Source organism: Idiotropiscis lumnitzeri, chromosome 2 (genome assembly GCF_059441095.1).
Source record: "Idiotropiscis lumnitzeri isolate Australia: NSW breed Sydney's pygmy pipehorse chromosome 2, RoL_Ilum_1.0, whole genome shotgun sequence".
Classification (NCBI taxonomy): Eukaryota; Metazoa; Chordata; class Actinopteri; order Syngnathiformes; family Syngnathidae; genus Idiotropiscis; species Idiotropiscis lumnitzeri.
The window spans coordinates 22,182,628-22,326,806 of NC_142392.1; the positions used below are offsets into that span (position 1 = coordinate 22,182,628).

At 42.3% G+C, this 144,179-nt stretch overlaps 7 protein-coding genes and 1 pseudogene across 7 annotated transcripts; 5 read left to right on the forward strand and 3 right to left on the reverse strand.

The window, feature by feature from the left end:
• Positions 1 to 3,821: 3,821 nt before the first annotated feature.
• LOC148341986 (uncharacterized) lies at positions 3,822 to 8,535 on the forward strand (annotated as a pseudogene).
• A 5,968-nt stretch (positions 8,536 to 14,503) lies between these two features.
• Positions 14,504 to 17,409, forward strand: LOC148341987 (uncharacterized). Its single transcript, XM_088288789.1, has 2 exons — positions 14,504 to 14,914; positions 16,133 to 17,409. The coding sequence occupies exons 1-2, from the start codon at positions 14,791 to 14,793 to the stop codon at positions 17,368 to 17,370; spliced, it is 1,362 nt and encodes a 453-aa protein (XP_088144915.1). The 5' UTR covers positions 14,504 to 14,790; the 3' UTR covers positions 17,371 to 17,409.
• An 11,570-nt stretch (positions 17,410 to 28,979) lies between these two features.
• LOC148341988 (uncharacterized) lies at positions 28,980 to 31,452 on the forward strand. The gene is made up of 2 exons (XM_088288011.1): positions 28,980 to 28,994; positions 30,103 to 31,452. Exons 1-2 carry the CDS (start codon positions 28,980 to 28,982, stop codon positions 31,108 to 31,110), a joined length of 1,023 nt encoding a protein of 340 aa, XP_088144137.1. The 3' UTR covers positions 31,111 to 31,452.
• A 27,916-nt stretch (positions 31,453 to 59,368) lies between these two features.
• On the reverse strand, positions 59,369 to 70,472 carry LOC148341989 (uncharacterized). Its single transcript, XM_088288012.1, has 3 exons — positions 70,349 to 70,472; positions 62,001 to 62,177; positions 59,369 to 61,128 (listed from the first exon to the last, which is right to left on the reverse strand). The coding sequence occupies exons 1-3, from the start codon at positions 70,470 to 70,472 to the stop codon at positions 59,567 to 59,569; spliced, it is 1,863 nt and encodes a 620-aa protein (XP_088144138.1). The 3' UTR covers positions 59,369 to 59,566.
• A 45-nt stretch (positions 70,473 to 70,517) lies between these two features.
• LOC148341990 (uncharacterized) lies at positions 70,518 to 80,809 on the reverse strand (the record flags this gene model as incomplete). Its single annotated transcript, XM_088288014.1, has 3 exons — positions 70,518 to 70,967; positions 79,502 to 79,978; positions 80,147 to 80,809. Coding segments are annotated over 3 exons (1,590 nt in total), but the record flags the coding sequence as incomplete, so codon positions are not given.
• Positions 80,810 to 98,347: 17,538 nt separating this feature from the next.
• LOC148341991 (uncharacterized) lies at positions 98,348 to 99,725 on the reverse strand (the record flags this gene model as incomplete). The annotated part of the gene is made up of 1 exon (XM_088288788.1): positions 98,348 to 99,725. A coding segment is annotated over one exon (1,119 nt), but the record flags the coding sequence as incomplete, so codon positions are not given.
• Positions 99,726 to 111,985: 12,260 nt separating this feature from the next.
• On the forward strand, positions 111,986 to 115,936 carry LOC148341992 (uncharacterized). Its single transcript, XM_088288730.1, has 2 exons — positions 111,986 to 112,219; positions 113,988 to 115,936. Exon 2 carries the CDS (start codon positions 114,119 to 114,121, stop codon positions 115,637 to 115,639), a length of 1,521 nt encoding a protein of 506 aa, XP_088144856.1. The 5' UTR covers positions 111,986 to 112,219; positions 113,988 to 114,118; the 3' UTR covers positions 115,640 to 115,936.
• Positions 115,937 to 122,431: 6,495 nt separating this feature from the next.
• Positions 122,432 to 123,923, forward strand: LOC148341993 (uncharacterized). The gene has a single exon (XM_088288015.1). It carries the CDS (start codon positions 122,775 to 122,777, stop codon positions 123,921 to 123,923), a length of 1,149 nt encoding a protein of 382 aa, XP_088144141.1. The 5' UTR covers positions 122,432 to 122,774.
• The last annotated feature ends 20,256 nt before the right edge of the window (positions 123,924 to 144,179 follow it).

Here is a 144,179-nt window from a genome sequence, read left to right on the forward strand (position 1 = left end):
TATGAAGACAAATATTCAAGATTGAAATCAAAAGTATTTAAAAATATTAAATATATCATTGCAATATTTTTATCATTGCAGTATTTCCAATCATTCAGTAGTTTTTATCATTACAGTGTTTTCCCCCTCTGTATAATGGACAGGCATTAGGAGTGTTTCCTTACACTTCTATACGTTTATACTGTGTATATTTGCATGCGTTTTATGAATGTCTGCTGCTAATGTAATACATTAATGGCTACATTACACCGCCGACTCTGTGTGATCTATATCTTTGCTGCTGTAACACCTCAAATTTCCCCATTGTGCGACTAATAAAGGACATCTTTATCTTTAAATATATAAATATATAAAAACATTTGGATACATATTGCAGTAATACATAAGCAAGCTTAAATAATTACCTGAAAATCGAATTAAATACTGAAAGAGGTAAAATAAACTGTGAAAGAAAAAATACTTAAATATTGAAGTGAGTATACAATTAAATGAATAAACAACAAACAAAAACCTCATCGAAAATATAATTTATCAACATTTGTCAAACCACAACGTGAAATTTTGATCTGAAAGATTTCTTTCTTGCATATTCTTAAAGAATCTTCATTATTTTTTTTCTTTTACTTTTTTAGTTACTTAACAACTCAATCCATGTGAAATATCCCCTTGGGAGAAAGAAAACATCACATGCAAAAAATAAAGAGCAACCTATTGTTTTTTCGGACAATCAAGGCACTGTCGAAAAAGCCTATAAAAAGGCAAAGGTGCAAACTTGACATAAAGTATCACTTTATCACGTCAGCTGTTAATAATGGGAAAATAGATTTGGGATAGTCACTGATGGTGTAGTGGTACAGTCGCCTGATTTGTGTGCGGGCAGCATGGGTTCGGTTCTCACTCAGTGACAGTGTCTATGTCTGCCTTGTTCCTGGCTGGCGACCAGTTCAGGGAGTTGTGCGCCTTTCGCCCATAGACACCTGGGATAGGTTCCTGTGATCCTTTACAGCAGGGATGGGAAAACATTTTGATTGGCGGGCCACAATGGGTTCTAAAAATTTGACAGACGGGCCGGACCAGGAGCAGATGGATAAAGTGTTTTGGTACCCTCACCTCATCTGAGAAAAAAAAATACATTTAATTTTAAATGAAAGTGAAAAAAAAGCATTATAACAATATATATGTCTTTGAAAAAACACAGTATTTTGAAAATAAAACATGAACAAGGTTTATTCATTTAATTTTTTTTCAAGTTCAGCGAGCCTGATCAAAACGCCGCATGTGGCCCCCGGGCCGTAGTTTGCCCACGCCTGCGGTACAGGATAATCTGTGTGAAATACTGTCCAACCGACAACATGGTGGCAGATGTTTTAACAAAATCGGCAATAAAAGTTAAGTTGAAGACGTTTGTCAAGTTCATATTTCGGAACTGTCAGAGAAGTTTCTAAACAGGACCCTTCGGACTTTCCCGAACACGAAACCCTGGATGTCCAGCCAGGTTCGATCACTCCTCACGGCCCGTGACACTGCCTTCAGGTCAGGTGACAGAGACATGTACAGTGTGGCCTGTGCTGACCTGAAAAAAGGCATTAAGCGAGCCAAAACAGACTACAAGGGAGGCTGGAGTCCCACCTTGCCAGCAACAGACCACAGGAGGTGTGGCAGGGTCTACGGAGCATCACCAACTGCCGAGCCAGTAGCATAACGTCTGTAGACCTGAGTACGTTGCTGGCGGAGGAGCTATACCCCTTCTTTGCTCGCTTTGACTCACTCCAACCGTCACACTCCCGCACTCCATGCCTCAACTCCCCCTCACTCACCATAGAGGAACACGATGTGAGGCGTGCACTCCTGGCTATTAACCCCAGGAAAGCTACTGGACCCGACGGAATACCAGGCAAATTCCTCAGAGCATGTGCCCGCCAACTATCACATGTTTTTTGCAGGATCTTCAACCGCTCCCTGGCTCATGCAGTCATCCCCTCCTGCTTGAAAACTTCCACCATTATTCCTGGCCCCAAAAAGTCACCCACAATCCACCAGAATGACGACCGCCCTGTTGCTCTCACGCCAGTCGTCATGAAGTGCTTCGAGAGGCTGGTTCTCCAGCACATCAGGGACTGCCTTCCTCCCACTCTGGACCCCTACCAGTTTGCATACCGGGCTAACAGATCCACTGAGGACGCCATCGACACTGCTCTGCATGTGTGCTGGGCCACCTGGAACAACAGCAGAGCTATGCCAGGATGCTCTTTGTGGACTACAGCTCGACATTCAACAGGATAATACCAGACATCCTCATCTCCAAACTGGACATTCTCGGTCTCCCTGCCCTCACACGCATCTGGATTAAGGACTTTCTGACCAACAGACCCCAGATTGTGTTACTCGGCCCCTACATGTCCTCCACCCGAACGCTGAGCACCGGTTCCCCTCAAGGATGCGTGCTGAGTCCTCTCCTATACGCCCTCTACACCTACGACTGCAGCCCGGCCCACGGCAACAACACCATCGTCAAATTTGCCGACGACATGACAGTGGTCGGTCTGATCTCGAAAGGTGACGAGGCAGGAGGGAGGAGGTCCAGAGACTAACGGCTTGGTGTGAGGACAACAGACTGCAACTTAACATTTCAAAAACAAAGGAGATCGTCATCGACTTTAGGAGGAATAAGACTGTGCCACACGTCCTCTACATCAGAGGCGAATGTGTGGAGAGGGTCCACACGTTCAAGTTCCTGGGAGTACAGAGCTCCGATGACCTCTCCTGGAAACACAACACCACAGCAGTGGTAAAGAAGGTCCACCAGCGTCTGCACTTCCTGAGGGTCCTCAGGAAATTCAACCTGGACAAGAAGCTGTTGCTGACCTTCGACCACTTGTCCATCGAAAGCCTGCTGACCTACTGTGTCTCCACCTGGTACAGCAGCTGCACTGAGGCGGACAGAGTGAGGCTCCACAGGACAGTCAAAACAGCGCAAAGGATTATTGGCTGCCTTCTCCCCTCGCTGTCGGACATCTACACCGCCCGGTGCCTCAGAAGGGCTCTCAACATCGTCAAAGACAATACCCACCCAAACTCACACCTGTTCGACCTGATGCCCTCTGGCAGGCGCTACAGATGCATCAAATCGAGGACCAATAGACTGAGAAACAGTTACTTTCAGACAGCCATCTCTATTCTGAACTCTCACACGCACACACGAGACCACCCTTACCTTGCAGAACAGCATCGTGATGTGTTTTTTTATATACCCTATTCAGTATTATTTTCCATTGCACTCTCTTATTTATCCAATTTATATATTTGTCTGTATTATTGTTGTATTGCACTGGAGAGGGGAGCTCTCTAATCTCGTTGCACACTTGAGTACAATGACAATAAAGGGATTTCTAATTCTAATTCTAAATAGGGGTCGCACGCATTGCTCCGTATGCGGCAGGCACAAGTCAAGGTAGCACGGTAGAAACAATATAAGACAAAGTCGCCGCCTGACCTTTGACTTGACCAAACCAAATTTGTCTTTTTGTGTCCTGCAGACGTCAGACAAAATGATCTCCGTTCTGTGAAAGAGGAGCCAGATTTGACTCACATCAAAAAGGAGGAGGAGGAGGCGGAGATCAACAAGTCACCAGTGAACGTTGTCCCTATAAAGACTGAAGATGAAAACAAGGATGAGAGTGAGGACAACAGAGGGGCGGAGCCTACAAGCAGCAGCTCAAGTCATCACGTGTCAACAGAAGATGATGAAGACCACTGGGGACCATCACAAGCACATAATGAGGACACATTATCACACGCTCATGATGATGATGATGATGATGATGGGCAAGCCAACGGTGAAAGGGCATGTCACACTGACTCATTCACTTCAAAGCTGTCTTTAAAAGGGCACAGAAAAACACACAGTGGTGAAAAACCTTTTTCCTGCTTGGTTTGTGGCAAAAGCTTCTCTCGAAAGTCTCATTTAGTAAGGCACACAGGAACCCACAGTGGAGAAAAACATTTTTCCTGCTCAGTTTGCGGAAAAGGTTTCTCTCAAAATTCAGGTTTAACATGCCACAAAAGAATACACAGTGGAGAAAAACCTTTTTCCTGCTCAGTTTGTGGCAAGAGTTTCTCTCAAAATTCAGGTTTAACATACCACAAAAGAATACACAGTGGAGAAAAACCTTTTTCCTGCTCCGTTTGTGGCAAGAGTTTCTCTCAAAATTCAGGTTTAACATACCACAAAAGTATACACACTGGAGAAAAACCTTTTTCCTGCTCAGTTTGTGGCAAGAGTTTCTTTCAAAATTCAGGTTTAACATACCACACAAGAATGCACAGTGGAGAAAAACCTTTTTCCTGCTCAGTTTGTGGCAAGAGTTTCTCTCAAAGGTCTCATTTAATAATTCACACAAGAACACACAGTGGTGAAAGATCTTTTTCTTGCTCAGTTTGTGGAAAATGCTTCGCTCGTAAGGAAAATTTAACAAGCCACACAAGAACACACACTGGAGAAAAACAATGTTCCTGCTTGGTTTGTGGTAAAAGCTTTTCTCAAAAATCAAATTTAACAAGTCACACAAGAAAGCACAGTGGTGAAAAACCTTTTTCCTGTTCAGTTTGTGGCAAAAGCTTCTCTCAAAAGTTTGTTTTAACAATCCACACAAGAACGCACAATGGAGAAAAACCTTTTTCCTGCTCAGTTTGTGGCAAGAGTTTCTCTCAAAAGTTTCAATTAAAAATCCACACAAGAAGACACAGTGTTGAAAAATCTTTTTCCTGCTCAGTTTGTGGAAAATGCTTCTCTCAAAATTCAAGTTTAACAAGTCTCACAAGAACACACACTGGAGAAAAACCTTTTTCATGCTCAGTTTGTGGAAAAAGCTTCTCTCAAAAGTCGCATTTAACAAGCCACGCAAGAAAGCACAGTGGAGAAAAACCTTTTCCTGCTCAGTTTGTGGCAAAAGCTTTAATGTAAAGTCATTTTTAACAAATCACACAAGAACACACACTGGAGAAAAACCTTTTTCATGCTCAGTTTGTGGAAAAAGCTTCTCTCAAAAGACACATTTAACAAGCCACGCAAGAACACACAGTGGAGAAAAACCTTTTTCCTGCTCAGTTTGTGGCAAGAGTTTCTCTCGAAGGTCTCATTTAATAATTCACTCAAGAACACACACTGGAGAAAACCATTTTTCTTGCTCAGTTTGTGGCAAAAGCTTTTCTTTTAAGTGGAATTTAAAAACACATACTCGATTACACACTGGAGAAAACCCTTTTTCATGCTCAGTTTGTGGAAAATGCTTCTCTCGAAAGGCAAGTTTAACAGAACACACAAGAAATCACAGTGGAGAACACCCTTTTTCCTGCTCAGTTTGTGGCAAGAGTTGCTCTCGAAAGTCTGATTTAATAAATCACACAAGATCACACACTGGAGAAAAACCATTTTCCTGTTTGGTTTGTGGTAAAAGCTTTTCTCTAAAATCATATTTAACAAGTCACACAAGAACACACAGTGGTGAAAAACCTTTTTCCTGCTCAGTTTGTGGGAAATGCTTCTCTGAAGAGTCACATTTACGATACCACACAAGAACGCACAGTGGAGACAAGCCATTCAGTTGCAGCGTTTGTGCTAAAAAATTCTTTTCTAAAACGGGTGCTGAGAGACACAATTGTGCTGGCGAGAATTGCAGCAATCCTTGGAGCTTAAAAAATGGACAAAAAAAAAACTGAAGGAACTGACTCTTTGTGGTAAGATGTGAATGTGATTTTCAATAAAATATGATAAAATTGAATTTTGCAAAGATCTTTTATTGACACAAAGCCAATGTGATAGGTGCCAGAAGGACCATTGTGTCTGAGTGAGGATGAGTTTTTTTGTGTGTTCACATCAAACATTATAAATAAAATTAATTGCCTTTGCCTAGAACAACATTTGTTAACGTTATGCTTTTCAGTTGTCTTTTTAATCGTACTTAATGGAAAAGGTGTGAGAAGAAGCGGTGCTTATGAAATCGGTGCCTTCCACAATTATCAATAAAATCACTTGTTCCACTTGCTCAACTGGCCTTCATTACGCTGTGTGAAAAGGTGAAAAACTGAACAAGAAGTTGAACGATAAAAAAAACCAGACCGAGAAACGCAAATCGTCTCAGTTTCTCTCAAAGGTTTTGGAATGTCAGGAGTTGGCAACTTGATGGCGACTGGAGTCAGCGCTGGTTTTCTCGCTGTGTTAGGCTGGCTCGTATATGTATGGTCCATTGAACAAAATTCAAACCCTTCAAATATCCCCTCACATACATTTAATATTTCGCTTTCTGAATAAATTTCTGACTAGCTAAAACCACTTTCTAGGTTGAGCTCTATCAAGCGTTTGGGGTCTGTTGCTAAGCAGAATCTCACTTTGGAAAAACTCATTTTGTCAAATCTACCAAATATTTTTTTTCATGCTATATTATATTTGTATACATTGGATTAGTTATATAATGAAATAGGGAAATATTAAAATTGGAAACCACATACAGACTTAATTCAATTAATAACAAATATAGAAACATTTTAGAAATATTGAACTCATTGAGAAGAGTCCTGATCTTGAAATAAATTTTGAATTGTAAAAAATACTAAAAAAATTAATTCAATAACCCGACCCTGGATGAGCGGCAGAAAATGGCTGGATGGATGGAATAATTTAAATTGCATCCAAATTCAAATGAACAAATATGTTAAGAAATATTCAAGTGTGAAATAAAAAGGTTTAAATTGTTGATAATTTTACATAATAAAATAATTTAATAAATATTGTATTATTATAGAAGCAATCTTAAATATGAATTGAAATAAATGAAAAAAAAAAGTCGTGTATTTTTAAATGGCCTAATTTAGATATGGGAAGTAATTCTCTTTATGAAACTATGAAGGGACTGAAGCTCACAGGAGTGACCAGTCTTGGTTCTGAAGTTCCGATGTAACCAGATACTGCCCTGAGAGAAAATAGGCCTGAGCATTGTTTATGGTGGGGGCAATTCTCTCGCCAGGTCAGTGACCTTCCAGGGTATGAGAGTAATTTAAGGTGGTCACGAGTAGACTGGTCGTATCAACGGGGAGACGCACCTGCTCTCCCTCTGGGGGACTTTTGGAGGGAAATCCCAAAGACGAGCGGGATGGGAATGCATATGCAACAAGGGAAAATTAGATATTCATGTCCTATTTGGGCCTTCCCTATAAGAAGGGAATGTCTGAGAGGGGTCTCGCACGTGTGCGGAGCGCACACACGCACACGATTTTGGGGAGACTTCTTTTGACATCAGCATGTGACGAGAATAAAATCTTTCTTCTTTCTTTTGTTCGTTTCCATCACCAATCCAGCCTTGCTCGGCTGCCTCTCCGGAAGGCAGCAAGGACCCACACTTCAAAGACAAAATATACTACATATTGAAAGAAAAACAATACTCAAATATAGAAATAAGTCCAGAATATAATGAATAAACAACAAAGAAATAAATACCTCCTGGAAAATATAATAATTTTCAACATTTGTCAAAGCACAACATTTCGATCAGATTGAGTTCTTTCTTGCACATTCTTAAACAATCGTAATTTTTTTACTGTTAATTTTTAAGTTACTTCAGTGCATTTCACACCTGAACCTTCCTACTTCGTCCTACTTGAATAAATCCCCATTAAAATACCATCATTTATGACACCACGGCTGGACAAATAATAATATAATCTCACGAGAAAACTGCACTCGGGCGAGCACAGTCGAAAAATGCGCCCCATCTTTCAGCCCAGCTTCAGTTTTTATAGGAGTTTTTTTTATGTCAAAGGTAATGTAGGTTGAATCCGTCGTCCTCGCTCCCTCCCACGGCACGGGTCCACGTCCAAGGGATGGTCCTCCCCAGGTTAGTCATCGTCTGGATAAGTTGATTCCCGTCAGGTCTCCAAGACTGGCACGCCAAGGCTGGCCTTCTCCGGCGGGCATTTGCGTGGCCCGGCGGCTCCACTCCGGGAAGAGGCCACGAGCGGGACGCGCTCCCGACTGCCTCAGCTGCGCGTCATTAAGACGCTAATGACTCTCTATTTAAGCAGCCGACACGGACATACCCGCGTCGGATTATTATCCTGCGTTGCTCATGCTCTTGCTCCTGTTCATAGATTGATTGTCTCGTGATTGGATCTCGTTCTGTTGTTCGCGTATTTGTGTTTTGTTTCCTCTCAGCTATTTACGGCTCGCTTTAAGTTCTCGTTCTAATTGGATTTGTCTTCACCCTTTCGTGGTAAGCATTGTGTTTTCGGTTCCTTGCGTTGCAAGCGTTTTCTGTTCCCTCGTTATTTGTTTCCTGGAGTGACTCGGTCACCCAGCGTTTTTCGTTTCGCCTTCCCGGCGGTTGTAACCCTAGGACCCTTGCGGTCCCAAATTCATAGATTCTAACCCAAAGCGATTATTGTGTGTTGCTTGACGGCTTTCAATAAACACCCTGTCAACTCTACCTCCTGTGTCTGCGCTTAAGGGTCCGCTCTCCACCGCTTTCCAGCCGAGGGCCTTGACAGTAATCTTGTCGGTGTGCATGTGTGCCTGTGTATGAGCATGTGCTCTGATCTCCAATTGTTCTGTCTTTCGGAATGTGTTTTTTGCGATAGCGTCTGTGTGAGTCCTCCAGTGCCCAATTTGGTATGTTTGCATCTCTACAGCCAATGTGGAGAATGTGCTTCGTCGTCTTTGTCTATGAAGTGCTGTGAATGTGAATGCAAGTCATGGAAATGCTATGTGTGCAAATTTGTTCTCACTACCCAAAATTTCAATAAAGTTCACACATTTAAACTAAGTACTATAAATTTAGCATATGAGAAAAATATAATAAATCAGAAAACATCAGGACTACAATCCCAGTTATTATTCTTGTGACCAGTGCTTCTAGTTCCATTTGATAAATGCTTTTTGTTTCATCAATGTTTAACATATTCCGTAAATATGAACCTGCTAACTTTAATTATTGACCTTCTGTCCTGTATAAGTGTTTAAAATAATGCCAGCAATCATAATACAATCCTTCAATTACCATTGCAGTCGTCTTATCTTTGCAGTATTTTTATTAATTTCCTTTACCATGGACAGACATTCGGAGTGTTTCCTTACGCTTGTATATGTTGTGGGATGTAAGTGTGTATATATACATGGGGATTGTGTATTTACGTATATACAGTGTATATTTGCATGTTTTTTATGAATGTCTGCTGCTAATGTTATACATTAACGGCGACATTACGCCGCCGCCTCTGTGTGATCTATTTCTTTGCTGCTGTAACACCTCAAATTTCCCCATTGTGGGACTAATAAAGGACATCTTTATCTTTATCTTTAAAAACCTTGTGTTGGTGCTTGCTAATAATTTTCCAAGAGATTAAGATTGGACAAAATGATGAAACAAAAATTTAAAAAGGAAATTCTGTAACGATTAAACATTGAATACTAAATGAATCCTAAAGCAGTTCAATGAATCTTGAAATTAATAGTGAATTATTGTAGTTTAATGAATACTGAAACGAATAATGAAATATTAAAGTACTTAAATAAATACCGAAATTATTTTCTAACACAATAACAGTTAAGTAATAAAAGAGTGACATATTTTAATTTAAAATTTACAACCACATCGCAACTTGTCGAAAAAGCCTGGAAAAAGGCAAAAGTGCAAATATGTTGACATAAAGTATCACTTTATCATGTCAACTGTTAATAATAGGGAAATACATTTGGAATACTATCCAACCAACAACATGGTGTCAGATGTGAAAACAAAACCAGCAACAAAAGTAAAATTCAATACATCTCTCAAGTTCATATTTGGGAACTAAAATGTTTGTTCTCGTGCATACGGTTCAAATCTTACGTTTTTCCAATGTTTAGAAGATAACAATGATTTGCATCGCAAATGGCGACATCTGTCGGTGAGTTGGTGACAGTGCGCCACACAGCCAGCAGCCAATCATATCACAGCGGGGTGTGTCCTGTTCTTCCGCTTTCGTGTCGAACAGGAAATCCTTTCTGTGCGACTTTGAAAAACGACCATACTATGGGCTGATATTTGTGCCACTAGAAACTGAATATTTGAATTGAAGACTGGATATTTGAACTGAAGACTGGATATTTGAATTAAAAACTGAATTTTTGAATTATTAATTATTCAAATATCGACTCTTCAATTCAAATATCCAGTCTTCAATTCAAATATCCAGTCTTCAATTCAAATATTCAGTTTCTAGTGGCACAAATATCAGCCCATATGGACGGGCCTTCGGAAGCTGCGCGCTTGCTAATGACGTCATGCTAAAGCACGTATTTTTCAAATGTTTCTTTGCCTCTGCGTTTGTTTTTACACCTGGCTGTTCGATTTTAATATATATTTTATAGAATATTTTTATTCGGTTGATAAAAAATTAACAAAATAACTAAATTAACGCCATAGTTGCGCGTCGCGTCAGCTCTTACGTCACTTCCGCCTATGCCCCGAGAAGCCGTTTACGTTTCTCCTCCCGAACTTGCAACAATGCTGTGGTTCACTCGGGCTGTAAGATTGTATGAATATAATGTCTGCATATACTAGTAGTGCTTCTCAATTATATCACGCCCGCCCCTACCAAGAAGAAAAAGATTCGCGCCCCCCCTGTGATGAGTGCCTTACGGCAAGGAGGAGGTGGACCCAAAAGGCGAGGAGGCAGGAGGTGGATAGGGTTAAGGGAATTTATTGACAGGGTCACACAAGGACAAACACGTGGCAGGGTGCCAAAATAACAAAAGGGCAAACCAAACGAGACTAAACTGGAACGAGGACAAGGAACAAACACGAGACGGGAACGAACAAGGCGGACAGGGAACGATGACAAAGCATTAACGGGAACAGGGCGTGGTCGTGACAGTCCAAGGTCGCGAGACCCACGGGAAATGCGGCAAGGAGGAACAATGACCCGACACTGCGTTGTCGGTCTGGAGGGTTTAAATAGTCCAAGTCATTAGGGGAGCAGATGGGAAGCAGGTGCGTGGCTGGTGATGACGAGTGCTGAGGGGAAACGCTAACACAGCTGACCAAACAATAACAGAAGCACATGGCAGGAAGAAGGTGACAAAAACAATAACAAAACCCGCATGCACAGGTAAACACTGACAAAAACTCCTGTCATGCCCGACGCGGAACATGACACCCCCACCACCAATTGTTTTTCTGTCTTTGTAGATTGAGATTAGATTTTGTCAATAAAATATCCCTTAACTAAGCTAAATGGATAAGAAATATAATTTTGAGAACTATTATAGTGAGGATCTCGAAACTCAGTACTCTGTTGTGCAAATATTGATGAGATGACAAATATTTATCACATCATGTCATTATCCACACCGCTTATCCTGAACAGGGTCGCGGGACGGTGCTGGGGCCGATTCCAGCTGACTACGGGCGAAAGGCGCACTACACCCTGAACTGGTCGCCAGCCAGTCACAGGGCAGACATAGACACCGTCACTGAGTGGGAACTGCCTGCACACAACTCAGGCGAGTGTACCACTACACCATCAGTGACATGATAAATATTTACTAATACATTTTTTGCCAAAAACTTTATTAACATTAACAAAAACAGTTATTAATACGTACATAATATAGAAAAGACAAAAAGAAGAGCCAGGGGGATTTTAAACAAAAATTCTATAGGGATAACATAAAGCAACAGCTTTAGTATTGTTGGAGTTGAGTCACCGTGGAAATGAGAAGTATTTAGTAAATCAACTTTTAAAAGCCAAACTTACGCCAATGCGTGTTCGGTTTTTGTACTCAAGAAGAAAAGGGTCAAATAAAGACTCAACAACTGATGAGAGTTCCGATATTTAGTTTCTTCCATTTCTGGAGTTCAGGAAATAGTACAAAGACAGATATCTGGGCGGCTTTTTCTTAATCTCACGAGAAACTCCACTCGGGCGAGCACAGTCAAAAAATGCGCACCATCTTTCAGCCCAGCTTCAGTTTTAATAGGAGTTTTTTATGTCAAGTGTTATCCGTTCCTGCTCGGTTTCCTCCTGACCGTGGTCGGGGGGGGGACGCAGGGGAGATTAGTCTCCAAGGCCGGATTTGCCCGGGGATCGTGATCGGCGCACGTCGTCGAAAAGCGGAGTCCTCCCAATCAATAATAACACGCCAGCAGGGAGACAGTGGTGTACCTGTAGCCTCGCTTTATTGTTTTCATGCTCTTCCCTCTTCCATTTTTCACTTCCTCCTTTTCATTCATTCAACACTCCAACAACATCCGCCCCCTCCCTCCTCCACGCATGCGCACCCCACACGTCACGCAAGCTCGTCACCATACTTGCAACACAAGGGTAATGTAGGTTGAATCGGTCGTCCTCGCTCCCTCCCACGGCACGGGTCCACGTCCAAGGGAAGGTCCTCCCCAGGTTAGTCATCGTCTGGATAAGTTGATTCCCGTCTTGTCCCCAAGACTGGCACGCCAAGGCTGGCCTTCTCCGGCGGGCAGTCTCTCCAGCTGCCATTGCTCTGGAATCTTGTCGGTGTGCATGTGTATGTGCACGTGTATATGCAGGTATACGTGTATGTACATGTGTATGTGCGAGTCTATGTGTATGAGCTTGTGTACGTGCGTGTGTATGTGCAAGTGTATGTAAGTGTTTGTGTGTGTGCATGCGTATGTGCATGTGCTCCGATCTCCAATTGTTCTGTCTTTCGGAATGTGTTTTTTTTATAGCGTCTGTGTGAGTCCTCCAGTGCCCAATTTGGTATGTTTGCATCTCTACAGCCAATGTGGAGAATGTGCTTCGTCATATTTGTCCATGAAGTGCTGTGAATGCAAGTCATGGAAATGCTATGTGAATGCTATGTGTGCAAATTTGTTCTCACGACTGAGAATTTCAATAAAGTTCACACATTTAAACTAAGTACTATAAATTTAGCATATGAGAAAAATATAATAAATCAGAAAACATCAGGACTACAATCCCAGTTATTCTTGTGAGCCGTGCTTCTACTTTCATCTGATAAATGCTTTTTGTTTCATCAATGTTTAACATATTCCGTAAATATGAACCTGCTAAATTAAATAATTGACCTTCTGTCCTGTAAGTGTTTAAAATAATGCCAGCAATCATAATACAATCCTTCTGTAAAATATTTGCTTGTAGGACAGATTTTCAGGAGTTGATTAGAACACAATATTGTCCAGGTGAGGAATAATCAAACCAGTTTAGTCCATGTAATCTTTAATTTGGTTAGACATGGATGTGTGTGTATACTGGCCTCACAGAACCTTTCTGCTAACCAGTTAGTTAAACACCTCCACACAATCAGTCACTGACGCCAGGATGGGTTTAGACCTTCTCTTTATATGGCAGGTGTGAAACGGTAACAAATACATCACAACAATAAACAAAATGGCGGCACAGTCGGCAATGCAAATAGTTCACATCCTAATTTGCGATTTACAAACTCTACTAATTAGCATCAATCAATGGTTAAATATTTTAAAAACACTTACAGGGAATGCCGTTTTATGGACTTAAGCATCAGACACAACCTAACGGCTACTTGGCTACGTGTATAACAGACTTTGTGTGAGCAGGAAGCGCTTGTTCTCGCGCTGACTTTTGACACTCTCTTAAAGGGGCAGTGCACCACCAAACTGGGACTTAAAGGGGAATGGCATGCAACAGTCTCTTAACTATAAACAATTGAAAAGATAATAACGGCCAAAACAGATGGTGTAGTGGTACACTCGCCTGAGTTGTGTGCAGGCAGTTCCCACTCAGTGACGGTGTCTATGTCTGCCCTGTGACTGGCTGGCGACCAGTTCAGGGTGTAGTGCGCCTTTCGCCCGTAGTCAGCTGGAATCGGCCCCAGCACCGTCCCGCGACCCTGTTCAGGATAAGCGGTGTGGATAATGACATGATGTGATAAATATTTGTCATCTCATCAATATTTGCACAACAGAGTACTGAGTTTCGAGATCCTCACTATAATAGTTCTCAAAATTATATTTCTTATCCATTTAGCTTAGTTAAGGGATATTTTATTGACAAAATCTAATCTCAATCTACAAAAACAGAAAAAAAATGGTGGTGGGGGGGCGCGAATCTTTTTCCTCTTGGTAGGGGCGGGCGTGAAATAATTGAGAAGCACTGCGAGTATACGCAGACATTATATTCATACAATCTTGCTGCCCGATTGAACCACAGCATTGTTGCAAATTCGGTCGGAGAAACGTAAGCGTCCCACTGCTGGAGCAGCAGCGGCTTCTCCGGGCATAGGGGGGAAGTGACGTCGGAGCTGACTGTGGCGTTATTTTAATTATTTTGTTACATTTTTTTAATCAACCGAATTAAAATATTACATAGAATATATATTAAAAGAGAACATCCAGGTGTAAAAACAAACACGGAGGCAAAGAAATATATTTGAAAAATACGTGCTTAAAGCATGACGTCATTAGCAAGCGCGCAGCTTCCGAAGGACCTCGACCACATCCATCGACCCGTCCACACCGGAACAAAAACACCCACCGCTAAATTCTTCTGATTTAGTGTGCAACTGACTGCAATTTTTCTCAAAGGATGTCCAGTGCTACTCTAAAGGACTACGACATAATTCATTAAGTCTTTGTGTCCCGATAACCTCATCTTCGCGCGTTGATGCTTTTCGGCGTAGTTAGCTTAGCTTGTTAGCTAGCTAGCCGCTAGCGAAAAGATGCACATGACTCAAAGCCAAGCAGAGATCAAGTGCGGATTTTTTGGAATTATCATTTGAAAATGTGTGAAAGAACGACACCCAAGTACAAAGAGGAACTTTGTGGAATAAAAGAAGAGAACGAGCAAAATCTTCAACTGCTGGGCGAAGTTTGCAACCAGCCTCGTGTTTTGCCACTCAAAGCAGGTTTGTATACGTTTTACTCTCATTTGCTTTGTAAACAACGACTTTCTATCGTTAAAAATATGCATCACAACATTAAGTTGTTTGGGGGAAATGCGTTCAAGGTTATTGCCGTTTTATTTTTAAATATTGCCTTTTACTTGCAGGTCTGCTGAGCAATTGTTTATGTCAAATGAAATCAGTGCAGAAAATATATGCCAAAGAATAACCAATAGTGGGGGGTGAACTCCATGTTTTTCCCAGGATAAAATTTACATTTAAAATAACAAAATAACATTTTCTGTTTTTTATATTTTGTTCAAGCAATTCATTTCGGAAGGAATTTCGCCTGACTCTAAAAATGTGCACACTGCGAAAACGTCAATGGCGGTTGATAAATTTTAGTGAATAAAACACAAAATATTAAGTTGTTTTTTTTTGATAAAGTCAAGTACGTATCGGTCTTTTTCATTTTTGAACTTTGTACTGGCTTGGTCGTGTGAGAGTCAATGAACCTCGGGTGGTCCTGCACAGTTTTGTGTACATGTGCGTAATTTCACCTCATCCAAACATTTAAAATACATTGAATGCATCCATCCAGGGTTGCACGGATCTCGATCAGTGAACAAGCGCATGCTGCAAGGAATGCATCTGCATCTTTGTCTTACTATGGTCTCAAAAAGGCTGAAAGTCACAACCCCCTTTTCTACCTACAAGTCCAGGAACATTTAGTTCCTGGTAATAAAGTTCCTGTGGCCCAGGTGGTTTGGATCTCCCCCACAACTCATAGTTCCTGGTAATTTATCCAAATGACAATGATGACGGAACAATGGGAGGTGTTGTGTTACTTTGTTACTCATTACTGACACCCTATGGCTGTTAAGCATCATTGCAGTTAAAAAATAATTCAGTGAACTCTAAAAGAAATATGATGGTGTATCTTAGTTGAATTTGAATTCATATTCCAGAAACGTCTGTGACTATGTCAGGAATGAAATCGGGCATCAGCCGCAAGGTGCTTCCTTTTTAAATACTCGTTTATCACAGTTGTGCTGCGAAAGGGAGGTTTACATCGTAGGACGTAATTCTGTGAAATGCCCCTATGGTCCAGTCCAAGTTGGGGTCCACACATTGCTCCGTATGCGGCAGGCACAAGTCAAGGTAGCACGGTAGAAAATAAGACAAAGTCGTTGCCTGAGCTTTGATATGACCAAACCAAATTTGTCTTTTTGTGTCCTGCAGACGTCAGTGAAAACGATCTCCGTTCTGTGAAAGAGGAGCCAGACTTGACTCACATCAAAAAGGAGAAGGAGGAGGAGGAGATCAACAAGTCACCAGTGAACGTTCTTCCTATAAAGACTGAAGATGAAAACAAGGATGAGAGTGAGGACAACAGATGGGCGGAGCCTACAAGCAGCAGCTCAAGTCATCATGTGACAACAGACGGTGATGAAGACCACTGGGGGCCATCACAAGCACATCATGAGGACACATTATCAGACGCTCATGACAATGATGATGATACTAATGATGATGATGGGCAAGCCAAAGGTGAAAGGGCATGTCACACTGACTCATTAACTCCAAAGCTGTCTTTAAAAGGGCACACAAGAACGCACAGTGGAGAAAAACCTTTTTGCTGCTCAGTTTGTGGCAAAGAATTCTCTCAAAAGGTACATTTAACAAGTCACACAAGAACATACAGTGGTGACAAACCCTTTTCCTGCTCAGTTTGCGGCAGAGGCTTCTCTCAAAACGCAACGTTAACAAAACACACAAGAACGCACACTGGAGAAAAACCTTTTTCTTGCTCAGTTTGTGGCAAAAGCTTTTCTTTTAAGCCAGATTTAAAAACACATACACGATTACACACTGGAGAAAAACCTTTTTCATGCTCAGTTTGTGGCAAGAGTTTCTTTCGAAGGTCTCATTTAATAATTCACGCAAGAACACACAGTGGTGAAAAATCTTTTTCTTGCTCAGTTTGTGGAAAATGCTTCTCTCATAAGGCAAATTTAACAAGCCACACAAGAACACACACTGGAGAAAAACCATTTTCCTGCTTGGTTTGTGGTAAAAGCTTTTCTCGAAAATCAAATTTAACAAGTCACACAAGAAAGCACAGTGGTGAAAAACCTTTTTCCTGCTCAGTTTGTGGCAAAAGCTTCTCTCAAATGTTTGATTTACCAATCCACACAAGAACGCACAGTGGAGAAAACCCTTTTTCTTGCTCGGTTTGTGGCATAAGCTTCTCTCGAAAGTTTTATTTAACGATCCACACAAGAACGCACAATGGAGAAAAACCTTTTTCATGCTCAGTTTGTGGAAAATGCTTCTCTCTAAAGGCAAATTTAACAAAACATACAAGAACACACAGTGGAGAAGAGCCATTCAGTTGCAGCGTTTGTGCTAAAAAATTCTCCACTAAACAGCGTGCTGTGAGACACAATTGTGCTGGTGAGAAAAGCAGCGATCCTTGAAGCTTAAAAAAAAGAAAACAAAAAACTGAAGGAACTGACTCTTTGTGGTAAGATGTAAATTTTGATTTAGAATAAAATATGATATATTGAATTTTGCAAAGCTTTTTTATTGACATTAAGCCAATGTGATCTGTGCCAGAAGAAGCAATGTGTCTGAGTGATGATTTGTTTTGGTGTTTACATCAAACATGTAAATAAAATTAATTGCCTTTGCTTGGAACAACATTTTTTAACATTATGCTTTTCAGTTGTCGTTTTAATCATACCTAATGGAAAAAGTGTGAGAAGAAACTGTGCTTATGAAATCGGTGCCTTCCACAATCATCAATAAAATCACTTGTTCCACTTGCTCAACTGGCCTTCATTACACTGTGTGAAAAGGTGAAAAATAGAACAAGAAGTTGAACAATAAAAAGAACCAGAAAGAGAAACGCAAATAGTCTCAGTTTCTCTCAAAGGTTTTGGTATGTCAGGAGTTGGCAACTTGATAGCGACTGGAGTCAGCGCTGGTTTTCTCGCTGTGTTTGGCTGGCTCGTATATGTATGGTCCATTGAACAAAACTCAAACTCATCAAATATCCCCTCACATACATTTAATATTTCGCTTTCTGAATAAATTTCTGACTGGCTAAATACACTTTCTAGGTTGAGCTCCATCAAGCGTTTGGCGTTTGTTGCTAAGCAGAATCTCACTTCGGAAAAATATACCAAATATTTTTTTTCATGCTTTATTATATTTTTTATAGATTGGATTATTTATATAGTGAAATAGGAAAATATTAAAATGTAAAATTGGAAATCACATACAGACTTAATTCAATTAATAACAAATATAGAAACATTTTATAAATATTGAACTCATTGAGAAGAGTCCTGATCTTGAAATAAATATTGAATTATAAAAAATACTTAAAAATTAATTCAATAACCCGACCCTGGATGAGTGGCAGAAAATGGCTGAATGGATGGAATAATTTAAATTGCACACATATTCAAAAGAACAAATATGTTAAGAAATTTTCAAGTGTGAAATAAAAAGGTTTAAATTGTTGAGAATTTTACATATTAAAATAATTGAATAAATATTGTATTATTACATAAGCAAACTTAAATATATATTAAAAAGTAGTGTATTTTTAAATGGCCTAATATAGATATGGGAAGTAATTCTCTTTATGAAACTATGAAGGGACTGGAGCTCACAGAAGTGACCAGTCTTGGTTCTGAAGTTCCGATGTAACCAGATACTGCCCTGAGAGAAAATAGGCCTGAGCATTGTTTATGGTGGGGGCAATTCTCTCGCCAGGTCAGTGACCTTCCAGAGTATGAGAGTAATTTAAGGTGGTCACGAGTAGACTGGTCGTATCAAAGGGGAGACGCATCTGCTCTCCCTCTGGGGGACTTTTGGAGGGAAATCCCAAAGATTAGCGGGATGGGAATGCATATGCAACAAGGGAAAATTAGATATTCATGTCCTATTTGGGCATTCCCTGTAAGAAGGGAATGTCTGAGAGGGGGCTCGCACGCGTGCGGAGCGCACACACGCACACGTTTTTGGGGAGACTTCTTTTGACATCAGCATGTGACGAGAATAAAATCTTTCTTCTTTCTTTCGTTCTTTTCCATCACCAATCCAGCCTTGCTCGGCTGCCTCTCCGGAAGGCAGCAAGGACCCACACTTCAAAGACAAAATATACGACATATTGAAAGAAAAATAATACTCAAATATTGAAATAAGTATAGAATTGAATGAATAAACAACAAAGAAATAAATACCTCCTGGAAAATATCATTATTTGCAACATTTGTCAACATTTTTCTTTCTTGCACATTATTAAACAGTCGTAATTTTTTTTTTTTTTTACTTTTACTTTTTAAGTTACTTCAGTGCATTTCACACCTGTGCCTTCAGTGAAGTCCTACTTTGTCCTACTTGAGTAAATCCCCATCAAAATATCATCATTTATGACACCACGGCTGGACAAATAATATACAGAAACACACTTATGCACCACTGAGTGAGTGTTGGACGATATAGCTTCTCTTGAAAGGTCCGACTTGAAAATGTCCTTGCAAGTGTATCTGCAATAAAAAATCACACTTTTCCCTCCTTCGGCCATTGTGGTTTAAAAAAAGAAAGAATATATTTCTGATTTTTGAACGGTCGCCAGTTACGACTTTTTGGTGTGTTGGTTCGGCATAGCGCCGCACTGCCCCGCAGTATTGGAACTCACTGGAGTTGCATCTTCATTTGAAGTTTGAAAAACACAACAAAAACCTACGATATTTCGTCCGAAAATTGACAGCCGGAAGTTTTCTTACCTTCTGCGCATGTTTACAAGTGGCGACGAGTTCGTTCAAATCCGAACATTTCGGATTCTGACATGACTAAAGTAGCTCGCATATTTTTAAGTAGACAATTCAGTTGCGAGTAAGGAAGGGAGTAATATTTGATTATTGGCTGTTAATTCATTAGCTCCATGATGTGACCTGACATAGTGTCAGTGACTGTGTTCTGTTTATGCTATGAAAACAAGACTATGTAATTGTAATTCTGTTGTAATTCTTTCGAGGCACTGTCCGACAAAAAAAATTCATGCAATTTGTAATTAGACACTTTGTCATCCAAAAAGTCACTCAGGCCAAGGTAATTTAATCTTTGGGCAAGAGAAAAAAAATTGTCACTTGCCCAAGTTGGGCAAGTAATTTGGCCACTCGGGCAACGCAAATTTTAGTGGCACTTGCCCTATGGGCTAGCAGTTTTTAAAGTTAACTTCGAAGCCTACGAGTGAACCACAGCATTGTTGCAAGTTCGGTCGGAGAAACGTAAACTCCCACTGCAGTTGCAGCAGCGGATTCTCCGGGCAAAGGCGGAAGTGACGTAAGAGCTGACTCCCCAATGTGGCGTTAATTTATTTTTTTTATCAACCGAATTCAAATATTATATAAAATATATATTAAAATAGAACAGCAAGGTGTAAAAACAGACACAGAGGCAAAGAAATATATTTGAAAAATACGTGTCTGAAGCATGACGTCATTAGCAAGCGCGCAGCTTCCGAAGGACCTCGACCACATCCACCGACCCGTCCACACCGGAACAAAAACACCCACCGCTAAATTCTTCTGATTTAGTGTAGAACTGACTGTAATTTTTTTACAGGATGTCCAGTGCTCATCTAAAGGACGTCGACATAATTCATTAAGTCTTTGTGTCCCGATAACCTCATCTTCGCGCGTTGATGCTTTTTGGCGTAGTTAGCTTGGCTTGTTAGCTTGCTAGCCGCTAACGAAAAGAGGCACATGACTCATCGCCAAGCAGAGATCAAGTGTGGATTTTTTGGAATTATCATTTGAAAATGTGTGCAAGAACGACACCCAAGTACAAAGAGGAACTTTGTGGAATAAAAGAAGAGAACGACCAACATCTTCAACTGCTGGGAGAAGTTTGCAACCAGCCTCGTGTTGTGCCACACAAAGCAGGTTTGTACACGTTTTACTCTCATTTGATTTGTAAAGAACGACTTTCTATCGTTCGAAATATGCATCACAACATTAAGTTATTTGGGGAAATGCGTTCAAGGTTATTGCCGTTTTATTTTTATTTTTTGCTTTTAACTTGCCGGTCTGCTGAACATTTGTTGATGCCAAATTAAATCAGTGCAGGAAATAAATGCCAAAGAAAAACCATTAGTGGGGGTAAACTCCATGTTTTTTTCCAGTATAAAATGTTAACTGATTATTTAACATTTGACATATGACAATGTCAAAGTGTTCATGTTTTTCCATTCTTTATGAGTTTGCATTTACAATTTGCTTTGCTGTGCTTCAATAAAACGCCGCACAGGAGCGGGAAAGCTTTTCTCTTTGGCGGACTGCTCCTCGCAAGTGACAAAGACAATCTTGGCTGGGTGATTCATTTATCAAGGCTTGTCTCGTTTTTGACAAAAACTCTGACATATCTTGTTCAAGCAATTCCTTATGGAATGATTGAACCTGACTCTAAAAACTGTGCACACTGTGGCAAAAAGATCAATGGCGTTGATGAATTTTAGTGGCTATAACACAATGGATTAAGTTTTTGAAAAAATCAAGTATGTATTGGTCTTATTTATTTATGAAATTTTTACTGGCTCGGCCAATGAACCTCGGGTGGTCCTGCACAGTTTTGTGCACGTGTGCGTAGTTTCACCCCATCCAAACATTTAAAATACATTTAATGCATCCATCCAGGGTTGCAAGGTTCTCATCGGTGAAAAAGCGCATGCTGCAAGGAATGCATCTGCATCTTTGGCTTACTATGGGCTTAAAAAGGCTGAAACTCACAACCCCCTTTTCCACCAACAAGTCCAGGAACATTTAGTTCCTGGTCATAAAGTTCCTGTGGCCCAGGTGGTTTGCATCTCCCCCGCAACTCAAAGTTCTTGATAATTTATGCAAATGGCAATTATGATGTATCAGAGGGAGGTCTTGTGTTACTTTGTTACTCATTACTGACACCCTATGGCTGTTAAGCATCATTGCAGTTACAAAATAATTCAGTGAACTCTAATAATATTATGGTGTATCTTAGTCTAATTTTAATACATATTGGATAACTTTAAAATACACCTTATTCATATATGTCAGAGTGAAAGTGTTGTTGCTTAATTTATTCGTAGGGATTTTGATTCTTCACACGTAATTTTGTTTTCAAATTTATTTAGAAACAGAAATTTTATAAAAAAAATTAAAAAGGGGAATGTTGGAATGTACTAGAAACAATATAAGACAAAGTCGCCGCATGAGGTTTGACTTGACCAAACCAAATTTGTCTTTTTGTGTCCTCCAGACGTCAGTGCAAACGATCTCCGTTCTGTGAAAGAGGAGCCAGACTTGACTCACATCAAAAAGGAGGAAGAGGAGGAGGAGATCAACAAGTCACCAGTGAATGTTGTCCCTACAAAGAGTGAAGATGAAAACAAGGATGAGAGTGAGGACAAGAGAGGGGCGGAGCCTCCAAGTAGCAGTTCAAGTCATTACGTGACAACAGAAGGTGATGAAGACCACTGGGGGCCATCACAAGCACATAATGAGGACACATTATCAGATGCTCATGACGATGATGATGATACTAATGATGATGATAATGGGCAAGCTAAAGGTGAAAGGGCACGTCACACTGACTCATTAACTTTGTGTTTAAAAGGGCACAAAAAACACACAGTGGTGAAAACCCTTTTTCTTGCTCAGTTTGTGGCAGAAGCTTCTTTGATAAATCAACTTTAACAAACCATAGAAGAACACACAGTGGTGAAAAACCTTTTTCCTGCTCAGTTTGTGGAAAAGGTTTCTCTCAAAAGTCTCATTTGGTAAGGCACATGAGAACACACAGTGGTGAAAAATCTTTTTCATGCTTAGTTTGTGGAAAATGTTTCTCTCAAAAGGCGAATTTAACAAGCCACACAAGAACACACAGTGGAGACAAGCCATTCAGTTGCAGCGGTTGTGCTAAAACATTCGCCACTAAACAGCAAGCTGAGAGACACAATTGTGCTGGTGACAATAGCAGCGATCCTTGAAGCTTAAAAAAAGACAAAAAAACTGAAGGAACTGACTCTTTGTGGAAAGATGATGTTGGAGTTCAGTCACCATGGAAATGAGAAGTAGTTTCGTAAATCCACCTTTAAAAGCCAAACTTACGCCAATGCGTGTTCGTTTTTTTGTGCTCAAGAAGAAAAGGGTCAAATAAAGACTCAACAACAACTGATTAGAGTTCCGATATTTAGTTTCTTCAATTTCTGGAGTTCAGGAAATAGTACAAAGACAGATATCTGGGCGGCTTTTTCTGAATCTCACGAGAAACTGCACTCGGGCGAGCACAGTCGAAAAATGCGCGCCATCTTTCATCCCAGCTTCAGTTTTTATAGGAGTTTTTTATGTCAAGGGTAATGTAGGTTGAATCGGTCGTCCTCGCTCCCTCCCACGGCACGGGTCCACGTCCAAGGGAAGGTCCTCCCCAGGTTAGTCATCGTCTGGATAAGTTGATTCCCGTCTGGTTCCTAAGACTGGCACGCGAAGGCAGGACTTCTCCGGCGGGCAGTCCCCCCGTCTCTCTCTCCGCTGGCATTCTTTTGTAATCTTGTCGGTGTGTGCGCGTGTATGTGCAGGTGTATGTATTTGTCTGTGTGTGTGTATGCGTATGTGCATGTGCTCCGATCTCCAATTGTTCTGTCTTTCGGAATGTGTTTTTTGCGATAGCGTCTGTGTGAGTCCTCCAGTGCCCAATTTGGTCTGTTTGCATCTTCTACAGCCAATGTGGAGAATGTGCTTCATCGTATTTGTCCATGAAGTGCTGTGAATGCAGCTCATGGAAATGCTATGTGCGCAAATCTATTCTCACTACTGAGAATTTCAATAAAGTTCACACATTTCAACTAAGTACTATAAAGAGAATAATATAATAAATCAGTAAACATCAGGACTACAATCCCAGTCATTCTTGTGACCCATGCTTCGAGTTTCATTTGATAAATGCTTCTTGTTTCATCAATGTTTAACATATTCCGTAAATATGAACCTGCTAACTTTAATTATCGACATACTGTCCCGTATGTGTTTAAAATAATGCCAGTAATCGTAATACAATCCTTCAATGAAAATGTGATTTTGAAGAAAATATGAGAAATTGAATTTTTCAAAGCTTTTTTATTGACATTAAGACAATGTGATCAGTGCCAGAAGAAGCAATGTGTCTGAGTGATGATTTGTTTTGGTGTTTACATCAAACATGTAAATAAAATGTATTGCCTTTGCCTGGAATAACATTTTTTAACGTTATGCTTTTCAGTTGTCGTTTTAATCATACTCAACTGGCCTTCATTGCGCTGTGAAAGGTGACAAACTGAACTAGAAGTTGAACTAGAAAAAGAACCAGAAAGAGAAACACAAATCGTCTCGGTTTCTCTCAAAGGTTTTGGAATGTCAGGAGTTGGCAATCTGATGGCGACTGGAGTCAACGTTTATTTGTCACCACGGAGATGATCCCCATCACGCAGTTCGTTGCTGCGGCTGTCTGAATTGGAAAGGTGAATTACCGTAGTTTAATGAATACTGAAAGCAAGAATGAAATATTTAAGTAATTAAATAAACACTGAAATAATTTTTAACACTCTAACATTTCAATAAAATAGTGAAAAATTTAAAATTCGCAACCATATACAGACCGACTGGTTAGCACGATGGCCTCACAGTGAGAGACATCATCGGGCGCGGGTTCGATCCCGGCTCCGGCCATCCTGTGTGGAGTTTGCATGTCCTCCCCGTGCTTGCGTGGGTTTCCTCCGGGTACTCCGGTTTCCTCCCACATTCCAAAAAGATGCATGGTAGGCCGATTGAACACTCTAAATTGCTCCTATGAGTGTGAGCGCGGATGGTTGTTCGTGTCTGTGTGCCCTGCAATTGGCTGGCAACCAGTTCAGGGTGTCCCCTGCCTACTGCCCGAAGATAGCTGGGAAAGGCTCCAGCACCCCCCGCGACCCGAGTGAGGAGAAGCGGTATAGATAATGGATGGATGGATACAGAGTTAATTAAATTCATAATAAAAATAGAATTATTTACTAAATATTGGACAAATTGAAGGGTCCAAATTTTGAAAGATAAAAAATAATAAATGAATTTTTAAGTATGAATTAATTCAATAAATAATTAAAATAATTCCACACATATTTAAATTGACAAATATTCAAGATTGAAATAAAAAGTATTTAAAAATATTAATAGAATTTTTACATTTTGAAATGTTTTAATACATATTGGAGTAATACATAAGCAAGCTAAAATAATTACATGAAAATCGATTTAAATACTGAAAGAGGTAAAAAAACGTGAAAGAAAAAAAAACTTAAATATTGAAGTGAGTATACAATTAAATGAATAAACAACAAACACCTCATGGAAAATATAATGTATCAACATTTGTCAAACCACAATGTGAAATTTTGATCTGAAAGATTTCTTTCTTGCATATTCTTAAAGAATCTTCATTATTGTTTTTCTTTTACTTTTTTAGTGACTTAACAGCTCAATCCATGTGAAATGTCCCCTTGTGTGAAAGAAAACATCACATCCAAAAAATAAAGAGCAACCTATTGTTTTTTCGGACAATCAAGGCACCATAGCACTGTCGAAAAAGCCTGTAAAAAGGCAAAGGTGCAAACTTGACAAAGTATCACTTTATCACATCAACTGTTAATAATGGGAAAATAGATTTGGGATTGTCACTGATGGTGTAGTGGTACATTCGCCTGATTTGTGTGCGGGTATCGTGGGTTCGGTTCTCACTCAGTGACAGTGTCTATGTCTGCCTTGTTCCTGGCTGGCGACCAGTTCAGGGAGTTGTGCACCCTTCGCCCATAGACAGCTGGGATAGGCTCCTGTGATCCTTTACAGCAGGGATGGGAAAACATTTTGATTGGCGGGCCACAATGGGTTCTAAAATTTGACAGACGGGCCGGACCAGGAGCAGATGGATAAAGTGTTTTGGTACCCTCACGTCATCTGAGAAAAAAAATACATTTAATTTTAAATGAAAGTGGAAAAAAAGCATTAAAACAGTATATGTCTTTGAACAACCACAGTATTTAGAAAATAAAACATGAACAAGGTTTATTCATTTAATTTTTTTAAAGTTCGGCAGGCCGGATTAAAACATTTAACAGGCCGCATGTGGCCCCCGGACCGTGGTTTGCCCACCACTGCTTTCCAGGATAATCGGTAAGAAATACTGTCCAACCAACAACATGGTGGCAGATGTGTTAACAAAATCAGAAATGTTTGTTAATGTTAATAAAGTTTTTTTTTTAAACGTATTCGTAAATATGTATCATGTCACTGATGCTGTAGTGGTACACTCGCCTGAGTTGTGTGCAGGCAGCGTGGGTTCAGTTCCCACTCAGTGACGGTGTCTAAGTCTGCCCTGAGACTGGCTGGCGACCAGTTCAGGGTTTGGTGCGCCTTTCGCCCGAAGTCAGCTGGGAAAGGCCCCAGCACCCTCCCGCGACCCTGTTCAGGATAAGCGGTGTGGATCATGACATGACATGACAAATATTTGTCCTCTCATCAATATTTGCACAACAGAGTACTGAGTTTCTAGATCATCACTATAATAGTTCTCAAAATTATATTTGTTATCAATTTAGGTTAGTTCAGAGATATTTTATTGACAACTTAACATCAATATACAAAGACAGAAAAAAATGGTGGTGGGGGGCGCGAATCTTTTTCTTCTTGGGAGGGGCGGGCGTGAAATAATTGAGAGCAACTGCGAGTATATGCAGACATTATATCCATACAATCTTGAAGCCCGATTGAACCACAGCATTGTTGCAAGTTCGGTCGGAGAAACGTAAACGTCCCACTGCTGGAGCAGCGGCGGCTTCTCGGGACAAAGGCGGAAGTGACGTAGGAGCTGACTCGCCAATGTGGCGTTAATTTAGTTATTTTGTAAGATTTTTTTATCAACCGAATCAAAATATTATATAAAATATATATTAAAATAGAACAGCCATGGGTAAAAACAAACACAGAGGCAAAGAAATATATTTGAAAAATACGTGCTTAAAGCATGACGTCATTAGCAAGCGCGCAGCTTCCGAAGGACCTCGACCACATCCACCGACCCGTCCACACCGAAATAAAAACAGCCACCGCTAAATTCTTCTGATTTAGCGTGGAACTGACTGTAATTTTCTCAAAGGATGTCCAGTGCTACTCTAAAGGACTACGACATATTTCATTAAGTCTTTGTGTCCCGATAACCTCATCTTCGCGCGTTGATGCTTTTCGGCGTAGTTAGCTTAGTTTGTTAGCTAGCTAGCCGCTAACGAAAAGAGGCACATGACTCATCGCCAAGCAGAGATCAAGTGTGGATTTTTTGGAATTATCATTTGAAAATGTGTGAAAGAACGACACCCAAGTACAAAGAGGAACTTTGTGGAATAAAAGAAGAGAACGAGCAACTTTTTCAACTGCTGGACGAAGTTTGCAACCAGCCTCGTGTTGTGCTACACAAAGCAGGTTTGTACACGTTTTACTCTCATTTGCTTTGTAAAGAACGACTTTCTATCGTTAAAAATATGCATCACAACATTGAGTTGTTTGGGGAAATCGTTCAAGGTTATTGCCGTTTGCCTTTTACTTGCCGATTTGCTGAACATTTGTTGATGCCAAATTGCAGAAAATAAATGCCAAAGAATAACCAGTAGTGGGGGGTGAACTCCATGTTTTTCCCAGTATAAAATTTGAACTGATTATTTAACATTTTACATTTTCTGGTTTTTATATCTTGTTCAAGCGATTCCTTACGGAAATAATTCTGCTTGAATCTAAAATATATGCACACTGCGGCGAAAACATTAATGGCGGTTGATCAATTTTAGTGGATAAAACACAAAATATTATGTTTTTTTTTTCAAAAATCAAGTACGTATTGGTCTTATTTATTTATTTATTTATTAACTTTGTGCTGGCTTCGTCGGGTGTAAGTCAAGTTTTGTGCATGTGCGCATAGATTCACCCCATCCAAACATTTAAAATACATTGAATGCATCCATCCAAGGTTGCACGGATCTCATCAGTGAACAAGCGCATGCTGCAAGGAATGCATCTGCATCTTTGGCTTACTATGGGCTTAAAAAGGGAGAACGTCACAACCCCCTTTTCTGCCAACAAGGCCAGGAACATTTACGCGCTGCCTCTAAGGGCGCAACACCTGTTGAGGGTGCTATTTCTGTCTTTGAAGCACGTACTGGGCCCACCGCCTTACAAGGCGCTAGCTAGGCTGCTGTTAGCACAGCAGTAACTCAGCTGCTCACGCTGACTCAGCCGATGGCAACTCACTTTGCCTCAATACCATCAGCAATTGCCCCATTTCAATGACCGATGCCATGAAACCATTGGGAATCAAGGTCATTAACATTGACTCTAACCAATAATAGGTGTCTTGGCAATAGCCTACAAGACAACGACAGGGGAGGGACTTCACTGGTCACCAGACTCCTTAGAGTCACGGTTTCAAATCCCCCCAAAAAACCTCAACATACAAGCAAACAATGAAACAAAGAAATAAGATTAACACAAAACATGTATCTCTCATGCCATCTATATACCCAAAAGAAATAAAAATAACACAAAAAGATTATAGCAATGGCTTCTTGGGAGGCACTCAGCCTTAGCTAATTACAGCAATGGCTTCTGGGAGCCACTCAGACTCAGCCATATCACATGGCTGTTTAGAGAGATGTGCTGTTGTGATTTGGGCTTTTTGTTTGTTGTCTAAACCTGGGACGTTTCTTGCTTGCAATAACATAAATGATTAGACAGACTACAACATTGTGGACAGCTGCCCTTTTGTCCTGCTTTCTCCTACACCATCACCCAAACAACATAGTCACATAATGTATAAGTCACGGTCAATTAGAAGCATGGATGACTCAGACTTTGTCCAGCAGGGTGTGCTAACATGCACTCCGAACAGCCCAATGAGTAAAAGGGTTGATGGTCGTGAGTGATATTTTGTCCATATAATGGGCGCAGTCGCCTTACAAGGCGCTTTGTTTGTTTAGGGTAAGATGTGGGACTTTAAAGTGCGCCTTATGGCTGCGAAAATACGGTAGTTCCTGGTAATAAAGTTCCTGTGGCCCAGGTGGTTTGCATCTACCCCACAACTCATAGTTCCTGGTAATTTATCCAAATAACAATGATGATGTATCAGTGGGAGGTGTTGTGTTCCTTTGTTACTCATTACTGACACCCTATGGCTGTTATACATCATTGTGGTTACAAAATAATTCAGTGAACTCTTAAAATATTTTGGTGTATCTTAGTCGAATTTGAATACATATTGGATAACTTTAATATATACAGTCATTATTCAAATATGTCAACACGAAAGTCAGAGTGAAAGTGTTTTTGCTTAATGCTAATGTGTAAGAACTTTTACTCTTCAAACGTAATTTTGTTTTAAAATTTATTTCAAAACAGAAATTTTATAAAAATAAAAAGGGTAATGCCGGAACTTACTCGCAGGATAAATGTCATTTTGGGTAAAAAAAAAACCCAAACGTAAATCATACAATAAATAGCGACTCTGATGCCAGGGCTCCTTGAATTCTTTTAGGTATCCAGATTATCATGAAAGCAAAAAGTACCCACGATGAAACTATCCATAAATGCAAAATGAAATACTTGTAAACATATTTCGCTTGAAGGATTACTATTTTATCAATGACATTATGTTGCGATGGCCCCCATCAATAAGTTAGGGTCCCACAACAGGTGTTCCATCAGACGCACACGATAGCCTGTGTGTGCTAACTTCAGCTAGCTTCCAGAAACGTCTGTGACGATGTCAGGAATGAAATCGGGCATCAAAAGGGGGTTTACATCGTAGGACGTAATTTTGTGAAATGCCCCCATGGTCCGGTCCAAATCGGGGTCGCACGCATTGTTCCGTATGCGGCAGGCACAAGTCAAGGTAGCACGGTAGAAAATAAGACAAAGTCGCCGCCTGAGGTTTGACTTGACCAAACCAAATTTGTCTTTCTGTGTCCTACAGACGTCAGTGAAAACGATGTCCTTTATGTGAAAGTGGAGCCAGACTTGACTCACATCAAAAAGGAGGAGGAGGAGGAGGAGGAGATCAACAAGTCACCAGTGAACGTTGTCCATATAAAGACTGAAGTTGAAAACAAGGATGAGAATGAGGACAACAGAGGGGCGGAGCCTCCAAGCAGCAGCTCAAGTCATCACGTGACAACAGAAGGTGACGAAGACCACTGGGGGCCATCTCAAGCACAAAATGAGGACACATTATCAGGCGCTCGTGACTATGAGGATGATGATAATGAGCAAACTAAAGGTGAAAGGGCATGTCACACTGACTCATTAACTTCAAAGCTGTCTTTAAAACTGCACACAAGAACACACACTGGAGAAAACCTTTTTTCTTGCTCAGTTTGTGGTAAAAGCTTCTCTCAAAAATCAAGTTTAACACTCCACACAAGAACGCACAGTGGAGAAAAACCTTTTTCCTGCTCAGTTTGTGGTAGACGCTTCTCTGTAAAGTCAAATTTAACTTGTCACACAAGAACACACAGTGGAGAAAAACCTTTTTCCTGCTCAGTTTGTGGTAAAAGCTTCTCTCGAAAATCAAGTTTAACACTCCACACAAGAACACACAGTGGTAAAAAACCCTTTTCATGCTCAGTTTGTGGCAAATGCTTCTCTCGAAAGTCTCATTTAGTAAGACACACAAGAAATCACAGTGGAGAAAAACCTTTTTCTTGCTCAGTTTGTGGCAAAAGCTTCTCTCGAAAGTTTTATTTAAAAATCCACACAAGAACGCACAGTGGAGAAAAACCTTTTTCTTGCTCAGTTTGTGGAAAATGCTTCTCTCAAAAGGGAAATTTAACAGAACACGCAAGAAAACACACTGGAGAACCTCTTTCTTGCTCAGTTTGTGGTAAAAGCTTCTATGGAAAGTCTAATTTAATAAAACACACAACAACACATAGTGGAGAAAAACCTTTTTCCTGCTCAGTTTGTGCCAAGAGTTTCTCTCGAAAGTCACATTTACGAAGCCACACAAGAACGCACAGTGGAGACAAGCCATTCAGTTGCAGCGTTTGTGCTAAAAAATTCGCCACTAAACGTAGTGCTGAGAGACACGATTGTGCTGGTGAGAATTGCAGCAATCCTTGAAGCTTAAAAAAAGACAAAAAAAATGAAGGAACTGACTCTTTCTGGTAAGATGTAAATGTGATTTTGAATAAAATATGAAATATTGAATTCTGCAAAGCTTTTTTGTTGACATTAAGCCAATGTGATCCGTGCCAGAAGAACCAACGTGTCTGGGTAATGATTTTTTTGTTTCCATCAAACATGTAAATACAATTCATTGCCTTTGCCTGGAACAACATTTGTTAACTTTATTCTTTTCAGTTGTGTTTTTGATCGTACCTAATGGAAAAGGTGTGAGAAGAAACTGTGCTTATGAAATCGCTGCCTTCCACAATCATCAATAAAATCACTTGCTCAACTGGCCTTTTTTCCTGAGCCTTTGTGTTAGTAGAGTCATTTAAAAGTCTAATATAGAAAACAGTGTCAGTGTGAAAAGATCGGTTTCTGATTGCCAAACTTACATTTATGAATAAAAAAAATATTATTAGCAAATAAATTATGAAAAAAACATCTGCCAGCATCACACTTCTGAAAGAAACAGAAAACATTTTCCCACTTTAAAGAAAAGTATTTAAAAAGAAATAAACTGACACATTTATTGAAGTCCTTCCAAAATGTCCTTGAGTATGAGCCGATCCAAGACGGGTGTTGAACTGTCTCTGCGTGGGTTCCACAAAAAGAGCAACTCTTCCGGCTTCTCGCTCCTCTTCGGTACAAAACAGTTTTAAGCTTACAATGCAAACTGTTCCACAATTATTAACCAATCAGGAGTCGGACACTAGGGCTGATTCTGATTGGCTGTTTACCGTCCAATCGCATTTTATAACAGTATGACATCCGGGAAGACTCAAGTCTGTGACGTACTGACTGCTGCTGTGAGTAGACTACAAACAAAGCACCCAAATACCCTGCTCCTTATCTCTGGTGACTTCAATCATGCTTCTCCTTCCTCCTCTCTGCCTTCATTCACACAATATGTAACCTGTCACACCAGAGACAATAAAATCTTGGACCTTTTCTATGCCAACACCAAGGAGGTGTACACATCACTATCCCTCCCCCCAGCTGGGCAAAGCTGATCACAACTCGGTGGTTCTCCTTTCCTGTGTACAAACCTCTGGTCTGCAGGCCGCCAGCTGTGACAGGCACAGTTCAGAGATGGTCTTTAGAAGCAGAGGAGGCCCTAAAGGACTGTTTCAACACAACTGTGTGGGAGGTATTCAGCGAAGCTCACGGTGAGGACATTAATGGTCTAACAAACACAATTACAGACTATAATAATTTCTGCATGGAGAACACCATTCCCACCAGGACAGTAAGATGTTTCTCCAACAACACACCATGGATCACAGCAGACATTAAAGCTCTCCTGAAGGAGAAAAAGAGGGCTTTTGTGTCAGGCGACAAGGAAGAGCTGAAGAGAAACGTCAGCTGAGAAGGAGGATCAAAGAGAGGAAAAAGTCCTCCAGGATGTGGATGGAGGAAAAGCTGCAGAGTAATAATGCCAAGGATGTCTGGAGGAGCCTGAAGACCATTTCAGGCTATGGACAACCAAAGCCCCAGAAGAGGGGGACCTTAATAGGGCAAATGAGTTAAACCTATTTTTCAATATGTTTGATCAGATGCATGCCTGTAAGATGGGCTGAGGATAGTTAATCAGTTTGTGTATTTATAATCATGTTTTTATACACTCATTCATGTTTAAACACACACACATAGACACTTACTTGTTATTTTAGCACACACGCACACAGACACTGTATCCTGATGATGTGTATAGTTAAACTGACCTTTACACTGTGAGTTGTGATTCTCTGCCTGCTAGAGTTACTGATGATTAGTTATTGATGTTTTTCTGTCTTCTGCTGATTAGTTTAGTCTAATACAGACCACCATTGTTAAGTAATCTCCTGTCTTCTGGTGATTTAGTTTAGGCTAAACAGACCTCCATTGTCAGTTAATCTTCTGTCTGCTGAGGGATGAGTTTTCTTCTTCTAATAAAAAAGCCAGAGCAGGGTGTGAGTGTCAGAGGTTGCAAAGGCTTGAACAGAGCAAGACGTTCGTTCCAGCCTGACCCCTCTCCCCTTCGCGAACGGTCAAAAAACAAAACTTTATCTGGTGTTTCTCTGGGTCTCTGCAAAGTTAATTCAGTCTATAAAAGGCGTCAGGGCATTTTAAACCTGACATTTATTTGGTGCCGAAACCCGGGAGCCACACCTGGACGGACGCTCGTTGCTGGATATTTTAGACGTCACCGAATCTGACGTCAGCGCTTTCCCATTGAAAGAAAGCGGGCCTCCGAGTTCCGGCTACGGCCGTCTGCCCGGATGTCGGTTCCCTAGCGGACAAGGCTGATACAGAGGAGACCAGGTATTGTTTTTCAAATTATTTTGTACCACCATTTTAAAATTTTAAAATATTAAAACAATTGGAAGGGGGTGATTGAGGTGAGTGAGACAAGCACGCGCAGAGGCCGGGCCTTGACCGTTTAGTCAGTACGGTAATAAAACTGCATGGTGCTAGTCCAAGGAGTTATACAAAAATAATTGGTAGCGAATTAGGCCATAACTCATTGATAGCAAATTGACCATAACTCGTTGAAACTGAGCAAATTTTAGAGATACGGGTAGCACGGTGAACAAATTGAGTTGTGTTTCCCTGGTGTTGAAGGTGGCGAATTGGGCCATAACTCGGTGAGAAATTGAGCAGATTTTAGAGAAAAGACGACAGCCTAAGAGAAGGGAAACAAGGTTTCCGCGAAAATTAGAGGTTCCCTCCGGTGTCGACAATGGAAATGATCGACAATCTGTGGAGAAGGTCTACTCACAATTTCACATTAAAATTTAGGGAATAATAAGGCATTATTTTTGGTGGTTTTTATTTAGATTTTCTTTGATAAGCAGACTGCTTGTTTGATTGAGAGGTGTGTGCGTGAATTTGGTGCTGTACAGCTGTGTGTGTGTGTGGTGAATGAGACTGAGTGAAGAGGAAGGGAGGGGGGTGATTGAGTGCGTGTGCGAGTGTGTGTGAGTGGAGACGGCGGACTTCGGACAACAATGGAAAATGGGTCAAAATGTGGCAAAAGAGTTGAAAGCAAACCCTGATGTGAAGTTTATGAACGGGTATGACCCGGATTGTTGCCAATTTCTGGAGAAATGGGTGAGGAAATATGACTTTAAGCCACGTCTGAAAGATCCGGCAAATTTCGAAGCAGTGAAAAGTGCGTTAATGGAAAAAGAAAGAGGAAGATAAGAAAGGGGGAAAACACTAAATCAGTGGACAGGCAACTGAGGGCTAACATAAAGTTGGTAGAACAGAGTAAGAAGAGAGTGGAAGATATCAGAACAAAAGAGGAGAAAAAAGTTTATCAGATGAAGAAAAGGAAAGATGACGAGACCGGAGTCAGAGGCAAGAGAGGAAGTGCACTGTTCAATGAGCGAACCCGCACTGCCGCGCAAGCAGGAAGACAGGTGGCCACAACCCCAGAGACGGAGCTAAGTGACGTTGAGATGCCGCCCCTGGAGAGCGAGGAGAAAAATGGCACTCCCCGCTCCTCACACACGGCCCCTCCTGCCTCATTCGATTCCACACAGCGACCCCCCGCGGCTGGAACAAGGGAACAAATGAAAAAGAGAGCTCAAGCACAGCCGATGGAAAAATCACTCAATTACCCTGAAAGAGCACAAGTCTTTCAAGCCACGAACCTCTACCCACCGCTACCCAGTGTAGAGACCTACCCGATGGTGGCCGTTGCCAACCCAGCTTTTGGGACTGATGATGCAAATGGCCACCCACATGAACCTACCATCATGGTCTACAGGCCCTGGACCCAAGATGAATGGAAGGCGGCCTGTCAATCAATTCCTCCAATCGAAGCGGATGTGGAGAAATGGATTGAGAGTATGCACGACCTGATGAATAGCTACCACCTGAATGGAAAAGAATTTGAAACATGCATGAGAATGATCCTAGGATATAGATATGGCAGAATCAGAGGTGCCTTCAACCCTTACGATGCCATAGGCCAGCCCCTCCAGCCTGGAGCTCCCGAGCTCGCAAACGCAATCCGCGCCATGTTTGATGAAGCAAGAAAAATCTTCAAGAAGCAACCAGATAACACAAAGATCAGACAATGCCGCCAAGAAGACATGGAATCTGCCCGCCGGTATTTGGAAAGGTTATCTGGAGTTTACAGGCTCTATTGCGGCCTACAGGAAGACAATGCAGACAACAGCCCATACCAAATCCTCTTGAAGTCGGCCTTCCTAGATGGTATCCACGAATCCACCAGAGACTTCATCTGCAAACACCACGTTGGGTGGCGAACTGCAAACCTTGACACGCTCATCGAATATGCCTCCCATGCCGAGGAAATCCAGAAGAAAAAGGAGGAGCGAAACACATCAACCACTTTGGCTGCCGTGATGGAAGGCCTTTCCACAGCGGCCTCCGCCCCCATCTACTATTAAGGTCAAGGGGACAGAGGACGAGGACGAAAGCGCGGCAGATATTCTGGCGCCAGGGGACAAGGTCGAGGACGGTTTTCTAATAGAGATGACAGCTGCTACAAATGTGGCAAATTAGGACACTTTGCCAGAGATTGCCGTCAAACATTCAGGAAGACCACACCAGAGGAAGACTATACCGGTAACATGTGACTAGTAAGTTACCAGCCACAGGGCGAAGAACAACCTGAGCAGAGGCCGCTCAGCAATAGCGAAGATGAAGAAGAAGTAACATTAGAATCGCCACTGGTCGTTCTAGATTTATCTGTTTTGTTTGGAATGGCCTCTACAGTGGACCCACCAATGAGAACACTACAATTAGGCCCAAAGAAAACAACAAAACAATTTATAGTTGACTCTGGAGCAGAAAGTTCAGTAATCAAGGCCCTACCTGCAGGGACCAAACTGTCAAATAAAGCTGTCATGGTGATAGGAGTAGGAGGAAAGGCAGCGCAACGGTTTTATACCAAACCCCTCACAATAGAAGATGAAGATGGAAGTTTATATCGAGGCAAGAGGTTAGTCGTAGTTCCAGAATGTCCATCCAACCTTTTGGGAAGAGACTTAATCAAAACCCTCCAGCTCGTTCTCACTGTAGAAGGAGAAAAAATTACAGTGATGAAACGAGGACAGGAAGTCAAACAAATGATGATCTTGGAAGGAAAAGGAGGCCCTTTCACCTTCTACAGCTTGGACCTAATAACCACAGGACCACAATCGAGTACTGAAGACCTCCAAGAAATGCCCAATAAACTACTCCAAGGGAAAGACAAATAAACAGGAATGAGAACAAAATACAGGCTTTTCAAATAAAACAACCTAATTTAAATTGGCCAACTTGTAAAATGGAAAAGAAAATCCTTAATTATGCACAAAAAGCATGAACGTGTTGAGCAAAAGGAAGAAAAAAGGAGAAAGCAGAAAGTCCTGTTTTAAACATTACTTTTTCAGGACGAGTTGTGGTAGCAATGGAGGATCACGTGACATAAAAAAACAAACATAAAAAGTGTGTGTAGAAGAAGTTCTACATCAACGTGCATTTTACTTATTAGGCCGTGATGCACTGACACAATTGGACCTTAATATCAGAGTCAATATGCAGGGGCGGATTCAAACAGACGTCAAAACTTTAAAAGGGCGCATTATCGGTGATAAGCAAAAAGGAAAAACATTGCCAGAGCATTAAAACCAATAACAGAGAAGTTAATGATGTTTTTAAAGGTGTTTAATTCATGATTTGCAAATTACTCAGAAATCACACGACCATTGCTGGACATCATTTATGATAAGCCAATGATATTTGCAAGAAGAGAATAATTGTTTGAACATTTGAGGCTGACAAAGCTTTTGAACTTGTCAAGCATGAACTCATTGATTACGATGTGTTAGCACTACCAACTTGATATTTAACTGCTAAATTGAGTCATGGAAATTCCCATGTCTCAACAGGGGGGATTGATATCCATAGTACAGCTAGGACAACAAACCTTTTTAAAAAAATTTTGTAGGTCATGTCTAGTGTGTAGTAAACATAATGTTCAAGTGAATATGAGACCAAAAAGGAGATTCTATCGACAAAGCATCTTAACGCACTACCAAATTACTATGAGCATTGAGCAAACAGTGACTGCAAAAATGGCTTCATGGACTTGTGTTGCTGCAGAAACACAGGAAAGTGAATCCATTTGCATATTAGTCACAATAATTTGATCCCGTGGTAAGAGCCACGTCAGAGTGTGTTCAAGCAGTCTTGACTGCTGCTTAAGGAATTAAAAAATTACATTCTTGTCCACCACATTCACATTGCACGGCGACCTCATTGTCACAGGGACACATTACACTGATAAGGTGCGGTGCGTTTCAGCCCAGCGTCACTTTTTCCCGCACTAGTAAAAGGCGCCACACGACTGTGGAAGCCGCTCCAAATTATCACCAAACCGCGACTTGACCTTATGGACATTTTTCTCCCGACTGGAGGAACATTTTTTGTTTTGGGGATTGCAAATGGAAATTTTGTTTCAAGGGATACTAAATTCTGTATGTTCAAGACAAGCAGCATGATGTTTTGCACTGATTCAGGCGTGTAAGACACAAAAACCAGGTGCACATTCCAGACTGTTAAGAAAGAAATGAGGTGCACATTCCGGACTGGTGAGGAATAGAAGCGTTTGAGAACTAAGGTCACAAAACAGTTCATTTGTAAGAGAGAAATTGTTAGGATAAGCAGGAAGAGCGTAGCTGGTGTGAGCTAATTAAAATTTAGGGTTTCCCATCTTGTATGGGTTGTATGGTTACAATGTGAACTGACAGTCAAGATAAATGTTCATGTGTTCTGTCGACATTGGGCAGACAAGGGCTTTTAAAACCACAACAGGAAACGAAATGTTGTGCATAAAACATGCCTAAATGGTTATTTGAAAAGCAAAACTTACTTAATAAAATGACCCAATTACAATTGGAAACTGCCTCGCTGACAATGCAGCGAAGGCTGCAGCCCAAAGCATGACCTCAAAGTCGGCACTGCATTACTATAAAGGAAAATGAACACACACACACACACACACTCACAGCAAGTCAACTTGACAATTTGATATCACGCCAGGAAAAATACACCACTAATTGAATGCACACATTGGGGGAACAAAGGTGCAAACATTGCTGAGGACAGGATCAGCAAATTGGCAGATGGCAAATCCTGGGTGCCTAATTCATTGATTAGAGGAATAAGATGATTGACACACGAGCAGATAGTCGTGTGTCAACAGAGGGGAAGTATGATATGAAATTGTTCCCACATGCAGACTTTTCAACAAAAAAACTTTTTTTAGACAATGTGTTATTTGTTTGAGATGCAATGTTGTTTGGTTGTAATTAATGTTATCAAAATGGGTTAAGTTGTTTCCAACAAGATATGATGATGCTAAAACAGTTGGAAAAAGTATTGTGTAATCAAATTATCCTGACATTTGGAATTGCAAGAGTGATTTAAAGTGAAAATTATGCATTTTGTGAATGATGTTGTAACGAAATGGGACACTAATGGAACTAATGGAACTATTAAGGCCAGACTTATCAAGAAGAAAAAAAAAGACAATGGTCAGACTATTTTTCAATCACAGCAATGAGGATAGTGCCAGCCGAAGGAAGGACACTATCCCCTTTTGAAATCCTATATGGCTTCACACATGGACTCTCAGGTTCATCAGAACCACCAGCGACTGGCACATCGGTCTCAGTCCACATGAAAGACATGTTTGACTGACAAAGATGCAAAGACACAATTACTGGTCAGTGTGTTCTGATCCACAGAGAAATCACGTCCGTGTGGGAGACCAAATCTTCTTCAAGGTGTTGAAACGACTTCGTTGGGACAAGTGAATGCTGAGATGGCCCTCGCCAGATGATGGCAGTGACCCCGGCGGCAGCAAAGGTCGCGAGGCGTGGCGACTGGATCCACCAGTCGCAGTGCAAGCTGAAAGGCCTAGCGACGCGAATCCCTCGAAAAGGAGCCCACCTGAGTCACAATCTCGGACCACACGCACATCAGAACCACACAACCAGCCACAGATACGAATGTTGGAGCCACAGAACAAAAAGATTAGATATTGTTTGGACATTAATGACGTACATAACAAAGAAATTTCAGCCTTGATTGGAGAACATTACTGCATTTAAAATTTTAGTAAAATGAAACAATTATTGATGTTATGACCACTATGAAAAATTTGAAGGACACAATTTATCGGGATAATCATAGTTTTCATTTTGTTATGTGTTGTTTGTTCATGTTGCATTGTTCCTATGACAAAGACTATGGTTAATCATATGTTTGTTGCCCAAACGTACCATTCCAATCAAATTGATGTTGAGAATGATGAACTCGAACTGGACACTGAAACCTAAAAAACACATGGACCCTTTTTGCCCCTGACCCAACAAGTGCACACATACACCACACACGAAGATCCGGGAAGCTAGGACGGCTGTCCCATCCTACCACGAGGCAAGGGCCTCCACCAAGTCACCTCAGGGACAAGCTCTGCGTGGAGACAGTTTTTTTTTTTTTTCACTAGGCATATTGAAATGTTTTTTTAATATATATATATATATATATATATATATATGTTTTATTCCCTGATGGTCATCAAATTATGAGGATCTCGTTCCACGCCGGAAGGGAGGAGGGGAATTTTGTCCCTACTGAGGGTTTTCACCCCTCCACTGATAATCACACTGTTGTATGATTTCATTATGATGATCTGTCTTAAAGCCGTAAGGCCATGATTTAAACCCACAAACGGGGGGAAATGTAAGATGCGCTGAGGATAGGTAATCAGTTTGAGTATTCTTATCATGTTTTTATACACTCATTAATGTTTAATACACACACATAGACACTTACTTGTTATTTTAACACACACACACACACACACACACACTGTATCCTGAAGATGTGTTTAGTTAAAGTAACCTTTACACCGTGAGTTGTGATTTCCTGCCTGTTGGAGTCTTCTGGTGATTAGTTTAGTCTAAACAGACTTTCTTTGTATTTTAATTTCTTGTCTCCTGGTGATTCTTGAGTCAAGCTAATAAAATCAGAGCAGAGCAGGGAGGAAGAGAGAGGAAGGAGTCACGCGGAGCTGCCTGCTCGCTTCTGCTTTGTCCCACTCTTTCCCCCACCGGCCGGTGAAAATGAACGCCATTGTCTGGTTCCTCCTGGCCTCTCAGCCATCTTTTTATTTCGGCCGTTACCTTTAGTAAGTTATTTCAGTAAGCTCTCCCAAAAGGCGTCAGGGCATTTAAACATGACAAAAAGACAACTGAAATGTTTGATGTAAACACAAAAAACTCATCATCACTCAGACACAATGGTTCTTCTGGCACTGATCACATTGGCTTAGTGTCAATAAAAGAGCTTTGCAAAATTCAATTGATCATATTTTATTCAAAATCACATTTACATCTTACCACAAACAGTCAGTTCCTTGAGTTTTTTTTCGTCTTTTTTTTAAGCTTCAACGATCGCTGCTATTCTCGCCATCACAATCGTGTCTCTCAGCACCGTTTTTAGAAAAGAATTCTTTAGCGCAAACGCTGCAACTGAATGGCTTTTCTCCACTGTGTGTTCTTGTGTGGCTTCGTAAATGCGACTTTTGAGAGAAACTCTTGGCACAAACTGAGCAGGAAAAAGGTTTTTCTACAGCGTGCTTTCTTGTGTGGCTTGTTAATGTTGACTTTACAGAGAAGCATTTTCCACAAACTGAGCAGGAAAAAGGTTTTTCACCAGTGTGTGCTCTTGAGTGCGCTGTTAATTGTGACTTTCGAGAGAAACTTTTTCCGCAAATCGAGCAGGAAAAGGTTTTTCACCACTATGTGTTATTGTGTGGCTTGTTAAATTTGCCTTTAGAGAGAAACTCTTGCCACAAACTGAGCAGGAAAAAGGCTGCTCTCGACTGTGCGTTCTTGTGTGATATGTTAAAGTTGACTTTACAGTAAAGCTTTTGCCACAAACCGAGCAAGCAAAAGGTTTTTCACCACTGTGTGTTCTGGAGTGCTTTACTAAAGTAGACTTTCGAGAGAAACTTTTTCCGCAAACTGAGCAGGAAAAGGGTTTTTCTCCAGTGTGTGTTCTGTTAAACGCGCCTTATGAGAGAGACTCTTGCCACAAACTGAGCAGGAAAAAGGCTTTTCTCCACTGTGTGTTCTTGTGTGTTGTGTTAAACTTGACTTTTGAGTGAAACACTTGCCACAAAATGAGCAAGAAAAAGGTTTTTCTCCAGTGTGTGTTCTTATGTGGCTTGTTAAATGCGACTTTTGAGAGCAACTCTTGCCACAAACTGAGCAGGAAAAAGGGGTTTCTCCACTCTGTGTTCTTGTGTGGCTTCGTAAATTTGACTTTTGAGAGAAACTCTTGGCACAAACTGAGCAGGAAAAAGGTTTTTCTCCAGTGTGTGTTCTTGTGTGTTCTGTTAAACTCGTCTTTTGAGAGAAGCATTTTCCACAAACTGAGCAGGAAAAATGTTTTTCTCCACTATGTGTTCTTATGTGCCGTTTTAAAGAGAATTTTGAAGTTAATGATTTCCCACAGTGAGAACATACCCAACTGTCAGTGTGACATGCCCTTTCACGTTTGGCTTGCCCATCATCATTATCATCAGGAGAGCGTGATAATGTGTCCTCATTATGTACTTGTGATGGCCCCCCGTGGTCTTCGTCACCTTCTGTTGTCACGTGATGACTTGAGCTGCTGCTTGGAGGCTCCGCCCCTCTTTTGTCCTCACTCTCATCCTTGTTTGCATCTTCAGTCTTTATAGGGAGAACGTTCACTGGTGACTTGTTGATCTCCTCCTCCTCCTCCTCCTTTTTGATGTGAGTCAATTCTGGCTCATCTTTCACAGAACGGACATCATATTCACAGACGTCTGTAGGTCACAAAAAGACAAACACACATTTGGTTTGGTCAAGTCAAAGCTCATGCGGCGACTTTGTCCTATTTTCTACAGTGCTACCTTGACTTGAGCCTGCTGCACACGGAGCAACGCGTGCGACCCCGAATTGGACCGGACCATGAGGGCATTTCACAAAATTACATCCTACAATGTAAACCTCCCTTTTGATCCCCAATTTCATTTCTGACATCGTCACAGACGTTTCTAGAAGCGAGCTGAAGTTAGTACACACAGGCTATTGTGTGCGTCTGATGGAACACCTGTTGTGGGACCCTAACATATTGATGCAGACCACTGGGGGCCATCGCAACATAATGACATTGATAGAAAATAAATCCTTCAAGTGAAATATGTTTACAAGTATTTCTTATTGCATTTAGAGATAGAACTAAATGTTCCTGGGCTTGTTGGTAGAAAAGGGGGTTGTGACGTTCTCCCTTTTTAAGCCTATAGTAAGCCAAAGATGCAGACACATTCCTTAGAGCATGTGCTTGTTCACTGATGAGAACCGTGCAACCTTGGATGGATGCATTCAATGTATTTTAAATGTTTGGATGAGGTGAAACTACGCACGTGCACAAAACTGTGCAGGGCCACTCGAGGTTCATTGACTCTCACCCGACCAAGCCAGTACAAAGTTCATAAATAAAAAAGACCAATACGTACTTGATTTTTTAAAAGAACTTAATATTTTGTGTTGTATCCACTAAAATTGATCAACTGCCATTGATGTTTTCGCCGCAGTGTGCACATTATGTAGAGTTAGGCTGAATTCCTTCCGTAAGGAATTGCTAGAACAAGATATAAAAACCAGAAAATTTAAAATGTAAAATAATCAGTTCAAATTTTATACTGGGAAAACATGGAGTTCACCCCCCAATATTGGTTATTCTTTGGCATATATTTTCTGCACTGATTACATTTGACATAAACAAATGTTTGGCAAACCGACAAGCAATATTTAAAAATAAAACGGCAATAACCTTGAACGCATTTCCCCAAACAACTTAATGTTGTGATGCATGCAATGTCGTTCTTTACAAAGCAAATGAGAGTAAGACGTGTACAAACCTGCTTTGAGTGGCACAACACGAGGCTTGTTGCAAACTTCGCCCAGCAGTTGATGATGTTGCTCGTTCTCTTCTTTTATTCCACAAAGTTCCTCTTTGTACTTGGGTGTCGTTCTTGCACATATTTTCAAACGCCAATCCCAAAAAATCCTCCCTTGATCTCTGCTCGGCGATGAGTCATGTGCCTCTTTTCGTTAGCGGCTAGCTAGCTAACAAGCTAAGCTAATTACGCCGAAAAGGATCAACGAGCGAAGATGAGGTTATCGGGACACAAAGACTTAATGAATTATGTCGTAGTCTTTTAGAGTAGCACTGGAAATCCTGCGAGAAAATTACAGTCAGTTCCACACTAAATCAGAAAAATTTAGCGGTGGGTGTTTTTATTTCGGTGTGGATGTGGTCGAGGTCCTTCGGAAGCTGCGCGCTTGCTTATGACGTCATGCTTTAAGCACGTATTTTTCAAATATATTTATTTGCCTCTGTGTTTGTTTTTACCCCTGGCTGTTCTATTTTAATATATTATTTATTTAATATTTTAATTCGGTTGATGAAAAAATGTAACAAAATAATTAAATTGACGCCACATTGGCGAATCAGGTCCGACGTCATTCCGCCTTTGGCCCGAGAAGCCGCCGCTGCTCCAGCAGTGGAACGTTTACGTTTCTCCTACCGAACTTGCAACAATGCTGTGGTTCACTCGGGCTGCATGAATATAATGTCTGCATATACTCGCAGTGGTTCTCAATTATTTCACGTCCGCCCCTACCACGAAGAAAAAGATTCGCGCCCCCCCCCCACCACCATTTTTTTTTTGTCTTTGTATATTGAGATTTGATTGTCAATAAAATATCCCTTAACTAAGCTAATTTGATAAGAAATATAATTTTGAGAACTATTATAGTGATGATCTCGAAACTCAGTACTCTGTTGTGCAAATATTGATGAGAGGACAAATATTTGTCATGTTATTGTTGGAGTTGGGTCACCGTGGAAATGAGAAGTAGTTAGTAAATCAACCTTTAAAAGCCAAACTTCCTCCAATGCATGTTCGTTTTTTGTGCTCAAGAAGAAAAGGGTCAAATAAAGACTCAACAACTGATTAGAGTTCCGATATTTAGTTTCTTCAATTTCTGGAGTTCAGGAAATAGTACAAAGACAGATATCTGGGCGGCTTTTTCTTAATCTCACGAGAAATTGCACTCGGGCGAGCACAGTCGAAAAATGCGCACCATCTTTCAGCCCAGCTTCAGTTTTTATAGGAGTTTTTTATGTCAAGGGTAATGTAGGTTGAATCGGTTGAATCAGTCGTCCTCGCTCCCTCCCACGGCACGGCTCCACGTCCAAGGGAAGGTCCTCCCCAGGTTAGTCATCGTCTGGATAAGTTGATGATGGTCGATTCCCGTCTGGTCCCCAAGACTGGCGCGCCAAGGCTGGCCTTCTCCGGCGGGCAGTCCCTCCGTCTCTCTCTCCGCTGGCATTCTTCTGTAATCTTGTCGGTGTGTGCGCGTGTATGTGCAAGTGTATGTGCGTGTATGTGCAGGTGTATGTATATGTCTCTGTGTGTGTATGCGTATGTGCATGTGCTCCGATCTCCAGTTGTTATGTCTTTCGGAATGTGTTTTTCTTTTGATAGCGTCTGTGTGAGTCCTCCAGTGCCCAATTTGGTCTGTTTGCATCTTCTACAGCCAATGTGGAGAATGTGCTTCATCGTATTTGTCCATGAAGTGCTGTGAATGTGAGGACAGCTCATGGAAATGCTATGTGTGCAAATCTATTCTCACTACTGAGAATTTCACTCAAGTTCACACATTTAAACTAAGTACTATAAATTTAGCATATGAGAATAATATAATTAATCAGTAAACATCAGGACTACAATCCCAGTTATTCTTGTGACCCGTGCTTCTAGTTCCATTTGATTAATGCTTTTTGTTTCAGCAATGTTTAACATATTCCCTAAATATGAACCTGCTAATTTAAATAATTGACCTTCTGTCCTGTAAGTGTTTAAAATAATGCCAGCAATCATAATACAATCCTTCATTTATCATTGCAGTATTTTCTATCATTGCAGTATTTTTTTATCATTGCAGCATTTTTATTAATTTCCCCTCTGTACCATAGACAGACATTCGGAGTGTTTCCTTACACTTGTAAATGTTGTGGAATGTAAGTGTGTATATACACATGGGGATTTGTGTATTTACGTATATACTGTGTATATTTGCATAGGTTTGCTTTTTTCTGAATGTCTGCTGCTAATGTTATACATAAACTGCTACATGACGCCGCCGCCTCTGTGTGATCTATTTCTTTGCTGCTGTAACACTGCAAATTTCCCCATTGTGGGACTATTGAAGGACATCTTTATCTTTATCTTTAAAAACATTGTGTTGGTGCTTCTTAAATAATTTTCCATAAGATTAAGATTGAACAAAATGGTGAAACAAAAATTTAAAAAGTAAATTTTGTAACAATTAAACATTGAATACTAAATTATTCCTAAAACAGTTCAATAACTCTTGTAATTAATAGTGAATTATTGTAGTTTAATGAATACTAAAACGAATAATGAAATATTAAAGTACTTAAATACCGAAATCATTTTCGAACACAATAACAGTTAAGTAATAAAATATATTATATATATACATATTTTAATTTAAAATTCGCAACCACATCGCAACCTGTTGAAAAACCCTGTAAAAAGGCAAAGGTGCAAATATGTTGACATAAAGTATCACTTTATCATGTCAACTGTTAATAATAGGGAAATGCATTTGGAATACTATCAAACCAACAACATGGTGTCAGATGTGAAAACAAAACCAGCAACAAAAGTAAAATTCAATACATCTCTCAAGTTCATATTTGGGAACTAAAATGTTTGTTCATTTTCATACGATTTAAATCGTACGTTTTTCCAATGTTTAGAAGAAGATAATGATTTGCATCGCAAATGGCGACATCTGTCGGTGAGTTGGTGACAGTGCGCCACTCAGCCAGCAGCCAATCATATCACAGCGGGGTGTGTCCTGTTCTTCCGCTTTCGTGACGAACAGGAAGTCCTTTCAGTGCGACTTTGAAGAACGTCGCTCTTTCATTCGTCTGGTCGAACAAAGAGAAGCACACGAGTTATCGCCAAGCAAAGACCAAGTGCGGACTTTTTGGAATTATCATTTGAAAATGTGTGAAAGAACGACACCCAAGTACAAAGAGGAACTTTGTGGAATAAAAGAAGAGAACGAACAACATCTTCAACTGCTGGACGAAGTTAGCAACCAGCCTCGTGTTGTGCCACTCAAAGCAGGTTTGTACACGAGTGGGTTGATCTGAATCAGAATGACTTGACCAAACCAAATGTGTGTTCGTCTTTTTGTGTCCTGCAGACGTCAGTGAAAATGATCTCTGTTCTGTGAAAGAGGAGCCAGACTGGACTCACATCAAAACGGAGGAGGAGGAGGAGGAGATCAACAAGTCACCAGTGAACGTTGTCCCTATAAAGACTGAAGATGAAAACAAGGATGAGAGTGAGGACAACAGAGGGGCAGAGCCTACAAGCAGCAGTTCAAGTCATCACGTGACAACAGAAGGTGATGAAGACCACTGGGGGCCATCACAAGCACAAAATGAGGACACATTATCAGGTGCTCGTGACGATGATGATGATAATGAGCAAACTAAACGTGAAAGGGCATGTCACACTAACTCATTAACTTCAAAGCTGTCTTTAAAACCGCACACAAGAACACACAGTGGAGATAAACCTTTTTCATGCTCAGTTTGTGGAAAATGCTTCTCTCAAAAGGGAAATCTAACAGAACACACAAGAACACACACTGGAGAAAAACCTTTTTCCTGCTCAGTTTGTGGCAAACGCTTCTCTGGAAAGTCCAATTTAAGAAAACATACAGCAACACATAGTGGAGAAAAACCTTTTTCTTGCTCAGTTTGTGGTAAAAGCTTTTCTCTAAGGTCCCGATTAACAGAACATACAAGAACACACACTGCAGAACCTCCTTCTTGCTTAGTTTGTGGTAAAAGCTTCTCCCAAAAGGCTCATTTAACAAGCCACACAAGAACACACAGTGGGGAAAAATCTTTTTCCTGCTCAGTTTGTGGCAGAAGCTTCTCTCATAAGTCAACTTTAACAAGGCACACAAGAACTCACAGTGGAGAAAAACCTTTTTCCTGCTCATTTTGTGGAAAATGCTTCTCTCAAAAGTCTTATTTAAGAAATCACACAAGAACACACAGTGGAGAAAACCCTTTTTCCTGCTCAGTTTGTGGAAAATGCTTCTCTGAAAAGTCACATTTACAAAGCCACACAAGAACACACAATGGAGACAAGCCATTCAGTTGCAGCGTTTGTGCTAAAAAATTCGCCACTAAACAGCATGCTGCGAGACACGATTGTGATGGTGAGAATATAGGGCTGGGCGATATGACCTAAAATCAATATTGCGATAAATTGAGCAATTTCACCTTGGTAATGATCGATGCACGATAAATTCCCCCCAAAATCAAAATAAATGCAGGAAATGCATATTAACTGTTTTTTTTTTTTAACCAACTGGTACACATTACTTTCAATGAAAAATAATAGTACAAAAACCATTTGTATAAACATTCCAAATATCTTGCTTTGCATGATTTGAACAATGTCACAAAGAACAGGAGAAAAAGGGTACCTCTCACAAAATCTTTTTCTGCAAATCGATTGTGCCGAGATGCTGTCATGCCATTTGCAAAGGCCTAGATTTATGTAAAGGTATGTTGAAAACAATATAAATAATGCCATGTGCAAAGGAGCTAGTCGCCCGTAAACAAAATGCTCATTAGAATGGAAAAAAATGTCAATGCAATGCCAGTGCCAAATAAACAAGTGTGCTTCATTAGGAAAATGCCGTCTCGAGTACTCCGGTGCGCAGTCGTCACTTGTCATCTATGTAATGCACATTCAGGCTCAAACAGGGATCCATGTTGTGACCCGACCATAAGTCGGATGTGGATGCAAAATGCTTGACATGTGTCCGCACCCGTCCCGATGTTGTCCATATCGGGAAGTACGGTTTGCAACAAATATTTTCGTACCTCTCGTCGGCTACTTTCATGAGGCGTTTAAATCCTGTGCGCTCCACTGTAACTAGAGGAGCTCTATCTTTCGCTATGTGCTCGGCTATCGCGTCCACCTCTGAGACGTTCTCTCGTATGGTGTCGCCTCCGTAATGGGCTGTTGTCACTGGTCCAACCTTGCTTCTCACTTTGAACTTTTAGCACAAGCTCCAAGTCAACAGCATGGTTGTGTTGTGGGTGGTGAAAAAGAAAAGGTTGGACGCGCTGTTTCAGGTGCTTACGACGCACTTTGTAGTTCATGTTCTTTTGCTCAAACATCGTCTTTTTGGAACCCAAAACATTTCTTAACGACAGATGTCGGAATTTCTTTTCGGGACAAGCGAGTCAGGAACAATTTCAACGAACATTACGTCGTCTTCAGCCGTGTCAGCTGCTTCTAGATTTGAATCGACAGCTACGACCGCGTCGTCAGTTTTCTTTCTTGTTCAGCTGGGTGGAGTCACGTGACTACAGCCGCTCAAGCCGTCTTACAGGGGCATGAACATAGCTGCAGACAGAAAGGACTTCTTTTTTTTTTTAAAACACCGAATTAACCGACATGGGCAAAATGATTTTATTAAATTTCGATCACGGTAAATTTTCGGTTTATTGCCCAGCCCTACGAGAATAGCAGCGATCCTTGAAGCTTAAAAAAAGACACAAAAAAAAACCTGAAGGAACCGACTCTTTGTGGTAAGATGTAAATGTGATTTAGAAAATATGATATATTGAATTTTCAAAGCTCTTTTATTGACACAAGGCCAATGTGATCAGTGCATTGTATCTGAGTGATGATGATTTTTTTTGTGTTTACATCAAACATTTAAATGAAATTAATTGCCTTTGCCTGGAAAAACATTTGTTAACGTTAGTGATGGGTAGATGAGGCATCCTGTATCGTTTCGACACAGTGACACAATGTATTGACACTGTGTTGACACTGTGTTGCTGAATACTGACACCTGGTGGACTTGCAGGAAACATTTGACAGGGTCATCTGACACTGATCTGTCAAACTAATTTTATCCAATTCCATTGATTAGCGACGTGATGTGTTTTTATATATCCTATTTCGTATTACTTTCCATCGCACTAATTATTCTCTTATTGATCCCATTTATATATTTAACTGAATTATTGTTGTATTGCACTGGAGGGGGGAGCTCTCTAATCTCGTTGCACACTTGAGTACAATGACAAAGCGATTTCTGATTCTGATTAGGCATTTGCTTTCACATTATTTTTACATACACGCAATTTCATAAAAAAAATCTTTGATATTCGAGACGCAGTTGATAAATTAAGAGAACATCTGTCTGAATGCCCAAGTAAAAGTGTTGTGAATTACAATGGACTCATTGTAATTCAATATTTTTATTCAAAAGAAATTAGTTTCTCCTGCGTTTTGTTATTCAGTCTATTTCTTTTTTTGAGGCAATTTCTCCCGCCTTTGAGAAAATCCTCTCACAAGGCACTGAAGAGGCCGGTGTGCACAACGCCTGTGTGGCTAATATAAATAGGTGAGGGAACGTTGCCTCCATGGACTTCCAGTATAAGAGCGGGTCTTCCGTACGTGCAACGTGTCCTGCGGACGTATAGCGCTGCACCTCTGAGTGCGCATCAACAGTGACGTCTTCCATCTTGCGGATCTTTAACGCAACGTAACGCGCCAATAACTCGATGCTTGTTTTGAGCGTCCACCCTGTTGACAGATGCGCTTCCTTATGAACACAGTTTGGCGCGCGACCGCTGTGTCGACACGATTCTGGTAGTGGTCACGTGACTTTCTCAAAGCAGTACGCGCACCGACACGGGGTTTGCCCTGGAAGCTCGGCGCGCGCATCGACGCCTCGATGTCGTTGGACCCATCACTAATTTACAGCTAAGGCGCCCAACGAGAGGTATATGTAGCGCTACACTGTCGATGGCCAATTGTGTGCACACTTAAAAAAAATTAAAAAATCCAATGCATTGGTAACGCTGCGTGCGTTAAAATTACTTCGAACGTCGCGGTTCTACAAATTGCGCTGGATCACGTGACTCACTGACCAACCTTCGCGTCATCACCTGAGCTGAACTTTGCGTTGCGTTTACTGCCAGCACGTACAATGGAAGCCTGTGCAGCGGACATGGACACAAATAATGAAAATGAAGTACTTAATGATTCGGGAACTCAAAAACGTATTGTTAAATTAACAGAAAAGGGTTTGGTTGATAAACTTGAAAGGTTACAAAACAATAGGAAATGTAAACTTCACAATGTAAGTAAAATTAGAAGCGATTTGAATGCATTCATGTCTCGTGGTGATAAAACCAAGGTGATAAATGGTCTTGATGAGTTGAAAGGGTTGTGTGTTGATGCTAAAAATGTACATGATTCAATGATGGGTTTGTTGTCTGTTGAAGAGGGTGAAAAGCACAAAATATGGTTTCAAGTCAAAATGATCCCAAACAATGAGTGTTTTTCAAGGGTCAATCTATGGCTTTCTCAAGGTTCAACACAAATAAAAGAAACCGATAAAGGTTATGCTAATGATGAAATCTCTCCTGAAGATAGTGTGTCAAACGTGAGCAGCAGGGTTAGCAAAAAAAGTACCAAGTCCTCTGCTTCATCTGCTAAACTAAAGGCAGCAGCGGAAAGAGCTGCAGTGCTGGCTCGTGTGAAAATATTGGAACAACGACATGCTATTGAAGAAGAAGAAGCAAAACTAAGGAGAAGAATGGAGATGCTTGATTTGGAGGCGGAACTGGTGGCATTTGAAGCGCGGATGGACATTTATAATGCCATTGAAGAGGGCCAGTCTCAAGCGCAGTCAACTGTAAAGAAAAATGGAGCAATGAATGGACAAGGTTTAAACCCCACAGTCCAAGAGTTTAAACCTCATCATGATGATATAAAAACAGCACAACAAAAGGAGAGATTCAGGATGCCACAAATGGAAAACAAAACAACGGATGTGAGGCCAAAGAAATTGATTGCATCAAATATAAAGCAACAGCATAACCTCCTGGAACAAAGGAAATGGAACACAAATCAGGAGCACCCTTTGGTGGAGCAAAATGGAAAAGCAATGGAAGTAAAGGTACGGTCAACACAAAATGATGTGCAAGCTCATTCATCAACCACTTCACAGGTTCCTGCAGACCTTTTGACCATTATGAGCAGACAAACTGAGATTACAGCAGCTTTAATGAACCAACAGCGTTCAATGACACTTCCACCAAGAGACATTCCAATATTTGATGGTGATCCATTGCACTACAGAACTTTCATTAAAGCATTTGAGCAAGGAGTGGAAAGTAAAGCAGCCGCAGCAGACAGTTTGTATTATTTGGAGCAATACACCCGAGGGCAACCTCAGGAACTTGTGCAAAGTTGTCAACACATGGCTTCAGATCGTGGTTATGCCGTGGCCAAGGCTTTGCTCCAGGATCATTTTGGAAATCCTTACAAAACGGCCACTGCATACATTAGTCAGGCTCTGTCATGGCAAACAATAAAAACAGATGACACAAAGGCACTGCACAGGTACTCCTTTTTTCTACGCGGCTGCTGTAACATCATGGAGGAGCTGGAGTATGTGCAGGAACTGGACATGCCTGCGAACTTGAGGGCAATCTTGGCCAAGTTGCCCTATAAATTACGAGAACATTGGCGTGGCAAGGCCTATGACATCATGGAATCAACAGGATACAGAGCTGGATTTGCTGACTTGGTACAGTTCATAGAGCGGCACGTAAGAATTCTTTCGGACCCCTTCTTTGGAGATCTGCATGATTACAGCCCTAACTCAACATCAATAAGTCAAGGCAGGTCATATGCGGGCAGTAGAGTGAAGGGGAACGTGGTGGCCAGTACCGTGACTGAGACAGATCCTCCCAAGGTTAAGCAGCCACACTCCTTCGAAGACTATGAAAATGGCCGTTGTGTTTTTTGCTCACTGGAACATTTGCTGGAAAATTGTAAGCAGTTTGGAAGAAAGAAACACACTGACAAGCTGTTTATTTTGAAGAAAAGAGGTTTATGTTTTGGCTGCCTTCGTCATGGACATGTTAGCCGTGACTGTGATATGAGATTGAAATGCAACATTTGCAAGCAAAATCATCCAACAGTGTTGCACATAAATAGACAGGCAACTGCTCCTCAACAAGAGTTGGAAACACCAGAGCTTATTCCCATTTCTCACACAACTTGTGGACATACAGGGGCCGGCAATTGTCGCACCATGTTGTCAGTGCTGCCTGTTAAAGTAAAAGCTGCCAAAGGTGACTGTGTGATCTTAACATATGCATTCTTGGATCCAGGCAGCACCGGAACATTTTGTTCTGAACAACTGATGAATCGCTTGAACCTCTCTGGAAAGAGAACCCAAGTCCTGATACGAACAATGGGTCAAACAAAGATGAGTCATGCCTTTTCACTTTTTAATCTCGAGGTGGCCGGCCTGGAAAGCTCTCAGTTCCATCCACTGCCGGAAGTGCTTACACAGGCGCAAATGCCAGTCACTACAGACGATATGGTAACATCTCAAGACCTCCTTAAATGGCCGTATTTGTCAGGTATACAGGTACCGTCCATTCAAGCCAAGGTTGACCTGTTGATCGGGATCAATGCACCCAAGCTATTGGAGCCATGGGAAGTTATTAATAGTCAAGGTAATGGTCCGTATGCTGTCAAAACTGCGCTCGGCTGGGTGGTTAATGGCCCACTGGATGGGAATAGTAGGATGGAAGCTTCTGTCGTATCTGTGAATAGAATTGGTGTCAGCAGGCTGGAGGAGCTGCTAATGAACCAGTATAATCATGATTTCTGCGAGAAGCACATGGAAAGCCAGGAAATGTCAAGAGAAGACCAGCAGTCTCTCAATATAATGGAAACATCTGCCAAGTTACAGGATGGAAAGTATACTATAAACTTACCTTTCAAGAAGAAAGATGTCTTCTTGCCAAACAATTTTGCTGTGGCCCAACAACGGTTACAAGAACAAGTACCTGATGATCAAAGAGACCTTGATTCAGGAAGAGTTTGGTATATTCCACATCATGGTGTCCATCATCCCAGAAAGGGAACACTGCGTGTCGTGTCTGACTGCGGTGCCACGTTTAAAGGCTTGTCCCTGAATACGGAGCTGCTGCAAGGGCCCCTTCTCAGAAGCACATTGATGGGCGTCCTCATGAGGTTTAGACAACATCCAACAGCCTTCATGGGAGACATTCAAGCTATGTTCCATCAAGTCTGTGTGCCAGAGGAGGATCGGGACTTTCTACGTTTTTTGTGGTGGCCTAATGGAGACACAACACAACAACCAGTGCCTTACAGAATGATGGTGCATTTATTTGGAGCCATCTCATCACCAAGTTGCGCAGCTTATGCTCTGAGAAGAATGGCTCAAGACAATCAGTCTAAGTGCCTACCGGTTGTTATAGAAGCTGTTCAACAGAACTTTTATGTTGATGATTGTCTGAAGAGCACAGCCACTGTCACCGAAGCTATCCAGCTGATACAGGGCCTCATTGCTGTCTGTCAACAAGGAGGCTTTGCTTTGAAAAAGTGGATTAGCAACAGTCGTGTTGTTTTACAAGCCATCTCTGAAGGGTGGAGAGCCAAAGAGCTGAAGATGTTGGATTTGGACAATGACAAGCTTCCAGTAGAAAGAGCGCTTGGTCTTCAGTGGTGTGTGGAGACGGAGGCTTTCGTCTTTGGATCGGAAATAAAGCATCGGGCTCTGACCAGACGTGGGATGCTATCAGTCAACAGTTCTGTTTACGACCCATTGGGTTTCCTGGCGCCAGTGGCCCTTCAGGCCAAAATAATGCAACAGGAGCTGTGTAGAAGGGGCTGCAGTTGGGATGATCCTTTGCCACAAGACATTTTAAAGCGATGGAGAAGGTGGTTGGAGGACTTGGGCCAGCTAGCTACATTTAAAGTTGACCGGTGTATTAGACCAGCTGGGTTTGGAGCTGTAAAGCAGGCACAATTACATCATTTTTCTGACGCCAGCGAAGGAGGCTATGGAACTGTCACAGATGTGCATTTAGTGAGCGACGAAAACCAAGTTCACGTATCCTTTCTCCTTGGCAAGGGTAGAATAACACCCTTAAAGGTTGTGACTATTCCCCAACTTGAACTGTCTGCAGCTGTTCTCGTTGTGAAGATGGATGCTATGATCAAGGCTGAGCTTGGAATGCACCTTAATAGGTCTGTGTTTTGGACCGATAGCACATCCGTGCTGAAGTATGTTTGCAATGAAGATCTGCGATTTTATACATTTGTTGCAAATCGAGTTGCCGTAATACGAGACTTGTCTGAGCCTGCACAATGGAGACATGTTGGTACAAGGGAGAATCCAGCTGATTATGTGTCGCGAGGTCTGAGTGTTTCTGACTTTTTGAAAAGCAGAAGATGGCTGGAAGGACCAGAATACCTGTGGAGGGAAGAGGATCAGTAGCCACAGACACTGCTGGATGTCTCTTTGGACGTGGAAGATAAAGAAGTCAGGAAGGAGGCAGCAGCTCATGCTGTCAGTGTGTGCACTCCTGTACCAACAGATCAGCTGATCCTATTCTTCTCAGATTGGAGAAGGCTAAAAAGAGCAGCGTCTGGGTATTCAAAGTTGAAATCATGGTTGAAGGAAAAGTGCAAGGGGAACAAGCAGCTGCTTCCCTCAAGAAATGTCACCGTGTTATGTAATAAGCCCATCAGAAAGCCACAAAGACACATTTTAGCATTAAAAGATTTACAAGATGCTGACATTTCCATCATCCGTTACTGTCAGCATCAGAGGTTTAAGTTGGAAATAGAAGCTCTTGCAAAGGGTTCGAGTGTGAGCCGCCATAGCCCTATCTGTAAATTGGACCCTACCTTAGATGATGGGCTGCTAAGAGTTGGAGGTAGGCTAGGCAAAGGTGCAATGCCAGAGGAGGCCAAGCATCCAGTCATCCTTGGTAAAGGTCTGCATATTTCTAGCCAATTTGGATCAGGCAGCGATAACAGGACATCTTGCGCAAGTTGGAGTTAATTGGACTTTTAACCCACCTCCGTGCTCCCACTTTGGCGGCGTTTGAGAGAGGATGATTTGTTCAGTGAGAAGGGTCCTAAACTCTGTTTTACGTCAACAAACCTTGGATGATGATGGACTGGCAACAGTGTTATGTGAGGCAGAAGCTATCTTGAATGATAGACCAATCACCAAGCTGTCAGATGACCCCAATGACTTGGAACCACTCACGCCCAATCATATTCTCCTGTTACGAGGGAAGCCGTCAATTTCGCCTGGTGTCTTTTCGGCTGAGGACCAGTATGGGAAAAGGAGGTGGAAGCAAATCCAATTCCTTGCTGATTTATTTTGGAAGAGATGGGTTCGTGAGTACTTGCCATTGCTTCAACAAAGACAGAAATGGAATGACAAGAAAAGGAACCTGGCTGTCGGAGACATTGTGACCATTATGGATCCATCTGCTCCACGGGGATCCTGGCTTCTAGGGAGAGTCTTGGAAGTTTATGCAGATGCACTTGGGTTAGTGAGATCCGTAACATTGAGAACAAAATCCAATATAGTTGAAAGACCAATTTCCAAATTATGCTTAGTCTGTGAGACCTAATTTATTTAAAATGTTCGGGGGGGGGGATATATTTTAGGAATTGCCATGTTTGTGAACCATGTCAATTAGGGGCCGGTGTGTAGACGCCAAATAGGGGTCAAATGTGTGTGTGTATTACTTTTGTTGAGCAATGTGTGGCGCTCTGACTGATTATATAAAAGGGAAGAGGAAGAAGGTATGCCCAGGTACGGACTTAAAGGGCATACAGGTTTTTGACCGCTTGGGCGGAGCGTGTGCAACTTTATGGTGTTTTAGATTGATTTTAATATTGACGATTGATAAATAAACCTAACCTTTTAACAAGATACTCATGGACTCTTTGGTGAATAACATCGCAAAGCAATCACAGGTAGCAAAGCCGCCAGCGCGTCAAGCCAAGCCAATCTAAGCAAACAAACAGACAGTCAATACCTCACTAGCCTACTAGTATACTGGCTAGTATAGCGGCTATGTTTTACAAAGATACACCAGGACATATGGATTCAACAGCCTTAACGGGGGATGCTGTTAACAAAGGTTTGATACGCCGATCGGAATTTGTGACGGGTTCCCGACCATTCACCGTGATAGGACCTCTACACACCGACATATTCTTTTGTGAGAGACATCTTCTCAATAACGTGGATCTACGAGTGAAACTCATCAAAGCCAACGACCAATTTTGTTTTATGAGTCCTCCCGATATGAACTATCATCTGAAAATCATGGGCGCATCCCTCTTTGTGAAAAGAGTCGCCGTCTCACCGGCCATCTCTATCGGTCATGCAGCAGCTCTCAACAAAGAAAATGCTTTATATCCGTTATCAAGAATTAATGTGAAAACTTATTCCATCCCGCAACATTCCAGAACCTGTCAACAAGATAACCTTTTCCTCGGCCAGACACCTCGTTATGTGGTGTTAGGGCTTGTCAATCACAACGCCTTTGTGGGCAGAAAAGATTTGAATCCATTTAATTTTGCTCATCATCATTTGGAATATTTAGCGCTATGTCAAGAAGGGAGACAGATTCCAGCCAAAGCCTTCCAACCCCAATTTAATGCGGGAAACGCGGTTCGAGAGCTTCATAACTTGTTTACAGCGACAGGAAGACATTTGAAAGATTTACCTCTTTGCATCAACAGGGAGGACTTTTCAGGCGGATACGCGCTCTATGTTTTTAACTTAAACCCCAACGATGATTCGGGAGCTCTCGCACCCGTCTTCAACTGGAGTTTGAGGTTAGAGATGAGATTTAGACTCCCACTCCCACACACAACCACCCTTACCGTGTATGCATGCTACGATTCCATCCTGGAAATTAATTCAAAACGACAAGTCTTAGTGGATTATTACTGATGAACGGGAGAGAGCTGGAGAAACTCATGAAACGTCTACAAGGGCGTTTATTTGGAGGCGTTTACGCTTCGGATGAAATAAATTCGCTGCAACCTACCCCACCAATCTTCTACATCGTCAACACACATCCTCGCAACCTACCTGGAGAGCATTGGCTAGCTCTAACGCTGGAAAAAGATGGAACGAGTACTTTTTTTTATGCTTTTGGAATTCCCCCGGAATTTCAATATTATCCGCAAACCATAAACTCATTTTTGAAAAAACATTCCCGACGTATTTTGTACCATAACAGACGTCTGCAACACGAGCTGTCAATCACCTGCGGACAGCATTGCGTCTATTATTTAACCCATAGAGGCTGTGGGTTGAGTTATCAGGATGTGTTAGCATGCTACAAGGATGTGTTACATAACGACGCCATGGTGTCTACTTTTGTTAAACATTATCAAACGTGTGTAGAAAAGCCATGTATCGGACAGGCGCCGTGTTCTTTTCACAAATTTAAAACATGTCATTGTCTGTAATGATTTCAAAATGTTTTTATTGAATAAAACATATGTAAAAACATACAAACATTTTCGGTTTTTCATTGACACCAATGAGGGGGAATAACCCAACCACTTTACAGAAGCATGTCTTCTTTTTCTACTCATCTTCTTCCTACTGGATGTCCTCCTCTCAATATCGCCATTATCAGAACTTAACTACCCTCGGAGTTTCAATCTTCTCAATTCATCGCGGGCGTGGGGGTTGACGATGGTGGTTTCAGGAATATTGAGTTCGTGTCGAGTGTGCAGAAACTCCTTCCAGCCACTGGGTGTTTGAGTCGCGATGTTTTTGCCCGTCACAGTAATCTGTCTGAGTAAATCGGTCATATGCGATCCTTTTATCGGTTTATCTTGATACATAAATTCGTGACGAGGGGTCCAACTTCTATGGGCGTCCTCGAGTTTTCTCAAAACATAGTTGGCGTTTTTCCGATAACGAGTCGGAACGTTTTGCAGGATATCGAACCAGGACTCAGTTTCATCCCCCACCTTTTTGTCTTGCACTTCGACAACCGAGCTCTTTGAAGAGTTCAAAACTTCTGGTGTTAGCGGTAGGGTCATTGCCAGGGGTTGTTCTTCCTTTTCTCCTTGTTTGAGAAGAGTTAAATAACGGTGCAGTTAAGACTGATACTTTGTTATTTTTTCATGCTGGGTTAACGATCGATCTTCTAAAATGGCTTTCATCTTCACACCCAAAGCCTGTTCAGCCGTTTGTCTGATGGTAGGTTCGGGTTTTTTCAGTCGTTCCAGTTGTTGAGGCGATAGAAGAAAAATCTTCTGAGTTGCTTTCAAACTCATGATGGTTAGTTTTTGTTGATTAATCCTCCTAAAAGATTACCTAGGAGGGGTACAACAGTCCCCAGCAGAGGAAGAATAAATCCACCCCTTTGAGTCAAAGCGGCGCGTTTTTTCTTCAGGCTCGTTTTTTTATGGGCCAATAGTCTAATAATTTTCTTTTGTTTTTCTAATTTCTTAAACTGTGCAGGTGAAAGGGGTATATGACCTTTCAACAGATTGAAAGCAATTTCGCACAATACCTTGATCAAAGAGGCCGGACCCTTGGTCAGTATGTCTTTACGCTTCTTGGTCGAGGCTTTAAACAGGGTCTTGAGGAGCGGAGCGTTTGTTTTTATTAGCCTTTGGGGATGTAGACGGTAGGCCACTGATCCGGAAGTACACCCGTCCTCAAACGATATTGTTCTGGACATGAAGGATTTAAATCCACCAATAAATACCCATGAGCGTCTTTGGTAGCATCTTCAAAACTTTCTAAAAAGTATCTTTTCTTCGCAGGGAAAATCTGATTCGCCAAAATACTGGTATGTAATTTATCCCGAGGATTTTTGAACTGACTCCAGTCGCCATCAAGTTGCCAACTCCTGACATACCAAAACTTTTGAGAGAAACTGAGACTATTCACGCTTCTCTTTCTTGTTCTTTTTATAGTTCAACTTCTAGTTCAGTTTTTCACCTTTTCACACTGCGTAATGGAGGCCAGTTGAGCAAGTGGAACAAGTGATTTTATTGATGATTGTGGAAGGCAACGATTTCATAAGCACTGTTTCTTCTCACACCTTTTCCATTAGGTACGATTAAAAAGACAACTGAAAAGCATAATGTTAAAAAATGTTATTCCAGGCAAAGGCAATTAATTTTATTTACATGTTTGATGTAAACACCAAAACAAATCATCATCACTCAGACACAATGGTTATTCTGGCACTGATCACATTGGCTTAATGTCAATAAAAAAGCTTTGCAAAATTCAATATATCATATTTTATTCAAAATCAAAATTTACATCTTACCACAAAGAGTCGGTTCTTTCATTTTTTTTTCTTTTTTTAATCTTCAAGGATTCTCACCAGCACAATTGTGTCTTTCAGCATGCTGTTTAGTGGAGAATTTTTTAGCACAAACGCTGCAACTGAATGGCTTGTCTCCACTGTGTGTTCTTGTGTGGCGTCGTAAATACGACTTTTGAGAGAACCTCTTGGCACAAACTGAGCAGGAAAAAGGGTTTTCTTCACTGTGCGTTCTTTTGTGCATTGTTAAATCAAGCTTTTGAGAGAAGCTTTTGCCACAAACTGAGCAGGAAAAAGGTTTTTCACCACTGTGCTTTCTTGTGTGACTTGTTAAATTTGATTTTTGAGAAAAGCTTTTACCACAAACCAAGCAGGAAAATGGTTTTTCTCCAGTGTGTGTTCTTGTGTGAATTATTAAATGAGACTTATGAGAGCAACTCTTGCCACAAACTGAGCAGGAAAAAGGGTTTTCTCCACTGTGTGTTCTTGTGTGGATTGTTAAATCAAACTTTTGAGAGAAGCTTTTGCCACAAACTGAGCAGGAAAAAGGTTTTTCACCACTGTGCTTTCTTGTGTGACTTGTTAAATTTGATTTTTGAGAAAAGCTTTTACCACAAACCAAGCAGGAAAATGGTTTTTCTCCAGTGTGTGTTCTTGTGTGCCTTGTTAACGTTGCGTTTTTTGAGAAGCTTTTGCCACAAACCGAGCAGGAAAAAGGGTTTTCACCACTGTGTGTTCTTGTGTGGCTTGTTAAATTTGCCTTATGAGAGAAGCATTTTCCACAAACTGAGCAGGAAAAATGTTTTTCTCCACTGTGTGTCCTTGTGTGCCTTGTTAATCGTGACTTTAGAGAAAAGCTTTTACTGCAAACTGAGCAGGAAAAAGGTTTTTCTCCACTGTGTGTACTTGTGTGCCTTGTTAATCGTGACTTTAGAGAAAAGCTTTTACTGCAAACTGAGCAGGAAAAAGGTTTTTCTCCACTGTGCGTTCTTGTGTGCCTTACGAAATGAGACTTTCGAGAGAAGCTTTTGCCACAAACCGAGCAGGAAAAGGGTTTTTCTCCACTGTGTGTTCTTGTGTGGATTGTTAAATGAAACTTTCGAGAGAAGCTTTTGCCACAAACCGAGCAGGAAAAGGGTTTTTCTCCACTGTGTGTTCTTGTGTGGATTGTTAAATGAGACTTTCGAGAGAAGCATTTCCCACAAACTGAACAAGAAAAAGGTTTTTCACCACTGTGTGTTTTTCTGTGTCCTTTTAAAGACCGCTTTGAAGTTAATGAGTCAGTGTGACGTGCCCTTTCACCTTTGGCTTGCCCATCATCATCATTAGCATCATCATCATTGTCATGAGCGTCTGATGTGTCCTCATTATGTGCTTGTGATGGCCCCCAGGGGTCTTCATCACCTTCTGTTGTCACGTGATGACTTGAGCTGCTGCTTGTAGGCTCCGCCCCTCTGATGTCCTCACTCTCATCCTTGTTTTCAACTTCAGTCTTTATAGGGACAACGTTCAGTGGTGACTTGTTGATCTCCTCCTCCTCCTCCTCCTTTTTGATGTGAGTCAAGTCTGGCTCATCTTTCACAGAACGGAGATCGTTTTCACTGACATCTGTAGGACACAGAAAGACAAACACACATTTGGTTTGGTCAAGTCAAACCTCATGCGGCGACTTTGTCTTATATTGTTTCTACCATGCTACCTTGACTTGTGCCTGCCGCACACGGAGCAATGCGTGCGACCCCAACTTGGACCGGACCATGGGGGCGTTTCACAAAATTACGTCCCGGTTAAATGTGCCTTTTGAGAGAAGCATTTGCCACAAACTGAGCATGAAAAGGGTTTTTCCCCACTGTGTGTTCTTGTGTGCATTACAAAATGAGACTTTTGAGTGAAGCATTTACCGCAAACTGAGCAGGAAAAAGGTTTTTTTCCACTGTGTGTTTTTGTGTGGATTTGTAAATGTGACTTTTCAGAGAAGCATTTTCCACAAACTGAGCAAGAAAACGGTTTTTCTCCACTGTGCGTTCTTGTGTGGATTTGTAAATGTGACTTTTCAGATCAGCATTTTCCACAAACTGAGCATAAAAAAGGTTTTTCTCCACTGTGCGTTCTTGTGTGCCTTACGAAATGAGACTTTCGAGAGAAGCATTTGCCACAAACTGAGCATGAAAAGGGTTTTTCCCCACTGTGTGTTCTTGTGTGGATTTGTAAATGTGACTTTTCAGATCAGCATTTTCCACAAACTGAGCATAAAAAAGGTTTTTCTCCACTGTGTGTTCTTGTGTGCCATTTTAAAGACGACTTTGAAGTTGATGATTTCCCACACTGAGAACATACCCAACTGTCAGTGTGACATGCCCTTTCACCTTTGGCTTGCCCATCATCATCATCATCATCATCATCATTAGAATCATTGTCATGAGCATCTGATGATGTGTCCTCACGATGTGCTTGTGATGGCCCCCAGTGGTTTGCATCACCTTCTGTTGTCATGTGATGAATAAAGCTGTGGCTTGGAGGCTCCGCCCCTCTGTTGTCCTCACGCTCACCCTTGTTTTCATCTTCACTCTTTATAGGGAAAACGTTCAGTGGTGACTTGTTGATCTCCTCCTCCTCCTCTTCCTCCTCCTTTTTGATGTGAGTCAAGTCTGGCTCCTCTTTCACAGAACAGAGATCATATTCACTGACGTCTGCAGGACACTACAAGACAAATTTGGTTTGGTCAAGTCAAAGATCAGGCTGCAACTTTGTCTGATATTGTTTCTACCGTGCTACCTTGACTTGATTTTCACAAAATTACGTCCTACGATGTAAACCTCCCTTTCCTAGCAGCACAACAGTGATAAACGAGCATTTAAAAAGAAAGCACGTTGCGGCTGATGCCCGATTTCATTCCTGACATAGTCACAGATGTTTCTGGAAGCGAGCTGAAGTTAGCACACACAGGCTATTGTGTGCGTCTGATGGAACACCTGTTGTGGGACCCTAACATATTGATGGGGGCCACTGGGGGCTGTTGGTGGAAAAGGGCATTGTGACGTTCTCCCTTTTTAAGCCCATAGTAAGCCAAAGATGCAGATGCATTCCTTGCAGCATGCGCTTGTTCACTGATGAGATCCGTGCAACCTTGGATGGATGCATTCAATGTATTTTAAATGTTTGGATGGGGTGAAACTACGCACACGTGCACAAAACAGTGCAGAGCCACCGGAGGTTCATTGAACGAGCCAGTAAAAATTTCATAAAAAAGACCAATACGTACTTGATTTTTAAAAGAAAAATGAATCCTTTGTGCTTTATCCACTAAAATTCATCAACCTCCATTGATCTTTTTGCCGCAGTGTGCACAGTTTTGAGAGTCAGGTCGAATCATTCCAGAAGGAATTGCTTGAACAAGATATGTCAGAGTTTTTGTCAAAAACGAGACAAGCCTTCATAAATGAATCACCCAGCCAAGATTGTCTTTGTCACTTGCGAGGAGCAGTCCGGCAAAGAGAAAAGCGTTCCCGCTGCTGTGCGGCGTTTTATTGAAGCACAGGAAAGCAATTTGAATATGCAAACTCATAAAGAATGGAAAAACATGAACACTTTGACTTTATCACACCCGTCCACACGCTTCCTGTTGTTCGAACGGTTTCAGCTTACAAGACATGTTTGGGTCACACTTCTGTTCAATGCGAGCTAAACGGTTTCCTGTCAAACACGGTTCAAGACGTGCATCTGTTTTTGTGGCTTCTTGTTAATCTGCCAGCATAGACACAACTCTGTTACCACTGAACTCACGTTTTCCTGTTTAAGAGGTCCATGTTTTTGTGACCTTCTATTAACCCGTAAGCATAGTTTTGAAACATGATGACATGACAAACTTAATTTCTTTCACAATAATATAAAAACATTTGCAGATATAGCAAAAACAAATTGCAGAAGCTGTGGAACAGAGCACAACATCAGTCAGACCCCGGGTCCACAACCCCTCTGACAGAGACGCAAACGGAGCTTTCGCTTCAGAGTGAACCATTTACTGTCCATCATAGTGTCGAGAAATTCGGAAAATGTTCCATAACAGAGGAATTCGTAATGGGTGCTGAAACACCACACCCTGCAAGTGACATGGAGTATTCGACATCTGAAATTAACTCTGCCAACCGTCTTCACCAATGGGCCGAAATCTTTAGCATGATGATGCGCACCGATAGTGAATGTGATTTGTGGCTCAGCGAACAGAGACAATTCATACCGTTTCCTCTGCTCTGGGGCAAGGCACACATGCGAGGCAGCACCGGTAGACATCACAAATACATAATCCTAATGCAAGACGCACTTCTGACCCTCGAAATTGGGTGAATGCATCCTGAAAAACAAAATCATCATAACTCAGTGTTCAATGCAAAGGACCAATTGGTGGTTTGAATGGGTGGAGGCGGCTACACTACGCAGACCAGAGCAGGAACAGGACGTACCAGCTGCGGGAGGATGGAGACCCTGGTCTCAGAGCTGCCCAGTCTACTGGAACGGAGGACAACATATGCTTCCCCGCCCGATGTTCACAATTCAGTCCCTTCTGGAAATTCAGTCCCACTCAAATTCCAATGTTTCACAAGTGCGGGTTCGGTCCACGGCAGTGACTCGGCCAATCTCAAGAGTTCAACAAGCCTGACAGTGTTGTTGCTCACTGGGATATGCAGAAGGAACTTGCAAAGCGTGGAATATCTTGTTACACCATCAAAAACTGTTGTCCATCAAGCGTCACATGAATGCCAAGACCTGCCGGTCGTTGAATGCTGAGGCTCCGTGGGCACCCCTATCGTGGAATGTGGTCCCAATCGGGTTGAGACGTCAAGTGTGCGTTTGGAAGCCATAGAAGCATTGTCGGAGGAGGGGGTAGCGGTGGCGCCCCTGTGCTAGTGGAGCTCTTTGTGACAGGCATGGCGCTGGACCACAGGATGGTACATTTCAGGAAGTGGCTCGGTTTGGACCGCTCATCACCCAGTGACCCCACACCCCACAGCAAAAGCACGTCCCACTCACAACCCATCTCTATAACAACCCCTACTTCTGTTACCAGGGTTCGCGGTTAACCGCTTCCCGATTGCCCGGGGCAAGTGAAATTTGGCCACGGGCAAGGTAAAATTATGGGCAACTTGCAAGCATTTTTTAAAGCAGCCAAATATCTTTAATTTCGACGAAAACTGTGGTGTGATCCGTTTGTGTGCACTGTATGGTGATGGTTTAACCCAGACACCCCCTTATGTTGTGGTCTGGTCCATTGGCCTTATCGGGGGCAATGGGCGGGCGCTACGGGGATCAGTTAGTTCAGTGAATGTCGAGTTAAAGTGGACGTCAATAAATCCCGAAGTATTGGAACTCGCTGTAGTTGCATCCTCATTTGAAGTTTGAAAAACACAACAAAAACGACGATATTTCGGCCGAAAATTGACATCCGGAAGTTTTCTTACCTTCTGCGCATGTTTACAAGTGGCGACGAGTTCGTTCAAATCCGAACATTTCGGATTCCTCTGACATGACTAAAATAGCTCGAATATTTTTAAGTAGACAATTCAGTTGCGAGTAAGGAAGGGAGTAATATTTGATTATTGGCTGTTAATTCATTAGCTCCATGATGTGACCTGACATAGTGTCAGTGACTGTGTTCTGTTTATGCTATGAAACTTATGGACGCAGCGCCACAGGCACTGGTCTGAAAGGAATACACAAATTTCCCACACTCATAATTTACTCATGTGATTACTCAATTAATAGGCTGGACTTAAAATTGATCATCTGGATTGCTGTAATATCATTTTCCCAATTTAACATGCAGATTTGTTAATTATTAAAACTACAATTAACATTTTTAATAACTGCACAGGATGATACATGCTGTTGTGAGTAGGGTTTCATGGTTGATGATGAAAACAAGATTAATTTATGTTTATCAGATTATATGTTTATTTACATTTGTGGCGCACATTTTACAACCATAGACATTTTATTCTTAGAGAAAAAAAATTGTCACTTGCCCAAGTCGGGCAAGTAATTTGGCCACTCGGGCAAGGCAAATTTTAGTGGCACTTGCCCTATGGGCAAGCAGTTTTTAAAGTTAACCGCGAACCCTGGTTACGTGACCTTGTTGACCAGCCGGTGCGGACAACAAGCCTGCTGTGGCGCTGCGTCACCAGAACATGGCCAAGGAGCAGCGGAAACGGAAAGAGCAGACGCAATGGGAGCTGCATGCGTCGGCTGCTGCATTAGCTGCTTCTCCCCGGTTTTATTTAATTCTCCCCCCCATATTCTTTTTTCCGTTCCCGGTGAATTAGCACTCTTGGCCCCCTGAACCCGCGAGTGTAACAATTCTTTTTCTCCATCCAATCCAATATTTTCTTTCATCGATGCAAAAACGGGGATTCTACTCATACTGATTAGCAGTTTCTCATTGACGGACTGTTTCGCATGATGTCAGTAACTGGCAGGCGCACGCCCTCGAGGACGGCCACCCGGCACAGCTGAGTGGTGGTGACACTATTGGACGGGTCACTGGCGGAAGCTTCAATCCATTCGCGTCTCGCCCCGTCTCCCATAAGAGCTCACCAACTTAATATTTTACATATATTTTACAAATGCCAATGCCAATTGGTTTTGTCTTCTGTTTATGATTCATATTCAATCCCCATGAACACAACAATTATAATTTAGCTCTTCTTTTGTAACTAACTAATACAGTGATTCTCAAATAGTGGGGCGCCCCCCCCCCCTGGGGCGGCGCGGTGTGATGCTGAGGGGGGCGCGTGGGACCCTGGCGAACATGCTTTTTTGCATGGTTTTGGGACCGAAAAAGGCGATCTCAGACAACGCGAGTTTGAGCTTGTCAAAGCTGTTTTTGCCCCGAGTTCACGCAGTACTGGTTTAAAAAAAAAAACGTGTCGCCCTGTCACGCAGTACTGATTAACAAAAAAAAAAAGCGTCGCCCCGTCGCTCGTTGACCCGGAAGTGATTTCTTTCGCCGCTCTTTAAATGCCAAGCTATCTTGCGCCTCAGCAGAGCGAGCAAGGAGGCGCTAAGCGCGCTAATCGCTAAAATGAATTGCTCGATGGACGCTCGACTTTTAAAAGAAGTCTGACTCAAACCGCGTTCGGGCGGAGAGCCAGCAGCTATGAACAGAAATGTTGGATTGCAACCATTACGTATCCAAAAAAATAAGACGATGGCTACGTGAGCACTTTAGCAGACGCTCTCAGGCTGGAACACGGAAATGGCTGACGTCATCAAAACGAAGCGGTTTGACGTCAATCAGATTGTAAACATAAAAAAAAATGTACAACAAATTAAAACTGTTGCTTTATGTTATTTATGTAGAATTTTTGTTTGAAATCCCCCTGGCTCTTTTTGTCTTTTCTATATTATGTACGCATTAATAACTGTTTGGTTTGTTCATGTTAATAAAGTAAAAAAAAACTAAACAAAAACGTATAGTAAATATTTATCATCCCATCAATATTCGCACCACAGAGTGCTGAGTATCGAGATCCTCACAATAGTCGTTCTCAAAATTATATATTTTGATCAATTTAGCTTTGTTAAGGGATATTTTTTTGACAATCCAACATTAATATACAAAGAACATGTACATTAGTACGAAATGTAAAAAAATTATGGTGGGGGGGGCGCAAATTTATTTTCTTCTTGGTTGGGGGGGCGTGACAGGAAATAATTGAGAACCACTGAACTAATATAACCCCGTTTTCCTCAACCAATGAGTCAGTATAATTTGAAGTGGATTATCCGCAGACTATAAATTTCTAATTTAATTTATATCAATTTACTGTACAGTGGAACCTCGGTTCTCGAACGACTCTGAGGTCGAACAAATCGGAGATCGAACAAAAAAAAAGAGAAGTTCTTTTGCTTCGCAGTTCGAACAAACATCGGAGTTCGAACGCCGGTATGATGCGAGAGTGCGCACGTGAGGGTGGGATGCTTAGCGGGCAATTGACCAATTGTTGTCGCGTACGGACGTGCTACGTGCTGCGAAGTGTTTTAGCCCCTAATCATGCCTCCAAAGGTCAGTGCAAGCAACAAAGCTGCTACTAGCGAAAAAAGAAAAGTAGTGCGTACAACTATTGCATTTGATTCGGTTCTCGAACAGGGTTCTGGAACGGATTATGGTCGAGAACCGAGGTTCCACTGTATATGAAAAGTCCCCTCATAACATGATAATTCATCATATTCCTGTCATTTCCATCTCAAAATGTCGTTCCATTAATTGAATTACCGTAGTACATCCGTCGCCAAACTAAAGTATGGAACATTAGATGGGTTTTTTTGTTTGTTTTGCATGACCTTTAACCTTGCATGTTCTGTTTCAACAAAATTGTATCTCTTTTCAGTATCCCTGTTTTATGAGTTGCTGCCGGGGGCACAAAGGAGGAGTTCAGAGAGGAATTTCACCCTCAGGGGCAATCCCAAACTTCTGTTTGCAGGACATTGTAACACTCTGGGAAGGTTTATTGTTCTTCTTATTGCAATTTTACTGCATTCAGTCTTCCTCGAGACTGAATATGTTCTAGTGTTTGCCAAATAGTTAATCCTAGTTTCTCACTTTAGCTTTTCACAGTCAAGATATGAACTTTTTAACTGCACAATCACTTCATTGAGGTCTAATTATCAATTGTTTACCATAGTCAGACTTTTGCCGTCAAAGAGACCTGTTCCTGAACCATATGTTCACGTTTTCATCACTCAGGGCGTTTCCATGTTGACAAATCACATTCCACGGAACATGCATTCATTCTTTTATGATCTTATATTTCTCTATTTATATGACCGCTTCTTGCAATGAAGATTAATTTCACCCAATGATTATGTAGCCAATTATCTTTCTCATTCTAATTTTGCTTTAGTTATCATCCAAAATTTTAAAAAAATTTTATGCTGCATCTTTCAATGCACACTAGGACGCACACGCGTTAGTTGAACTGATAAAACGGAATATTTATGCAATCACATAAAAGAAAAAGAAAAAAGGGAAAGGTGTCCCCTCTCTCCGGCCTTCCCTTCTTATAGGGAATGGCCACACCGGACATGAATATTGAAGGTTTGTATTTCGATTGCTGGCATTATTTTAAACACTTACGGGACAGAAGGTCAATTATTTAATTTAGCAGGTTCATATTTACTGAATATGTTCAACATTGATTAAAACGTGGTGAAACACCCAAAAATTTGCTTCAAGTCTGTTGTTTTTTTGGCATTTTTCACCTCGTTCGTTGTGCTTCTGATGAAATAGTGGATTGATGGCAGTGTGTACAGGTACGCAAAGGCGCGTCGTGACGCACTTGACGTTCCGCATCCCTGATTTCTGTTGCGCATGCGTACCTGCGTACCAGTTATGCGCACCCCTGGATATAAACGGATAGAGCACACAAATAAGGATGGCTCACAAAACAATAAAGAAACTTAAAGTAAATAGCACCTCATTGGCCACATTCACTCAAAAGGAATAAAGGTTTACAATTCTTTACACAAACGTGACTTGTCGTCTTGCCTTCTCTTCAGAGAACATTGCCTCTTCTGGCCATTGTGTGCATCTATGCCCATGTCCCGAAACAACAGTTTATACATGTGGAAGAAAAAACAAGTTCCCCCCTTTACTACGATTTTAAACCAAAACACCTGACAATTATACCTTACTTAACATTTTAAACACAAAATAATGTCTTTATTCAGTGTACTTTTGAACCACATTAAACTATGAAATAAAGGAATGAAATAAATTAGATTTGCCTTTGACGGCAGCTTCACTGTGTTTGTATTTCGTTCCCTGGTTGCTTTTATTTCTTGTTGGTCGCTTGTCGCTTGTCGCTGTCGCTCTCCGACGTTCTCGTCCCTGTTTTCTGACCTGTCTTGTAGTCAAGCTTAGTTTTGTCAAGTCGTCTTTTGTTCTTTTGCACTTTTTGATATTGTAGCGACTTTGTAAATAGTTCAAGGGTTCTGTGTCTTCCTCTTTTCTGGGGAGGCTGTGAATGCAGCGGGGAAGCGACAGGAGTGAAGGTTATGTTGTTGTCGTTTTTTTAGTTTTCTGATCGGCGTGGTTGCGGCCAACAGCAGCCGTTTCTGGCTTAATAATAAAAGTGATCGCTGATGGACAAATCGGCATGATTTATGATACAACGTTACACTGGTGTCAGAAGTGATAACGACAGTATGGCAACGAGTAAAGAAAGTTACGGTGGCCCCCCGCGAAACAAGGAGGAGGTGGTGGACAATTCTTACGATGGCGCATGTGGCCGTGATATGAACCCCGAAAGTGTTTCGGAGCATGTTAACCACCTGAGGCGGACTGCAAGGAAGCTGGCGTTCGATGCTGGTTTCGGCTCATTGAACACTGGAGGAGGAGCAAGCGCGAACGACGTTGACGGCCGCCATTGTCGTCATCAGCCTGTCAAGACTCCAAAATACTCCGGTAGGGCAGACTGGGAGGCTTTCCATGCCCAATTTGAACTTTTGGCACGGGCTGCTGGCTGGACTGAGAGGGATAAAGCACTGCAGCTGGCCATGTGTCTTACGGAGGAAGCTTTGTCCTGCTTGTTATTGCTCAGCCCAGCCGAAAGAGATGACTATGGCGCTTCGTTGGTTCCCTAAGATGGCGTTTTGGACAATGCAGTCAACCTAATGTTCTACGCTCGGAGCTCTCTAACAGGCAAAGACAGGCTGGTGAACCACTGCGTGTGTTCGCGAATGACATTGAAACCCTGTCAAGGCGTGCATATGCCCATATGCCGACTGATGTGCAGAGTAAGCTGGCCAGGGACCAGTTTATCCGGGCCATTACCCCAAGAGAACTGCGCATACAGACTCAACTGGCGCATCCCCGTACTCTTCAGGAGGCACTGGAGCTGGCCGTGGAGAGAGAGGTCATAGGGGACACCACACGGATTGACCATGTTGACGGCCATGTTGTGCGCTCTGCCACACCAGTGAACCAAATCCAAGAGTAACCATCATGGGTGGATGAGCTCGCTGAGCTTATTCGCACTAGCACACTGCAGTCGCCACGCAGTGGTGCTCGTTCCCGACGGGATCCTCCAGTTTGTTGGGTGTGTGGCCAGCCTGGGCACATTAGCGTGCGGTCCCCCAAGAAGGCAGATGGCCAGGGAAACGGGCCGGGGTCTGTGTAGAGTGGACACCGCAGACCCCTGCACCTGTGTCCCAACATGCGTTGTTTCCTGGAGACGGAACCCAACCACAAAGATGGGGGAGAGGGGCTCCATTTTCCCCAGAAGCAGATGATACTGCAGAGTCTGTGAGGGTGGTTGGCTGGACCCATGCTGGGGATTTCTGCCATGTCCCCATTTCGCTTGGGGGGTCTCCTTGCGTATCCCTCGTCGACACCGGCTCCACTGCAACACTGTTGAGGCCTGATGTATTCCCAGCCGGGGCACGATTGGAATCTACGTCAGTCAAGCTTCGAACAGTGACTCACACCTATGCTTGGAAGGGGGGTGGTGACTATCCTAGTACATGAACTTTCAGGTGTGGGTTGCCGCGGTACGCGACCCCTGCATCATAGGACTGGACTTTCTACGAACAGCCCAATGCGTGCTTGACCTGGAGAGGAACACGTTGGCTTTTCCAAGAGGCCCCACAGTTGAAATGGTGCGCCCTACACAGCCTGAAAAGTCATGAACCGCTGGCTCCTATGACTTCTCCACCCACATCAGATGCCCACATTGATGAGTATTCCTCTTCCCCGGCCCCGTGGTCCATGACAGGTGGAGTGGACAGATTGACGGCAGTGCGCGAAGTGTGGAAGCGCAACGGTGATGGTTTAGAACCCAAGCAACAGGAGGAGCTGTGGCAACTGTTGTGGGACTTTAAGGACATTTTTGTGCTGACAGAAGAGGAGGTGGGCCGAACAGACTTGGTGCAGCACGAAATTGACACGGGGGATGCACGCCGCCTTCCCCTTGCACATCAGGCAGAAGTGGACAGTGCAATTGATGAGATTCTAAAAGCTGGCATCATTGAGCCATCTGACAGCACTTCGACCTCAGGGGTTGTCATGGTAAAAACAAAAAGACAGTGATGAAAAGGTTCAGTGTGGACTATCGACCCTTAAACAGCGTGACCAAGAAAGACTCCTATCCACTGCCCCGCATTGATGAGAATCTGGATCTGGTGTCTGGATCGTCCTGGTTCTCCTCATTAGACCTGCGCAGTGGAAATTGGCAGGTGCCCCTCAGCCGTGAAGCCAGGCCAAAGACTGCTTTCTGTGCTGGCAGGGGGTTGTGGCAGTTTCGAGTTCTCTGTTTCGGCCTGTGTAATGCTCCAGCTACCTTCGAGCGGCTTATGGACAAGGTGCTGGCTGGCATTCCCTGACAGGAGTGTTTGGTCTATTTGGTTGACATCCTGGTCCATGGGAACTCTTTCCATACAGCCTTGGAGGCCCTGCGCCGGGTCTTACAAAGGATTTCCACTGCGGGTCGGAAGCTTCATACTGACAAGTGCTGCTTCATGAGAAGAGAGCTTGAGTTCCTGGGACACAAAGTTGGAGGGGAAGGCATTAGCACTTTGGAGGAGAAAGTGCGAGCCGTGAGGGACTGGCCTACTCCCAGCAAACCGCGTGAACTGAAGAGCTTCCTTGGGCTGCCATCCTATTACAGGCGATTTGTGCGGGGTTTCTCATGTGTAGCTGCACCGCTTTTCCACCTGCAGCGGAAGGACACTGATTTTGACTGGACTCCCGAGTGCAGACGGGCCTTCAGCTCTCTAAAGAAGGTGCTGACGGAGGCACCCATTCTCGTTCCCCCAGATGCCAACCTGCCGTTTGTCCTGGACACTGATGCCAGCAATGTCGGAATAGGGACGGTTTTGAGTCAAGTGGGGGCAGACGGGGAGAGAGTAGTGGCATACTTCAGCAAAACCTTGAATAAGGCTGAACGGCGTTATTGTGTCACATGAAGGGAACTGCTGGCAATTGTGAGAGCCATTAGCCATTTTCGATATTATCTGTCCTGTTGACCCTTCACTGTACGCACTGACCATGCGGCACTTCAGTGGCTATTGTCTTTTAAGGAGCCTGAAGGACAGATTGCACGCTGGCTTGAAGAACTGGCGCCATATGTCTTCCAAGTGGAGCACAGGGCTGGAAATCGCCATGCCAACGCTGACGCTATGTCTCGACGCCCTTGTGCTCTTGCTGGCTGCCGCTTCTGCGAGAACAGAGAAACCCGAGAGAAGGAACTTTGTGGTGATGAGCAAAGTCCCGCGCATGATCATGTCGACCCCGTATGTAGGGAGGTCAAGGTTGTGGGGGCACCTGAATAGAGGAAGCAGCAGCAACAGGATGTTGACCTCCGACCTGTATTGCAGTGGGTCGAGTCGGGTCGAAACCCTAAGTGGGAGGAGGTCGCTGGACACTCGCCTGCCACTAAAGGACTGTGTTCAAAGATTGGGACTCTTTAGGTCAAGGATGGGGTGCTCCAGAGAGCTTGAAAGGAGCCTGTTACTCGGGAGGATAGATGGCAGGTGGTCGTCCCCAGGGCTCTGAGAGAGGCTGTGTTGAAAGCTTCTCATGGGCCTGCAGGGGCAGGACACTTTGGTGTGTTGAAAACACTTCGCAGACTCCGGCAAAGTTTCTATTGTAGCCAACTAAGGCGAGATGTTGAGGACTTTTGTCGCCGGTGTGACCTCTGCACCGCGCACAAGGGTCCACCAGGCCGGTCTCGTGCCCACCTCCAACAGCTAGCAGTGGGCGCTCCTATGGAGAGGATTGCGGTGGACATAATGGGCCCATTTCCACACACTGACAAAGGCAACCGTTATGTCTTAGCTGGTCTGGACTATTTTACGAAATGGCCAGAACCATATGCCATCCCCGACCAAGAAGCAGAGACTGTTGCAGACGCGCTGGTTGAAGGCATGTTTACAAGGTTTGGGGCAGCTGAGGTCATTCACAGCGACCGAGGGAGAAACTTTGAGTCGGCTGTGTTCACTGCAATGTGTAAGCGACTGGGCACGAGGAAAACGCGCACAACACCTCTGCATCCTCAAAGTGATGGGCTCAATGAGCGCTTTAACAGGACCTTGGCAAAAGAACTCTCAATTCTCATAGCGGAGCACCAACGAGATTGGGACAGGCATCTCCCTCTGGTTTTGTGGGCCTACCGGTCCGCTGTACAGGATTCCACTTCATGTACACCTGCCCTGCTCATGCTGGGGCGTGAGCTACGGACACCGGTGGAAATGGCTTTTGGCAGACCCCTGATACAACAGCCGAGCCACCAGGGTCAGAGTATGCCAGGAGACTTCAAGAAAGGTTGGAGTCAGCACGTGTCTTTGCTCGCGACCATTTACAGAAGGCAGGTGTAAGGCAGAAAAGGAATTATGACATGAAGGCCAGAGGGACGGACTTTAAGGCTGGAGACCTGGTTTGGGTGTCCAGCCCAAAAAGGAAAAAGGGCAGGTGTCCTAAATTGGACAGGCACTGGGCGGGGCCGTGTGGCGTGCTGGAGAGGATAGGAGAGGTGGTGTATAGGGTGCAGCTGCCACCTGGTGGCAGACGGGTAGCCCTCCACAGAGACAGACTGGCCCCATATAGAGGTGATGCCGTTCCACAGCAGCACACTGGGTTGCGGACACACTCACAGCAGGTTTCGACTCCCACCCCTCCAAGACGGCGGATTGTACCTCCACTCCCACCCCCACAGGCGGCTCCAGTTGAGGACTCATCGCCTGATGCTACATTAGCTGTTCCGAGCGGACATGCCTCGGGGCAACCTCAGCGACAGAGGAGACCACCGGGTCACCTCAGTGACTTTGTTGAATGACGCCCTCGGGACGAGGTTCTTGATAAAGGGGAGGGCAGTGTAACGACTTTATAAATAGTTCAAGGGTTCTGTGTTTTCCTCTTTTCTGTGGAGGCTGTGAAGGCAGCAGGGGTGTGAACGTTATGTTGTTGTCGTTGTTGTTGTTGTTAAATCACTCGAGGCGCCTGAGGATAATCCTCAGAAGCGCTAGACTCGCGTGTGGGAGTAGCGGGGGGGAATGGGTGACGTAGAGTTGGGGGCAAGAGATGACGGGGTGATAGTTATAGATGAAGTGGGGACGCTACGACTGGCCCGTGCCACCCGTGCAGGCGGAGAGAGCCCAAACAGATTCTGCAGACGAAGCCTTGTATGTCCATTGAATATCGGGACAGGCCGGAGCAGCTCCTGTGGAACCCCCGTCGACAGGCGGCACAGTCGATGTCGCCCGCCCTAAGAAGAAGAGATCGGAGATGCAGGACGGGCAATGCAGCTCCGATAAGGGGAAAGGGCGCCTCCCACGACGTGAGTCTGAGTGTAGTAGCCAGGATTCGCAGGGCTCCTCCATGAAGAAGCCCTTCGCGGGACACCTCGAGAAGGTTCCTGGTCTTTGTCCCGCTGTTGTTGTCGTTGTGTTTGGTTGTGGTCTGATCGGCGTGGTTGCGGCCAACAGCAGCCGTTTTTGGCTTAATAATGGATGGATGGACAAATTGGCCTGACTTATTATACAACGTTACAGTATTTTTCGTTCAGCGCTCAACAACAACTTACGTCATCAACAAGTTACCCAGGGGGCACCACTGCATTCGCAATGAGAAACGACTACAATCAATACATCACATCTGTTAAAACCGAAGAACAAAGTTGAGCCTTGATTGAACTCGAAAGGAGTAACACCGAGTGCCTGTTGAAGTAACTATTCCAGACCACGCCCATAATGGCATAAAAATGATGTATGAGTTAGTGAAGGACGTGTTTGTTGAAAAGTAGTTATATTACATTTGGAAGCAGATATTAACAAAGGAAAAACGACTGGTTATTTGAGTTTCATTTTAAAAAATAAATTCCCAAATTGAAATACAGCTTGTTTGTTTTCTGAAACAAGGAAGGAAACATCTCAAAACAGCTTGAATTTAAAATTTTGTTTCGACGACGAAAATAGAATATAACACGAGCAAAAATGGAAAAACGGCTTTTCTATTTATTTGAGATTCCCGTAAGTGGTCGGAGAGGGACAAATTGAAAGACCGCAATTGCGTTTTCTCGCCTGTAGGTGAGAATGTTTTCCACAGTTTTGAATGGGTGAAGACTGGTTTTCTCCCCATCCACTGTTTAATAGACAACGACTTTTAACCTTTGTGGTATATTATTGTTGTTGATGTGCTGGTCTGGCCCAGCTTCCCTCCGGACAGGTCGACAAGCAAGGCTGGAGTGGTGATATAAAAAAACTTCTGAGACACTCCGGTGGTTGGAAAAAGATTGTATTGGTAAAACCCTCAAGGACGAGAACAGATGTGGACTCCCCTTATGTTGCTCCTCGGCGCCATCTCGTCTAAACCGGGACCCATTCCTGTATATCCATCCCTTGATAAGTCGGGGACCCCTGTCGAAATCCCTGACCTGACATAAACTATGTTGAGGCCCACTGCAGTTCAGAATCGTAACTCATTGTAGTGGCGGCTCAACGCAAGATTATACATTCACCAGACCAACAGTTGCGCTATGTTGGAAGTAGAAATGAAGAATTATTACCATCCATAAATTACAACGTATGGAAATACAAACGTAAAATGTTGTTGGGTTTCTCACCTGTTTCACACTCTTCACTTTCCCAGCTTTCTTGTTTGTCACTTTTTCCTGTTTGCTTGTGTTTTGGGTTGCGATTTTTGATTGGCTCTCTTCATCATTGAGGTCAGCGTCGATCTGGAGGAACTCGTAATGTGTGCAAAAATATACTTTATTTCTAAAGCGCATTTCACGTATATGGGTTTAAACTTGAATTGCTGTCTGTTTTGTTTTTTCAGCGTTACCAGTTTACATTAAGTACACTGAAGTCCATCAAAGGCTATTAATTACATAAATCCTACAATAAAGCATAACTTTAACTCTATTGATGAAAGTAAAGTTAATTTAGGCTATTAAGTAACTCAGTGGTGGGCCTTCAAGGCCTTCTCTGTTGGCCAAACAAAATCAATAAAAAAATGATCATAATCATCGCATTGATGTCATATTATAGCTGAGCGTTGTATTTTTAGGTGAGAGTTTTGAATCCAATCAGAATTCCGCTCGCTCGTGTTGCCAGGCAGGTCTCACAATACGGGGAGCGGGCACTATGCGTTCCGAGGCCTTAAGATGCAATTGTGCGAGCATCTCTTCTGTCAAAGTCAATGAGCTTTCAAATTTGTTAGACGGTTGCGATAGCCAATCAGATCACGAGTTGGTTACAGTGAGCCTTCTCGCTGACCTTATGCTGAGGGTGATGAACGCATTTTGTGATTGGATACTCACTTGTGAGGGGGCGGCGCTATGCCGAATCAACACACCCAAAAGTCGTAACTGGCGACCGTTCGAAAATCTGAAAAATATTCTTGCTTTTTTTAAACCACAATGGCCGAAGGAGGGAAAAGTGTGGATTTAATTTCAGATACACTTGCAAGGACATTTTCAAGTCGGACCTTTCAAGAGAAGCTATATCGTCCAACACTCACTCAGTGGTGCGTAAGTGTGTTTCTGGATATTATTTGTCCAGCCGTGGTGTCATAAATGATGGTATTTTGATGGGGATTTATTCAAGTAGGACAAAGTAGGACTTCACTGAAGGCACAGGTGTGAAATGCACTGAAGTAACTTAAAAAGTAAAAGTAAAAAAAATTACGATTGTTGAAGAATGTGCAAGAAAGAACTCAATCTGATCGAAATGTTGTGCTTTGAGAAATGTTGATAATAAGGATATTTTCCAGGAGGTATTTATTTCTTTGTGGTTTATTCATTCAATTCTATACTTATTTCAATATTTGAGTATTATTTTTCTTTCAATATGTAGTGTAATTTGTCTTTGAAGTGTGGGTCCTTGCTGCCTTCCGGAGAGGCAGCCGAGCAAGGCTGGATTGGTGATGAAAAAGAACTGGTTCGAAAAAGATTTTATTCTCGTCACATGCTGATGTCAAAAGAAGTCTCCCCAAAAACGTGCGAGCCCCCTCTCAGACATTCCCTTCTTATAGGGAAGGCCCAAATAGGACATGAATATCTAATTTTCCCTTGTTGCATATGCATTCCCATCCCGCTAGTCTTCGGGATTTCCGTCCAAAAGTCCCCCAGAGGGAGAGCAGGTGCGTCTCCCCGTTGATACGACCAGTCTACTCGTGACCACCTTAAATTACTCTCATACCCTGGAAGGTCACTGACCTGGCGAGAGAATTGCCCCCACCATAAACAATGCTCAGGCCTATTTTCTCTCAGGGCAGTATCTGGTTACATCGGAACTTCAGAACCAAGACTGGTCACTTCTGTGAGCTCCAGTCCCTTCATAGTTTCATAAAGAGAATTACTTCCCATATCTAAATTAGGCCATTTAAAAATACATGACTTATTTTTTCATTTATTTCAATGTATATTTAAGCTTGCTTATGTAATACTACAATATTTATTCAATTATTTTAATATGTGAAATTATATAAATATTAATTTAAACCTTTTTATTTCACACTTGAATATTTCTTAACATATTTGTTCATTTGAATATGTATGCAATTTAAATTATTCCATCCATCCAGCCATTTTCTGCCGCTCATCCGGGGTCGGGTTATTGAATTAATTTTTTAGTATTTTTTTATAATTCAATATTTATTTCAAGATCAGGACTCTTCTCAATGAGTTCAATATTTATAAAATGTTTCTATATTTGTTATTAATTGAATTAAGTCTGTATGTGATTTCCAATTTTACATTTTAATATTTCCCTATTTCACTACATAAATAATCCAATCTATAAAAAATATAATAAAGCATGAAAAAAAATATTTGGTATATTTTTCCGAAGTGAGATTCTGCTTAGCAACAAATGCCAAACGCTTGATGGAGCTCAACCTAGAAAGTGTATTTAGCCAGTCAGAAATTTATTCAGAAAGTGAAATATTAAATGTATGTGAGGGGATATTTGAAGAGTTCGAGTTTTGTTCAATGGACCATACATATACGAGCCAGCCAAAGACAGCGAGAAAACCAGCGCTGACTCCAGTCGCCATCAAGTTGCCAACTCCTGACATACCAAAACCTTTGAGAGAAACTGAGACTATTTGCGTTTCGCTTTCTTGTTCTTTTTATAGTTCAACTTCTACATCTGTTTTTCACCTTTTCACAGCGTAATGAAGGCCAGTTGAGCAAGTGGAACACGTGATTTTATTGATGACTGTGGAAGGCAACGATTTCATAAGCACAGTTTCTTCTCACACCTTTTCCATTAAGTACGTTTAAAAAGACAACTGAAAAGCATAATGTTAACAAATGTTCCAGGCAAAGGCAATTAATTTCATTAATAATGTTTGATATGAAAACAAAAAAAAGATCATCACTCAGGGACAACGGATGCAAATTAGCCATTGGCTATAATTTGGCATATTTACAGGAAACTGTTTGATTAATATGCACTGTCCCTGTATACTTTCAAAAATAAAAACAAATACAAATACAAATACTCAGACACAATGGTTCTTCTGGCACGGATCACATTGGCTTAATGTCAATAAAAAAGCTTTGCAAAATTCAATATATCGTATTTTATTCAAAATCACATTTACATCTTACCACAAAGAGTCAGTTCCTTCAGTTTTTTGTTTTCTTTTTTTTAAGCTTCAAGGATCGCTGCTATTCTCACCAGCACAATTGTGACTCTCCGCATGCTGTTTAGTGGAGAATTTTTTAGCACAAACGCTGCAACTGAATGTCTTGTCTTCACTGTGTGTTCTTGTGTGGCGTCGTAAATACGACTTTTGAGAGAAACTCTTGGCACAAACTGAGCAGGAAAAATGTTTTTCTCCAGTGTGTGTTCTTGTGTGATCTGTTAAACTTGACTTTACAGAGAAGCTTTTGCCACAAACTGAGCAAGAAAAAGGTTTTTCTCCACTGTGTGTTCTTGTATGTTGTGTTAAATGTGCCTTTTGAGAGAAGCATTTTCCACAAACTGAGCAGGAAAAAGGTTTTTCTCCACTGTGCATTCTTGTGTGTTCTGTTAAATGTGCCTTTTGAGAGAAGCATTTTCCACAAACTGAGCAAGAAAAAGGTTTTTCTCCACTGTGTGTTCTTGTGTGTTCTGTTAAACTTGACTTTTGAGAGAAGCTTTTGCCACAAACTGAGCAGGAAAAAGGTTTTTCGCCACTGTGCTTTCTTGTGTGACTTGTTAAATTTGATTTTAGAGAAAAGCTTTTACCACAAACCAAGCAGGAAAATTGTTTTTCTCCAGTGTGTGTTCTTGTGTGATTTATCAAATGAGACTTTTGAGAGAAGCTTTTCCCACAAACTGAGCAGGAAAAAGGGTTTTCTCCAGTGTGTGTTCTTGTGTGCCTTTTTAAATTTGACTTATAAGAAAAGCTTTTGCCACAAACTGAGCAGGAAAAGGGTTTTTCTCCACTGTGAGTTCTTGTGTGGCTTGTTAAATTTGCCTTATGAAAGAAGCATTTTCCACAAACTGAGCAGGAAAAAGGGTTTTCTCCACTGTGAGTTCTTGTGTGGCTTGTTAAATTTGCCTTATGAAAGAAACATTTTCCACAAACTGAGCAGGAAAAAGGGTTTTCTCCACTGTGTGTTCTTGTGTGGCTTGTTAAATTTGCCTTATGAAAGAAGCATTTTCCACAAACTGAGCAGGAAAAAGATTTTTCACCACTGTGTGTTCTTGTGTGACTTGTTAAATTTGATTTTTGAGAAAAGCTTTTACCACAAACCAAGCAGGAAAATGGTTTTTCTCCAGTGTGTGTTCTTGTGTGACAAGTTAAATTTGGCTTATAAGCAAAGCTTTTGCCACAAACTGAGCAGGAAAAAGGTTTATCTCCACTGTGTTTTCTTGTGTGAATTATTAAATGCGACTTTTGAGAGAAACTCTTGCCACAAACTGAGCAGGAAAAAGGTTTTTCTCCAGTGTGTGTTCTTGTGTGACAATTTAAATTTGACTTTACAGAGAAGCGTCTCCCACAAACTGAGCAGGAAAAAGGTTTTTCTCCACTGTGCATTCTTTTGTGTGCTATTAACCTTGCCTTTTGAGAGAAACCTTTTCCGCAAACTGAGCAGGAAAAATGTTTTTCTCCACTGTGCGTTCTTGTGTGCCTTACAAAATGAGACTTTCGAGAGAAGCTTTTGCCACAAACCGAGCAGGAAAAAGGTTTTTCACCACTGTGTGTTTTTCTGTGCCCTTTTAAAGACAGTTTTGAAGTGAATGAGTCAGAGTGACATGCCCTTTCACCTTTGGCTTGCCCATCATCATCATCATCATTGTCATGAGCGTCTGATAATGTGTCCTCATTATGTGCTTGTGATGGCCCCCAGTGGTCTTCATCACCTTCTGTTGTCACGTGATGTCTTGAGCTGCTGCTTGTAGGCTCCGCCCCTCTGTTGTCCTCACTCACATCCTTGTTTTCATCTTCAGTCTTTATAGGGACAACGTTCACTGGTGACTTGTTGATCTCCGCCTCCTCCTCCTCCTCCTTTTTGATGTGAGTCAAATCTGGCTCCCCTTTCACAGAACAGAGATCATTTTGTCTGACGTCTGCAGGACACAAAAAGACAAATTTGGTTTGGTCAAGTCAAACCTCAGGCGGCGACTTCGACTTATATTGTTTCTACCATGCTACCTTGACTTGTGCTCGCCGCACACGGAGCAATGCGTGCAACCCCGATTTGGACCGGACCATGGGGGCATTTCACAAAATTACGTCCTACGATGTAAACCTCCCTTTAGCAGCACAACTGTGATAAACGAGCATTTAAAAAGGAAGCACGTTGCGGCTGATGCCAGATTTAATTCCTGACAGAGTCACAGACGTTTCTGGAAGCGAGCTGAAGTTAGCACACACAGGCTATTGTGTGCGTCTGATGGAACACCTGTTGTGGGACCCTAACATATAATTGGGGGCCACTGGGGGCCATCGCAACATAATGTCATTGATAAAATAGGAATCCTTCAAGTGAAATATGTTTACAAGTATTTCTGTTAGGTTCGCCGGTCGGCGAGGAGGGGGTGGACCCAAAATGCGAGGAAGCCGGGATTAGGGTAACTTAAAGGGAATTTATTCAACAAAACGAAACCAAAAGGCAACAAGGTACTAGGGACAAAATAACAAAACAATGAGGACGAACAAGGGCGCAACAGGACAGAACTGAACTAGACTGTGAAACGGGGACAATAACAAGTGACTACGAGCTATGATCAGGAATGACAGCAAAGAGTAACGGTGGCATGAGGAAAGGGCAAAGCAATGGCAGTGCTGTCCGCAAATGGGGCAATGCGCCGACGCTGAGCTGTCGGCACGGGGTGGTTTAGTAGTCCATTGATTAGGGGAGCAGATGGGAGTCAGGTGTGCGGGGCTAAGGGGGAACAGGTGCGTGGCTGGAGGGAACGGAGAGCTGAGGGGAAACGCCCCTACTCAGCCTACCGGGGTAAACAAAAACAAGGACAAGGCATGGGACGTGAAAAATGACAACAAAGCCCTGCCATGACCGACACGGATCATGACAATTTATTTTTGCATTTAGAGATAGAACTAAATGTTCCTGGGCTTGTTGGTAGAAAAGGGGGTTGTGGCGTACTCCCTTTTTAAGCCCATAGTAAGCCAAAGATGCAGATGCATTCCTTGAAGCATGCGCTTGTTCACCGATGAGATCCATGCAACCCTGGATGGATGCATTAAATGTATTTTAAAAGATTGGATGGGGTGAAACGACGCACATATGCACAAAACAGTGCAGAGCCACCGGAGGTTCATTGACCGAGCCAGTAAAAATTTCATAAATAAGACCAATACGTACTTGATTTATTTAAAAAAAATTAATCCTTTGTGCTTAATCCACTAAAATTCATCAACCGCCATTGATCTTTTTGCCGCAGTGTGCACAGTTTTTGTCAAAAACGAGACAAGTCTGCACAAATGAATCACCCAGCCAAGATTGTCTTTGTCACTCGCGAGGAGCAGTCCGCCAAAGAGAAAAGCGTTCCCGCTCCTGTGCGGCGTTTTATTGAAGCGCAGCAAAGCAATTTGTAGATGTCAACTCATAAAGAATGGAAAAACATGAACACTTTGACTTTATCACACTTCTGTTCAATGCGAGCTAAACGGTTTTCTGTCAAACACGGTTTAAGACGTGCATCTGTTTTTGTGGCTTCCTGCTAAACTGCCAGCATAGACACAACTCTGTTACCACTGAACTAACGTTTTCCTGTTTAAGAGGTCCATGTTTTTGTGACCTTCTATTAACCTGTAAGCATAGTTTTGAAACATGATGACATGACAAACTTAATTTCTTTCACAATAATATAAAAACTTTCGCAGATATTGCAAAAACAAATTGGAGAAGCTGTGGAGCAGAGCACAACATCAGTCAGACCCCGGGTCCACCATAGTGTCGAAATTCTGAAAATGTTCCATAACAGAGGAATTCGCAATGGGTGCTGAAACACCACACCCTGCAAGTCACATGGAGTATTCTACATCTGAAATTAACTCTGCCAACCGTCTTCACCAATGGGCCTAAATCTTTAGTATGATGATGCGCACCGATAGTGAATGTGATTTGTGGCTCAGCGAACAGAGACAATTCAGAGACCAGAGCAGGAACAGGACGTACCACCCGCGGGAGGATGGAGACCCTGGTCTCAGAGCTGCCCAGTCTACTGGAACGGAGGACAACATATGCTTCCCCCGGCGGAAGTGCACAGTCAAATTCAGTCCCTTCTGGAAATTCAGTCCCACTCGAATTCCAGTGTTTGTTTCACAGGTGCAGGTTCAGTCCATGGCAGTGACTCGGCCAATCTCAAGAGTCCCACAAGCATGACAGTATTGTTGCTCACTGGGATATGCAGAAGGAGCTTGCAAAGCGTGGAATATCTTGTTCCACCATCAAAAACTGTTGTCCATCAATCGTCACCGGAATGCCAAGACTTGCCGGTCCTTGAATGCTGAGGCTCCGCGGGCACCCCTATCGTGGAATGTGGTCCCAATCGGGTTGAGGCGTCAAGTGTGCGTTTGGAAGCCATAGAAGCGTTGTCGGAAGAGGGGGTAGCGATGGCGCCCCAGTGCTAGTGGACCTCTTTGTGACTGGCATGGTGCTGGACCACAGGATGGCACATTTCAGGAAGTGGCTCGGTTTGGACCACTCATCACCCAGTGACCCCACAGCAAAAGAACGTCCCACTCACAACCCATGTCTATAACCACCCCTACTTCTGTTACGTGACCTTGTTGACCGGCCGGTGCGGACAACAAGCCTGCGGTGGCAGCGGAAACGGAAAGAGCAGACGCAATGGGAGCTGCATGCGTCGGCTGCTGCATTAACTGCTTCCCCCTGTTTTATTTTATTTATTTTTCCCATATTCTTTTTTCCTTTCCCAGTGAATTAGCACTCTTGGCCCTCTGAACCCGCAGGTGTAACAATTCTTTTTCTCCATCCAATCCAATATTTTCTTTCATCGATGCAAAAACGGGGATTCTACTCATACTGATGAGCAGTTTCTCATTGACGGACTGTTTCGCATGATGTCAGTAACTGGGAGGCGCACGCCCTCGAGGACGGCCACCCGGCACAGCTGTGTGGTGGTGACACTATTGGACGGGTCACTGGCGGAAGCTTCAATCCATTCGCGTCTTGCGCCGTCTCCCATAAGAGCTCACAAACTTAATCCCTCATCATATTTTACAAATGCCAATGCCAATTGGTTGTCTTCTGTTCATGATTCATATTCAATCCCCATGAACACGTCAACTATTCGTTTAGCTATAGGACTTGTTGTTATAATCCCCCCAAAAAAATCAGCACTTCTGGTGTTTAGAGTGGGAAAGAAGAAGCAACTCAATTTGACCTGCATGAGGACCAGAGGCTTCACTGGCGTCATCAGGTGGGTGCCCTCCTTCATCGGTGTTTCGTTGATAAACCCACAACACCTCAGGATGGGTTCAACAGCGACACCTGTGCGCCTCAGGTGTGCCCCCCTCTGCCTCTGCTCCTCCTGCCTGTTGTCAAAATTGGGAAGGAAGAAGAGTCCTTTACTAGGTGTTTGAAGTCTCCTGTGGGTCTTTGAGGGTGTTCCTCCTCCACTTTTCCACACATTTGGCATCGAACAGCCCAAGAGGGGTCCTTCCTCTTCATCCAGAGCCAATTGCTGCCTCTCTCCGCAGCCTCCGACAGCATTTCACAGCTTGTCGTTGGGCCTGGCCTCGGATCCCCATGCTTCTCAGGATCCTTGTTGTTGATGTGGCTACAAATCCTCTACACCACAGGGAGCACCTGTGTACGCCAGCCACGCCGCTCCGCCTCTGCTGCGATGTCCATGTATTTCAGGCTTTTGCGCTCATAGGCTCCATCCACTGCAGATTCCCATGGGACTGTTAGTTCCACGATGTACAGGAGTTTCTGTGAGGTTGACCACAAGATCAGGTCTGGCCTGAGATTAGTTGTAATGATCTCCGGTGGAAAGATGATTTTCTGATCCAGGTCAACTTTCATTTTCCAGTCTCGGGCTGTGTCCAGGAGGGTTGTTTCCACTATTACAGATGGTCTCCCTGGAAGTTGTCCTGCTTTCACAAAGGCGATTGTGCTTGGGAGTCCAGGCGCGTGGGGAGGGAGGGCATTGTTGGTCGTTCTCCTTTTCTCCAGTATGATCGCCAGTTGCCGTAGGACCTGATTGTGCCTCCAGGTAGTGGGGGGGCGCAAATTTATTTTCTTCTTGGTAGGGGGGGCGTGACAGGAAATAATTGAGAACGACTGAACTAATATAACCCCGTTTTCCTCAACCAATGAGTCAGTATTCTTTGAAGTGGATTATGTGCAGACTAAAAAATTGTAATTTAATTTAAATCAATTTACTGTATCTCAAAAGTCCCCCATAACATGATAATTCATATTCCTGTCATTTCCATTTCAAAATGTCAATCCATGAATAGAATTACCGTCGTACATCCGTCGCAAAACTGAAGTATGGAACATTAGATGTTTTTTTTTTTTCGTTTTACATAACCTTTAACCTTGCATGTCCTGTTTCAACAAAATTGTATCTCTTATCAGTGTTAACGATTTCATCACTCAGGGCTTTTCCGTGTTGACAAATCACATTCCACGGAACATGCATTCATCCTTTTATGATCTTAGATTTCTCTATTTAAATCACCGCTTCTTGCAATGAAGATTAATTTCACCCCAATGATTATGTAGCCAATTATCTTTCTCATTCTAATTTTGCTTTAGTTATTATCCAAATTTTTGAACATTTTTTATGCTGCATCTTTCAATGCACACTAGGACGCACACGCGTTAGTTGAACTGATAAAACGGAATATTAATGCAATAACATTTGGGTTTTAGAAGGGGCATTTCTTTCTACAAAGGAGGGACTGGCACCGGTTTATAACTATCACCCCTTATCTCCTGCGTGGGGGCTGCCTGACTTCCTGGTCCCACAGTAGATGGAGGTGAGACCACAGCGCTCTGCTTGCATTCTTCCTGCTGGGCCCAATCTTCAACTCTTTCACCTCTGCATGATCATTGTTGACATGTCATATTAAAAATCCTTACATGCAAAAACCAATTATGAGAACAGAATACTGCACCTATCTCCCCCTTTGACACATGCCCCACATGTGTCAACACAAATAACAATAAAAACAAACGAAGCAGCAACCCCCCTAATTAGGCCGAACTTCCACGTACTTTCATCTCATCTCTTCACAAACCCCTGCGTACATCCTGTGCCAATACGGGGCGGACCGCAGCCAGGTTTTTGATTTTGCGTGGCCTTGACCAGAACACGATTAATCACAGGGAACGTATCTGAACAGCGGAGTCGAACCGGCCCAGACTTAATTCCTTACTCTTGCTACGTACCAGCAAAACCGTCGGGCCCTCCACACAACGGTACGCCTCGATCCTTACTGTGTTCCATGCCACAAAGTGCCCAATACGATACGTGGAAGCGCGCTTCTCTTCATTATTTCTATTTTCAGCTCATAATTTTCCTGCTAAAATTTACACCCTGGCCAGGTTCTGTGCTCAAACTGAGCTTATTCACGACTATGTTGTCTAGAGGTATAGTTTTACACTTCTTATTTCTCATTTCTTTAACCACTAGACCTTTCTTTTCTTTATCTTCTGCACATTTCTCCCACACGAGTCCCCATTTACTTAGTTCCTATCATCATTTTTTTACTTTGACATCTGTGAATGTCTTAATCATTTATAGAGGCCTCTTGTTTAAACAATAATTGAAACTAACACAGGGACATTTTCCATGACCAATCAGCCAGCAGACCCACACGCACAAGCTCACTTTAACGACCCCAAAAGCCCCGACCGCTTGGACACAGGCGCACAACACCCTTTGTGAGTAAAAGCATCTCACCGAAAGTTCAGCCGGCCGGCTGTTGAACGCCTGCGCCCCAGCACCCTGAGACCCTCAATGGAGCAAAATGCCAAAAATGTGGTATATTTTGTTGTTGATGTGTGGGTCTGGCTCAGCTTCCCTCCGGACAGGTCGCGGAGCATGGCAGAATTGGTGATGGAAAAAGATTCTCTGACACAGTCATTTTGGTTAGAAAGAGATTTTATTCTCGTCACATGCTGATGTCAAAAGAAGTCTCCCCAAAAAGAAAAAAGGGAAAGGTGTCCCCTCTCTCTGGCCTTCCCTTCTTATAGGGAATGGCCACACCGGACATGAATATTGAAGGTTTGTACAGTGAAACCCCGCTACTTCGCGGTTCACCTTTCGCGGGTTCAGTGCTTCGCGGGTCTAAAAAATATTCGGGGGCATTGTAGTTTCGCCGAGCGGCACGACGGGGCGCTGGAGCGGTTAGACGGCCGGCGTGCGCCGAAGAAGAGCGTGGGAGAAGAAGAGAGTGGACAGAGAAGAGCGACATTTCGCCTCGCTCGGGGCCTTGCGAGAGTTCCGGAGGAGACCGGCCGGCGTGCGTGCGTGGCAGTCAAGCCGTAGAGGAACAACCTCCGCCCGTTTCGTTCGGGACCGGTGTCGTGCCAAAGTACTTACCCCCTGCCAAAATCTGCATCCCCTGTCGCGGGAGCGCGCACGCATTGACTGAAGGCGGCGCGATGTTACTACGTTTGTTTTCATTGAAAGGCACGAAGAATGTATGAGTTTGTGTTTTTGATTTGCTTTCATTTAAACTAGGGTTTCCATCAGTGGTAGTCTTAGTCGGTGCGGTTTTCAGCACACCATTCGCTACAATTCAACACGTCAAGTAAGCGTTAGACTGCGCCAAAATCGGGTGGGGTGGGGGGGGGGATTCCCTCCATTTGCATTCGTTAGACCAAAGAAATTTCGCAATCAATGAAGCTACCATACGGGAATTTCAGTGATTAAAACACGATGAAAAGGGGAGAGGGTTAGTGACGTGGGCTATATCGTGTTTCCAGCAAGATCAAATTAAGTGGCATCATACACATAGGTGGTATCCTGTTAGAGAACACGTAATTGTACTCCAATTGACTGATTTGTTTATTTTTTATAACCACCGATAGCTGCGTCAAGAGTAGCAAAAGAATAAAAAAATAAAGTCACTCGCGTTCTGCGTCGGACTCGAGGTGCATTCACTGACCACTTACGCAGTAGGAAAGTTACCAGGGGTGACTGATTCTGGCAGCCCCCCCCCGATAACTTTGCCTAGAAAAGAGGGATCCTGCTCAAATTTGCCACACGTACTCAAAATGACCCAATAGGTACACCGAATAAGTCACTTGATGGTTGGGGTCAATTTTTGTGATTAGAGGGGGGGTACTTATTGTGGCAGAGGCTGCCAGAATCAGTCCCCCCCGGTAACTTTCCTACTGCGTAAGTGGTCAATGAATGCACCTCGAGTCCGACGCAGAACGCGAGTGACTTTATTTTTTTATTCTTTTGCTACTCTTGACGCGGCTATCGGTGGTTATAAAAAATAAACAAATCAGTCAATTGGAATACAATTACGTGTTCTCTAACAGGATACCACCTATGTGTATGTTGACACTTAATTTGATCTCGCTGGAAACACGATCGCCCAATTCACTCATCCTCTCCCCTTTTCATCGTGTTTTGATCACTAAAATTCCCTTATGGTAGCTTCATTGATTGCAAAATTTCTTTGGTCTAACTAATGCAAATGCAGGGAATTTCCCCCCGATTTTGGAGGAGTCAAACGCTTACTTTACGTGTTAAATTGTAGCGAATGGTGTGCTGAAACCCACACCGACAAAGACTACCACTTTTATGGAAACCCTGGTTTAAATGACAGCAAATCAAACACACAAAATCATACATTCTTCGTGCCTTTCAATGAAAACAAACGTAGTAACATCGCGCCGCCTTCAGTCAATGCGTGCGCGCAGGGGATACAGATTTTGGCAGGGGGAAAGTACTTTGGCACGACACCGGCGTGCGTGAGCGGAGCGCGAGGCTGTCAGTTATGAATGAATAAATGAATAAATAAATAAATGAAAAATGCCACCTTTGATTTCACAGGGCACACCGGACTGCGTACCAGCAGGTAAAAGTCGAAGTAATTAAATAAATACAAAAAGAAGTAATTGAATAAATACAAAAATAATGGCTGGGGAATAAAAAAAATAATACGTTTTCATAATTTTTTTTGTTATAACATGAATTTCACTCTCTCTACCCGTATATATATATATATATATATATATATATATATATATATATATACATATATATATATACATATATATATATACATATATATACATATATACATATATATATATATACATACATACACGTTTTTTTTTTTTTTTTTTGAAGGTACGACGCTACTTCACGGATTTTCAGTTTTCGCGGGTGGTCTCGGTCCCCATTAACCGCGATAACCGGGGGTTCACTGTATTTCGATTGCTGGCATTATTTTAAACACTTACAGGACCGAAGGTCAATTATTTAATTTAGCAGGTTCATATTTACTGAATATGTTCAACATTGATTGTTAAAGATGTGCTCTCAAAGTCCTTACTTTGTTACGTATGTTTATGATGTATTACTTTGTCACATGATTGCTTATGATGTGCCGCCCCTTTCATCCCTTTTATCCTTTGTAGCCTCAGAATAAAATCACTTCTTCCACACTGTCAGACGAGACAGGTTGTGTGCAGTTATTCCTCTGTCAATACAGAAATTCTGGTTTGCTGATCCTGAAAATAGTTGGACGCGATACTACTGCTGCGTAGTACCACTCTGCCAACATTGATTAAACAAAAAGCATTTTTCAAATGTATGTAGAAGTACAGTGCATAGATAAGATTGACTGGGATTGTAGTCATGGTGTTTACTGATGCATTCATATGCTAAATTTATGACTTAGTTTAAATGTAAGACCTCAAAATTGCACACATAGTATTTTCATGACCCACACTCTCATTCAGAACAAACAGATTCAGTCTGCTCAGGTCAAACTGATGACAAACCAGATAGCACTTCATGGACAAATACGACAAAACACATTCTCCACATAGGCCATAGAAGATACAAACATAAAGTTGGGCCGGGGAGGACGTCACCGGGACGCGATCAGGAACACCAAAAACACAATTTGATCTGGGAAAACATACACCACACAATCTGTACACTGACGAGATTACAGGGGAATGTGAGCAGGAGAGACGGAGAGACTGCCGCCTGCCTGAGAAGGTCAGCCTTGGACGTGGAACGTGGACCGGGGGAGGGAGCAAGGACGACCGATTCAACCTACATGACCCTTGACATAGAAAACCTCCGATAAAATGTGAGGCTGGGCTGAGATCAGCGCAACATTTTTCGATTGGGCTCGTCCGAGTACAGTTTCTCGTCAGATTAAGAAAAAGCCGCCCAGATATCTGTCTTTGTACTATTTCCTGAACTCCAGAAATCAAAGAAACTAAAATATCGGAACTCTAATCAGCTGTTGTTGAGTCTTTATTTGACCCTATTCTTCTTGAGTACAAAAAACGAACACGCATTGGAGGAAGTTTGGCTTTTAAGATTCATTTACTAAATGTTTCTCATTTTCTCAGTGGCTCAACTCCAACAGTGTATATAAAAATACACTTCATCTGTCAGCATAGTTTTGAAACATAATGACATGACAAACTTAATTTCTTTAGCAACATATAAATACCGGAATATGTAAAATGTTAAATAATCAGTTCGAATTTTAAAATGGGGAAAAAAAACACGGAGTTTACCCCCCACAAATGGTTATTCTTTGGCATATATTTTCGGCACTGATTTCATTTGGCATAAACAAATGTTAAGCAGACCTGCAAGTAAACGGCAATATTCAAAAATAAAACGGCAATAACCTTGAACGATTTCCCCAAACAACTTAATGTTGTGATGCATATTTTTAACGATAGAAAGTCGTTCTTTACAAAGCAAATCAGAGTAAAACGTGTACAAACCTGCTTCGTTCTCTTCTTTTATTCCACAAAGTTCCACTTTGTACTTGGGTGTCGTTCTTTCACACATTTTCAAACGTCAATCTCAACAAATCCGCACTTGATCTCTGCTTGGCGATAACTCGCGTGCTTCTCTTTGTTCGACGAGATGAAAGGAAGATGGCGTCGTCTTTTCAAAGTCGCACAGAAAGGATTTCCTGTTCGGCACGAAAGCGGAAGAACAGGACACACCCCGCTGTGATATGATTGGCTGTTGGCTCTGTGGAGCACTGTCACCAACTCACCGACAGATGTCGCCATTTGCGATGCAAATCATTGTTATCTTCTAAACATAGAGAAAAACCTAAGATGCACATAAACATTTTAGTTCCCAAATATGAACTTGCGAGATGTATTGAATTTTACTTTTGTTGCTGGTTTTGTTTTCACATCTGACACCATGTTGTTGGTTGGACAGTATTCCAAATGTATTTCTCTATTATTCACAGTTGACATGATAAAGTGAAACTTTATGTCAACATATTTGCCTTTTTACAGGGTTTTTCGCCAGCGACGTGGTTGTGAATTTTAAATTAAAATACATCACTGTTTTATTCTCTAAATGTTAGAGTCTTAAAAAATGGTTTCAGTGTTTATAACTTAACTAACTTAAATATTTCATTATTTGTTTCAGTATTCATTAAACTACGGTGATTCATTATTTATTTCAAGATTCATTAAACTGTTTTAGTAATAATTTAGTATTCAATGTTTACTCGTTACTGTAGTTACTTTTTCAATATTTGTGTCACTATTTTGTTCAATCTTAATATTAATATTAATAAGGCTTTGGCCTTACAGCAAGCAAACCAACTTGGTGTAAGGCCTCAACCGCAGAGAGAAGAAAAATGGTCGTGGAGGAGGTGCGCCGCCAGGAAGAGGCTGAAAGGTCTGCAAAGGCTGTCTCGCTTGCCAAGCAGGGACAGTGGATGAGGTGGGAAGGCCTGGAGAAAAGAAAGCTTGGCTGGAGGGATCTCTGGGAGATGGAAGCTAGCAACATCAGCTTCATCATCAGAGCTACCAATGACGTGCTCCCATCCCCAAAAAACCTCCACCAGTGGTATGGCGAAGATCCAACCTGTGCCCTCTGCCCAACACCAGCAACTCTCAAACACATCCTGACTGGTTGTAAGACCAGCCTCACACAAGGCCGCTATACCTGGAGGCACAACCAGGTTCTCAAGAGCTTGGCAGCAGTGCTTGAAAGCAAGAGAATTACCATCAACTCCTTGCCCTTAAGAGCCACCCCTACCATTACAGCACCAAAATTGGTCAGAGAGGGACAGAAAAAGCCCCACCATCCTTTTCTCAAGACAGAAGTTGGTCAGCTAACCAAAGGCCCGGGATTGGAAGATGCTGGTCGACATAGGTCAGCAACTAATCTTCCCAGCAGAGATTGCAGCCACCACCCTAAGGCCAGACTTAGTGCTGTGGTCCCCTTCACTGAAGGCTGTCTACATTGCAGAGCTGACAGTCCCGTGGGAAAATGCAGTTGAAGAGGCCTATGAGCGTAAGAAGTTGCGCTACACTGAACTGGCGGCGGACGCACAACAACGAGGGTGGAAAGCCAAGGTCTATCCCGTCGAAGTTGGATGCAGAGGGTTTGTGGCCTCATCAACCATCAAGCTGCTGAAAGACCTGGGCATCCATGGACAGGCTCTGCGGCACACAGTCAGATCGCTCTCTAAAGCGGCTGAAAGAAGCAGCCAGTGGATCTGGATGAAGAGGAAGGACCCCTCATGGGCTCATAGATCAGCAAAATGACCCCCGCACCCCCTCCCCATCCCACCACTAATCTCCGTCATCCCACTTGAGTACCCAGGGCAGAACCATCCACCACAGTTGATTGGGCATGGGACACAAGCGCGGGCGTGATCAACCCGCCGCTGGCCACCATCGATGAGGGTGTCTAGTGATAAAGGCCGAAACACCCAGTGATTTGATGGAACACTACTGACGATGTGTCCCAAATTGACATCTCTCCCATCCCAACCATGAGACACAAGCCCCATGCCACTCTCAACAGCAAGCCTAACCTCATGCGAATACCATCTATCGGCACAATGGACAGTTTACCATCACGTGCAGTGTTTTATGATTCGATATATATATATATATATTTATATATATATATATATATATATATATATATATATAATTTTTGGGGGACGAAGAAATATATTTCAGAAATACGTGATTAAAGCGTGACATCATCAGAAGGCGCGAGGGCCACCGAAAAACCCTTTTTTATCTCATCTTTTGGCGGATCATATCAAATATAACGAACTAAATGGTATCAACATTTTAGGCTCAGAGCTGACTATCACTCAGTTAGCAGACACGGGGAGGACATGCAAACTCCACACAAGATGGCCGGAGCCGGGATCGAACCCGATCAGCTCCGGCCATCTTGTGTGTCCTCCCCGTGCCTGCGTGGGTTTCCTCCGGGTACTCCGGTTTCCTCCCACATTCGAAAAACATGCATGGCATGCCGATTGAACACTGTAAATTGCCCCTAGGTATGAGTGTGAGCGCGGATGGTTGTTCGTCTCTGTGTGCCCTGCAATTGGCTGGCAACCAGTTCAGGGTGTCCCCCGCCTACTGCCCGAAGATAGCTGGGAAAGGCACTACCCCCACAACCCCCACCCCCGCGACCCTAGTGAGGAGAAGCGGTTCAGAAGATGGATGGATATATATATATATATATATATATATATATATATATATATATATATATATATATATATATATATATATATATATATACAAGTGGTGTCAGAAAAACGTGTTTAATCCAACACCCCTCTTTAACGGCGTCAATATTTTTAATGAGCGATTACGACTCATCTTGGCCTAATAAACAAAGTAGTCCTATGACGTAGCACTGACGCTTGCGAGACCGGAAAAAAAACATCAAGCATGCGAAATTTAGGACACGCCTGCATGGGCTTGCTGTGGGGATTTTTTGCCGGTTTATAGAACTAAAAGCATCATGGCGATTGGTAAAAATGACGCAAATTCAATTCTGAACGGCAATTTTTTTTTTAACTTACCTCATGGTGTCATTGATAAGAGCAAAGTCATTTGTGTGTATTGCCATCGTGAACTGAACTCCTATCGCAGCACGTCCAGTTTAAAATACCATTTGATTGTCAAGTACACCGCTGATGCCAATTCTCCAGCCCCTTGTCAAACCCAGGCATCCATGGATAATTTGCAACTGAAACCGATGGATGGATCAACTAAATTGAGACTCACCAAAGCCATAGCGAAGTCGGTGGCCACTGCGTGTAAGCATCGTGGAGGACGAAGGTCTGGCTGAAATACTTCGCATTGCGTCTATAGATATCTTCAATGTAACCCTCATTCAAGATTTGCAGGAAGCGGGGAAGGCGGAAGCGGTCGCGCTCGCGCTCATCGTCAGGAGAACGTGATGATGTGACCTCATTATGTGCTTGTGATGACCCCCAGTGGTCTTCATCACCCTGCGATAACTTCAGCTGCTGCTTGGAGGCTCCGCCCCTTTGTTGTCCTCACTCTCACCCTTGTTTTCATCTTCAGTCTTTATAGGGACACAATTCAGTGGTGACTTGTTGATCTCCTCCTCCTCCTTTTTTATGTGAGTCAAGTCTGGCTCCTCTTTCACAGAACAGAGATAGTAGGATAGTAGGACACAAAAAGACAAAACACACATTTGGTTTGGTCAAGTCAAACCTCAGGCGGTGACTTAATTGTTTCTACTTTGCTACCTTGACTTGTGCCTGCCTCACATAGAGCAATGCGTGCCACCCGGATTTGGACCGGTCCATGGGGTAGGGGGGAATTTCACCAAATTAAACCTCCCTTTCATAGCAGCACGGCAGTGATAATCGAGCATTTAAATACATAAACACCCAAAAAAGGCCAAAAAATGGACAAAGCTGCATAAGGGTGATTTTTTTTTTTTTTTTTTTTTACATATGCTTTAGGAATGTTTATATTTGAGAACGGTGTTTTTTTTGTGTCCACTGTGTGAAGGTTCATTTGTTCTGACATACCTTATGATCCTAGGATCTGGTTTTTAGGAGATGTTGATATGATTCATGTGGATTGTCACAAATGTAATTTGTTAGCCAGCACTGCTGGGAAAAAAATAGTACTCGTCAATTGGAAGTGTGAGAAGTCACCATCACAGAGTCACAGGTTGAATGAACTTTCTTCTTATTGTACGGCAGAAAATATTTTGTTTGGAGTTCGGAGGAAGCCCACAATCTTTGGAAAAATCTGGGGAAATTTCCTTTACATTATGCCAACGTTGTCTCCTACCGGGTAGCATTTCTGTACTTGACAGGGGTTGTTCAAATATTTTTGGTTTAGCGGTAATGTAGCATAATATCTATTTATTTATATTTTTCATCTTGACCCTTAGTTGGATTTTTATACTTGCAAAAAAGATGTTTGATTGGTTTGTGTGTATGCTGTTTTGATGTTAATAAAAGCGAAATAAAAAAAGGCATTTTCCTCTATCAAATGGATGTGTTGATGCATATAGTTAACGATAGAAAGTTGTTCTTTACAAGCAACCAAACCTTGACCCAGAGAGTCTCAACAACTATAGCCCGGTTTCAAATCTTCCGTTTATTGCAAAAATTCTTGAAAAGGTCGTAGCGCAACAACTTAATGAATATATGACTGCTAATAATCAATTTGAACCTTTCCAATCGGGTTTTAGAGCCGACCACTCTACTGAGACGGCCCTTGCTAAAGTTACTAATGATCTTCTCAGAGCTATGGACGCCGACACCTCATCAATATTACTCTTACTCGATCTTAGTGCCGCTTTTGATACCGTTGATCATAACATATTATTAAAACGCCTTGAAACGTGTGTTGGTATTTCAGGTTCAGCGCTTTCTTGGTTTAATTCGTATCTGTCGGAGAGGACGCACCGTGTAATTCATGGCAATGCGACTTCGGATCTTTGTAAGATCACATGTGGAGTTCCGCAGGGATCGGTACTTGGACCTCTATTGTTTAGCATCTACATGCTACCGCTTGGTGATATTATACGGAAATATAACATTAGTTTTCATTGTTATGCTGATGATACGCAATTATCCATGCCGTTGGATATAACGAATCCACGTGATTGTGATAAATTAGAGGAATGTCTTGCCGAAATTAAACAATGGATGTCTTTCAATTTTTTGCGTCTTAACTCAGATAAAACCGAGATGCTCATCATTGGACCAGCGCATCATCAAAGACACCACTCTGAGTATCGATAAATGTAATATTACCCAGAAGGATTGAACAAAAAATCTCGGCGTTATTTTTGACGCAACTATGTCATTTCAAATCCACATTAAAAATATTACTCGGACTGCGATTTTTCATCTGCGTAACATTGCTAAATTTCGCCCAATTCTATCAACTTGTGATGCAGAAATCTTAATCCATGCGTTTGTTACGTCTCGCCTCGACTATTGTAACGCTTTGCTCTCGGGTCTCCCCATGTCGAGTATTAAAAGTCTGCAGTTAGTTCAAAATGCAGCAGCTAGACTCTTAACTAAGACGAGAAAGTTTGATCATATTACCCCGATATTAGCCAATTTGCATTGGCTTCCGGTCCACTTGAGATGTGATTTTAAAGTTCTGCTACTTACTTTTAAAATATTGCACGGCTTAGCACCTTCTTATCTCGTTGACCTCGTGGTACCATATGTTCCGTCCCGAAACCTTCGCTCACAAAATGCTGGTCTTTTAGTGATCCCGCGAGCCAAAAAGAAGTCCGCAGGTTCTAGAGCGTTCTCTATTCGGGCACCAATGCTTTGGAATGCACTTCCCTCAGATATTAGAGGCGCCACCTCAGTAGAAATGTTCAAAACACTATTAAAGACGCATTTATACTCTTGTGCATTTAGCTGAAATATTTGTTGGCCTGTTTACTGCCGCTTTTTTTCTTTTTTCTCTTTTGTTTTCTTTTCTGCCCCCTTTTCCCCCGGCTGGGGGATTAGGTGACGGTGACCCACTAGGAAGTTTAAGGCATTGACCAACTGGGCATGCACCTGTTCCAGTGATGTCGTCTTCCTGCAGCGTGACATTTGATCAATTTATTTATATACTTTAGCATCTAATTTAATTATTTGTTGGCCTGTTTACTGCCGCTTCTTCTCTTTTCTGCCCCCTCCTTCCCCTGCTTGGGAATTAGGTGATGGGGACATGCTTTGAAGATTACGGCACTGACGAACCGGGAAGGGACCTGCTCTGCCGAAGTCGTCTTCATGCAGCGCCTCTTCTGATTTCCTTATATTTCAGAACTTTGTTGAACTACTTGTTGGCCTGTTTACTGCTTCTGTTCTTTGTTTTTTTTTCTGTTCCCAATTCCCGGGCTTGGGAATTAGGTGATGGTGATTCACTTGGAAGTGGCTGTTCTGAATTTACACCAACTGACCGGAACAAGATCGAAGGCTCATCCTCGGATATGCTGCCATGGAGATTACGGCCCTGGATGAGGACCCACTCCACTGAAGTCATCTTCCTGCAGCACTTCTTTTGATTGACTCTCAGATTATTTCATCTAACATTGTATAGCATCATTTTATGTGTCAAATGTTGCCCAGTTGGCATCCATTGCAGCCTGGAAGGGGGATTCCCCCATCTGTGGTCCCTTCTCTAGGTTTCTCACTTTTCCCCTACTGAGGTTTTTGGAGTTTTTCCTTGCCCTCCTGGGGGTTAATATCAGTGGATGTCGATTGTGGTTATGTAAAGCCCTTTGAGACTGTCTCTGATTAAGGGCTATACAAATAAAATTGACTTGACGTGACGCATATGCATTCCCATCACGCTAGTCTTTGGGATTTCCCTCCAAAAGTCCCCCAGAGGGAGAGCAGATGCGTCTCCCCGTTGATACGACCAGTCTACTAGTGACCACCTTAAAATACTCTCATACCCTGGAAGGTCACTGACCTGGCGAGAGAATTGCCACCACCATAAACAATGCTCAGGCCTATTTTCTATCTCTTTTATTCAGAAAGTGAAATATTAAATGTATGTGAGGGGATATTTGAAGACTTTGAGTTTTGTTCAATGGACCATACCTATACGACCCAGCCAAACACACAGAGAAAACCAGCGCTGACTCCAGTCGCCATCATGTTGCCAACTCCTGACATACCAAAACCTTTGAGAGAAACTGAGCCGATTTGCGTTTCTCTTTCTGGTTCTTTTCATAGTTCAACTTCTAGTTTAGTTTTTCACCTTTTCACACTGCGTAATGAAGGCCAGTTGAGCAAGTGGAACAAGTGATTTTATTGATGACTGTGGAAGGTACCGATTTCATAAGCAGTTTCTTCTCACACCTTTTCCATTAAGTACGATTAAAAAGACAACTGAAAAGCATAACGTTAACAAATGTTATTCCAGGCAAAAGCAATTAATTTTATTTACATGTTTGAAGTAAACACACACAAAAAAAAATCATCACTCAGACACAATGGTTCTTCTGGCAATGATCACATTGGCTTAGTGTCAATAAAAGAGCTATGCAAAACTAAATTTATCATATTTCATTCAAAATCACATTTACATCTTACCACAAAGAGTCAGTTCCTTCAGTTTTTTGTTTTCTTTTTTTAAGCTTCAAGGATCGCTGCTATTCTCACCAGCACAATCGTGTCTCTTAGCACTCCGTTTAGTGGAGAATTTTTTAGCACAAACGCTGCAACTGAATGGCTTGTCTCCACTGTGCGTTCTTGTGTGGATTCCTAAATTTGACTTTACAGAGAAGCTTTTGCCACAAACTGAGCAGGAAAGGGGTTTTTCTCCACTGTGTATTCTTCTATGTTTAGTTAAATCTTGCTTTTGAGAGAAACTCTTGCCACAAACTGAGCAGGAAAAAGGTTTTTCACCACTGTGTGTTCTTGTGTGTCTTGTTAAAGTTGACTTATTCAGGAAGCTTTGGCCACAAACTGAGCAGGGAAAAGGTTTTTCACCACTGTGTGTTCTTGTGTGTTCTGTTAAATATGTCTTTCTTGAGAAGCATTTTCCACAAAATGAGCAGGAAAAAGGTTTTTCACCACTGTGTGTTGTTGTGTGTTTTGTTAAACTTATCTTATGAGAGAAACTCTTGCCACAAACTGAGCAGGAAAAAGGTTTTTCTCCAGTGTGTGTTCTTGTGTGCCTTGTTAATTGTGCCTTTTGAGAGAAGCTTTTGCCACAAACTGAGCAGGAAAAAGGTTTTTCACCACTGTGTGTTCTTCTATGTTTTGTTAAAGTTGACTTATCAAAGAAGCTTCTGCCACAAACGGAGCAGGAAAAGGGTTTTTCTCCAGTGTGTATTCTTCTATGTTTAGTTAAATCTTGCTTTTGAGAGAAACTCTTGCCACAAACTGAGCAGGAAAAAGGTTTTTCACCACTGTGTGTTCTTGTGTGTCTTGTTAAAGTTGACTTATACAGGAAGCTTTGGCCACAAACTGAGCAGGAAAAAGGTTTTTCACCACTGTGTGTTCTTGTGTGTTCTGTTAAATATGTCTTTCTTGAGAAGCATTTTCCACAAACTGAGCAGGAAAAAGGTTTTTCACCACTGTGTGTTGTTGTGTGTTTTGTTAAACTTATCTTATGAGAGAAACTCTTGCCACAAACTAAGCAGGAAAAATGTTTTTCTCCAGTGTGTGTTCTTGTGTGCCTTGTTAATTGTGCCTTTTGAGAGAAGCTTTTGCCACAAACTGAGCAGGAAAAAGGTTTTTCTCCAGTGTGTGTTCTTGTGTGCCTTACTTAAGACTTTGGAGAGAAGCATTTACTGCAAACTGAGCAAGAAAAAAGTTTTTCTCCACTGTGTGTTCTTGTGTGGTTTGTTAAATGCGACTTTTGAGAGAAACTCTTGCCACAAACTGAGCAGGAAAAGGGTTTTTCTCCAGTGTGTGTTTTTGTGTGCCCTTTTAAAGACAACTTTGAAGTTAATGAGTCTGTGTGACATGCCCTTTCACCTTTGGCTTGCCCATCATCATCATCATCATAAGTATCATCATCGTGATGAGCATCTGATAATGTGTCCTCATTATGTACTTGTGATGGTCCCCATTGGTCTTCATCACCTTCTGTTGTCACGTGACTACTTGAGATGCTGCTTGGAGGCTCCGCCCCTCTGTTGTCCTCACTCTCATCCTTGTTTTCATCTTCAGTCTTGATTGGGACACCGTTCACTGGTGACTTGTTGATCTCCTCCTCCTCCTCCTCCTTTTTGATGTGAGTCAAGTCTGGCTCCTCTTTCACAGAACAGAGATTGTATTCACTGACGTCTGTCGGACACAAAAAGACAAACACACATTTGGTTTGGTCAAGTCAAAGCTCATGCGGTGACTTTGTCTTATATTGTTTCTACTGTGCTACCTTGACTTGTGCCTGCCGCATACGGAGCAATGCGTGCGACTCCAACTTGGACCGGACTATGGGGGCATTTCACAAAATTACGTCCGACGATGTAAACCTCCTTTTAGCAGCACAACAGTGATAAACGAGCATTTAAAAAGGAAGCACGTTGCGGCTGATGCCCTATTTCATTCCTGACATAGTCACAGACGTTTCTGGAAGCGAGCTGAAGTTAGCACACACAGGCTATTGTGTGCGTCTGATGGAACACCTGTTGTGGGACCCTAACATATTGATGCAGACCACTGGGGGCCATCGCAACATAATGTCATTGATAAAATAGGAATCCTTCAAGTGAAATATGTTTACAAGTATTTCATTTTGCATTTAGAGATAGTTTCATCGTGGGTACTTTTTGCTTCCATTATAATCTGGATCCGTAAAAGAATTAAAGGGGCCCTGGAATCAGAGTGGCTATTTATTGCATGATTTACGTTTGTTTGTTTTTTTATCCTGCTAGTACATTCCGACATTCCCCTTTTTCCTTTTTTTAAATAAAATTTCTGTTTCGCAATCAAATTTAAAACAAAATTATGTTTGAAGAGACAAAATCCCTTCACATAAGCATTAAGCAACAACACTTTCACTCTGACTTTCATGTTGACATATTTGAATAATGACTGTTTATATTAAAGTTATCCAATACATATTCAAATTAGACTAAGGTACACCATAATATTTTAAGAGTTCACTAAATTATTTTGGAACTGCAATGATGCTTAACTGCCAAAGGGTGTCAGGAATGAGTAACAAAGGAACACAAGACCTCCCACTGATACATCATCATTGTCATTTGGATAAATTACCAGGAACTATGAGATGCAAACCACCTGGGCCACAGGAACTTTATTACCAGGAACTAAATGTTCCTGGACTTGTTGGTAGAAAAGGGGGTTTTGACGTTCTCCCTTTTTAAGCCCATAGTAAGCCAAAGATGCAGATGCATTCCTTGCAGCATGCGCTTGTTCACTGATGAGATCCGTGCAACCCTGGATGGATGCATTAAATGTATTTTAAATGTTTGGATGAAGTGAAACTATGCACACGTGCACAAAACAGTGCAGAGCCACCCGAGGTTCATTGACTCTCATTCGACGAAGCCAGTACAAAGTTAATAAATAAATAAATAAGACCAATACGTACTTGATTTTTTTTTTTAAAAACGTAATATTTAATTTATCCACTAAAATTGATCAACCGCCATTGATGTTTTCGCCGCAGTGTGCACATTTTTTAGAGTCGGGCAGAATTCCTTCCGTAAGGAATTGCTTGAACAAGATATAAAAACCAGAAAATGTAAAATGTTAAACGAGTTCAAATTTTATCCTGGGAAAAACATGGAGTTCACCCCTCACTATTGGTTATTCTTTGACATATATTTTCTGCACTGATTACATTTGACATAAAAAATTGCTCAGCAGACCTGCAAGTAAAAGGCAATAATAAAAAATAAAACGGCAATAACCTTGAACGATTTCCCCAAACAACTTAATGTTGTGATGCATATTTCTAATGAAAGAAAGTCGTTCGAAACAAAGCAAATGAGAGTTAGACGTGTACAAACCTGCTTTGAGTGGCACAACACGAGGCTGGTTGCAAACTTCGTCCAGCAGTTGATGATGTTGCTCGTTCTCTTCTTTTATTCAACAAAGTTCCTCTTTGTACTTGGGTGTCGTTATTTCACACATTTTCAAATGATAATTCCAAAAAATCCGCACTCGATCTCTGCTTGGCGATGAGTCATGTGCCTCTTTTCGTTAGCGGCTAGCTAGCTAACAAGCTAAGCTAACTACGCCGAAAAGCATCAACGCGCGAAGATGAGGTTATCGGGACACAAAGACTTAATGAATTATGTCGTAGTCCTTTAGAGTAGCACTGGACATCCTTTGAGAAAATTACAGTCAGTTCCACACTAAATCAGAAGAATTTAGCGGTGGGTGTTTTTGTTCCGGTGTGGACGGGTCGGTGGATGTGGTCGAGGTCCTTCGGAAGCTGCGCGCTTGCTAATGACGTCATGCTTTAAGCACGTATTTTTCAAATATATTTCTTTGCCTCTGTGTTTGTTTTAACACCTGGCTGTTCTCTTTTAATATATATTCTATGTAATATTTTAATTCGGTTGATAAAAAAATGTAACAAAAATAATTAAAATAACGCCACAAAAGCGAGTCAGCTCCGACGTCACTTCCTCCCTATGCCCGGAGAAGCCGCTGCTGGAACAGCAGTGGGAAGGTTACGTTTCTCCTACGGAACGAAGCAACAATGCTGTGGTTCAATCGGGCTGCAAGATTGTATGGATATAATGTCTGCATATACTAGCAGTGCTTCTCAATTATTTCACGCCCGCCCCTACCAAGAAGAAAAAGATTCGCGCCCCCCCACCACCAATTTTTTTTCTGTCTTTGTATATTGAGATTAGATTGTCAATAAAATATCCCTTAACTAACCTACATTGATAAGAAATATAGTTTCGAGAACTATTATCGTGAGGATCTCGAAGCTCAGTACTCTGTTGTGCAAATATTGATGAGATGACAAATATTTGTCATGTCATGTCATTATCCACACCGCTTATTCTGAACAGGGTCGCGGGAGGGTGCTGGAGCCAATTCCAGCTGACTACGGGCGAAAGGCGCACTACACCCTGAACTGGTCGCCAGCCAGTCACAGGGCAGACATAGACACCGTCACTGAGAGGGAACTGAACCCACGCTGCCTGCACACAACTCAGGCGAGTGTACCACGACACCATCAGTGACATGATAAATATTTACTAATACGTTTTTTGCCAAAAACTTTATTAACATTAACAAACACAGTTATTAATACGTACATAATATAGAAAAGACAAAAAGAAGAGCCAGGGGGATTTTAAACAAAAATTCTATATGAATAACATAAAGCAACAGCTTTTGCATTGTTGGAGTTGAGTCACCGTGGAAATGAGAAGTATTTAGTAAATCAACTTTTAAAAGCCAAACGTACGCCAATGCGTGTTCGGTTTTTGTACTCAAGAAGAAAAGGGTCAAATAAAGACTCAACAACTGATTAGAGTTCCGATATTTAGTTTCTTCCATTTCTGGAGTTCAGGAAATAGTACAAAGACAGATATCTGGGTGGCTTTTTCTTAATCTCACGAGAAACTGCACTCGGGCGAGCACAGTCAAAAAATGTGCACCATCTTTCAGCCCAGCTTCAGTTTTTAGAGGAGTTTTTTATGTCAAGAGTAATGTAGGTTGAATCGGTTGAATCGGTCGTCCTCGCTCCCTCCCACGGCACGGGTCAACGTCCAAGGGAAGGTCCTCCCCAGGTTAGTCTGGATAGTTGATTCCCGTCTGGTCCCCAAGACTGGCACGCCAAGGCTGGCCTTCTCCGGCGGGCAGTCTCTCCGTCTCTCCGTCTCTCCAGCTGGCATTGCTCTGGAATCTTGTCGGTGTGCATGTGTGCGTGTGTATGGGCACATGTATATTAAAGGATAATGTAAATGGCAGTCAACCTGAAACAGAACAAAGGGTGGACTGCTAGGAGCCACTTTTGTGATCCTGGCATGGAAGTCCATTGTTTCAGAGGGGTCTCGTTCACACCTCCTGTGGTGCAGCTGTGATCCAATCTTCCTGCATTCCTCTCCTGAGGGCCTTGTCATTAGCATGGTCTAAACTTCGGTTACACTTAAAGGATTTCATACTTTTGACTATTAAAGGAATATAAGAGTTTGAGCTTAACATAGTTCATTAGATGTTGGTGCATCCAGTGTATGAAAATGTGATATTGTAAAATGCTGAGAGTGTGACTGGAGAAGCGAAACTGGTTGCGGGGGTTGTGCAAGAATGGAATGTTTTAGAAGCAGAAGGTGCTGAGCGAGACGAGATGACTCCGGGAGCATTGGCTGAAGGAGCGGCCATCGGGGGATCGCACGCAGGAGGAGCCACGGGATTCGGCGGGAGGAGAAAGACCAATGAGAGCGAGCTAAAGTTAACTGCAATACACATAGCCAATAGAATCATGCCAGGATGCCTTTGTCTGTGCCATTTGCATGTTGTATAGTATGAATCAGTACTGGGCAACTCGGAGGTAGAACACATTCGCTGGTGGCAAGAGAGGTGTAGAGTTGTATTGAGAGGGATCCGAGACCCAGGTGCCATGTAGAAAATCTGTATTGAGAATAAATCCACTTTGTGCGTGAAAATGCCGGCTTCCTGATACCTTTCTATTGCAGAACGAGCGCGCATATTGTTGGATGAGTGAGAGTTGGGTAAGGTCGCATATTGGAGTCAGATTACTTATTTGAGTTTACATTGGGTTAAAGTTAAATTCTAACATTGATATACTTCCTGATACCTTTCTATTGCAGAACGAGCGCGCATATTGTTGGATGAGTGAGAGTTGGGTAAGGTCGCATATTGGAGTCAGATTACTTATTTGAGTTTACATTGGGTTAAAGTTAAATTCTAACATTGATATAAAGATAAATTCCAACAATATGCAGGTATACGTGTATGTGCAGGTGTAAGGGTGTGTCTGTGTTTATGCATGCGTATGTGCATGTGCTCTGATCTCCAATTGTTCCGTCTTTCAGAATGTGTTTTTTTATAGCGTCTGTGTGAGTCCTCCAGTGCCCAATTTGGTATGTTTGCATCTCTACAGCCAATGTGGAGAATGTGCTTTGTCGTATTTGACCATGAAGTGCTGTGAATGTGAATGCAAGTCATGGAAATGCTATGTGTGCAAATTTGTTCTCACTACCCAAAATTTCAATAAAGTTCACACATTTCAACTAAGTACTATACATTTAGCATATGAGAAAAATGTAAATAAAAAAACATCAGGACTACAATCCCAGTTATTCTTGTGACCCGTGCTTCTAGTTCCATTTGATAAATGCTTTTTGTTTCATCAATGTTTAACATATTCCGTAAATATGAACCTGCCAAATTAAATAATTGACCTTCTGTCCCGTAAGTGTTTAAAATAATGCCAGCAATCATAATACAATCCTTCATTTATTGCAGTCGTCTTATCATTGCAGTTGTCAGGGTCGCCGGTCGGCGAGGAGGAGATGGACCCAGAATGCGAGGAAGCTGGAGAAGGTGTAACTTAAGCAATTTATTAGGGGACCAAAATAATGACAGACAACGGGGCAGGGTGCAAAATAAGAAAGGCGAACTTAACGTGGCAAACTGGATCACAAGAGTGAGGAGCAAGGACAGCGACAAATGCTAGTGGGCGAGAGCGGGGGCGAGAGCGGGGGCGAGAGCGGGGGCGAGAGCGGGGGCGAGAGCGGGGGGCGAGAGCGGGGGGGCGAGAGCGGGGGGCGAGAGCGGGGGGCGAGGACAAGAGCATGAACGAGATCAGAGAGCGGTCGTGACAGTCCGTAACGGAGCAATGCACCGCCAATGAGTTGTCGGAGTGAGGTGTTCAAATAGTCCAGTAATTAGGGGAGCAGATGGGCATCAGGTGTGTGAGGGTACCGGGGAACAGGTGCGTGGCTGGTGGGGAACGAGTGCTGGAGGGAACGCCCCACTCAGCTGACTAAATAAACAGAATGAGCACATGGCAGGAAGGTGAAGAAAATAATAACAAAAACACTGACATGACCGACATGGGTTATGACAGCAGTATTTTTTATCATTGCAGCATTTTATTAATTTTCCCTCTGTACCATAGACAGACATTCGGAGTGTTTCCTTACACTTGTAAATGTTGTGGGATGTAAGTGTGTATATACACATGGGGATTTGTGTATTTACGTATATACTGTGTATATTCGCATAGGTTTGCTTTTTCTGAATGTCTGCTGCTAATGTTATACATTAACGGCCACATTGCACCACCGCCTCTGTGTGATCTATATCTTTGCTGCTGTAACACTGCAAATTTCCCCATTGTGGGACTATTAAAAGACATCTTTATCGTTATCTTTAAAAACCTTGTGTTGGTGCTTGCAAAATAATTTTCCATAAGATTAAGATTGAACAAAATGGGGAAACAAAAATTTAAAAAGTAAATACTGTAACTATTAAACATTGAATACTAAATTATTCCTAAAACAGATCAATGAATCTTGAAATTTAGAGTGAATTATTGCAGTTTAATAAATACTGAAACAAATAATGAAATATTACAGTACTTTAAATAAATACCGAAATCATTTTCGAACACAATAACAGTTAAGTAATAAAAGAGTGACATATTTTAATTTAAAATTCGCAATCACATCACAACCTGGTGAAAAACCCTGTAAAAAGGCAAATATGTTGACATAAAGTATCACTTTATCATGTCAACTGTTAATAACAGGGAAATACATTTGGAATACTATCCAACCAACAACATGGTGTCAGATGTGAAAACAAAACCAGCAACAAAAGTAAAATTCAATACATCTCTCAAGTTCATATTTGGGAACTAAAATGTTTGTTCATGTGCATCTTAGGTTTTTCTCTATGTTTAGAAGAAGATAACGATGATTTGCATCGCAAATGGTGACATCTGTCGGTGAGTTGGTGACAGTGCTCCACAAAGCCAGCAGCCAATCATATCACAGCGGGGTGTGTCCTGTTCTTCCGCTTTCGTGACGAACAGACTGCCATTTTCTCGAAGGAAAAAAACGACGCCATCTTTCATTCGTCTCGTCGAACAAAGAGAAGCTCACGAGTTATCGCCAAGCAGAGGTCAAGTGCGGATTTGTTGAGATTGACGTTTGAAAATGTGTGCAAGAACGACACCCAAGTACAAAGAGGAACTTTGTGGAATAAAAGAAGAGAACGAGCAACATCTTCAACTGCTGGGCGAAGGTTGGAAGCAGCCTCGTGTTGTGCTACACGAAGCAGGTTTGTACACGTTTTACTCTCATTTGCTTGGTAAAGAACGACTTTCTATCATTAGAAATATGCATCACAACATTAAGTTGTTTGGGGAAATGCGTTCGAGGGCATTGCCGTTTTATTTTTAATTATTGCCTTTTACTTGCCGGTGTCGTGCCAAAGTACTTACCCCTGCCAAAATCTGTATCCCCTGTCGCGGGAGCGCGCACGCATTGACTGAAGGCGGCGCGATGTTACTACGTTTGTTTTCATTGAAAGGCACGAAGAATGTATGATTTTGTGTGTTTGATTTGCTGTAATTTAAACCAGGGTTTCCATAAAAGTGGTAGTCTTCGTCGGTGTGGGTTTCAGCACACCATTCGCTACAATTTAACACGTAAAGTAAGCGTTTGACTCCTCCGAAATCGGGGGGAAATTCCCTGAATTTGCATTAGTTAGACCAAAGAAATTTTGCAATCAATGAAGCTACCATAAGGGAATTTCAGTGATCAAAACACGATGGAAAGGGGAGAGGATTAGTGAAGTGGGCTATATCGTTTTTCCAGCGAGATCAAATTAAGTGGCAACATACAGATAGGTGGTATCCGGTTAGAGAACACGTAATTGTATTCCAATTGACTGATTTGTTTATTTTTTTATAACCACCGATAGCTGCGTCAAGAGTAGCAAAAGAATAAAAAAAATAAATAAAGTCACTCGCGTTCTGCGTCGGACTCGAGGTGCATTCACTGACCACTTAGGCAGTAGGATAGTTACCAGGGGGGTCTGATTCTGGCAGCACCTGCCAGAATAGGTACCCCCCTCTAATCACAAAAATATTGACCCCAACCATCAATTGACCTATTCTGTGTGCTTATTGGATCATTTCGAGTATGTGTGGCAAGTTTGAGCAGGATCGCTCTTTTCTAAGCAAAGTTACCAGGGGGGACCTATCCTGGCAGCCCCTGCCACAATAAGTACCCCCCTCTAATCACAAAAATATTGACCCCAACCATCAAGTGACTTATTATGTGTGCTTATTGGATCATTTTGAGTATGTGTGGCAAGTTTGAGCAGGATCCCACTTTTCTAAGCAAAGTTACCAGGGGGGACCTATTCTGGCAGCACCTGCCACAATAAGTACCCCCCCCCCCTCTAATCACCTGCTTTGATAAATGCAGTAATCAAATTAATGCATATGCAAACAGTCACAAACACACATTTACATATTTATTTAAGTGCTAATACTATAACAAATAAATTTCACAAAGTAATACTACTGTATCATAGAACTTTACATACTGTAATAGTGCAGTCCTTATGTAATATTTATGCTGTCCTCAGTAAATTTTGTCAGTTGTTTTATAATTGGAATTCTATTTCTATGTGTAATTTTGTTTATTGTTTGATCCTCAGTCGGTTACTTTGTGGCTTTTTGACTTTTTTTGCATGTAGGCTTAATATCATTATTGCGACACCTGGACCGAATTGAGTGTGTGGACACACTTGGACTGAAGAACTTCAGCCAGTTAAGTGTTGTAAACTGGCCAGATTTGCCAGTTGCAAATGAAGAAAGCACTCCTCGATTTCCTTCAGAAGTACAACAGGCAGACTGGATGGAAGGGTTGCTGAGGCTGTGACGTGTCGGAAGCTGTTGGATGACCATTTGATATGCCTCTCCTCACGAGGGTCGCAGGCATCCTGGAGGCTATTCCAACTGTCTTTGGCAGTAGGCGGGGGGACACCCTGAACTGGTTGCCAGCCAATCGCAGGGCACACAGAGACGGTCTGGTCAAGGCCACGCAAAATCAAAAACCTGGCTGCGGTCCGCCCCGTATTGGCACAGGATGTACGCAGGGGTTTGTGAAGAGATGAGATGAAAGTACGTGGAAGTTCGGCCTAATTAGGGGGGTTGCTGCTTCGTTTTTTTTTATTGTTATTTATGTTGACACATGTGGGGCATGTGTCAAAGGGGGGAGATAGGTGCAGTATTTTGTTCTCGTAATTGTTTTTTGCATGTAAGCATTTTTAATAGGACATGTCAACAATGATCATGCAGAGGTGAAAGAGTTGAAGATTGGGCCCAGCAGGAAGAATGTAAGCAGAGCCCTTCGTGATGAAAATGTTAACATATGGTTAAGGAACAGGTCTCTTTGATGGCAAAAGTCTGACTACGGTAAACAATTGATAATTAGACCTCAATGAAGTGATTGTGCAGTTGAAAAGTTCATATATTGACTGTGAAAATTTAAAGTGAGAAACTAGGATTAACTATTTGGCAAACACTAGAACGTATTCAGTCTCGAGGAAGACTGAACGCAGTAAAATTGCAATAAGAAGAACAATAAACCAGCCCAGAGTGTTACAATGTCCTGGAAACAAAAGTTTGGGATTGCCCCTGAGGGTGAAATTCCTCTCTGAACTCCTCCTTTGTGCCCCCGGCAGCAACTCATGAAACAGGGAAACTGATAAAAGATACAATTTTGTTGAAACAGAACATGCAAGGTTAAAGGTCATGCAAAACGAAAAAAAAAACCCATCTAATGTTCCATACTTCAGTTTGGCGACGGATGTACTACGATAATTCAATTAATGGAACGACATTTTGAGATGGAAATGACAGGAATATGATGAATTATCATGTTGTGATGGATTAAATTAGATTATGAATTAAATTACACATTTTTAGTCTGCGCATAATCCACTTCAAATTATACTGACTCATTGGTTGTGGAAAACGGGGTTATATTAGTTCAGTGGTTCTCGATTATTTCCTGTCACGCCCCCCCTACCAAGAAGAAAATAAATTCCCGCCCCCCACTCCAGTTATTTTTTACATTTTGTACTAATGTACATGTTCTTTGTATATTAATGTTGGATTGTCAATAAAATATCCCCGAACAAAGATAAATTGATAAAAAAAATATATCATTTTGAGAACGACTATTGTGAGGATCTCGAAACTCAGCACTCTGTGGTGCGAATATTGATGGGATGATAAATATTTACTATTCGTTTTTGTTTAGTTTTTTTTTTTACTTTATTAACATGAACAAACCAAACAGTTATTAATACGTACATAATATAGAAAAGACAAAAAGAGCCAGGGGGATTTCAAACAAAAATTCTATATAAATAACATAAAGCACCAGTTTGAATATGTTGACTATACATTTTTTTTTATGTTCACAATCTGTTTGACGTCGAACCGCTTCGTTGTGATGACGTCAGCCATTTCCGTGTTCCAGCCTGAGAGCGTCTGCTAAAGTGCTCACGTAGCCATCGTCTTATTTTGTTTGGATACGTCATGGTTGCAATACAACATTTCTGTTCATAGCTGCTGGCTCTCCGCCCGAACGCGGTTTGAGTCAGACTTCTTTTAAAAGTCGAGCGTCCATCGAAGCAATTCATTTTAGCGCTTAGCGCCTCCTTGCTCGCTCTGCTGAGGCGCAAGATAGCTTAGCATTTAAAGAGCGGCGAAAGAAATCACTTCCGGGTCAACGAGCGACGGGGCGACGCTTTTTTTTTTAAACCAGTACTGCGTGAACTCGGGGCACAAACAGCTTTGACGAGCTCAAACTCGCGTGGTCTGAGATCGCCTTTTTTGGTCCCAAAACCATGCAAAAAAGCATGTTCGCCAGGGTCGCCGCGCCCCCCTCAGCATCGCACCGCGCCTCCCCAGGGGGGCGCGCCCCACTATTTGAGAATCACTGTATTAGTTAGTTAAAAAAGAATAGCTAAATTATAGTTGTGTTCATGGGGATTGAATATGAATCATAAACAGAAGACAAAACCAATTGGCATTGGCATTTGTAAAATATGATGAGGGATTAAGTTGGTGAGCTCTTATGGGAGACGGGGCGAGACGCGAATGGATTGAAGCTTCCGCCAGTGACCCGTCCAATAGTGTCACCACCACTCAGCTGTGCTGGTGGCCGTCCTCGAGGACGTGCGCCTCCCAGTTACTGACATCAAGCGAAACAATCCGTCAATGAGAAACTGCTAATCAGAATGAGTAGAACCCCCGTTTTTGCATCGATGAAAGAAAATATTGGATTGGATGGAGAAAAAGAATTGTTACACTTGCAGGTTCAGGGGGCCAAGAGTGCTAATTCTCCGGGAAAGGAAAAAAGAATATGGGGGGGGGAAATTAAATAAAACAGGGGGAAGCAGCTAATGCAGCAGCCGACGCATGCAGCTCCCATTGCGTCTGCTCTTTCCGTTTCCGCTGCTCCTGGGCCAGGTTCTGGTGACGCAGCGCCACAGCAGGCTTGTTGTCCGCACCGGCTGGTCAACAAGGTCACGTAACCAGGGTTCGCGGTTAACTTTAAAAACTGCTTGCCCATCGGGCAAGTTGCCCATAATTTTACCTTGCCCGTGGCCAAATTTCACTTGCCCCGGGCAATCGGGAAGCGGTTAACCGCGAACCCTGGTAACAGAAGTAGGGGTGGTTATAGAGATGGGTTGTGAGTGGGACGTGCTTTTGCTGTGGGGTGTGGGGTGACTGGGTGATGAGCGGTCCAAACCGAGCCACTTCCTGAAATGTGCCATCCTGTGGTCCAGTGCCATGCCTGTCACAAAGAGCTCCACTAGCACCGGGGCGCCATCGCTACCCCCTCCTCCGACAATGCTTCTATGGCTTCCAAACGCACACTTGACGCCTCAACCCGATTGGGACCCCATTCCACGAAAGGGGTGCCCGCGGAGCCTCAGCATTCAAGGACCGGCAGGTCTTGGCATTCCGGTGACGATTGATGGACAACAGTTTTTGATGGTGGAACCAGATATTCCACGCTTTGCAAGCTTGAAGAGCAACAATGAGCAACAATACTCTCATGCTTGTGGGACTCTTGAGATTGGCCAAGTCACTGCCATGGACTGAACCCGCACCTGTGAAACAAACGCTGGAATTCGAGTGGGACTGAATTTGACTGTGCACATCCGCCGGGGGAAGCATATGTTGTCCTCCGTTCCAGTCGACTGGGCAGCTCTGAGACCAGGGTCTCCATCCTCCCGCTGCTGGTACGTCTTGTTCCTGCTCTGGTCTGCGTGGTGAAGCCGCCTCCACCCCTTCAAACCACCAATTGGTCCTTTGCATTGAACACTGAGTTATGATTATTTGGTTTGTCAGGATGCATTCACCCAATTTCGAGGGTCAGAAGTGCATCTTGCATTAGGATTATGTATTTGTGATGTCTACCGGTGCTGCCTCGCATGTGTGCCTTGCCCCAGAGCCGAGGAAACGGTCAGAATTGTCCATGTTCGCTGAGCCACAAATCACATTAACAATCGGTTCGCATCATCATACTAAAGATTTCGGCCCATTGGTGAAGACGGTTGGCGGAGTTAATTTCAGATGTAGAATACTCCATGTCACTAGCAGGGTGTGGTGTTTCAGCACCCATTACGAATTCTTCTGTTATGGAACATTTTCCGAATTTCGACACTTTGGTAGACAGTGAATGGGTCACTCTGAAGCGAAAGCTCTGTTTGCGTCTCTGCCAGAGAGGTCGTGGACCCGGGGTCTGACTGATGTTGTGCTCTGCTCCACAGCTTCTCCAATTTGTTTTTGCTATATCTGCGAATGTTTTTATATTATTGTGAAAGAAATTAAGTTTGTCATCTCATCATGTTTCAAAACTATGCTTACGGGTTAATAGAAGGTCACAAAAACATGGACCTCTTAAACAGGAAAACGTGAGTTCAGTGGTAACAGAGTTGTGTCTATGCTGGCAGTTTAGCAGGAAGCCACAAAAACAGATGCACGTCTTGAACCGTGTTTGACAGGAAACCGTTTAGCTCGCATTGAACAGAAGTGTGACCCAAACATGTCTTGGAAGCTGAAACCGTTCGAACAACAGGAAGCGTGTGGACGGGTGTGATAAAGTCAAAGTGTTCATGTTTTTCCATTCTTTATGAGTTGGCATATACAAATTGCTTTGCTGTGCTTCAATAAAAGGCCGCACAGGAGCGGGAACGCTTTTCTCTTTGGCGGACTGCTCCTTGCAAGTGACAAAGACAATCTTGGCTGGGTGATTCATTTGTGCAGGCTTGTTGCGTTTTTTTACAATAACTTCTCTCACATATCTTGTTCAAGCAATTCCTTATGGAATGATTCAACCTGACTCTAAAAACTGTGCACACTGCGGCAAAAAGATCAATGGCGGTTGATGAATTTTAGTGGATAAAACACAAAGGGTTAAGTTTTTAAAAAAATCAAGTACGTATTGGTCTTATTTATGAACTTTGTACTGGCTTACAATGGTCTTAAAAAGGGAAAACGTCACAACCCCCTTTTCTACCAACAAGCCCAGGAACATTTAGTTCTATCTCGAAATGCAAAAAGAAATACTTGTTAACATATTTCACTTGAAGGATTCCTATTTTATCGATGACATTATGTTGCGATGACCCCCAGTGGTCTGCATCAATATGTTGGGGTCCCACAACAGGTCTTCCATCACACCCACACAATAGCGTGTGTGTGCCGACTTCAGTTCGCTTCCAGAAACGTCTGTGACTATGTCAGGAATTAAATCTGGCATCAGCCGCAACGTGCTTCCTTTTCAGATGCTCGTTTATCACAGCTGTGCTGGTAGAAAAGGGAGGTTTACATCGTAGGACGTAATTTTGTGAAATACCCCCATGGTCCGGTCCAAATCGGGGTCGCACGCATTGCTCCGTGTGCGGCAGGCACAAGTCAAGGTAGCACGGTAGAAACAATATCAGACAAAGTTGCCGCCTGAGCTTTGACTTGACCAAACCAAATTTGTCTTTTTGTGTCCTGCAGACGTCAGACAAAATGATCTCCGTTCTGTGAAAGAGGAGCCAGACTTGACTCACATCAAAAAGGAGGAGGAGGAGGAGGAGATCAACAAGTCACCACTGAACGTTGTCCCTATAAAGACTGAAGATGAAAACATGGGTGAGCGTGAGGACAACAGAGGGGCGGAGCCTACAAGCAGCAACTCAAGTCATCACGTGACAACAGAAGGTGACGAAGACCACTGGGGGCCATCACAAGCACAAAATGAGGACACATTATCATGCTCTCCTGATGATGATGATGATGACGATGATGGGCAAGCCAAAGAGGAAAGGGCATGTCACACTGACTCATTAACTTCAAAGTTGTCTTTAAAACCGCACACAAGAACACACAGTGGAGAAAAAACATTTTCGTGCTCATTTTGTCGCAAAAGCTTCTCTCGAAAGTCAAGTTTAAAAAGGCACGCAAAAACACACAGTGGAGAAAAACCTTTTTCTTGCTCAGTTTGTGGCAAAAGCTTTTCTTTTAAGTCATATTTAATAAAACACACAAGAACGCACAGTGGAAAAAAACCCTTTTCCTGCTCAGTTTGTGGCAAGAGTTTCTCTCGAAAGTCAAGTTTAAAAAGGCACGCAAGAACACACAGTGGAGAAAAACCTTTTTCTTGCTCAGTTTGTGGCAAAATCTTCTCTCAAAACGCAACGTTAACAAGTCACTCAAGAACACACAGTGGAGAAAAACCTTTTTCCTGCTCAGTTTGTGGCAAAGGATTCTCTCAAAATGCATATTTAACAATCCACACAAGAACACATAGTGGAGAAAAACCCTTTTCCTGCTCAGTTTGTGGCAAGAGTTTCTCTCGAAAGTCGCTTTTAACAATCCACACAACAACACACAGTGGAGAAAAACCCTTTTCCTGCTCAGTTTGTGGCAAAGGATTCTCTCAAAATGCATATTTAACAATCCACACAAGAACACACAGTGGAGAAAAACCCTTTTCCTGCTCAGTTTGTGGCAAGAGTTTCTCTCGAAAGTCGCTTTTAACAATCCACACAAGAACACACAGTGGAGAAAAACCCTTTTCCTGCTCAGTTTGTGGCAAGAGTTTCTCTCAAAAGTCGCTTTTAACAATCCACACAAGAACACACAGTGGAGAAAAACCCTTTTCCTGCTCAGTTTGTGGCAAAGGATTCTCTAAAAAGGCACATTTAACAAGGCACACAAGAACACACAGTGGTGAAAAACCTTTTTCCTGCTCAATTTGTGGCAAGAGTTTCTCTCGAAAGTTGCATTTAACAATCCACACAAGAGCACACAGTGGAGAAAAACCCTTTTACTGCTCAGTTTGTGGCAAGAGTTTCTCTCGAAAGTCGCATTTAACAATCCACACAAGAAGACACAGTGGTGAAAAATCTTTTTCCTGCTCAGTTTGTGGAAAATGCTTCTCTCAGAAGGCAAATTTAACAAGCCACACAAGAACACACAGTGGAGAAAAACCTTTTTCCTGCTCAGTTTGTGCCAAGAGTTTCTCTCAAAAGTCGCATTTACGAAGCCACACAACAACACACAATGGAGACAAGCCATTCAGTTGCAGCGTTTGTGCTAAAAAATTCTTCACTAAACAGGGTGCTGAGAGTCACAATTGTGCTGGTGAGAATAGCAGCGATCCTTGAAGCTTGAAAAAAATAAAACAAAAAACTGAAGGAACTGACTCTTGGTGGTAAGATGTATATGTGATTTTGGATGAAATATTATATATTGAATTTTGCAAAGCTTTTTTATTGACATTAAGCCAATGTGATCCGTGCCAGAAGAAGCAATGTGTCTGAGTGATGATTTGTTTTGGTGGTTACATCAAACATGTAAATTAATTGCCTTTACCTGGAATAACATTTGTTAACATTATGCTTTTCAGTTGTGTTTTTAATCGTATTTAATGGAAAAGGTGTGAGAAGAAACTGTGCTGATGAAATCGTTGCCTTCCACAATCATCAATAAAATCACTTGTTCCACTTGCTCAACTGGCCTTCATTACGCTGTGAAAAGGTGAAAAACTGAACTAGAAGTTGAACTATAAAAAGAACAAAGCTCACCCCTATGCTTGGAAGGGGGGTGGTGACTATCCAAGTGGGGGGACTATCCATGAACTTTCGGGTGTGGGTTGCCGCTGTACGCGACCCCTGCATCATAGGACTGGACTTTCTACGAACACCCCGGTGCGTGCTTGACCAGGGGAGGAACGCGTTGGCTTTTCCAGGAGGCCCCACAGTTGAAATGGTGCGCCCTACACAGCCTGAAAAGTCATTCCTTCCGACGTCGAGCGCAGCCATTGCACAGCAGGATTCTGATCCCACCCATGAACCGCTGGCTCCTATGACTTCTCCACCCACATCAGATGCCCACATTGATGAGCATTCCTCTTCCCCGGCCCCGTGGTCCATGACAGGTGGAGTGGACAGATTGACGGCAGTGCGCGAAGTGTGGAAGCGCAACAGTGATGGTTTGGAACCCAAGCAACAAGACGAGCTGTGGCAACTGTTGTGGGACTTTAAGGACATTTTTGTGCTGACAGAAGAGGAGGTTGGCCGAACAGACTTGGTGCAGCACGAAATTGACACGGGGGATGCACGACCTATCAAAGCACGCCCCCGCCGCCTTCCCCTTGCACATCAGGCAGATGCGGACAGCGCAATTGACGAGATGCTGAAAGCTGGTATCATTGAGCCATCTGACAACCCTTGGGCCTCAGGGGTTGTCATGGTAAAAAAAAAAAGACAGTGAAGAAAAGGTTCTGTGTGGACTATAGACCCTTAAACAGCGTGACCAAGAAAGACTCCTATCCACTGCCCCGCATTGATGAGACTCTGGATCTGGTGTCTGGATCGTCCTGGTTCTCCTCATTAGACCTGCGCAGTGGATATTGGCAGGTGCCCCTCAGCCCGGAAGCCAGGCCAAAGACTGCTTTCTGTACTGGCAGGTGGTTGTGGCAGTTTCGAGTTCTCTGTTTCGGCCTGTGTAATGCACCTGCTACCTTTGAGCGGCTTATGGACAAGGTGCTGGCTGGCATCCCCCGACAGGAATGTTTGGTCTATTTGGATGACATCCTGGTCCATGGGAACGCTTTCCATGCAGCCTTGGAGGCCCTGCGCCAGGTCTTACAAAGAATTTCCACTGCGGGTCTGAAACTTCACCCTGACAAGTGCTGCTTCATGAGAAGAGAGCTTGAGTTCCTGGGACACAAAGTTGGAGGGGAAGGCATTATCACATTGGAGGAGAAAGTGCGAGCCGTGAGGGACTGGCCTACTCCCAGCAACCCGCGTGAACTGAAGAGCTTCCTTGGGCTGGCATCCTATTACAGGCGATTCGTGCGGGGTTTCTCATGTCTAGCTGCACCGATTTTCTACCTGCAGCGGAAGGACACTGATTTTGACTGGACTCCCGAGTGCAGACGGGCCTTCAGCTCGCTAAAGAAGGTGCTGACGGAGGCACCCATTCTCGTCCCCCCAGATGCCAACCTGCCGTTTGTCCTGGACACTGATGCCAGCAATGTCAGAATTGGGGCGGTTTTGAGTGAAGTGGGGGCAGACGGGGAGAGAGTAGTGGCATACTTCAGCAAAACCTTGAATAAGGCTGAACGGCGTTATTGTGTCACACAAAGGGAACTGCTGGCAATTGTGAGAGCCATTAGCCATTTTCGATATTGTCTGTCGGGTTTCCCCTAATTGTACACACTGACCATGCAGCACTCCAGTGGCTATTGTCTTTTAAGGAGCCTGAAGGACAGATTGCACGCTGGCTTGAAGAACTGGCACCATATGTCTTCCAAGTGGAGCACAGGACTGGAAATTGCCATGCCAACGCTGACGCTATGTCTCGACGCCCTTGTGCTCTTGCTGATTGCCGCTTCTGCGAGAAGAGAGAGACCCGAGAGAAGAAACTTTGTGGTGATGAGCAAAGTCCCGCGCATGATCATGTCGACCCGTATGTAGGGAGGTGCAGGTTGTGGGGGCACCTGAATGGAGGAAGCAGCAGCAACAGGATGTTGACCTCCGACTTGATTGCAGTGGGTCGAGTCGGGTCAAAACCCTAAGTGGGAGGACGTCGCTGGACACTCGCCTGTCACTAAAGGACTGTATTCAAAGATTGTGACTCTTCAGGTCAAGGATGGGGTGCTCCAGAGAGCTTGGAAGGAGCCTGCTACTGGGGTGGATAGATGGCAGGTGGTCGTCCCCAGGGCTCTGAGAGAGGCTGTGTTGAAAGCTTCTCATGGGCCTGCAGGGGCAGGACACTTTGGTGTGTCGAAAACACTTCGCAGACTCCGGCAAAGTTTCTATTGGAGCCAACTAAGGCGAGATGTTGAGGACTTTTGTCGCCGTTGTGACCTCTGCACCGCGCACAAGGGTCCACCAGGCCGGTCTCGTGCCCACCTCCAACAGCTAGCAGTGGGCGCGCCGATGGAGAGGACATAATGGGCCCATTTCCCCGCACTGACAATGGCAACCGTTATGTCTTAGCTGCTATGGACTATTTTACAAAATGGCCAGAATTATATGCCATCCCCGACCAAGAAGCAGAGACTGTTGCAGACGCGCTGGTTGAAGGCATGTCTACAAGGTTTGGGGCAGCTGAGGTCATTCACAGCGACCAAGGGAGAAACTTTGAGTCGGCTGTGTTCACTGTGTGAGCGACTGGGCATGAGGAAAACGCGCACAACCCCTCTGCATCCTCAAAGTGATGGGCTCATTGAGCGCTTTAACAGGACCTTGGCAAAACAACTCGCAATTCTCACAGCGGAGCACCAACGAGATTGGGACAGGCATCTCCCTCTGGTTTTGTGGGCCTACAGGTCCGCTGTACAGGATTCCACTTCATGTACACCTGCCCTGCTCATGCTGGGGCGTGAGCTACGGACACCAGTGGAAATGGCTTTTGGCAGACCCCCTGATACACCAGCCGGGCCACCAGGACCGGAATATGCCAGGAGACTCCAAGACAGGTTGGAGTCAGCACATGTCTTTGCTTGTGACCATCTACAGAAGGCAGGTGTAAGGCAGAAAAGGAATTATGACATTAAGGCCAGAGGGATGGACTTTAAGGCTGGAGACCTGGTTTCGGTGTACAGCCCAAAAAGGAAAAAGGGCAGGTGTCCTAAATTGGACAGGCACTGGGCGGGGCCGTGTGGCGTGCTGGAGAGGATAGGAGAGGTGGTGTACAGGGTGCAGCTGCCACTTGGTGGCAGACGGGTAGCCCTCCACAGAGACAGACTGGCCCCATATTGAGGTGATGCCGTTCCACAGCAGCAGTCTGGGTCGCGGACACACTCACAGTGGGTTTCGAATCCCAACCCTCCAAGACGGCGGATTGTGCCTCCACTCTCACCCCCACAGGCAGCTACTGTTGAGGACTCATCGCCTGATGCTACACTGGCTGTTCCGAGCGGACAGGCCTCGGGGCGGCCTCAGCGACAGAGGAGACCACCGGGTCACCTCAGTGACTTTGTTGAATGACGCCCTCGGGACGAGGTTCTTGATAAAGGGGAGGGCAGTGGAGCGACTTTGTAAATAGTTCAAGCGTTCTGTGTTTTCCTCTTTTCTGGGGAGGCTGTGAAGGCAGCGGGGAAGCGACGGGAGTGAATGTTATGTTGTTGTCGTTGTTGTTTTAGTTTTCTGATCGGCGTGGTTGCGGCCAACAGCAGCCGTTTCTGGCTTAAAAATAAAAGTGTTCGCTGATGGACAAATCGGCCTGATTTATTATATAACGTTACAATATTTTAGTTTTTCCAAGTTCCTTGTTTGCCTTTTGTTTTGTTTATTAAATACCCTTTAAGTTTCCCTCTCCTTGCTTCCCTGCTTTTGGGTCCTCTTCAACCTACTCCACAACTTGACACAAACATGTTGACATAAAGTATCACTTTATCACGTCAACTGTTAATAATAGGGAGACTGTCCAACCGACGACATGGTGGCAGATGTTTTAACAAAACCAGCAACAAAAGTAAAATTCAAGTTCATATTTGGGAGCTAAAATGTTTGTTAATGTGCATACGGTTTAAATCTTACGTTTTTCCTTTGTTTGGAAGGAGACAACAATTATTTGCATCGCAAATGGCGACATCTGTCGGTGAGTTGGTGACAGTGCTCCACAAAGTCAGGAGCCAATCATATCACAGCGGGGTGTGTCCTATTCTTCCGCTTGAGTGCTGAACAAACTGCAGTCTTCACGCAAGGAGATCCATTCAGCACTACTTGAAAAAAAAGACGCCATCTTTCATTCGTCTCGTCGAACAAAGAGAAGCTTACGAGTTATCGCCAAGCAGAGATCAAGTGCGGATTTGTTGAGATTGGCGTTTGAAAATGTGTGCAAGAACGACACCCAAGTTCAAAGAGGAACTTTGTGGAATAAAAGAAGAGAACGAGCAACATCTTCAACTGCTGGGCGAAGGTTGCAACCAGCCTCATGTTGTGCTACACAAAGCAGGTTTGTACACGTTTTTCTTTCATTTGCTTTGTAAAGAACGACTTTGTATCGTTAAAAATATGCATCACAACATTAAGTTGTTTGAGGAAATCGTTCAAGGTTATTGCCGTTTTATTTTTAAATGTTGCCTTTTACTTGTCGGTTTGCTGAACATTTGTTTTTGCCAAATGAAATCAGTGCAGAAAATAAATGCCACAGAATAACCAATAGTGGGGGGTAAACTCCATGTTTTTTCCCAGTATAAAATTTGAACTGATTATTTAACATTTTACATTTTCTGGTTTTTATATCTTGTTGAAGCAATTCCTTGTGGAATGAATTCTACCTGACAATGGCTGTTGATCAATTTTAGTGCATAAAACACAAATTATTAAGTTCAAGTACGTATTGGTCTAATTTATTTATGAACTTTGTACTGGCGCAGTCGAGTGAGAGTCAATGAACCTCGATGGCCCTGCACAGTTTTGTGCACATGTGCGTACTTCACCTGATCCGCGCATGCTAGCTAGCGCATATGGCAAGACCTTTGAGCATTTAATCCAGGGATGTCCAAACTTTTTGCAAAGCGGGCCGGATTTGAAGTTGCAAAATGTGGGGGGGGCCGACCTCGGCTGACATCCACTGCATAAACAACAATATATTCAAACACATTTTAGCAAGCGATTCTGTGTTTCACATTTTGCTTTTTTATTTGCATTTAAACCATCAAACATGTATTTTGGTTCATTTGAAATATGAACATCACATGCAATTGAATATTTGCTTAACTTTTTATTCTTAAACAGAAGTAATTATACTCTTGAGTGCAAATAATATTTGAACATGAATTATATTATGAACATGAATTATATTATCATCATGGGAGTTCAATGTCCACAGAATTTTTGAAAAACAGAAATGATTACCACAAGTGCAGGACTAATTTGATATATATGACATATCATCAAATATAAATGTTGAAGGAACATTTTATTCTGGAATGAAAACCGACAACTTGTCTGAATTTGTGACTGAACAAAACAAAATTAAGTCAGAGAGTTATTTTAATGACAAATGACTTGCCTGCATTAATGTGACGGGTGATACTGAGATCTGGACTGCAGCACAACGGCCAGGTCTGGCTCAAAGGCAGAAGTATTAATGCGCAAGATGTCTCGCAGATGAGAGTCTGTGAGCCGTGTCCTCAGACGACTCTTATTTAAGTTCATAACCGAGAATGTCTTTTCACACAAATACGTCGACCCAAACGAGCTCAGCATTTTCCTAGCAAACCCTCGAATCTCTCGAAACCTGCCTTTATCCATCTGTCGGTAAAAGTTGCCGAGAGAAAGTTGCCGGTGCCGACTGCGGCTCTCGGCGTCACACTGCAGCTCAATGAGCTCCAGCTGGGCTGGAACATTCTTTGTGTCCACGGAGAAAGGTGATGAAAAAAGAGGATATGCTTCTCAATAGCTGCAAAATTCCGAAAGCGTCGTGTGAACTCTTCAGCCAAAGACTTCCTATCTAATGCGTACTTTGTTTGCGCACTGATATTGCTCTCAGTCAACTTTCCTTTTTTTGTTTATTGTCGCCATTTTAGAAATTGGGGGTAAAGGTCACCCGGGGTGATGTCGCAGAGTGGGTAAATTAGGAACAGCAATTAAGAAGAGAGCGAACTAAGCACTGTATATGTGCGGGCCAGAATGTATTAATTTTATTACAGAGGCTGCGGGCCAGATGAAGTTTGACCCCGGGCCGCATTTGGCCCCCGGGCCGGACTTTGGACATGTCTGTGCTAAAGGGAGGTTTACATCGTAGGACGTAATTTTGTGAAATGCCCCCATGGTCCGGTCCAAATCGGGGTCGCACACATTGATTCGTGTTCGGCAGGCACAAGTCAAGGTAGCACGGTAGAAACAAAATAAGACAAAGTCGCCGCCTGAGGTTTGACTTGGCCAAACCAAATTTGTCTTTTTGTGTCCTGCAGACGTCAGTGAAAACGATCTCCTTTCTGTGAAAGAGGAGCCAGACTGGACTCACATCAAAAAGGAGTAGGAGGAGGAGGAGATCAACAAGTCACCAGTGAACGTTGTCCATATAAAGACTGACGATGAAAACAAGGATGAGAGTGAGGACAAGAGAGGGGCGGAGCCTCCAAGCAGCAGCTCAAGTCATCACGTGACAACAGAAGGCCGGGAGGAAGGATACAACCTCTACGTGGTCTCCCGGACGAGTCGGCGGTCCCCCGTCGACGACGAATGTATCCTGCCGGCACCCATATTACCCCACGACTCGGTCCGCAGGACCGGTCAGGGAGAGGGCGCCGCCACTATCTCTTGCCACCTTTTGGCTATGGCTCCTGCGGTGCCCCCGACTCATTACCCTCCGGCAGAGGATTTTCGGCGACGCACCTCCCCCTCACAACGGCCTCTCCACCGAGCCGCAGAAGGTGATTGCGCTAGCTGGGCGAACCTTGGGAGGTTCCGCCCAGGCGCCAGCCCAACAACAACAACAACAACAGAAGGTGATGAAGACCACTGGGGGCCATCACAAGCACATAATGAGGACACATTATCAGACGCTCATGACGATGATGATGATGATGATGATGATGGGCAAGCCAAAGGTGAAAGGGCACATCACACTGACTCATTAACTTCAAAGCTGTCTTTAAAACCGCACACAAGAACACACAGTGGAGAAAAAACATTTTCTTGCTCGGTTTGTGGCAAAAGCTTCTCTCGAAAGTTTCATTTAACAATCCACACAAGAACACACAGTGGAGAAAAACCTATTTCATGCTCAGTTTGTGGCAAGAGTTTCTCTGACAAGTCTAATTTAACAAGCCACACAAGAACACACAGTGGTGAAAAACCTTTTTCTTGCTCGGTTTGTGGCAAAAGCTTCTCTCGAAAGTCTCATTTAGTAAGGCACACAAGAATGCACAGTGGAGAAAACCCTTTTTCATGCTCAGTTTGTGGCAAGAGTTTCTCTGACAAGTCTAATTTAACAAGCCACACAACAACACACAGTGGTGAAAAATCTTTTTCCTGCTCAGTTTGTGGAAAATGCTTCTCGAAAAAGACATATTTAACAGAACACACAAGAACACACACTGGAGAAAAACCTTTTTCCTGTACAGTTTGTGGCAAAAGCTTTTATGTAAAGTCAATTTTAACAGATCACACAAGAACACACACTGGAGAAAAACCTTTTTCCTGCTCAGTTTGTGGCAAGAGTTTCTCTCGGTCTCATTTAATAATTCACACAAGAACGCACAGTGGAGAAAAACCTTTTTCCTGCTCAGTTTGTGGCAAGAGTTTCTCTCGAAGGTCTCATTTAATAATTCACACAAGAACGCACAGTGGAGAAAAACCTTTTTCCTGCTCAGTTTGTGCCAAGAGTTTCTCTCAAAAGTCGCGTTTACGAAACCACACAAGAACACACAGTGGAGACAAGCCATTCAGTTGCAGCGTTCGTTCTAAAAAAAATTGTCACTAAACAGGGAGCTGAGAGACACGATTGTGCTGGCGAGAATTGCAGCGATCCTTGAAGATTAAAAAAAGAAAAAAAAATGAAAGAACCGACTCTTTGTGGTAAGATGTAAATGTGATTTTCAATAAAATATGATGAAATTGAATTTTGCAAAGCTCTTTTATTGACACTAAGCCAATGTGATCAGTGCCAGAAGAAGCAATGTGTCTGAGTGATGATGATTTGTTTTGGTGTTTACATCAAACATGTAAATAAAATTTATTGCCTTTACCTGGAATAACATTTTTTAACATTATGCTTTTCAGTTGTCTTTTTAATCGTACTTAATGGAAAAGGTGTGAGAAGAAACGGTGCTTATGAAATTGGTGCCTTCGACAATCATCAATAAAATCACTTGTTCCACTTGCGCTGTGTGAAAAGGTGAAAAACTAAACTCGTAGTTGAACTATAAAAAGAACCAGAAAGAGAAACGCAAATAGTCTCGGTTTCTCTTTCTAGGTTGAGCTCTATCAAGCATTTGGGGTTTGTTGCTAAGCAGAATCTCACTTCGGAAAAACTATAATTTTGTCAAATATACAAAATACTCTTTTCATGCTATATTATATTTTTTATACTTTGGATTGCTTATATAATGAAATCGGGAAATATTAAAATTGGAAACCACATACAGACTTAATGCAATTAATAAGAAATATAGAAACATTTTATAAATATTGAACACATTGAGAAGAGTTAATCTTGAAATAAATAGTGAAATATAAAAAATACTTAGTTATTAAATTAATTCAATAACCCGACCCCGGAATGAGTGGCAGAAAACGGCTGGATGGATGGAATAATTTAAATTGCACACATATTCAAATGAACAAATATGAGAATATCAGAAATATTCAAGTGTGAAATAAAAAGGTTTAAATTAATATTGATAATTTTACATATTAAAATAATTGAATAAATATTGTAGTATTACATTAGCACGCTTAAATATACATTGAAATAAATTTAAAAAAAGTTGTGTATTTTTAAATGGCCTAATATAGATATGGGAAGTAATTCTCTTTATGAAACTATGAAGGGACTGAAGCTCACAGAAGTGACCAGTCTTGGTTCTGAAGTTCCGATGTAACCAGATACTGCCCTGAGAGAAAATAGGCCTGAGTATTGTTTATGGTGGGGGCAATTCTCTCGCCAGGTCAGTGACCTTCCAGGGTGTGAGAGTAATTTAAGGTGGTCACGAGTAGACTGGTCGTATCAACGGGGAGACGCATCTGTTCTCCCTCTGGGGGACTTTTGGAGGGAAATCCCGAAGACTAGCGTGATGGGAATGCATATGCAACAAGGGAAAATTAGATATTCATGTCCTATTTGGGCATTCCCTATAAGAAGGGAATGTCTGAGAGGGGGCTCGCACGTGTGCGGAGCACACACACGCACACGTTTTTGGGGAGACTTCTTTTGACATCAGCATGTGACGAGAATAAAATCTTTCTCGAACCAGTTCTTTTTCATCACCAATCCAGCCTTGCTCGGCTGCCTCTCCGGAAGGCAGCAAGGACCCACACTTCAAAGACAAAATATACTACATATTGAAAGAAAAATAATACTCAAATATTGAAATAAGTATAGAATTGAATGAATAAACAACAAAGAAATAAATACCTCCTGGAAAATATCATTATTTATCAACAATTGTCAACATTTTTCTTTCTTAAACATTCTTCAGCAATTGTAATTTTATTTTTTTTTATTTTACTTTTTAAGTTACTTCAGTGCATTTCACACCTGTGCCTTCGGGGAATTCCTACTTTGTTCTACTTGAATAAATCCCCATCAAAATACCATCATTTATGACTGTGAGCCAGGGCTGGAAAGCGGTGAAGGTGGATTCTTAAAACGCTGACAAGGGAAAAGGTTGGTTAACAAGGATTTATTTTGACCGGCAAATGACAATCAATACACGATAGGCAAGGTAACTTGCTATGAATAATACTTTGGTATCTATTAGTGATGGGTCCAACGACACCGAGGCGTCGATGCGCGCGCCGAGCTTCCAGGGCAAACCCCGTGTCGGTGCGCGTACTGCTTTGAGAAAGTCACGTGACCACTACCAGAATCGTGTCGACACAGCGGTCGCGCGCCAAACTGTGTTCATAAGGAAGCGCATCTGTCAACAGGATGGACGCTCAAAACAAGCATCGAGTTATTGGCACGTTACTTTGCATTAAATATCCGCAAGATGGAAGACGTCACTGTTGATGCGCACTCAGAGGTGCAGCGCTATATGTCAGCAGGACACGTTGCACGTACGGAAGACCCGCTCTTATACTGGAAGTCCATGGAGGCAACGTTCCCTCACCTATTTATATTAGCCACACAGGCGTTGTGCACACCGGCCTCTTCAGTGCCTTGTGAGAGGATCTTCTCAAAGGCGGTGGAAATTGCCTAAAAAAAAAAAAGAAACAGACTGAATAACAAAACGCTGGAGAAACTAATTTTTTTTAATAAAAATCTTTAATTACAATGAGTCCATTGTCATTCACAACACTTTTACTTGGGCATTCAGACAGATGTTCTCTTAATTTATCAACTGCGTCTCGAATATCAAAGATTTTTTTTATGAAATTGCGTTTATGTAAAAATAATGTGAAAGCAAATGCCTAATCAGAATCAGAAATCCCTTTGTCATTGTACTCAAGTGTGCGACGAGATTAGAGAGCTCCTCTCTCCAGTGCAATACAACAATAATTCAGTTAAATATATAAATTAGATAAATATGAAAATAAATAGTGCGATGGAATGTAATACGAAATAGGATATATAAAAACACATCACGTCGCTAATCAATGGAATTGGATACAATTAGTTTGACAGATCAGTGTCAGATGACCCTGTCAAATGTTTCCTGCAAGTCCACCAGGTGTCAGTATTCAGCAACACAGTGTCAACACAGTGTCAATACATTGTGTCACTGTGTCGAAACGATACAGGATGCCTCATCTACCCATCACTACTTGATAGAGCTCAACCTAGAAAGTGTTTTTAGCAAGTCAGAAATTTATTCAGAAAGTGAAATATTAAATGTATGTGAGGGGATATTCGAAGAGTTTGAGTTATGTTCAATGGACCATACATATACGAGCCAGCCAAACACAGCGAGAAAACCAGCGCTGACTCCAGTCGCCATCAAGTTGCCAACTCCTGACATTCCAAAACCTTTGAGAGAAACTGAGACGATTTGCGTTTCTCTTTCATGTTCTTTTTAGAGTTCAACTTCTAGTTCAGTTTTTCACCTTTTCACAGCGCAATGAAGGCCAGTTGAGCAAGTGGAAGAAGTGATTTTATTGATGATTGTGGAAGGCACCGATTTCATAAGCACAGTTTCTTCTCACACCTTTTCCATTAAGTACGATTAAAAAGACAACTGAAAAGCATAACGTTAACAAATGTTGTTCTAGGCAAAGGCAATTAATTTCATTTATAATGTTTGATGTTAACGCACAAAAAAACTCATCCTCACTCAGACACAATGGTTCTTCTGGCACTGATCACATTGGCTTTGTGTCAATAAAAGATCTTTGCAAAATTCAATTTCATCATATTTTATTGAAAATCACATTCACATCTTACCACAAAGAGTCGGTTCCTTCAGTTTTTTTTGTCATTTTTTAAGCTTCAAGCATCGCTGCTTTTGTCACCAACACAATTGTGTCTCTCAGTACTATGTTTAGTGGAGAATGTTTTAGCACAAACGCTGCAACTGAATGGCTTGTCTCGACTGTGTGTTCTTGTATGGCTTGTAAAATTCGACTTTTGAGAGAAACTCTTGCCACAAACTGAGCATGAAAAAGGTTTTTCTCCACTGTGTGTTCTTGTGTGCATTTGTAAATGTGACTTTACAGAGAAGCGTCTACCACAAACTGAGCAGGAAAAAGGTTTTTCTCCAGTGTGCTTTCTTGTGTGGCTTATTAAACTTGCCTTTATAGAAAAGCTTTCACCACAAACCAAGCAGGAAAAGGGTTTTTCTCCAGTATGTGTTGTTGTGTGTTTTGTTAAACTTGACTTATCAGAGAAACCTTTGCCACAAACTAAACACGAAAAGGGTTTTTCTCCACTGTGTGTTTTTGTGTGGCTTGTTAACGTTGACTTGACAGAGAAGCATTTTCCACAAACTGAGCAGGAAAAAGGTTTTTCTCCACTGTGTGTTCTTGTGTGGCTTGTTAACGTTGAGTTTTGAGAGAAGCTTTTACCACAAACTGAGCAGGAAAAAGGTTTTTCTCCACTGTGAGTTCTTGTGTGGCTTGTTAACGTTGACGTTGACTTTACAGAGAAGCATTTTCCACAAACTGAGCAGGAAAAAGGTTTTTCTCCACTGTGTATTCTTCTATGTTTTGTTAAAGTTGATTTTAGAGAGAATCCTTTGCCACAAACTGAGCAGGCGAAGGTTTTTTCTCCACAGTGCGTTCTTATATGTTCTTTTAAACTTGACTTTTGAGAGAAACTCTTGCCACAAACTGAGCATGAAAAAGGTTTTTCTCCAGTGTGTGTTTTTATGTGACTTGTTAAATTTGACTTTAAAGAAAATCTTTTGCCACAAACTGAGCAGGAAACGTTTTTTTCTCCAGTGTGTGTTTTTATGTGACTTGTTAAATTTGACTTTAAAGAAAAGCTTTTGCCACAAACTGAGCAGGAAAAGTTTTTTTCTCCACTGTGTGTTTTTATGTGACTTGTAACATTTGACTTTCCAGAAAAGCTTTTGCCACAAACTGAGCAGGAGAAAGGTTTTTCGCCACAGTGTGTTCTTGTGTGTTCTGTTAAACTTGCCTTTTGAGAGAAGCATTTTCCACAAACTGAGCATGAAAAAGGTTTTTCTCCAGTGTGTAATCGTGTATGTGTTTTTAAATTTGACTTTAAAGAAAAGCTTTTGCCACAAACTGAGCAGCAAAAAGATGTTTCTCCACTGTGTGTTCTTGTGTGAATTGTCAAATGAAACTTTCGAGAGAAAATTTTGCCACAAATTGAGCAAAAAAGAGGTTTTTCTTGACCGTGGTTTCTTGTGTGTCGTTTTAAAGACAACTTTGAGGTTAATGAGTCAGTGTGACATGCCCTTTCAGTTTTGGCTTGCCCATCATCTTCATCATCATCATCGTCATGAGTGTCTGATAATGTGTCCTCATTTTGTGCTTGTGATGGCCCCCAGTGGTCTTCATCACCTTCTGTTGCCACGTGACGACTTGAACTGCTGCTTGGAGGCTCCGCCCCTCTGTTGTCCTCACTTTCATCCTTGTTTTCATCTTCAGTCTTTATAGGGACAACGTTCACTGGTGACTTGTTGATCTCCTCCTCCTCCTCCTCCTTTTTGATGTGAGTCCAGTCTGGCTCTTCTTTCACAGAAAGGAGATCGTTTTCACTGACATCTGTAGGGCACAGAAAGACAAATTTGGTTTGGTCAAGTCAAAGCTCAGCCGGCAACTTTGTCTGATATTGTTTCTACCATGCTACCTTGACTTGTGCCTGCCGCACACGGAGCAATGCGTGCGACCCCAATTTGGACCGGACCATGGGGGTATTTCACAAAATTACGTCCGATGATAAGCTGTGATAAACGAGCATTTAAAAAGGAAGCACGTGTCGGCTGATGCCCGATTTCATTCCTGACATAGTCACAGACGTTTTTGGAAGCGAGCTGAAGTTAGCACACACAGGCTCTTGTGTGCGTCTGATGGAACACATGTTGTGGGACCCTAACATATTGATGCAGACCACTGGGGGCCATCGCAACATAATGTCATGGATAGAATAGAAATCCTTCAAGTAAAATATGTTTACAAGTATTTCATTTTGCATTTATAGTTTCATCGTGGGTACTTTTTGCTTTCATGATAATCTGGATACCTAAAAAAATTAAAGGGGCCCTGGCATCAGAGTCGCTATTTATTGTATGATTTACGTTTGGGTTTTTTTTTTACCCAAAATGACATTTATCCTGCGATAAGTTCCGACATTACCCTTTTTACGTTTTTAGAAAATTTCTGTTTCTAAATAAACTTTAAAACAAAATTAACGTTCGAAGAGTCAAAACCCCTACACATAAATTAAGCAACAACACTTTCACTCTGACTTTCGTGTTGACATATTTGAATAATGACTGTATATTTTAAAGTTATCCAATACATATTCAAATTAGACTAAGATACACCAAAACATTATGAGTTCACTGAATTATTTTGGAACTGCAATGATGCTTAACAGCCAAAGGGTGTCAGTAATGAGTAACAAAGTAACACAAGACCTCCCACTGATACATCCTCAATGTCATTTGGATAAATTACCAGGAACTATGAGTTGTGGGGGAGATGCAAACCACCTGGGCCACAGGAACTTTATTACCAGGAACTAAATGTTCCTGGACTTGTTGGTAGAAAAGGGGGTTGTGACATTCTCCCTTTTTCAGCCCATAGTCAGACAAAGATGCAGATGCATTCCTTGCAGCATGCGCTTGTTCACTGATGAGATCCGTGCAACCCTGGATGGATGCATTCAATGTATTTTAAATGTTTGGATGAGGTGAAACTATGCACACGTGCACAAAACAGTGCAGAGCCACCGGAGGTTCATTGACCGAGCCAGTAAAAATTTCATAAATAAGACCAATACGTACTTGATTTATTAAAAAAACGTAATCATTTGTGTTTTATTCACGAACATTGATCAACCTCCATTGATCTTATTGCCGCAGTGTGCACATTTTTTAGAGTCAGGCAGAATTCCTTCCGTAAGGAATTGCTTGAACAAGATATGTCAGAGTTTTTGTCAAAAACGAGACAAGCCTTCATAAATGAATCACCCAGCCAAGGTTGTCTGTCACTTGCGAGGAGCAGTTCGCCAAAGAGAAAAGCTTTCTCGCTCCTGTGCCGCGTTTTATTGAAGCACAGCAAAGTAATTTGTAGATGCAAACTCATAAAGAATGGAAAAACATGAACACTTTGACTTTATCACACTTCTGTTCAATGCGAGCTAAACGGTTTCCTGTCAAACACGGTTCAAGACGTGCATCTGTTTTTGTGGCTTCCTGCTAAACTGCCAGCATAGACACAACTCTGTTACCACTGAACTCACGTTTTCCTGTGTAAGAGGTCCATGTTTTTGTGACCTATTAACCCGTAAGCATAGTTTTGAAACATGATGACATGACAAACTTAATTTCTTTCACAATAATATAAAAACATTTGCAGATATAGCAAATACAAATTGGAGAAGCTGTGGAGCAGAGCACAACATCAGTCAGACCCCGGGTCCACAACCCCTCTGGCAGAGACGCAAACAGAGCTTTCGCTTCAGAGTGACCCATTCACTGTCTACCGTAGTGTCGAGAAACTCGGAAAATGTTCCATAAGAGAAGAATTCGGAATGGGTGCTGAAACACCACACCCTGCTTGTGACATGGAGTATTCAACATCTGAAATTAACTCTTCCAACCGTCTTCACCAATGGGCCGAAATCTATGATGATGCGCACCGATAGTTAATGTGATTTGTGGCTCAGCGAACAGAGACAATTCATACCGTTTCCTCTGCTCTGGGGCAAGGCACACATGCGAGGCAGCACCGGTAGACATCACAAATACATAATCCTAATGCAAGACGCACTTCTGACCCTCGAAATTGGGTGAATGCATCCTGAAAAACAAAATCATCATAACTCAGTGTTCAATGCAAAGGACCAATTGGTGGTTTGAATGGGTGGAGGCGGCTACACTACGCAGACCAGAGCAGGAACAGGACGTACCAGCTGCGGGAGGATGGAGACCCTGGTCTCAGAGCTGCCCAGTCGACTGGAACGGAGGACAACATATGCTTCCCCCGCCGGATGTGCACAGTCAAATTCAGTCCCTTCTGGAAATTCAGTCCCACTCGAATTCCAGTGTTTGTTTCACAGGTGTGGGTTCGGTCCATGGCAGTGACTCGGCCAATCTCAAGTGTCCCACAAACGTGACAGTGTTTTTGCTCACTGGGATATGCAGAAGGAACTTGCAAAGCGTGGAATATCTTGTTCCACCATCTAAAACTGTTGTCCATCAGTCGTCATCGGAATGCTAAGACTTGCCGGTCCTTGAATGCTGAGGCTCCGCGGGCACCCCTATCGTGGAATGGGGTCCCAATCGGGTTGAGGCGTCAAGTGTGCATTTGGAAGCCATAGAAGCGTTGTCGGAGGAGGGGGTAGCGATGGCGCCCCCGTGCTAGTGGCACACATGCGAGGCAGCACCGGTGTGTGACTGGCATGGCGCTGGACCACAGGATGGCACATTTCAGGAAGTGGCTCGGTTTGAACCGCTCATCACCCAGTGACCCCACAGCAAAAGCACGTCCCACTCACAACCCATCTCTATAACCACCCCTACTTCTGTTACGTGACCTTGTTGACCAGCCGGTGCGGACAACAAGCCTGCTATGGCACTGCGTCACCAGAACCTGGCCCTGGAGCAACGGAAACGGAAAGAGCAGACGCAATGGGAGCTGCATGCGTCGGCTACTGCATTAGCTGCTTCTCCCCGGTTTTATTTAATTTTTTCCCTCCCCCCATATTCTTTTTTCCTTTCCCGGTGAATTAGCACTCTTGGCCCCCTGAACCCGCAAGTGTAACTATTCTTTTTCTACATCCAATCCAATATTTTCTTTCATCGATGCAGAAACGGGGATTCTACTCATACTGATTAGCAGTTTCTCATTGACGGACTGTTTCGCATGATGTCAGTAACTGGGAGGCGCACGCCCTCGAGGACGGCCACCCGGCACAGCTGTGTGGTGGTGACACTATTGGACGGGTCACTGGCGGAAGCTTCAATCCATTCGCGTCCCGCCCTGTCTCCCATAAGAGCTCACAAACTTAATCCCTCATCATATTTTACAAATGCCAATGCCAATTGGTTTTGTCTTCTGTTTATGATTCATATTCAATCCCCATGAACACGTCAACTATAATTTAGCTATTCTTTTTTAACTAACTAATATAACCCCGTTTTCCTCAACCAATGAGTCAGTATTCTTGGAAGTGAATTATCCGCAGACTAAAAATTTGTAATTTAATTTAAATCAATTTACTGAATCTCAAAAGTCCCCTCATAACATGATAATTCATGACATTCCTGTCATTTCCATCTCAAAATGTCGTTCCATTAATTGAATTACCGTAGTACATTGGTCGCAAAACTGAAGTATGGAACATTAGATGGGTTTTTTTTTGTTTTGCATGACCTTTAACCTTGCATGTTCTGTTTCAACAAAATTGTATCTCTTATCAGTATCCCTGTTTCATGAGTTGCTGCCGGGGGCACAAAGGAGGAGTTCAGAGAGGAATTTCACCCTCAGGGGTAATCCCAAACTTTTGTTTCCAGGACATTGTAACACTCTGGGCTGGTTTATTGTTCTTCTTATTGCAATTTTACTGCGTTCAGTCTTCCTCGAGACTGAATATGTTCTAGTGTTTGCCAAATAGTTAATCCTAGTTTCTCACTTTAGCTTTTCACAGTCAATATATGAACTTTTTCAACTGCACAATCACTTCATTGAGGTCTAATTATCAATTGTTTACCATAGTCAGACTTTTGCCGTCAAAGAGACCTGTTCCTGAACCATATGTTCACGTTTTCATCACTCAGGGCTTTTCCGTGTTGACAAATCACATTCCACGGAACATGCATTCATCCTTTTATGATCTTAGATTTCTTAATTTAAATTACCCCTTTTTGCAATTAAGATTAATTTCACCGCAATGATTATGTAGCCAATTATCTTTCTCGTTCTAAATTTTGCTTTAGTTATTATCCAAATTTTTGAACATTTTTTATGCTGCATCTTTCAATGCACACTAGGACGCACACGCGTTAGTTGAACTGATAAAACTGAATATTAATGCAATCACATATGGGTTTTAGAAGGGGCAATTCTTTTCTACAAAGGAGGGACTGGCACTGGTTGATAACTATCACCCCTTATCTCCTGCGTGGGGGCTGCCTGACTTCCTGGTCCCACAGTAGATGGTAGCCAGGTTTTTGATTTTGTGTGGCCTTTACCAGAACACGAGTAATCACAGGGTACATATCTGAACAGCGTATCTCTTCCTACGTACCAGCGAAACCGTCGGGACCTCCACACAACGGTACGCCTCGATCCTTGCTGTGTTCCATGCCGCAAAGTGCCCAATACGATACGTGGAAGCGCAATTCTCTTCATTATTTCTATTTTCAGATCATAATTTTCCTGCTAAAATTTACACCCTGGCCAGGGTCTGTGCTCAAACTGAGCTTATTCACGACTATGTTGTCTATAGCGATAGTGTTACACTTCTTATTTCTCATCTCTTTAACCACTAGACCTTTCTTTTCTTTATCTTCTGCACATTTCTCCCGCACTAGTCCCCATTTACTTAGTTCCTATCATCATTTTTTAAATTTATTTTTTTTATACTTTTTCTAATGTTCTTTCGTAGTGCGGTACTTTGACATCTTTTTATGTTTATCCTTTGTCGCCTCAGAATAAAATATTCACTTCTTCCACACTGTCAGACGAGACAGGTTGTGTGCAGTTATTCCTCTGTCAATACAGAAATTCTGGTTTGCTGATCCTGAAAATAGTTGGACGCGATACGACTGCTGCGTAGTACCACTCTGCCAACATTGATTAAACAAAAAGCATTTCTCAAATGAAAGTAGAAGTGCAGTGCATCGATAAGATTGACTGGGATTGTAGTCATGGTGTTTACTGATGCATTCATATGCTAAATTTATATGACTTAGTTTAAATGTAAGACCTCAAAATTGCACACATAGTATTTTCATGACCCACACTCTCATTCAGAACAAACAGATTCAGTCTGCTCAGGTCAAACTGATGACAAACCAGATAGCGCTTCATGGACAAATACGACGAAACACATTCTCCACATAGGCCATCGAAGATTCAAACATATCAAGTTGGGCAGGGGACGACGTCACAGGGACGCGATCAGGAACACCCAAAAACACATAATTTGATCTGTGAAAATGTTACACCCTGAAACAGGGTGAAATAATCACAACAGTGTTGTGTGTTGTTTCCTCAGTAGACTTTACTAGAATGAGGAAAGTCTCCAACGGCCGCCTGCTAGGTGCATACAGACATAAATAATCGATCTCAGATTGTTCTTATTACAAACTATAGGAGAACCCAGATCGACAGCGTCACTAATGTGAAAAGCATGGAAATATTCAAAAGACAAAATTAATATTTAAATTCCTATCGTATTACAAATAATACATTATTTTATTTATACTTTAATATTTCAACTTGTTACAAAAACATACACCACACAATCTGAACACTGACAAGATTACAGGGGAATGTGAGCAGGAGAGACGGAGAGACTGCCGCCTGCCTGAGAGGGTCAGCCTTGGACCTGGAACGTGGGCCGGGCCGGGGGAAGGAGCAAGGACGACCGATTCAACCTACATGACCCTTGACATAGGAAACCTCCTATAAAATGTCAGGCTGGGCTGAGATCAGCGCGCCATTTTTCGATTGTACTCGTCAGATTAACAAAAGGCCGCCCAGATACTATTTCCTGAACTCCAGAAATCGAAGAAACTAAAATATCGCAACCCTAATCAGCTGTTGTTGAGTCTTTATTTGGCCCTTTTCTTCTTGAGTACAAAAAACGAACACGCATTGGAGTAAGTTTGGCTTTTAAGATTCATTTACTAAATGTTTCTCATTTTCTCGGTGGCTCAACTCCAACAGTGGATATAAAAATACACTTCATCTGTCAGCATAGTTTTGAAACATGATGACATGACAAACTTAATTTCTTTCACACCATTTAAAAACCGGAATATGTAAAATGTTAAATAATCAGTTCAAATTTTATACTAGGGAAAAAACACGGAGTTTACCCCCCACTATTGTTTTTTCTTTGGCATTTATTTTCTGCACTGATTTCATTTGGCATAAACAAATGTTCAGCAAACCGGCAAGTAAAAGGCAATAATTAAAAATAAAACGGCAATAACCTTGAACGCATTTCCCCAAACAACTTGATGTTGTGACGCATATTTTTAACGATAGAAAGTCGTTCTTTACAAAGCAAATGAGAGTAAGACGTGTACAAACCTGCTTTGTGGAGCACAACACGAGGCTGCTTGTAACCTTCGCCCAGAAGTTGAAGATGTTGCTCGTTCTCTTCTTTTATTTCACAAAGTTCCTCTTTGTACTCGGGTGTCGTTCTTTCACACATTTTCAAACGCCAATCTCAACAAATCCGCACTTGGTCTTTGCTTGGCGATAACTCGTGTGCTTCTCTTTGTGCGACGAGACGAATGAAAGAGAAAATGGCAGTCTGTTCGGCACTAAAGAGGAAGAACAGGCCACACCCCGCTGTGATATGATTGGCTGCTGGCTGTGTGGAGCACTGTCACCAACTCACCGACAGATGTCGCCATTTGCTATGCAAATCATCGTTATCTTCCTCTAAACATAGAGAAATACCTAAGATGCACATGAACAAACATTTTAGTTCCCAAATATGAACTTGAGAGATGTATTGAATTTTACTTTTGTTGCTGGTTTTATTTATACATCGGACACCATGTTGTTGGTTGGATAGTATTCCAAATGTATTTCTCTATTATTAACAGTTGACATGATGAAGTGAAACTTTATGTCAACATATTTGCCTTTTTACAGGGTTTTTCGCCAGCGACGTGGTTGCGAATTTTAAATTAAAATACATCACTGTTTTATTCTCTAAATGTTAGAGTCTTAAAAAATGATTTCAGTGTTTATAACTTAACTAACTTAAAAACGTCATTATTCGTTTCAGTATTCATTAAACTACGGTGATTCATTATTTATTTCAAGATTCATTGAACTGTTTTAGTAATAATTTAGTATTCAATGTTTAATCGTGACTGAATTTACTTTTTCAATATTTGTGTCACTATTTTGTTCAATCTTAATATTATGGACAATTATTTAGCAAGTAAGGTTTTTGTTATTTATTGTGGCCACCTGCTTTTGAAGAAAGTGTCTTTCGCTTCTTGTACTCGAGGATTCTTTGTGAAGCCAAAACAACACGACCTTGACTGATAAGTAGGCTCAACGCAGAAAAAGTATCTTTTTGTTTTAAGATTACACAGTTCCTGTCAAATAAATCTTCATCTTCCTGTGTGCGTCAGTATCTTCCCACGTACTTCTCCCACTGAGATCACTCTGCAGACTGACTCAAAAGACAATTTATTTTCCAGACTATCTCATTGATCTTCCCTTACTGCTGAAAATTCCACAACAATCTGGGATCAGACGTGGGATAGCTGAATATCCGCCGGTGAAATTCAGGGATGCTGGCAGGTGACCTCCAGGGTCCAATTCAGACAGCAGCAGCAACGAACAGCGTGATGCGGATCATCTCGTCCGTGGTGACAAATAAACACTGACTCCAGTCGCCATCAAGTTGCCAACTCCTGACATACTAAAGCCATTGAGAGAAACTGAGACTATTTGCGTTTCTCTGTCTGGTTCTTTTTAGAGTTCAACTTCTTGTTCAGTTTTTCACCTTTCCACACAGCGTAATGAAGACCAGTTGAGCAAGTGGAATAAGTGATTTTATTGATGATTGTGGAAGGCACCGATTTCATAAGCACCGTTTCTTCTCACACCTTTTCCATTAGGTACGATTAAAAAGACAACTGAAAAGCAGAATGTTAACAAATGTTGTTCCAGGCAAAGGCAATTAATTTCATTTCAATGTTTGATGTAAACACAAAAAAAATCATCATCACTCAGACACAATACACTGATCACATTGGCCTTGTGTCAATAAAAGAGCTTTGAAAATTCAATATATCATATTTTCTAAATCACATTTACATCTTACCACGAAGAGTCAGTTCCTTCAGTTTTTTTTTTGTGTTTTTTTAAGCTTCAAGGATCGCTGCTATTCTCGTAGGGCTGGGCAATAAACCGAAAATTTACCGTGATCGAAATTTAATAAAATCATTTTGCCCATGTCGGTTAATTCTGTGTTTTAAAAAAAAAAAAGAAGTCCTTTCTGTCTGCAGCTATGTTCATGCCCCTGTAAGACGGTTTGAGCGATTGTAGTCACGTGACTCCACCCAGCTGAACAAGAAAGAAAACTGACGACGCGGTCGTAGCTGTCGATTCAAATCCAGAAGCAGCTGACACGGCTGAAGACGACGTAATGTTCGTTGAAATTGTTCCTGTCTCGCTTGTCCCGAAAAGAAATTCCGACATCTGTCGTTAAGAAATGTTTTGGGTTCCAAAAAGACGATGTTTGAGCAAAAGAACACGAACTACAAAGTGCGTCGTAAGCACCTGAAACAGCGCGTCCAACCTTTTCTTTTTCACCACCCACAACACAACCATGTTGTTGACTTGGAGCTTGTGCTAAAAGTTCAAAGTGAGAAGCAAGGTTGGACCATAACGGAGGCGACACCATACGAGAGAACGTCTAAGAGGTGGACGCGATAGCCTAGCACAGTGTTTTTCAACCACTGTGCCGCGGCACACCAGTGTGCCGTGAGATATTGTCAGGTGTGCCGTGGGAAATTATTCAATTTGTGTACCTGTGCGGTCTAGCGCCTGCAGAGTTGAGTAGTAAAATGTAGTACTCTTCCAAACCAGTAGGCGGCGGCAGCAGCAGCAGGTAGTGAATTGCCTGATGCTTGGAGACAAGCGAGAAGTGGATAGCAGAATAAAAAAAGTGCATAACAGAACGACGGTGAAATTAATGGATATGTTTTTGAAGAGAAAAAAATGCTGACTCTGAACTGGACCCTGGACAAAACCCAGACATAGATGAAGGCCCTAGTATGAGTGGAGGTAAAAAAAAAAAAAAGCAAAGATGTCCTGCAAAGTTTCTGCCGTGAGGCAATACAGCGAAAGCTATCTTTCATTTGGATTCACTTTTACCGGAGATGCAACGACACCGACTCCGTTGTGCTTGGTATGTGGTGAAAAGCTCTCCAACGGCGCTCTGGTCCCAAGCACGCTTAAACGCCATCTCCAAACGAAACGCACTTTACTTCAAAACAAAAATGTGGCGTATTTTGTTCGCCTGAGTGAACACACGGAGAAACAAGCAACTTTCATGAGAAAAACCGCAAAGGTAAGCGAGAGAGCCCTTAAAGCTAGCTACCACGTCGCTGAACTTGTGGCTAAATCAAAAAAAGTCTCACTCGTGGCAGAGGAATTAATACTTTGATTCCTGCCAATACATCAGCTCTGTGTTCATCCAAACAGGCACAGGTTTCACACTGAGTATAAATGTGAAAGATTTTACGATACTTTATTCTTTGTTTATTTGATTCATATTCAAGACTTTTAATAGGTCATTTTTCAATGTTAAAAAACACTTTTTTTCACATTTTCAGCTGGTAGTGTGCCGCGGGATTTTTTCAATGAAGAAAATGTGCCTTGGCTCAAAAAAGGTTGAAAAACACTGGCCTAGCACATAGCTAAAGATGTAGCTCCTCGAGCGACAGTGGAGCGCACAAGATTTAAACGCCTCATAAAAGTAGTCGACAAGAGGTCCGAAAATATTTGTTGCAAACCGTACTTCCCGATATGGACAACATCGGGACGGGAGCGGAGACATGTCAAGCGTTTTGCATCCACATCCAACTTGTGGTCGAGACGCGACATGGACCCCTGTTTGACCCCGACTGTGCATGACATTGACGACAAGTGGCAACTGCGCACCAGAGTACTCGAGACGGCGATTTTCCTGATGAAGTACACTTTTTTTATTTGGCATTGGCATTCCATTGACATTTTTTTTTTCATTTTATTTAGCATTTTGTTGACAGGCGACTAGCGCCTTTGCACATGGCATTACAGCATCTTGGCACAATCTATTTGCAGAGAAGATTTTGCGAGAAGTCACCTTTTTCTCCTGTTCTTTGTGACATTGTTCAAGTCATGCAAAGTAAGATATTTGGAAGGCTTCTACACATGATTTTTGTACTTTTATTTTCCATTGAAAGTAATGTGTACCACTTGGTCAATAAAGAAAACAGTTATTACGTATTTCCTGCATTTATTTTGATTTTGGTCCACGGACGGAAATTTATCGTGATTCATCGTTGTCGAGGCAAAATTGCTCATTTTATTGCGATATTGATTTTAGGTCATATTGCCCAGCCCTATATTCTCTCCATCACAATCGTGTCTCTCAGCCTGCTGTTTAGTGGTGAATTTTTTAGCACAAACACTGCAACTGAATGGCTTATCTGCACTGTGTGTTCTTGTGTGGTATCGTAAATGTGACTTTTCAGAGAAGCATTTTCCACAAACTGAGCAGGAAAAAGGTTTTTCTCCACTGTGTGTTCTTGTGTGTCTTGTTAACGTTGACTTTTCAGAGAAGCATTTTCCACAAACTGAGCAGGAAAAAGGTTTTTCTCCACTGTGAGTTCTTGTGTGTCTTGTTAAACATCCCTTTTGAGAGAAACTTTTTCCGCAAACTGAGCAGGAAAAAGGATTTTCACCACTGTGTGTTTTTGTGTGATTTGTTAAATCAGACTTTCGAGAGCAACTCTTGCCACAAACTGAGCAAGAAAGAGGTTCTTCAGTGTGTGTTCTTGCATGCTCTGTTAATCGGAACTTTTGAGAAAAGCTTTTGCCACAAACTGAGCAGGAAAAAGGTTTTTCACCACTGTGTGTTCTTGTGTGTTCTGTTAAAGTTCCCTTTTGAGGGAAGCATTTTCCACAAACTGAGCAGGAAAAAGGTTTTTCTCCAGTGTGTGTTCTTGTGTGGTTTGTTAAATGCGACTTTTGAGAGAAACTCTTGCCACAAACCGAGCAGGAAAAAGGTTTCTCTCCAGTGTGTGTTCTTGTGTGGGTTGTTAAATACGACTTTTGAGAGAAACTCTTGCCACAAACCGAGCAGGAAAAAGGTTTTTCTCCACTGTGCATTCTTGTGTGGATTGTTAAATCAAACTTTCGAGAGGAGCATTTCCCACAAACTGAACAAGAAAAAGGTTTTTCACCACTGTGTGTTTTTCTGTGCCCTTTTAAAGACAGCTTTGAAGTGAATGAGTCAGTGTGACATGCCCTTTTACTTTTAGCTTGCCCATTATCATCATCGTCGTCATGAGCGTCTGATAATGTGTCCTCATGATGTGCTTGTGATGGCCCCCAGTGGTCTTCATCACCTTCTGTTGCCACGTGACGACTTGAACTGCTGCTTGTAGGCTCCGCCCCTCTGTTGTCCTCACTCTCATCCTTGTTTTCATCGTCCGTCTTTATATGGACAACGTTCACTGGTGACTTGTTGATCTCCTCCTCCTCCTCCTCCTTTTTGATGTGAGTCCAGTCTGGCTCCTCTTTCACAGAACGGAGATAGTTTTCACTGACGTCTGTAGGACACAAATAGACAAATTTGGTTTGGTCAAGTCAAAGCTCAGGCGGTGACTTTGTCTTATATTGTTTCTACCGTGCTACCTTGACTTGTGCCTGCCGAACACAAATCAATGCGTGCGAGCGACCCCAACTTGGACCGGACCATAGGGGACATTTCACAAAATTACGTCCTACGATGTAAGCCTCCCTTTAGCAGCATAACAACAGTGATAAACGAGCAATTAAAAAGGAAGCACGTTGCGGCTGATGCCCGATTTCATTCCTGAATTAGTCACAGACGTTTCTGGAAGCGAGCTGAAGTTAGCACACACAGGCTATTGTGTGCGTCTGATGGAACACATGTTGTGGGACCCTAACATATTGATGCAGACCACTGGGGGCCATCGCAACATAATGTCATTGATAAAATAGGAATCGTTCAAGTGAAATATGTTTACAAGTATTTCATTTTGCATTTATAGATAGTTTCATCGTGGGTACTTTTTGCTTCCATTATAATCTGGATCCCTAAAAGAATTAAAGGGGCCCTGGCATCAGAGTCGCTATTTATTGCATGATTTACATTTATCCTGCTCGTACATTCCGACATTACCCTTTTTATATTTATAAAATTTCTGTTTCTAAATAAATTTTAAAACAAATTTACGTTTGAAGAGTAAAAATCCCTACACATAAGCATTAAGCAACAACACTTTCACTTTGACTTTCATGTTGACATATTTGAATAATGACTGTATATTTTAAAGTTAACCAATATGTATTCGAATTCAACTAAGATACACCATAATATTTTAAGAGTTCCCTGAATTATTTTGTAACTGCAATGATGCTTAACAGCCAGAGGGTGTCAGTAATGAGTAACAAAGTAACACAAGACATCCCATTGTTCCGTCATCATTGTCATTTGCATAAATTATCAAGAACTATGAGTTGCGGGGGAGATGCAAACCACCAGAGCCACAGGAACTTTATTACCAGGAACAAAATGTTCCTGGACTTGTTGGTGGAAAAGGGGTTTGTGACGTACTCCCTTTTTAAGCCCATTGTAAGCCAAAGATGCAGATGCATTCCTTGCAGCATGCGCTTGTTCACTGAAGAGATCCGTGCAACCCTGGATGGATGCATTAAATGTATTTTAAATGTTTGGATGAAGTGAAACTATGCACACGTGCACAAAACAGTGCAGAGCCACCCGAGGTTCATTGACTCTCATACGACCAAGCCAGTACAAAGTTCATAAATGAAAAAGACCGATACGTACTTGACTTTTTCAAAAAAAAAAACTTAATATTTTGTGTTTTATTCACCAAAATTGATCGACCGTCATTGATGTTTTCGCCACAGTGTGCACATTTTGTAGAGTCAGGCAGAATTCCTTCCGGAAGGAATTGCTTGAACAAGATATAAAAACCAGAAAATGTAAAATGTTAAATAATCAGTTCAAATTTTATACTGGGAAAAAACACGGAGTTCACCCCCCACTATTGGTTATTCTTTGGCATACATTTTCTGCACTGATTTTATTTGGCATAAACAAATGTTTAGCAAACCGACAAGTAAAAGGCAATAATTAAAAATAAAACGGCAATAACCTTGAACGCATTTCCCCAAACAACTTAATATTGTGATGCATATTTTTAACGACAGAAAGTCGTTCTTTACAAAGCAAATGAGAGTAAAACGTGTACAAACCTGCTTTGAGTGGCACAACACGAGGCTGGTTGCAAACTTCGTCCATCAGTTGATGATGTTGCTCGTTCTCTTCTTTTATTCCACAAAGTTCCTCTTTGTACTTGGGTGTCGTTATTTCACACATTTTCAAATGATAACTCCAAAAAATCCGCCCTTGATCTCTGCTTGGCGATGAGTCATGTGCCTTTTTTCGTTAGCGGCTAGCTAGCTTACAAGCTAAGCTAACAAGCTAAGCTAACTGCACCGAAAAGTATCAACACGCGAAGATGAGTTTATCGGGACACAAAGACTTAATGAATTATGTCGACGTCCTTTAGAGGAGCACTAAGGATCGAGAGACCTCATTGTTGGGACAGAAAAGCGACTGTCCTCAGCGAAGCCGGACCGAGATCTTACATTGTGGAAACAAAGCATGGACAAAGAGTGAGGAGGAACAGGAGGAGTCTTCTGAAGGTTCCCGAGGACTGTAAGAAATCTTCTGATACGGCTGAGGCTGCAAAGCAGGTGGATACATCGAAGGAGCACAGACCAAAACCACCAGCAATTTCTGGGATTACTGAACCTCTTCGAAGATCAACAAGAGTTAGACGACAACCGGACAGGCTGATTGAAAATGTTTAATGTTGTGTGATTGTTGCTAAAATTGTTGTAGAGCTGCTTGTTGTCATAAAAAATGGATAGATATTGTTAAGAAGTGAAAATAATTGATAACAAAACAAAATTATTATAATAATAATAAAAAATAATAAGAATGAAAAAAAAGCTTAGGCATTGTTTAACGTTTGAAAGGGAGATGTAATGATAGCAGTTATATCATTGGCCACTAGTTGGCAGTATTGCCCGATGTGTGTTTTGGTTACCAGACGAACAAGTGTGTCTGCACATAGACGAGAATGCAAGTCAGTAAATTAAGAGACACAAGCTTGCAGCATCACGTTGCCTGCGTGACTTCTGAAGAAAGAAGACGGAACATTACAGTAACCATTAAAAAAAACGTATAGTAACCATAAAATTATTTTTAAAAAACGTATCGTAAACATACTAAAGCTGTTGCTTTTTGTTATTTACAAAGAATTTTTGTTTAAAATCCCCCTGGCTCTTCTTTTTGTGTTTTCTATATTATGTACGTATTAGTAGCTTCCCACAACTCCCTGGCAGAAGGTAG

Bases quoted from the DNA above. Each gene is read 5' to 3' on its own strand.
- LOC148341992 (XM_088288730.1), top strand. From the start codon at position 114,119: ATGGGTGAGCGTGAGGACAACAGAGGGGCGGAGCCTACAAGCAGCAAC.
- LOC148341989 (XM_088288012.1), bottom strand. From the start codon at position 70,472: ATGGCCGTCAACATGGTCAATCCGTGTGGTGTCCCCTATGACCTCTCT. The intron at 62,178-70,348 runs GTAATGGCCCGG...GTTCTGTGAAAG, and splicing joins GTATGCGCAGTTCTCTTGGG to AGGAGCCAGACTTGACTCAC. The intron at 61,129-62,000 runs GTGATGCAAACC...TGTGTCCTACAG, and splicing joins TCATCACATGACAACAGAAG to ATGTCAGTGAAAACGATCTC.
- LOC148341993 (XM_088288015.1), top strand. From the start codon at position 122,775: ATGGCTCCTGCGGTGCCCCCGACTCATTACCCTCCGGCAGAGGATTTT.
- LOC148341987 (XM_088288789.1), top strand. From the start codon at position 14,791: ATGTGTGAAAGAACGACACCCAAGTACAAAGAGGAACTTTGTGGAATA. The intron at 14,915-16,132 runs GTTTGTATACGT...TGTGTCCTGCAG, and splicing joins TGTTTTGCCACTCAAAGCAG to ACGTCAGTGAAAACGATCTC.